At 34.5% G+C, this 144,179-nt stretch overlaps 2 protein-coding genes and 1 pseudogene across 2 annotated transcripts; 1 reads left to right on the top strand and 2 right to left on the bottom strand.

The window, feature by feature from the left end:
• Nucleotides 1–25,506: 25,506 nt before the first annotated feature.
• LOC120204330 (DExH-box ATP-dependent RNA helicase DExH9-like) lies at nucleotides 25,507–53,028 on the top strand. The gene is given in 14 exon segments (XM_039204431.1): nucleotides 25,507–25,883; nucleotides 25,960–26,160; nucleotides 26,247–26,465; nucleotides 27,416–27,754; nucleotides 28,164–28,268; nucleotides 29,035–29,145; nucleotides 29,473–29,723; nucleotides 43,278–43,401; nucleotides 44,842–45,121; nucleotides 45,245–45,399; nucleotides 50,203–50,346; nucleotides 50,349–50,614; nucleotides 52,038–52,302; nucleotides 52,735–53,028. Coding segments are annotated over 14 exon segments (3,012 nt in total). The 5' UTR covers nucleotides 25,507–25,610; the 3' UTR covers nucleotides 53,014–53,028.
• Nucleotides 53,029–53,371: 343 nt separating this feature from the next.
• LOC120199864 lies at nucleotides 53,372–54,698 on the bottom strand (annotated as a pseudogene).
• Nucleotides 54,699–75,196: 20,498 nt separating this feature from the next.
• LOC120199853 (SWR1 complex subunit 2-like) lies at nucleotides 75,197–127,020 on the bottom strand. The gene is made up of 18 exons (XM_039200847.1): nucleotides 126,846–127,020; nucleotides 109,066–109,114; nucleotides 108,873–108,942; nucleotides 108,557–108,628; nucleotides 108,398–108,441; nucleotides 108,066–108,316; nucleotides 104,884–104,888; nucleotides 99,969–100,044; nucleotides 99,764–99,882; nucleotides 99,570–99,639; nucleotides 86,291–86,333; nucleotides 85,730–85,795; nucleotides 85,138–85,314; nucleotides 77,224–77,280; nucleotides 76,631–76,734; nucleotides 75,804–75,997; nucleotides 75,592–75,692; nucleotides 75,197–75,218 (listed from the first exon to the last, which is right to left on the bottom strand). The coding sequence occupies exons 1-18, from the start codon at nucleotides 127,018–127,020 to the stop codon at nucleotides 75,197–75,199; spliced, it is 1,695 nt and encodes a 564-aa protein (XP_039056778.1).
• Nucleotides 127,021–144,179: the final 17,159 nt, after the last annotated feature.

Genomic DNA, 144,179 nt, shown 5'->3' with positions numbered 1-144,179 from the left:
TGCTCTGATTAATTTTAGTTATTGTGGTCAAGTTATGTAAATAAACTGGTTTTACTTTAATTAAAGTTTTAAATTTTCTTTGAATTTTGTCAAGAGTCAAAGTTTGAAAAGTAAATGTGACACCTCGGACTCGGATTCGGGTACGTGTTGGGGGTGTTACATTTAATGGTATCAGAGCTAAGGTTTAGCTGATTCTAGGCTTAAACCGAAGGTAAAAGAGTTTTAAAATGTGTACATGCCAACATAAGGTGAAAATTTCTGATCTGATAGTGTTAGGAGTGTGTTGTTTTGCTAATAGAATTAGATTGCTAAATTATAATAGAAGAATGATTATAGTAATTTTGAAGTAAAGTGAGAGGAGATATTCCTGATTAGGATAGCAATTCACCTGCCCTGGCCAGGCAGGATGAAGAGCGAACACCTTAGGAAGTGCCTCGTAAGATCAAAGATTAATTTCAGAAAGTTGAAATCATAGCAGAATAGTGATAAAAAAATATTCATTATTTGAATAAAAAAAGTGATATGGAGTAGTTTTGTTATTATGTGAATAAGATAAAATATGGTGAATAAGTGTCACCATAAGAACGTTAAAGAGTTTCCACTGTTTTGAAGTGAAGAAGTTAGATGAAGCAGTTTAGTTACTATGTGGAGAAGTTGAAGTATATTGAGAATATGTTAACATAAGAATGATAGAAGATTCAAGGATGTGGTTATTAGTTAGGAGAATTCAAGAATAAGTGCATCAGTGACAAGCGTATGTAATATATAAAGTCAGAGCTTATGAGGTTTAAACAAAGGGATAATATTGTGTGTAAGCAAGAGTGTGGCTATAATAAGGGTTTGCATTCTAGATGAAAAGAGTTAGTGTTGGCTAACCAGATTATGTGATGGAAAATGTATGGGAATTATAAGATTTTGAAATATTGTCAGGACAGAATAACCAAAGATGAGGTGGATCTGGATACAGTTGTATATTTGGATCATAATAATGTGGATTGGATAAGTTAAGTAAACTATGGGTTGAGATAATTCTGATTGGAAATAATGTATATGAATGGGTCAAGGAAGGTTTATGCTTTGGATTGGAAGAACTGGTGATGACTAACAGAATTAGGTGATGGTAAGTGTATTAAAGTTAAAGGAATAGAAGATGATATCAGGGTAAATTAGCTAAGTATGGTGTGAATTGAGACATGATTATGTATGTTGATCATGAAAATGTAATGTAGTAAAGGAGACAAGGGAATAATACTGCATATGAATTAGAGTGTGGGCATGATAAAATGAGTATAATATACTGATTGGATTTCAACTAGAAGGATGTATATGATTAGTTTGATAGGGCTTATGCCTAGATTGAAAAGTTGTTATTGATTAGTTGTAATGGTATGGATTATAGAGTTCTAAGATTTGAAGGAAAGATAAAGTTAAGTTAATCAAGTATGATATAGGCAAGTAGACGAGTATTTATATGTTTTGAAAGGAGTTTTGATGAAGGAAAATACAAGTACGAGAGATGGTAAAGAATGAAGTTTTGTATTATTAAAGTTAAATATCAAAGTTGTGAAGATGCGATAAAGAGTGTTTGATTTCGTAAAGTATATGTTTAATCATATTTGGTCAAATGATGATGGAAGAAGAGTTTGGTTATTGTTATAAAATAATTAAAGATGGATTTATGATGATTGAATGATGAAAAATGATGTACTGTCTACGTGATGAGTAACATTATAGGGATTTTAGAAAGATCAAAGAAAATACAGAATCACAGGAGAAAAGAAGGAATGGATGAGATTATTGGTTAATATTTATATGATAAGTGACAGTAAATGAATGAATAAAGGAAAAGTTAGTTGAAGAACCAAAGGAAGGATAGAGTAAGTAGATGAGACAACATAAGAACATTAGGAGATATGTTCTTATCAAAATGTGTGCAAAGAAAATTCGAGGACGAATTTTCTTAAAGGAGGGGAGATTTGTAACATCCTCAATACTGGGTTGGTGATTAAATTGTAAAATTTCAAAATTTGAGGATAAAAGTAGGATAGTTGAATAGTTCAATGATTTATGTGTAGATATTTCCTTAAAGTTGTTAGTAATTATTAAATGAATTAAAGGGTAAAATGGTCATTTGACAAGAAATATATTTTCCCCTTAATAAATATGAATCACGTGGGGGTGGGGAAAAGAGTTATCTGAAAACTCTTTCTTCTTTCTTCCTCCTTCTTCTTCCTCTCCTCCCGTGAAGACTCCAAGGCAAAGGTGAGTTTTCTGGTTAATCAATTAATTGTTGATTTTATGAGTTAGTTTTAATCATTAGATGATAACTAAGCTTAAGGAAAGCTTAAGTTATCTTAAAATCAAAAGATAAATGAGTTAGAGGAGATTGAAGAATTGGAGTTTTTAAGTGAAATTTTGAATAAGAATGTTTATATAAATTTAGAGGGTGAATTTGACTTGTCATCTATGAGAATAAGAAGCTAGAAGTGTTAGAATTAAGTTTGGGTAACATGGAAACTTTGGTATTATTATTGATTTTTATATAGAGAATAGAATTTTGAGGTTTAAGATGAAATTAATGGGTATAAATTAGTTTAAGTATGTATATTTGAGTTAAGAATATTAAAGGAAGTGAAATAGGAAGTGTGGAGCTAAAAATGAAGTGATTTTTGAGCTCAAAACATGATTTCTGGGCTAGGGGAATCGTTACCCATTCAATGGGAATCGGTACCCATTCAAGGGGGAATCGATACCCATTCAAAGGGGAATCGATACCCCCTCAACCGAACTAGAAATTCCAGAATGTCTTTGGGGAACCGATTCCCCCCACAGTAGGGAACCGATTCCCCCTAAAAGAAAAAGTGATTATTGGTTTAATGAGTTCGGTTAAGTTTCTAGTATCAAATTACAAGGTGTAGGTATCTAATAATTGCCTTAAAATGTATAATTATGTAGATTCAGAGCCTAAACGAGTTTCGGAATCATTGTCAAGTAAGATCGATCAAAGGAAAAGATAAGAGATTGGAATTGACTAGTGAGGTCAGATGAGTGCATATTCAATAGTATATGATGGGTGATGGGAAGAAGACTTGCGATGAGTCTATTTCCTGAAGAGTTACATATGAATTCATGATTAAAGGCATGAGTTGAATATGAGTGTATGTATGCTTGATTATATGAATTGTTATGTTTTGTATGTGATATGTGGTTTATGTACAAACACCATTAAGTGTTAATGAGAGAATATCAAATAAGTTATGAAATTATTTGAATATAGAAGATAAGTCAAGAGATGTAGGGTAATGGAAATAGAGGTTTATGAAGAATCATAGGAGAATAAATATAAGTAATAAGATAATGGAATATAAGACTATGTGAATACATGGTTATGAGAATTAGTAAAATAGAGTTATTTGATTTAATGAGAATTGAGGAAACTAAATAAGATTGAATTATAGAATAGAATGTGAATAATATATCAATTAGGGAACTTGAATATAAAGTGATGATATGTATATATATAGGATAAATTATATGCTAAAGATCTATGGAGTTATATGAAAAGGTTATAAGGAATATATGAATTGAATTAATTAAATGGATTAAAGTAGTATATAAATAAAATACTATTAAGTGTAATATATATGTTTAGAAATAAGACATAAGTTATATAATCTAAGGGAATACAAAGAAATAAAGCATAAAGTAGACGAAATGAGATAAGTTATTATATACCTATATGATATATGTTATCAGGTAATATGAAAGGATTCAGAAAACTTATATAAGCTATGTGAAAGTGATCTAGGTGTTTATTTATGAATTATGTGGTAATAAGTTATATGAAATAAGTGTAGTGATTACCAGATCATAAGATATAAGTCAGAGAATGTGAATGATATGACCAGAAACTATGAGCCTGTGTAATGAAATGAATATATGAAAACATGACTATGAGATATGTGATAAGAAGTTGTGATTAAATGATCAAGAAATATAAGCTAAGGGATATCTGTGAATTACATGAAAATGTGCTATGTGTAAGTGAATTACGTGATCATATGATTATGAAATCATATGAGAATTAACACGAACTACGTGATTACATGTATGTGTGAATGAAGGTACGAGCTTATATGAATATGTGATATGATTACATGAATATGTGCAAGGATATAAAAGATAGTGCCCATGTTATGTGTCTTGAGAGCTTTGGGGTATAGTTGGCATGCCAAGAGTCGAGGGTCTATGCGGTCCTTCGGGACATATAGGTATCCTATGGAACATCTATGAGGTCCTTTGAGACACGTATTTGGTCCTTAGCATATGTATATGATTCTTAAGGAATTTTCTACGTGGTCCTTTGGGACGTATATGTATTATTTGGAGCATGTATGAGGTTTTTTGAGACACTTACTTGATCCTTGGTATATGTATATGGTTCTTAAGGAATTTATATGTGGTCCTTATGGACAATATTATGTGGCACTACGGTGCAAATTCTACGCTGCACTTCGGTGCAATTATACGAGCTGTGGTGATAGCATTAGTGCACAACCTCTATAGACTCACATACCTATAATTCTCACATATGTCCATGGGCTAATCATGAGATAATACAAATATATGTTTGTGATATGATAAATGTTGTAGATATGATATGACGTTGTGTGTGTGTGTATTGTTTGCTTAAGGGGTTTAAGTATAAAAGTATGTGATTAAAAGATAAACTGTTAATGATGCTTTATGTGTATGTAGGTATATTTTGTTAAGTAATCTGATATGATTTTGTATGTTATGATGAAATAAGGTGATTTAGTATAGCATGATAGAATGAAAAATGCATGCATTGTTAAATGTTATTAAGTGCATTATACGTTTTTTTGCCTCACTAAGTCATCGACTTAGCGTGTGAGTGTTTCACACGTAGGTTCCGGAAAGCTAGAAGAAAAGCTAAGAGAGCAAGACAGGTCAGCATCTCCCTTACAAATTTCAGATCAGAAAATAGATGGTTTAAATGATTTTGGTTATTTTGAATATAATTGGCATGTACTAAAGGATTGAGTTAATATGCTCTAATTAATTTTAGTTATTGTGGTCAAGTTATGTAAATAAACTGCTTTTATTTTAATTAAAGTTTTAAATTTTCTTTGAATTTTGTCAAGAGTCAAAGTTTGAAAAGTCAATGTGACACCTCGGACTCGGATTCGGGTACGAGTTGGGGGTGTTACAACGTGGTTTCGATTCGTCGATCGGACGTCGGACGGTGAGTAGATCGGAGTTGAAATTGGGTTAACCGGAGGAGGAAAATGGAGCATTTTCTGCAGAAAACACTCGGGGGAAGAGAACTTATAATTCTCTCATAAAGGAAAATGGTTAAATTATGAGTTTAGTCACTTAAAACGGTCTGCCAACTTTAAAATTTTACAATTTAATTCACCGTTTCTTTCAAAATACCAATTAATCCAATACTTTATAATTTCTAAAATTTAGCCCATAAATTGGGGTGTTACACCAACCACCGATGGTGGTGATCGGATTGAAGGCATTGCCAATTTACGGCTAGGAGACGACGGTTTAGGCAGCGTTCGACCAAGCCTTTAAAAGAGGTGAGGCGCCGCACGTTGGGAATAAGAGAGGGGAGAGTTTTCTTTTCTTTTTGTTTTTAGTTTAGGTTAGTTTAAGTTTAGTTTTTTTAGATTAATAAATTAGGTTATATCAGAAAGTTTGTGGGATATTCACACGTATGTCCTCCATGTTTTGGCATGATCTTACATTTTAGTCACTAAGTTAGGGAAAATAGCTTCTTAGTCCCCCTAGGTTTGCTGTAATTTTGCAACTTGGTCACCTGATCTTCGTCTTTATTTATTTATTTTGAATTTAACATGCAAATTTCATTTCATTTTATTTTGGTCACTTTTTACATGTTATTTATTTTAGATTTGGCTTACTTTCTTCATTTTGATTCAATTTAATCACTTCTTACTCTTGAATATGTTTTGGTTAAATATTTTCTCCTAGTGGATAATTTATGATTATGCTATTTTGGTCCTTATTGCTATTACATGATAGAAAACACTTTATTTCTGCTTTAGGACCCTTTAACTTTTCTATGTATTTATTTTAGTCACTACTTTCACTTTTAAATGTGAGCTTTCATGGGTATATTATATATATCATACTTAATGTTTTGTTTCTCTTCTGATTTGACCCTCATATAGTTTGATCTCTATTACTTTTTATTTTTACTACATAAGTATGTTTATTATCATTATTATTCTTATTACTATTATTTGGTCTTTGTTGTATGGTTATGTTATATCATATTATTTATATATATGTGTATATATATATATATATATTTACTTAATATTCCTTGACCCTTGTATATTTATATATATTACTAATTTTTATTCTATTTCGTTTGATATTATTTATTTTATAAAATGTCCAATTATCAACATTTTTATATTTCTTGTACTTGATGTTAATTTTCTTTTTAAATATTTTATTCGAATGTTTTCAAGAACGCTCTATCGTAGAATGGGCGTGAAAAGTAATGCTTGATCGAAGTAGTGCTGTTCGATACGACATTCGAACGAAAAATGAACTTGAAATAAGTCGAGTTTATTTTTATAAAAATGATAATTAATTCGTTTTTATTTTAATTCAAATGATGCAATGCATGTTTATTTAAGTAGTAAGTTATTTTATTCAATTACTGATATTCAATTTATAATCGATTTGAGATTTTTTGACAATGTTGGGGAGGGGGATATTTCTCATATATATAGGAGAAATAGATGAGATAGTCTTTCCATTGGAGGATGTGCAAATTCCTTGATTTCTTCTCAAATATAAGGAATGTTTCCTAATAATTAATTCGAAATAAATTAACTAATGTTCAATAAAAAGATCACACCTTAAATATCGATTTGAATTTTTAATTTCCACCACGACAACATACAAGCGATTATGTATCAATTTTTGGGCATTGTGGGGTGCTAACCCTTTCGCACTTGTAATCGACTACCGAACCTAAAAGGAATATTTGACAAGCGCACATCAGTTTTTTGTCTTAAAAATGTTTTTTACTAAAATTGTTTAAAAAGACGTTTTTAGGTGTCCGACCTACCTATCCCAAAGGTCGATGACAACTCCAAACCAATTTAATCAAAATAAACACAAAAATTCATTTATTTTCTAATAAATCATAAATTCGAGATTTGCATCGAAAATTTATTCGTTCGTCAAAAAAGACGTTACGGCATTATCTATTTCAAAGAAAATTACAAATTGCACAGTTAACTTAAATGCGAACGAGAGACATTTGATTCACCTCTTAAACTCCTGAGAAAAGTTCTAGCGATCAAGTTTGCTTGCTCTAGAAAGTTGGAAAAACGTTAATCAAGATATATGTTGTAGCTAGTTTCTTGGTGGCTTGAAGGCTTTGTTTTATAACATCAATAAAAGGATCAAATTGCATCAATATTTTGGTACAAGCGAATTTTATGAGACTGTGAATTTGATTTTAGTGTTTAAGGTATTATTGTAAAGTTATTATATTTAAAAGTTTCTTTCCTTCCACTTCTAAATGGTACCAAGCAATAGAGAAAAATAAAATCTATTTTTTTTTATCTTTCTTATTAAACATGCCAATGGAGCGAAAATGTATATTTTTTATCCTTCAACTTTTCACTTCTAATTCTTTATATTTTCAATTTTTTCATCTCTACTGAGGAAAATCTTGTACACATCCACAAGTTGACCCTTCGTCGATACATGATGTGTCAAGCAAGTCACTGTCGAGGGCTACCACTATGGCTCGAATGATGGTGCAAGTAAGTGGATATTTTTGCTTCTTTTTCTTTGTATTAAGATGTGGCTTCCTTTATGTCCCGATGTATCAAGTTTTGGTTTGAAATCATTGAGATTGTCCTACGTAAAAGCATTTATCCAAGTGCTTCATAATACCATTGAAATTCGTTTAAATTAATTTATTTTTATTATGTAACATCATCTCTACAAAGGGTATTTTAACTTTTTTGCAATATTTTTAATAATAATATCAAACACTTTAAATAAATATATCTTACTTTTTCAGAATATTTTTTTATTACGTGTATGATTGGTGACTAAAAAATGTATGTTCAAGCCATTTTATGTCATTTTTTAAAAAGAAAAAAAAATATCGACCACTTATACTTTAATGCATGATGAAAATTTTACGAGCTTAGTGTACTAAAGGATTGATCCTGCAAATTATAAACCATGAAAAAATATTTTAAATTGTCCATTTAAGCCCATAATATTGATTTTGAACTTATTGTACCCATATAAGTAAATTTTTTATAATTAGTCCCAAGATTTTGAAAAATATAAGGCTTAATAAAAAAAATAAGTGACTAAACAATGTCTCGAAAAACGTTTTAGTGTCTAAAGAAAATTTCGCTAAAAATAAGTGCTTAACGTCTTCATCAGAGCACTTTTAAGTGTCTGAACTATAACGGCTGTTAAATTTGACCGTTAAGTGACACATGTCACGTTCTGATAATTTTGAGAATTTATATAAAAAAATAAAAAAAAATTTATTTAAAAAAACCAACCCCCAAACAGCCCTCGTCCCCCTCTCCCCCTTCTCCTTCCCCTTTTCCATGGTCGTCGATTGGTCATCCGTGATTGTCACCGTCACCTTTATCGGCACCGGTGTCAACCTCCGATCAAACTCCCGTTGGCCTTTCATCGTAAAGTGCTACCATTTGCCGTAGAGAAGCGTTCAAAGGTTTGTCAGATTTTAAGCCATCGTCATTAGTTTTTGTCCATTCCAACCAATCCCGATGTCCATAAGCCACACCGGCACCATCATTCGAATCATCGTGTAATTTTGATCAAAACCCAAGTGTTCGGCGACGATGGTGGCCAGAGATGACCTGTGACGATTGGTAATGGAGTTGAAATGAGTTATTTTAGTTTTTTTTTCTAGAGTTTTTTTTATAATTTCATTAAAAGTTTGGTGTTTTTTATAAATAAATTAAGTTTTTTAAAATAATATTTTTATTAACAAATTAAAAAAATATAACGGTAGGCACCTAAAAGTATAGCTGAAAACACGTTAGACACTTATTTTTAACAAAAAATTCTTTAGACACAAAACGTTTTTCGAGGTATTATTTAGACACTTATTTTTTAATTAAGAAAAAATATAAATGAACACATAATTTTATTCAAATGAACCTAAAATTTCACCAGTAGAATTTCAACAACCTTAATTTCATTTCTGAAATTTAAAGTTGTAAGTTCTAATTGTAGCTACTAAAACTATTACTGTTTTTACAATTTGATCCTTTAAATTAATATTTTTGCAATTCATGTTATTTTTTAACCTCGATTGAGTTGAGATTTTATGTGGTGCTACTATAAGTAACTTTTAATACTTTGGTACTATTATTTTTTATTTTTAGCATATTTTTTGAATGATTTATATGAAATATTATAAACGCCCTAGTGTATGAAATTGATTGCTTTGTTTAGTTTTTAGCATGTCGTAGGTTTGTTTCACACATATTGATTGTATTTACTTCCGTTGAATGTTTAAAGATGTTTAGCCAAGTCAATTTTTGTTTATTTATGTTTTTAATTACCCGTAAAATGTGAATGTGTACGTGAGTTACTTTAGTGAGTAACTTGACACCCGATATTTGGGTCAGACCATCTCGATCATATATTGGATGTTACATATAAAATGCTGATTAAATTTGTATTAATTATTAATAAATGAAAAGATAATGGATGAGATCTTAACCCATCAATATCAATCATAAACGAATTAATTATTAATCTAATTTAGCAACATAACTTTAAAAAATTAATAATAAACTATAAGATTCACATTAATCTCCTCGTTCGATTCATTATATTACATTCTCAATAATCTCTTTCAAAAGCTATGAAATTATCCTAAAAGCTTTCGATCTTCTTAAACTTTAATCTCCATCGTCCTCTGTCAAATGACCTCTCTCTTAGGATATGTTTTTCTTCTTAGTAACATCAACCTCTCTGTCGTTCAGATCATCGAATTAAACTCTCGATCTTTGAGAAACACAAGTGACTCTAACCACCGCCCCATATAATAAAATATTAATTAAAAATATTTTCTAATGATACCTTTTATTGTTTCATTGAGATTTAATGACACAATGATATGATTGTTGCAACTGATTAATTGAGTAACTTAATTGTAAATTTTAAAATATAATGACCTAATTGTAAACTCACTAACAATGGAGTGATATGAAATAAATTTACCCATTTTATAAAGGCTAAATTAGACCATAAGTAAATTATTAATAAGATTATAAATGAGTGATTGAATTTCAAAAAAGTCACAAATGTGTCACTCGATTAATCATTCACTATGTCGTTAATTATTAGTAAGATTATAAATGACTCACCCATTTTAAAATAATCATAAACAAGCCACTCAATTAATCAGAAAAGAAAATTCATTTTGTGTTTTGAGCTTCTTAAAGATCGAGGGCTCCACTGTGCAATATGAATGGTAGAGATGATACCATCGACAAGAGGAAGAACATATCTCGAGACAAAAGTCATTTAACGATGAATGATGTAGATTGAAGTCTAAGAAGTTTGAAAGTTTTAAGATGATTTCATGAATTTTGAGAGAGATTTTTGACAATCTAATATAATGAATCGAATAAGGAGATTGAGGTAAATATTATGATAAAACTTGGGGTTTATTGCAGTGAAACATGACCTGATTGTTACAATTAATTAATTGAGTGACTTGATTGTAACTCAATGAAATCTAATATTTTTAATGAATATGGTATTCCACATCAGAAATCATATGATATTTAACGACCAATGAACTACTTGTCACAATCGATTAATCAAGTGACTCATTTGTTACTCCTTAAAATTAGAATGATTTATTTTTAATCTTACTAATAATCGAGTCATATGTGGTGTAATTTACCCGAAGAAAATCATTAAGAAAGCATTTATAAGTGTAGCTTCTAACTTCCATATAATTTTTAATGGCCCAACTATTTGTTTTGTTCATAACAATTGATTAATTGAGTGATTCATTCGTAACTTTGAGAAATTAGGTAATTCAATTTGTAGATGCTCGTTTTTGTCCGGGGTTAGATCGCTAAACCCGACCCCTAAATCCGTTGAAGGCCCGATTCAAGTCCAATGATCCAGTAGAGCAGCCTCTGTTCCACGTGAGAATTCCCTAAAATAAAAACGGTTATGGGGAGTTAACAAGCATGAATGAGAAGTTACCAATAAGATTGAGGTTTATAATCGTATGAGGAAACTGAAAAGAGGTTCAGTTTTTATTTGGGGGTAACCATATCGAGAGGACCACGAAAAAGGAGAGGAATTTTTTACACCATAACAGGGAGGACAGAACCAAAAATAACCAGGGGAACCACGCTTTACTGTCTTGTAATAGGGGTATTCTGAAACGGAAATGAAGGAGAAGGTTTCCAACAATTGCAAAAGGAGGTATTCTAAAACCTACGAAACAGGGTGTAATAGGGGTCATTCCCTGTTTTTTTTTTCAAAAGCAATAGCAAGTATTGAAGGCAATTTTCCTGCTCATTTTCCTTTTAGTGTGATATGGGGTGTGTTCATGGTTTGAAACAAAAGATAAACAAAGGTATGGATTTCCTTCAACAATTGCATGCAACCATATTTCCTTTTCCATTTATTACTTTCGAATCATAAAAGAGTAAATAGATTTGGATTTTTCGAGTTACCTTGTCAGTGGGTGTCAATACCGGAGCAAGCTTTGGGGTCTGAGGTTGAGGAGTCTCGTCGGCCATAGAACTTAGGGGTCGTTGCTTGTAGGTTCCGGGGTCGATTCTTGGGTTGTAAGGGATGAGAGTGAGACGATAGGAATGGAGGAGATAGGGAGAGAAGAGAGCATAACGGCTGTTGGACGATAAATGAGGGCTAGGTTAGCTCCTTACCCAAAATACCAGATATATTTTATGGCCAAAACGGCGCCGTTTAGTGAGTGTTTAGGGATCCTGTTTTGCGCGTGGTTATGTGCCGTTTGAGCCATTCAACTTTTTGGTTTCATGCATTTTGGTCCATAAATCATGTTTTCCTGTTTTCAATTTTGCATCTTTATTTTATGCGTTTTAATTTTCAGTCCCAAATATTATGTTATTTAGTTTTTGTTAATTTAGACATTTAACTTCTGAATTGTTGCATGTTCGTTTTAGTCACTAAATCACATTTTTCAAGTTTATAATTTTATCTTCATGTTTGTAAGTGTTTCTTTTTTTAGTCATCTGTTTATATATTTTTTTTACTGTTTACGCATTTGGCTCGTAATTTTGGTTAATTGGCATTTTAGTCTTTAAATCTAATTTGTTGTGTTTTTAATTTGATCTTTGTATTTCATGCGCATTTAATTTAAGTCACAAATGTTGGTTATTTTTTTTTGTGATTTAGACATTAGGGCTCCAAGTTTTTACATGTTACGTTTTAGTTCATGTTTAAGTTTCTTACGTGTATGTATGTGTGATTAGTTAGGGTTCGTTTCGGGTGTATACTTATCCTAGGTTTGAGTGATGATGATATGTGTGCATATGTTATTACGTGGTTCATAAGTATGGATTTAGGTGTAACATATATTTTTATTTAATTAATCTTTGTATGATATCATTTTTGCATAATTTACATGATAGCCTCACGTGCATAACTTGACTCTTATTACATAATTTAACTAAGGGTAATATCCTTTTAATTTAAAATTGTTGAAGTGGGCAGTCATAACTGATTTGAGGTCTGCTTTTAATGATTTTAAAATAAAAGTGTATCCCGAAAGTGAAACAAAAAAATTGATTTGTCACCTAAAATTTGGGAACGAGAGAAAAAGAAATGTTCGTTTATTTAAATATATCGAGAAAAGGTTGTTATATCTTTAAGATATGGTCTCGATATTTGTAAATAATCGAACATTCTTTATCTTTCTAAAATGACTTGGTAATTATTATTATTTTAATTTATTTGAGTGCTTTTGAATGCTTTTTTTAAATTTACATCTTTGTTTTATGGGATCAGAAACCAAATTAAGTTCGAATTTGTAAAGTTCATTGCAAAGACGTTAATTAATCGACTAGGTACCGTTTTAGGGCGTTGTGGGGGTGCTAATCCTTCCCCACACGTAACCGACTCCCGAACTCGGATTTTGGTAACGCAGACCTCAATCTGTTGTTTTAATTAAAATTAATTTTTATTTAAAATGACAAAGTATTTTTGGGTGCCCAATCACACCCTAATCAAATATTGGTGGCGACTCTTCGAACCGTATTTTTTGATAGTAAAGGAAATTCAAAATTTTTCAAAACGAGAGGTCTTTTAAATCGTATTTGTTTTTAAATTAAAAGAGACAATTAAGAATTAATGTGGTTTTCAAAATCTCACCTTTTTTCACATTTAAGGAAAAAATCGTTTCGACAGCTTGGCGACTCTGCTGGGGACATTTTTTTAGAGAGTCAGGCCAATAATCGATTAATTATCTGTCTTTACAATTGAAAGTTATAAATTTGTTTTAATTTGGTTTTTGATCCCTTATTTGGTTTTAATATTATTGTTTATAATATGATTAACCAATAAATAGTTGTACTGATCTGTTTGTTAATGGTTTCAGATTAATTGTGTATTTTGGGAATTGATTTTGAGTGTTTTTATTGTTTGTTTTTTCGCTTTTCCTCACACATTGCACAGTTGCATTATCATAACATGAGCTAAAACCCCGCTCCGTCCTGTTTAAGTAGGAGTGAGAGATTATGCCCTCGTGTGGTTTTCACCTCCGCATGGGATAGTGGATCGCTCCTGGAGCTCACGCCTTATGGTCCTCGTGATGGTAATCACCTCCGCATGGACATAAGGAGGTTTGTTCCCTCGAAATTGAACTCGATCCCCTAAAGCCTGTGATGGGTCAGGATTGAGGGTTCGGCAGCCCAAGGGGCACCGGCAAGGACAATTCGAGAACCTATTACTTTAGAACCGAACCCAGCATATAGTGAACATAGAGCCTGAATTTAGGTCGAGCCTAACCTGAACCTTAAGAGTCCCGTGAGGAGGGTACACAAGGAAAAGCTTTTTGAGTCATTTATTTTCGCTTTACGAATAAATGCATGCGAACTAGAAATCATGTGGTTAGGTTTATTTTTCTAGAACAATCATGCGAATTAGATATCATGCGGTTAGGATTTTTATGAATAACAAAGCATGGGGTAGATATCATGTTGGGTAGGATCTACTAAAGCATGATTGGGTAGCCAGCATGTAAGGGTAGGTTTTATTTAATGATTATGATATTTATTATTTTGTTGCTGATATTATGTGTATTAACCCATTTTTGTTCTATGTCTATTTTATTTTGATTTTATTGCATTCGCATCTTCATGTCATCACAAGGTGTTAATTCACAAGTGATTGACTAATAAGAAGGCTGGTCATAATGAGACAAGAAATTTTTAACCATGTAGTCAAAACCAGGAGATTCAAATATGTTCAAATGATCCATGAAGAATGACATTCGATGAATGAAGAAATCTGAAGTTGATTGAAGACTTCCTTTAAAGGAGTGAAGGCCAATATATTCCCTCAGAAGATAGATACAATTATACCAAGGACGAGAATACCCTTCACAAAGACATGAAGATCACTTCGTATTGAAAGTAAAAATAGAGACCTCAAGATTCAATTTAAAGACATCTGGCGTCATCAAAGGTGATAAAGTACGCCGACAACTTTGAGTGCAATATTAGATTCCATGAAGAGTACGGCTCAAGGAAATAAAGAAATGAAGAATCACATTTATATTTTGACTACATGGTGTACTGAATTCTTGTTGTCTAAATGAAGGTTGTTCTATAGTGGTCACTTTTAGGATTAACACCTTGTGCATGTGCATTTGCATTTGCATTCTTATTAGCATTAATTTATTTATTTTGTTATTATTGCTTTTTGTCATTTTGTTATCTCATTTGTACTAACTTGTTTCTATATTTGTTTTTTTTCTCTTTGTCCGCATTGCATGATCATGACATATTCAAAAGGTGTTGATTTGTGAGTGGTCATCATAGTAAAAGGTTTTCATGACGGACAAAGGGTTTCGTGATCAAGCAGGCTATAACATAGTCAAGAAGTGGCATCCTGTGAAAGCTTCGAGAATAGTGGAGGGTTATGTGCATAAAGATCATATGGCGTACAAAGAGCACAATGAGATAAGAGAGATAAAAGAGAAAATGTCCAAGATGATGGATAGAATAGATGTTTTTTCCAAAGGAAGAGAGACTTCTACAAAAGAAAAGAAAGAACTCAATGAAAACAATCTTGAGGTGTCAGATACGCAAGGAACTACTTTAGAACCTGTTGATTCTAGTCAGTATGAGAAATCACGCACAATCATTGTTCGTATCAACAAGTTGTTTGGAAATGCCAAAGAAATAGTGGCAACTATAGAAGTTCAGAAGGATGAAAAGAAGCCATGCAGTCAGAACTCGTTGGTGTTTGATAGTTTACTTCCAACATCAAGGGAAATAAAAATGGAAACTGCAATTCAACCCAAGTTGAGAGGTGGCTCTCATTGTGATTCCATCCCAATATCATATAAGGAATTGTATGATGAACTGTTAGAAGCCCGAGAAGTGGCACCGCATTATGTAAAACCTTTGCAACCTCCATATCCAAGTTGGTATGACGTCAACGTTCGTTGTGAATATCATGCTGGAGTTCAAGGACATTCTATTGAGAATTGTTCTACCTTCAAACGTCGAGTCCAACTTCTTCTAGATCATGGAGTATTGGAGTTTGAATTGAAAGGACAACCCAGTTTGAAAACAGATTATCCTGTTGAGTTTGAACCAACAGTGACCAAAGGTAAGGGTATCAGTAAGGAAATCCAGGAAGAAAATTGTTTGCCAAAATACGAAGCTCTGATTCGTCATTTAAGAAGTGAAAATGATAAATTGAGCAGAGAGATGGAAGCCATGCGAGATGATTTTCAAAGGATCAATCAGGCTTTTAAATTTGCTGGTATGGGAAATGTACTAGATGAGTGGATAACAGGAGTCGCTAAACTGAGGAATGACGCTGAACAGTGGAGAATGAATTGTAAGGTACACGAGGGTCGAGCCGAGAAGTTTTCTCATGATTTACATATTACAGAAATAAGACGCAATATAGTTGTTGATAATTTGGGAAAATATCAAGCCGAAATTCAGACGTTGAACAGATCCATTGCCAATATGGAAATCTCATATCAGCGCCATAAGCGGGAGAATGACGCTGAGCTAGAAGCCGTTAGAGCCAAGAACAAGAAGTTGATGAAGATTGTGGATGATTATAGTGATCTTATGCAAGAGCTTTATAACCACAATGACTTTCTTACAAGGAAGATTCAACAGCAGTGTCTACAGCTCCGAGAATCAGCACTCAAGATAGAGAAAAGGGACAAAGTCATGAAAGAAGTTATGACCCAAGCAAGCAATGTGGCTCAGAAATGGGTTGATTTAGCTGGCTTTGCAAGAGAATTAAAGCAGATTGACAACTCAACCCCCGAGCATGAGTGGAAATTAAATTGGCTTTTGAAGGAGATAGAAAAGTTCGGAGTGAAAGTTGTCCGTTATATGTAAAGTTTGTTTGATGAACCGAAACCTTTGTGTTCAATGAAAGTTGTTTTAAGATGGTCACTCTGGAATGACACCTTTTGTATTTGCATCTGGCATTTGCATTACATGTATTTATTTAAGCATTTTACATGCATTAATTATAAAAACACAGAAATAATTTATGGAAGGTTATGTGACAGTAATAACAATATCATCCATTCATACTACTTCCTCATCGTCATGAATAAGCAAATGGAAATAATGGAGCAATCTTATAAGGGATCACAAGATCAGTTGCAAGAGCAGTTAGTCGGGTCACAACAAGATACGGGGAATCAAGCATCGGGTTCTTTGCAAGGCGTATCGAATCAAATGATCCAGGTACTGGTACCACAGGCTGCTAGTAAAGAGAAAATAGAGGATAAAGGAAATCAATCTCATCAGACTGGTACATCAAGAGTGATAATTTGCCCTGGAGCGTCTAACTCAGACCTAGGGACGAGCCTCATCAATTTTGAGCAATTTGAAGACAAATTCAGGTGGTTGAATGAAGCCATTGAAGATATGAAGATTGTTAATGCCCCTCACAAGGAGTTAGAAGCTAGAGAACTTAGTTTGGTCCCTGATTTGGTCATCCCACATGAATTTAGGGTGCCTAATTTTGAGAAATATGATGGCATTAGTTGTCCCATAATTCATCTAAAGATGTTTTGTAGAAAGATGGAAGGGTACCTAAATAATGACAATATGTTGATTCATTACTTCCATGATAGTCTTGCTGGGCCAGCTATAGTATGGTATAACCGTTTGAACAAAGAACAGATCAAGATATGGGTCAACCTAGCTGATGCTTTTCTGGGACAATATCAATATGTTAAAGACTTAGCCCCAAAACGTCATGACCTTCAAAGGATAAGAATGAAAGCTACTGAGAGCTTTAAAGAATATGCCCTAAGATGGAGAGGAGTGGCAGCACAAGTTCAACCTCCTTTGTTAGAAGAATAAATATCATATATGTTTCACGATTCTCTTCCAGCTCCTTTCTTTGAGTTAATGTTGGGAAAGTCAACGAATAACTTCAAGGATCTTATGACAGCTGGAGAGTTAATTGAGGATGCAATCAGCAAAGGAAACTTGAAAGACACTTCTAAAAACCCAACCGATCAAAAGGAACAAACTGATGAGGTGAATGAATGTTATGTCAAGAGCTCTCAAAGCCGTAAAAGAAAATGGGTAGCGGGTTACTCAAGATTTCCAAAGAAAGTCCCAAGATCAAAAAATGCTTTGAAAGTGTTCCAAACTCCTATCTCAGATCTATATCCCCATTTGATTGAAGGTCAATACCTCACACCAAGGCCAGTGAAAGTGCAACCAGACCCTTCTGCTCATAGCTATGATCAAGATAGTGTCTGTGATTTCCACTTGGGGGCATTGGGACATTCTACGGGAAACTGTAGGCCGCTGTTAAAGGAGATAGAGATGCTTGTGGCAAATGGGATGTTAACAGAGGAATTGGTGGAACAGTGGATGACGAGCTTGAGTGGGGCATCAAAGAACAATATGTAACATCCGTTTGAGTTAAGTACCACAACATTAGATGGGTAATGGGGCATCCTAATTAGGAAGAGATCATTTCATTCATTATGGAGCTTTATTTCATTTGCAACATCATGTTTGAACTTGTTTTTCATCATTTCTCAGTTTTTTTTTTGTATAATGATATTTAAATAAATTCATGTTACTTTAAGGATGGTAAGCATTAAATCGAATTTGCAACTTGAAATTCTTTGAATATCAACTGAATTAAAAACTCTTTAAATGATTAGAGTTATAAATCTTTGACAAGATGACAAGGTTGAAACCTGATAAAACAAGGACCTTGACCTTATCCCCAGAAGATACAATCGAACACCATACCTTTTTATTGCAGGGACCGATATAGCCTTCTTCTATCATAATGGAATGAGCCATAGGCTTGGTATTCAGGTATGTATAGGAGCGGACAACGTGGGGCATCTTTTGTGTATGATGTCACGAAACTGAATAGACCACACTTTTGTTGATGACGTTCAATGATGATTATGATCTTTACGGATGAAATAGTCGAGTAGGTGAATCTAGTTTAGGTCAGTTACTTGGAAATTGAACTCTAACGATGAGATTTTCTGACTTTCAACAACACCTAGACTATGACAGGTTCTTCTTGACAAGCTTAAGAAATTGGACCCGTATACCCAAATTATAATATTATATGTATACAATAAAGCTTGAGTTGTCCCTCTAGAGCAATTAGTTAAACGCCCCGGCTTTATGGACATAATTTAGCTAGCCTAATAAAGGTGATGATATTATATATATATAATAAAGCTGAGCTATTCCGCTAAAGCAATTGGTTATAGAGAAAACTCGAAAGCCCTGGCTTTATGAATAGATTATATTCAAACCATAACCTTGATCGGGTACCTGGCAATTTGGTGTATGCTCCACTGTGATTGTCAAGTCAAAGACTTTGTGATGAGACGAACCCTTCAGCTAGCCCGATAGAGGCAAATTACAATAAAGCTGATTTCAGCTAGCCAGACAATGGCAAATTAAATCAAGTTTTTCTAAATAAGGAGTTTCGGTAAAGATTGACTAAGGGAGTTAAGGAAAACCTGTTATAGTCAACTTCACACGAGCACTCAGGAATTTCATTTTTAGATCGATATTTCTGCAATGCCTTTGTTAGAGGAGTCTACGAGGCTTGAACAAATGGAAGATTTCAGAGAACTGAAATAGAAGTGTTCTATAAAGTCTAGTAATTGATTATGCAAGTTGCGTCATTTTGTCCGTATTCGATTAAAATACCAAGCCAGAAGAAGGGGCATGTTGTGATGTTCACGAAGACCGAGAAAGAAATATAAGTTTGTTTGCTGAAACCTTAAAAAATAGGAAGCCAACTGAAGCCAACCCATCAATTTTGACACTTGTCAAAGAGTTATAACTCTGAAAAATTAAATAGTTATTGATTCTTTTGATATTTTTTGAACTCATGTTTATGATTTGATTTGATTGTGAGCCTGAATTAAGGGGCAATATTTTATAAAATTCTTTCATTCTTTGATCCCTATAATAAGAGAAAAGGGAAAAACATTTTCAAACATGACAGTTTCAAGTGTGAAAGGTCCTTGAAGCTTGTGAGACTCATTATGCCTCTATTGGAGAAAAGGAATAAGCAATGCCAGAACATGAAGTATTCCACGATCTTGAAGTAGATGGTCCAAGAGAACAGAATGAATGAAGAATGAAACTTATAAAATTTCCTTGTGACGTTGTCAATTACCCATCAAGAAGAAGATGATCTCATTATTCAGAAGGGGCACATATTACAACTTGTATAAAATGCAAGACATTTTGTTAGAAAAATTAGGCACTTAAGTGTTTATGACAATGTGAAGAGACGCCTTCAAACTACTTGACAACACTACTATGTAGTGACACGAGAATGAGAACATTCAAGTTATGATATGTTGGGCACAAAGAGATCCAAGAGTACCCACTTTGGGGCATAACCAGAAACCCAGATCATGTTGGGATGACAAGATTCAGATCAAGAAGATATTGAGAATGAGCCTCACAACTTGAAGTGTTAGGGGCAGACCGTGAATTTGAGCAGAGCTTACCTTGTAAAGCAAATTAACTGAGCATTGATCAATGGCAGAGTCCTGGAAGAACAACTCTGAAAGTATAATTGAGCCAAGGACGGAAATGGGGCAACGCAGTCGTATTTCTTACTATAGCAAGATGTTGAGAGAGAAAACACTTTCTCCGAAATAAAGAAAGAAAACAAAGACGACAAGAAGAAGATCAGATGGCTTGTCAAAGATGCAAGTTGGAAACCGTGAGTTGCTACACGAGCATATGAAGTAGACCCTTGAAAGAATGATCAAATAGAAGAAGATCAAGCTCACCACTCTGGAGCCAAGTGAAAATTGATTCAACATTTATGCATTCATGAAAACATCATTTGCATAAAAGAAAATGCATTACACTGATACATTTAATTGCATTAGTGTTTCATGCATAAATACATGATTTTGACAGATCTTCCCGTGAAAAGAGAAGATTCATGATGTCAAAAGCCCGATAAGTTTGAAGGGAAAATTTCCAACCTCAAACGCAAGGAGTTACATTTAGAGAGGTATACCCTGAAGAATTGAGAAGTCTAATCCACAGAAGAAGCATTACTCTGAAGTGATGACCATCAGATATAGAAGAAAAACAAAGATATTTGTGTATAAAGAAGTGAATCGATCGATTGGAAAGACTTGCACACATGAGATTGGAGCAAGTCAATCTTAAGCCTTCACCGAAGAGCAGTGAAGCAAACCATCCATAAGACCTTCGGGTAAGATGTTTTCAAAAGAATTTGAAAATAAAAAATAATGTTTTAAGAAGATGGAATTTTTGAAAACGAAGAATGCGATTTTCAAAATTTCACAATTTATAAGTCCTTCGGGCCATCAGTAAGTCTTTCGAGCATGATGCTTAAATCCTTCGGGTCATCTGTAAGCCTTTAGAGCAAGATGATAAGTCCTTCGGGCCATCCGTAAAACCTTCGGGTAAGATGTTTTCAAAAGAATTTGAAAATGAAAAACGATGTTTTGAGAAGATGAAATTTTTGAAAACAAATAATGCGATTTTCAAAATTTCACAATTTTTAAGTCCTTCGGGCCATCAGTAAGTCTTTCGAGCATGATGCTTAAATCCTTAGGGTAATTTGTAAGCCTTCACGGAAGAGTAGTGAAGCGAACCCATAAGTAAGTGTCATCAGTAAGTCTTTCAAGCATGATGATGAAGTCCTTCGGGCCATCAGTAAGTCTTTCGAGCATGATGATTAAGTTCTTCGGGTAATTTGTAAGCCTTCGCCAAAGAGTAGTGAAGCAAATCCATCAGTAAGTCTTTCGAGCATGATGATTAAATCCTTCGGGTAATTTGTAAGCCTTCACCGAAGAGTAGTGAAGCAAATTCATCAGTAAGTCTTTTGAGCATGATGATGAAAATCCTTCGGGTCATTTGTAAGTCTTTCGAGCATGATGATGAAATCCTTCGGGTCATTTGTAAGTCTTTCGAGTGAGATGATAAGTCCTTCGAGCCATTTTAAGCCTTTTCGGAAGAGTGTTGGAGCAAGCCATCAGATCATCAGATGTGAGAGGAAATTGAAGGTTCTCGAGTACAAAGAAGTGGATCAGTTGATTAAAAGAAAATATGCACGAGGAGTCATTAACCAATTCAAGGTCTTAGAAAGAGAGATGTTCAGATGGCAGCCTAGTCCAAGAAGATTCTCATATCTAGCTGTTGCGAGACAAGATCCCGCAAGAGAAATGGATTCTCAAAGATTCCCTTAAATTTTAAATTTTTCGAGTATAATGTTTTTCAAATCTGTAAGCATACATTAATGAGTGGCAACGTTTGTTTTTCAGGTTTAACCTTCGAAGTTGAGCCTTCATGAAAGAATAGTGAAGAATAATCAAACCATAAGATTGTTCGAGTTCTACTCCCTGAAGCAAGAGGGAGCGAACCCGTAGGCAGGAGATTGTTCGAGTTCTACTCCCTGAAGCAAGAGGGAGCGAACTCGTAAGCAGAAGATTGTTCGAGTTCTACTTCCTGAAGAAATAGGGAGCGAACTCGTTTTTAGAAGATTGTTCAAGTTCCTTAATCCCTGAACAAGAGGGAGCGGACACATCATTCGAAGATTTTTCAAGTTTCATTTATCCCGAAGTAACAGTAGAGTGCTTTAATCTTTTGAAGTTCTCAAGACCGGACAAAGTCAATCATCTTTTGATCTTTGCTCTATTCTCGTTACACGACAACGAGCAAAGAGGGGCAGCTGTAGATGCTCGTTTTTGTCCGGGGTTAGATCGCTAAACCTGACCCCTAAATCCGTTGAAGGCCCGATTCAAGTCCAATGATCCAGTAGAGCAGCCTCTGTTCCACGTGAGAATTCCCTAAAATAAAAATGGTTATGGGGAGTTAACAAGCATGAATGAGAAGTTACCAATAAGATTGAGGTTTATAATCGTATGAGGAAACTGAAAAGAGGTTCAGTTTTTATTTGGGGGTAACCATATCGAGAGGACCACGAAAAAGGAGAGGAATTTTTTACACCATAACAGGGAGGACAGAACCAAAAATAACCAGGGGAACCACGCTTTACTGTCTTGTAATAGGGGTATTCTGAAACGGAAATGAAGGAGAAGGTTTCCAACAATTGCAAAAGGAGGTATTCTAAAACCTACGAAACAGGGTGTAATAGGGGTCATTCCCTGTTTTTTTTCAAAAGCAATAGCAAGTATTGAAGGCAATTTTCCTGCTCATTTTCCTTTTAGTGTGATATGGGGTGTGTTCATGGTTTGAAACAAAAGATAAACAAAGGTATGGATTTCCTTCAACAATTGCATGCAACCATATTTCCTTTTCCATTTATTACTTTCGAATCAAAGTAAAAGAGTAAATAGATTTGGATTTTTCGAGTTACCTTGTCAGTGGGTGTCAATACCGGAGCAAGCTTTGGGGTCTGAGGTTGAGGAGTCTCGTCGGCCGTAGAACTTAGGGGTCGTTGCTTGTAGGTTCCGGGGTCGATTCTTGGGTTGTAAGGGATGAGAGTGAGACGATAGGAATGGAGGAGATAGGGAGAGAAGAGAGCATAACGGCTGTTGGACGATAAATGAGGGCTAGGTTAGCTCCTTACCCAAAATACCAGATATATTTTATGGCCAAAACGGCGACGTTTAGTGAGTGTTTAGGGATCCTGTTTTGCGCGTGGTTATGTGCCGTTTGAGCCATTCAACTTTTTGGTTTCATGCATTTTGGTCCATAAATCATGTTTTCCTGTTTTCAATTTTGCATCTTTATTTTATGCGTTTTAATTTTCAGTCCCAAATATTATGTTATTTAGTTTTTGTTAATTTAGACATTTAACTTCTGAATTGTTGCATGTTCGTTTTAGTCACTAAATCACATTTTTCAAGTTTATAATTTTATCTTCATGTTTGTAAGCGTTTCTTTTTTTAGTCATCTGTTTATATATTTTTTTTACTGTTTACGCATTTGGCTCGTAATTTTGGTTAATTGGCATTTTAGTCTTTAAATCTAATTTGTTGTGTTTTAAATTTGATCTTTGTATTTCATGCGCATTTAATTTAAGTCACAAATGTTGGTTATTTTGTTTTTGTGATTTAGACATTAGGGCTCCAAGTTTTTACATGTTACGTTTTAGTTCATGTTTAAGTTTCTTACGTGTATGTATGTGTGATTAGTTAGGGTTCGTTTCGGGTGTATACTTATCCTAGGTTTGAGTGATGATGATATGTGTGCATATGTTATTACGTGGTTCATAAGTATGGATTTAGGTGTAACATATATTTTTATTTAATTAATCTTTGCATGATATCATTTTTGCATAATTTACATGATAGCCCCACGTGCATAACTTGACTCTTATTACATAATTTAACTAAGGGTAATATCCTTTTAATTTAAAATTGTTGAAGTGGGCAGTCATAACTGATTTGAGGTCTGCTTTTAATGATTTTAAAATAAAAGTGTATCCCGAAAGTGAAACAAAAAAAATTGATTTGTCACCTAAAATTTGGGAACGAGAGAAAAAGAAATGTTCGTTTATTTAAATATATCGAGAAAAGGTTGTTATATCTTTAAGATCTGGTCTCGATATTTGTAAATAATCGAACATTCTTTATCTTTCTAAAATGACTTGGTAATTATTATTATTTTAATTTATTTGAGTGCTTTTGAATGCTTTTTTTAAATTTACATCTTTGTTTTATGGGATCAGAAACCAAATTAAGTTCGAATTTGTAAAGTTCATTGCAAAGACGTTAATTAATCGACTAGGTACCGTTTTAGGGCGTTGTGGGGGTGCTAATCCTTCCCCACACGTAACCGACTCCCGAACTCGGATTTTGGTAACGCAGACCTCAATTTGTTGTTTTAATTAAAATTAATTTTTATTTAAAATGACAAAGTATTTTTGGGTGCCCAATCACACCCTAATCAAATATTGGTGGCGACTCTTCGAACCGTATTTTTTGATAGTAAAGGAAATTCAAAATTTTTCGAAACGAGAGGTCTTTTAAATCGTATTTGTTTTTAAATTAAAAGAGACAATTAAGAATTAATGTGGTTTTCAAAATCTCACCTTTTTTCACATTTAAGGAAAAAATCGTTTCGACACAATTGTAATCTTTATAACAATGGAATGATGTTTACCATTTTAACAAGCGTAAAATGCTCCGTCTATATGTACAAATATGGATAAAGTACACAAATAGTCCCTTAACTATAAGATACTACTTTATTGAGTCACTAGATAATTAAAAGTTACAAAAAAATCTTCCGACTATAGAGAGTTGCTTTGTTGAGTCCCTCGACTATTAAAAGTTACAAAATGGTCACCTAACTATTCATTATATTCCAAACTTGTCCTTTTCCATTAAGAATTGATGGCAGTCTGAGTTGAACATTAACCTGCTAACTGAGATATTATAAAATCTGATCTCATAATCTCAAACGACTATTATATTTCTGTCAGCATGTTAACATCCAACTCAGACAATCGTTAATTTTTTAATGGAAAAAGATGAGTTTGAAACATAATGAATAGTTGATTGACTATTTTATAACTTTTAATAGTCGAGAGATTCAACAAAATAACTTCCTATAATTGAGGGACTATTTTACAACTTTTAATAATCAAGATATTCAACAAAATAATATATTATAACCAGGGATCACTTATGTACTTTATCCTACAAATATATACTACATATTTTGCGTCTAACTAGTTGGGTGTTTCGAGTCTTGTTTGATTTTCCCTAGTTGCCGCCGCTGCCACAGGATAGAAATTTCTCTTCCCCTCTCTTCCTAAGAAATCTTGAACAACATCAATAAATGGGAACTTTGAAGAGGAAGTCAGGCGATGTGGCATTCTCTGAGTCTCCTCCGCCGCTGCAGAAGAAGATACATCACGGTGGAGACGCCTTGGCGTTGACGGAGGAAGCCGCCGGATGTGTTCATGATGTTTCATATCCCGAAGGTTATGTTCCTTCTGCTTCCACCGCAAACCTTCCACCTGACTCTAAACCCGCCAAGGAGTTTCCTTTCGCGCTTGACCCCTTTCAGTCTGAAGCTATCGCTTGCCTCAATAATGGCGAATCTGTCCTGGTAACTCTCTTTTCTCCTCCTTCCTCCTCCTGCTCCCACAGAAATTAGAGTAATTGAAATGCTAGTTTCAATACAGGTATCGGCACATACATCAGCAGGAAAAACTGTGGTAGCTTTATATGCAATTGCCATGTCTTTGAAGAATAACCAACGTGTTATATATACTTCACCTATTAAGGCTCTCAGCAACCAGAAGTATAGGGAGTTTAAAGAGGAGTTTTCTGATGTTGGTTTGATGACTGGAGATGTTACCATCGACCCTAATGCTTCGTGCTTGGTTGGTATTTTAACTGCTATCTTTCTCACAATTTTTTTCCTTTAGTTTTTGATTCTTTTTTATGTTCCCAACTGTTTGATTTTCAGGTGATGACCACGGAAATCTGGCGTAGTATGCAGTATAAAGGGTCCGAGATTGTTCGTGAGGTGGCATGGGTTGTTTTTGATGAAGTGCATTACATGCGTGATCGTGAGAGGGGTGTTGTCTGGGAAGAGAGTATTGTTATGGCGCCAAAGAATTCTCGGTTTGTATTTCTTTCAGCAACTGTGCCTAATGCGAAGGAATTTGCTGACTGGGTAGCAAAGGTGGTTAATGTTTGCTTGAAGTTCTTCACCAACTTTTATCTTGAAATTTGATTATAACTAATTAATGCTTTTCCAAGTTGTCAAGCAGATTCCTTTTGGCTTCAACTATTGAGAATGATTATGTTATTCAAACACTAAGATGTTCTGAATCTTATCCTGTTATTTGTTGCAAGACCCTTAATACTTTGGAGAGTATCGAAAATTACACTGATTTAGTGACCAACCTTTTGTATTCTTTTCATGTTGTTTACTAAAATATTAAGTAGATGCTTTCAAGTTTGAGGATTTTTTAAGACTAACTTGTTTTTCATCATAATATTTAATTAATGGAATCATAATGAGTTAGGTAGAAAAACTCCCCTGCAAGATAAAAATATAAAGAAAATTTAATTTGGAAGTTGCCTTTCTTCTAATCACGTATTGTATATATCTTGTGTACAGCTACTTTCTTATCCATTTACTGCTGTTCAACTATGTTTATGGAATTTCTTGTCTTTAACGGATTGGGCTCCCTCCATTGCTTTATGATATTTACATCACCGTTCATCTTTGTATGATCCACTAATGTGTTGTGAAAACCATTCTTGTGAATGGTAATGGAAGGTATATTACAAAATATGAACAGAAAGTATTTTAGTAAATGATTTTTAAGAAGAGATCAGGGGCATATTAACAATTTTGTTTTCATTTCCTTTGAAAATGTTCCTATTTGAAATACTAGTCCTGGTCCTAGTGCTCCTTGCTGTTGATTCTTGTGAATGGATTTTGTACCTAGAAAGTGATTAGGAATCTTGAGGACATTATGCACATTATTTTGAGTAGGATGTTTTTGGGATCAAGAAGCACATTAGATTACATAGCTATTACATAGCTAGATGCTTCTATACATTAACTTCATAGCTTGTTTAATTGTTGAAATATTTATGCATATTTTGGTTCTACTGTTGCAGGTTCACAAGCAACCATGTCACATTGTTTACACTGATTATCGGCCAACCCCACTTCAGCATTATATTTTCCCTGCTGGAGGTGATGGTCTATTTTTGGTGGTAGATGAGAAAGGGAAATTTCGTGAGGATAGTTTTCAGAAAGCTTTAAATGCGCTAGTTCCTACAAGTGAAAGTGACAAGAAAAGAAATAATGGCAAGTCACAGAAGGGTTTAGTGATGGGAAAAGTCAGTGAACAAAGTGACATCTTCAAGTTGGTGAAAATGATCATTCAGCGTCAATACGACCCTGTGATAATTTTCAGCTTTAGCAAAAGGGAATGCGAATTTCTAGCAATGCAGGTGACTTTTTAAAAAAAAAAAAATATTTTTGTGCGAGGAGAGGAAGGGCGATAGTTTGGAAGCTTTTATTTAAATGTGTAAATTGTTGGTAAGGGATAGTCAGACGTGGATGGTTCGCATGTCTTGTTTCCTTTTTCTCAGCATTATGTTATACATAAAGTTGACAAGTTAGTATTATATGTGTGTGTTATCGTAATCAAGTTTGGCCTATTGATTGTTGCTTATAAAATATACTGTTTTTGGAGGTGCATTTTTCCTCTTTTTCTTATCCAGATGTCCTGAATTTCCATTTTTTAATTTTTTTCCTGATATTCCCTTTTAGGCACATGCACCAGTTTTTCTGTTGCGAGGTTAATTTGTCTTTTCATTATCTTAGTTGTCTTGTTCTTTCTTTATGTTTTTAAATTAGATGGCAAAGATGGATTTAAATGATGATGATGAGAAAGGAAATGTAGAAACAATCTTCTGGAGTGCCATGGATATGCTTTCTGAAGATGATAAGAAGCTACCTCAGGAAAGTTGTTAGTCCTCTTCTAAACCCATGAGACATGTTTGAATGGGAAATTTATAAATGTTTGCAAATGTAAGATTGGAAATAAAGACACTGTAATTTTATGATTATTCCCTGGTTACCTCCCAAACTTAGAGTTTTGTCAAAATAATAATCTTTTATCCTTTATTAGTTACTACTGACCATCATCCTTTGAGTTACAAGCTTTATGCAAATGTTGTGTTTAGTTAGCAAGAGTTTCTGTTTTTTTATTATTTATTTATTTATTTCATTTTATTTGTTCTTTTGGTTTAATATCTAGTCAGATATAAAAATTTTGTAATCAGAAATTTGTTGCAAAAATCTGATATTCAAGGCTTATTTACTAGTAAAGTTCACATTTTGATGGATACCCATGTAAACTTGTTTAATATGTATTCAAGGCTTATTTACTAGTAAAGTTTGCATTTTATTCATATATGTAGGTATTTTTCAACCGCTCTTGAATACTGTCTGGGGCACATAGTCACATACATTCCAATGTGCTGTAAACAATTTGAAAATTTGGTTTTTGTTTGATTTATTTATTTTTTGTTGTTACACATGTTTTACGTATTTTTCTCGAAAAGAAAGAAGAAATTTAGAAAAGGACAGAAAATAAAATGGAACTTTCAGCTACTTGTATGCAGTGGATGTGTTCACATGGAAAATTATAACTCGGAATTAGATGCTATCTGTTATGACTAGTTCTTTTGTTTTGCTCAGATATTTGTTATGTATGGTTTTACAGGTGTCAAACATATTACCGCTTTTGAAACGTGGAATTGGTGTGCATCACTCTGGTTTGCTTCCCATTCTAAAGGAAGTGATTGAGATATTATTTCAGGAAGGACTGATTAAGGTTGGGAATATAAACTCAAGTTATATCTTTAAGTTAGATATGTTTTAAAGGTTTTATGATGGACCATAACATTATCGTGCTGATTGGTTAGTTACTGAATTGACCTACAGTTGGTTAAATGGATAACTAGCGTTCTGATGGCTAGTTTGCATGCAGTATTCTTTTGCTCATTTTTAGGTTGATTTGTTTTATTGAATCTGCATTATGTTGAGCTTCTCAGAAAATTGTATTACTTGTTTTACTGTATAAAAATTCTTTTTCTTTATTTGCACTATTCATATGACTTCCTATTAACAGAAGAACAAAAACTGAAAAAAATTTCTTCAGTGTTTGTTTGCCACAGAGACCTTCAGTATTGGGTTAAACATGCCTGCTAAAACCGTCGTGTTTACAAATGTTCGTAAATTTGATGGGGACAAGTTTAGATGGATATCCAGCGGAGAATACATACAGATGAGTGGCCGCGCTGGTCGTCGAGGTATTGATGCACGTGGGATATGCATTCTTATGGTGGATGAAAGGATGGAACCATCTACGGCTAAAATGATGCTCAAGGGAAATGCTGATAGTTTGAACAGGTATATTTAATCTACCAGATATGGCCTGTTTATGTTACACTAATCCTTATTTTCCATCTTTTGGTGGTACTTTGTATTCATGCATTTCAAATAACTTTTCATGCTGCTGAACATTTGTGCACATGAAACTCGTTATCTGTCTATGATATTTTTTTTATAAGAATTGAAGGCCTCATTAAAAACCCCCTTCATGATTAATGGAACTTGAAATGATTTCCTTAATCAGAGGAAGGAGGAAAAGAGTGCCTTATACTTTTTTTTTTGATAGAATCTTAGGCCTCGTTAAAAACCCTCGACTTGCCCTCCATATTGCAATAGTAACATGAAGGACAAAGGAAGAGGGAAAAGAGTGCATACTTTTATTAATCAGGAGAATAATACACTGTCATCCCTTACATCATACTTTAAAAGCCTTAACCCAATTACATAAGACTTAACCACCTCTTACTGCTGAAACCATAACACTGAATATATAAGACTGAAAACAAAATCCCTACAGAAATGCCAGGGAGACTAGCACCCTAACACACCAAAAACAAAGCCTAACGATCGTCCAATACCATCCTTAGCTAGTCTGTTCGCTTCCCAGTTAGCAGCTCTCAAGATTTGCCTTAACATAATATCCTTCCCTTGCATTATAGAAACGATCTCTTTCACCAAGGATAGAAACATAGGGGAGCTTAGTTCCGGATTCTTGATTCACTTCAAAGCATTACTTGGATCCAATTCTAAAATAATCCTCTTATTAAGGCCAACACCTGAATCAGACAACACGTACAACCCTCTTTATCGCCAATAATTCTGTCAAAATCGAAGGACCCCCCAACCTTATCAGAGAACCAGTTAATCAACACACCTCTGCTGTCCCTTATGAGTCCACCTATACCACCTTTATTCCAACCACTCACCATCGCCCCATCAACATTAATCTTTATGAACCCGTCTGGTGGAGGAACCCAACATGAAGGTTGGGATCCACTTTTTTTCTATCTCCCAACCGAATCAGCAAGAGTTAAGTCACCCACTAGAGAGTCGAAAGGAATCTGCACAACATCAAAACTAGCAGTAAACCAAGAGACTATTCGAAATCGAGCAATCAAGAACATCCTCACCACATCCAACTTTCCTTTCATGAAGATAACTTCATTCCTACATTTCCATATAGTCCACAACACCGCCCTTAGGATAAATTTCCAAATACTGGAATTCTATAATATCTCATCCCACATAATAATAAAGTCTAAGATGTTATTAGGAATCACCAAAGAAACATTCCACAAATTCGCAAATCTAGCCCACAAACCCCAAACTACCTCACAGTGCAGAAACAGATGAGAAACAAATTCCACAAACCTGCCACACAACGAACATAAAGAGTCTTCAATCCCAGCCACTCCTCGCTTCAACAATTCCTCTTTAACCGCCACTCTCTGATGAGCAACTTGCCATATGAAAGTTTCAACACGTGGAGGAGCTATCCCGACCCAAATATGTTTGAGCCATTTATCCTGAAACCCCTGATTACCAGCCGTATCAAAAAATTGTTGATACAAGACTTAGTTGAAAAACAACCCTCTCCATTCCCTAACCACATCCAGTAATCGTCCTCATCAAGAGATAGTGAGATGTTGTTCAACATATAAATCAGCAGCAACCATTGTTCAATCTCCCATTCCGCTAGATTTCTTCTCATTTGAATATCCCACACCCATCCTACCGCATTGTACACCCTAAACTCCACCACTTTACCCACTTTATTATTCGAAAGTGCATACAATCTAGGGAACAAGTCTTTAAGAGGGATTTCTCCCAACCAAACATCATGCCAAAACTCCACCGAATGACCGTTTCCAGCTTTCAAACGCATATTTCTCCTAAAGCAATCTCCAAACTCATCACTAGAAAAGAAGTTATTAATCACTCATCTCCAAATCCAAGAGGCTCGAGCTGTCAAAGTATTCCCCAACATTTTGGAATTCAGATCCAAATTGTTCACACAGCAAACCACCCTCTTCCACCAAGAATCCTTTTCAGAGGCAAACTTCCAAACCCACTTTCTCATCAGTGCTCTGTTCAGAATAGCTAAATTCGAGATCCCAAGACCCCCCAACCTTCTCGGCTTACTGACCAAATTCCAGTTCACCCAATGTATGTTTCTTCTATCTGTCGAACCCCCCCATAAAAAAACAGCCATGATCGAATTTAGTTTCTGCAGCACAATTTTTGGAATTCTAAAAATAGAAAGGAAATAAGTGGGAAGGGAGCACAACACTGCTTTAACCAACACCACCCTACCTGCTAATGCTAGAGAATTTACCTTCCAACCAGTCAACTTATTATGAAATCTCTGTATAATTGGCTCCCACATTGCAATAGAGTTTCTCTTAGACCCCAAAGGCAATCCTAGATACTCTGTTAGAAAACTACCCACTGAGCAGCCAATTTCATTAGACCAACCAGCTAACACCTCAACATTTATTCCAAAAATTCTGCTCTTAACTAAACTAATCTTCAACCCCACCAAATAACTCATAAATCAATAACACCCTTCTAATATTCTTCAAATCCCGGATTGATGCTTTGGAAAAAATAATAAGGTCATCCACAAACTGAAAATGCGATAGCTTGAAAGAACTTTCTTGAACTCCTAACTCAAAGCCCGAAAACAATTCGAAATTCACAGCTTTAGTTAACAACAAATGAAGCAATTCACCACCAAAATTGAATAACAAGGGGGATAGCGAGCAACCTTGTCTAAGTCCTCTTTTAGTGTGAATTCTGTCCGTAGGAGTTCCATTTAGTAAAACTGAAATAGAAGCAGTTGACATACACTGATACATCGAAGAGCACCATTTTTCACCAAACCCCATTTTACTCATAATTTTTAACAAAACCAACCAATCTACCGAATCATAGGCTCTCTTGAAATCCACCTTAAAGACTACCCCTCCAATCCTCTCTTCCTCCAATAATCAATTCCTTCATTTGCTATAAACGAACAGTCCAAAATATTCCTCCCTTTAATAAACGCAAACTGAGATGGACTGATTATCACATTAATGCACAAACTGAATCTTCTAGCTAGGACCTTTGACAAAATTTTATATAAACCTCCCACAAGGCTAATAGGCCTAAAGTCCTCCATCCCCTCCGGATTATCCTTCTTAGGTATAAGGGAAATAAATGAATGATTCACCTCTAAGTCCCATTCCTTCCCTGCATAAAAGTCCTTAAAAAACAACATAATATCCTCTTTCAAAGAAGACCAGAATTTCTTAAAAAAACCTAAATTCAGACCATCCGGCCCAAGAGCTTTGTTGTTGTCCGCGTTGGCAATTGCTTCCCAAATTTCCTCCTGAAAATGGCTTCTCAAGTGCTAAACCCTGTCCTACCGATAATTTTAGAAAATCCAGATCTAATTTACTCAGCCTCCAAAGAATTATTCTGACTAAACAGACCATTAAAAAACTCCACCACTGAAGCTCTAATTAATGTAGGATCTTCTACTACTTCATTACCCACTTTGAGGGACTTAATACAATTTTTTCTTCCTCTAACTGCAGCAATATGATGAAAAATCTGGTGTTCTTATCACCATCCATTCTCCATTTCAGTCTTGATTTTTGCAACCAAATCGATTCTTCTTTCTTTTGTAGTTCCCATAGTTCTTTCTTTGCTTCAATTATTGATTTCATTGACACCAAAGGAAGTCCTTGTTGCAATTCCAATTCCAGTTCTTGGATTTCTTTCTCCAATAATCTGATTTTTCCGGGTAACTCTAAATAACCCTTTCCAGACCATTTCTTTACCTCACCCTTCACCCGCTTTAGCACCTTAGACATGGGCTTCCCTTTTTCCTCTTTACAAAGTTTAACTAGCTCCTCCATCATCTCACTAAACCCATCCTCCTCCAGTACATAGTTAAACAGTCTGAACAGTTTCTGCCCCCAATTCCATTATTTGTTCTCCAACAGAATAATATTGTGATCTGAAACAGACCTTGGCTGCAATGACTGACTTATCTTTGGAAAACAAGCTAGTAATCTCTGATCCACCAAAAACCGATCCAACCTCTCAAACGTGGGAGCTTCCCTATTATTACACCATGTAAATCGACCGCCAGACAAAGGCAAATCAAACAAATTGGCCTTACTCACAGTCTCTAAACATATTCATTATTACCGAATTCACAACCCCTCCTTTCTCTTCCTGTGACAACACTGCATTAAAATCTCCACCTAAGCATAATGGACAGTCAACATTATCCAAAAATGCTAATAACTCCCTGAAAAACATCTCTTTATCTGCATCCACACTAGGGCCATACACATTAATAAAACAACTTCCTGGTACTCCTTCCAAAGTCCCTTTTATTACTACAAATCTACTATTAATGACTACATCCTTCACCATAAACTCCTTCTGATTCCACAAGGTTATAAGTCCACCAGCAGAGCCTACTGAAGGAGATATTGCCGAACCAGTAAGTATTTTACCCCCCATTTTCCTCACCAACATATGACTGACAACCTCCAATTTTGACTCTTGAAAAAATACAATTGCAGGTTTCTTCTCAACAACAAATCTCCAAATTGCTCGAGCTTTCACCCTTCTACCCAACCCTCTAACATTCCAAGACAACAACAACCACTCAACCATCATTAACATACAATAACCTTACTTCCCAGTAACAACTACCTTCCCTCTTTCGAGTTCCTTTCATTAACCATAGGAACCATTTTGTCCAATAAAACCTTTCTCTCCTCCCTTGAACTTCACACCCAGCAGCTTGGAAACATTCCAACATTCCAAAGCCTCTGCCACCCCCTCTGTCTCATTCACTGCAAAGGATTCAGATTCCTTACCATTGCAACTCTTAACTTCCCACCTCCTGGAATATACATTCTTATAAAAACCTCTATCGATTTTACTTACTGACACACATTTCCCAGAATGACGACGCATCACCTGAGAAACAGACCCGTTCTGCAACTTTAAACCAGCTTCTTTAGCATTAGTTACTTCTACAGAATTAATAGCAACACAATTTGATCTTAAATTCCCTTGAACAGGCCCATTTGTTAGACTCCTATCCATGCTGGTACTAAGCCCATTTTCATGGACAACCGTGTCCTGGCCCAATATGATATCTCCAATGCTCCTCTCCTTTTCTCTCCCTTCATTAAAATCTTCTGACACTCCCTGTTGACTCATAAGATTTAAAACAACAGAATAAAACCCTTACAAAGAACCCGAAGACCCAAAATATAATACCCCTAAAAACGACACTGTAATTAGCCTATACCAGCCTTAGCTAGCGTATCTGCCTCCTTATTGGCTGTCCTAGCAACCCATCTAATTACACCCTCCAATTCTTTTAGCCTATCAACTATATCCTTGACTATTAAGACATACAAATCAGAACAAATAACACCATTCTTAACCCAATCCACTGCCATTTTACAATCAGTTTCAAAAATCAACCGACCTTTAATACTTCCTTTCAATGAATTAAAAAAAGATAATCCCTTCTGAATAGCCTTTAGCTCCATCATAGTAGGTGGACCCGGACCTGAAGCCTCCTTGAAAAAACCTAAAAACAGTCCTGCATCATCTCTTAGAATACCAACAATTCCACTTCTCTTCCAATCCCCATTAGTAGATGCATCCACATTCAATTTGATAAAACCCTTAGGAGGAGGGGACCAAGGGATCGAAGTGAAAATAGAATTGTTATGGGGGAAACAAGAATCCCCTATGGAGGGGTCACAAATAAGGAAGTCCTTAGAAATAGAAGAATCTTTATACTTAGCTAAGAACCAGGAAGCAAGCCTAAATCTTGCTAATAAAATTAAGTCAATTTACTCTAACATCTTGCCTTAGAAAACAATAGCATTCCTGACTTTCCAAACAGTCCAAATAACAACACCAGGAATAAAATTCCAAATAACAGAATTAAAGTTCAAATCTTCCCTTGTTAGGAGAAATCTTTGCGCATTGACATGAAAAACTGAACTTAGACCCCAAAATTGCATGAATTTGTTCCAAATTGACCACACAATAGAACAAGAGAAAAATAAATGAGAAGAAGATTCATCCACCGATTTACAAAGAGGGCAAGAAACATCTTCAATACCCATAACCCCTCTTTTAACCAATTCTGTCTTCACTGCAGCTTTTGAAGTTCCACATGCCACATAAAAAGCTCTACTCTTGGAGGCACCAAACCTTTCCACAAAATGTTTTTCCAGAAATGAACTTCCTGGGAACCCAATGAACACACCTTCACAAATGAGCTAACAAAGTAGACACCGGCCCCATTTCCTTTCCAGATCAGTCCATCATAAGCCTCTTTAGACAGGCAGTAATTAGAAATAATTGACATCAAATTTGCCCAATGTTCAAATTCTCAATCTGCCAAATTCCTTCTCATCTGAAGATTCGAAATCCATCCCATTGAACTAAATTCACCAAACTCAATTAATTTGCCGCTCTTATTAGAAGAAATAGAAAACAATTTAGGGAAAGAATCCTTGAGCGAGTAGTCCATCGCCCAATTGTCTTGCCAAAATCGAATCATCTCTCCATTACCAACTTGAATTATGCACATACTACGAAACTTGGAGCCAAAAGAGTCTTCTTTAAAATGATTATTGACCATTGAACTCCAAATCCAAGAAGCTTGAGTTGGAACCTTGCTATTAAACATTAATGAGTAGTCAAGATTGTATTTAGAGCATATTAACATCCTCCAAACAGCATTCCTCTCATTAGCAAACCTCCAAGACCATTTCCCTAGAAGGGCTCTGTTCATATTGATAAGGTTTAGCACTCCCAAACCTCCCTCATTCTTAGGTTTGCACACAAAGGAGCATTTAACCCAATGAATCTTGTTTCTCTCCAATCCACCTCCCCATAAGAACTTAGACATAATGGAATTGAGTTTAGAATTAACCGAAGTGGGAATTTTAAAGAGCGACAAATAATAGGTTGGAAGCGAGCAAAGAACCAATTTGACCAAAACTAACCTCCCTGTCAAAGAAAGAGTGGCAGCTTTCCAACCAGCAAGTTATAAAAGTTTAGAAAAACTGGATCCCAAAGTGATGAAGAATTCCTTTTTGCACCAAGAGGAAGCCCTAGGTAATCAGAGGGGAAAAACCCAACAGCACAACCAATAGTTCCTTCCCACTCCTCAATCTCCTCTTGAGTCAAATTGACACCAAATAATTTGCTTTTCTTTAGGTTCAATTAGAGTCCAAACATGACTTCAAAAACTCTTAGAACCCTCTTGACATTAAAAATCTGCTTCTTCGAAGCACCACAGAAAATTATAAGGTCATATGCAAACTGCAAGTGAGAAAGATCAACAGAAGTCTCATTCCTACCAATTTGCAAACTAGAAAACAACCCCTCAGAGACCGCCTTTAAAAGCAGTAGGTTTAGAAGTTCCCCAACTTAATTGAAGAGTAATGGAGAAAGAGAACAACCTAACGGAGACCTTTTACCATTGGAAATTCCTCGGGACCCCATTGACCAAAACAAAAACCGAAGCTGTTGTAACACACTATCTAATCCAATTACTCCATTTGGTGCCGAAGCTCATTTTCTCCATAACTAGAAAAAGTATAGACCAATCCATTGTATCATAGGCCTTCCTGAAATCCACCTTAAACACTCATCCCTTGAGTCCTTTTTTCCTCCAAAAGTCTACCCCCTCATTAACTATAAGAGAACAATCCAATATTTGACGACCTGGGATGAAGGCAAACTGTGTAGGACTGATTATATCACTAATGCAGTTCCTTAATCTCCTCGAAAGACGCTTTGAAAGAATCTTGTACAACCCTCCTACTAGGCTAATAGGTCTATAATTGTCTAAACCACCAATGTTGGACACCTTTGGGGTTAAATTAATGAAAGTGGGATTTATCCCATGTTCCTAATCTTTCCCCAGATAAAAATTGTGGAAGAATTTCATAATATCTACCTTGAGGATAAACCAATTTTTTTTTAAAAAACCCATATTTAAACCATCTGGCCCGGGAGCTTTGTCGCTATCACACGATTTTATAGTCTCCCAAATTTCTTCCTCCGAAAAATCTTTTTCTAATAGAAGACTTTGTTCCTTTGAAATTCTGGAAAAATTGATTCAATTTGGAAGAGGTTGATTTGTTCCAAATATAATTAGGACACTAATCTGATTTCTTTCTCTAAAAAATTTCCTACAAATACTTCTTGGATTTGGAAATCGGTGGTTAATAATCATTTTAAAGAGGATGAGTTTGGTGCCAAGATTCGTAGCATGTTCAAAGTCAAAGTGGGTAATGGGGAGAGAATCAGGTTCTGGGTAGATATTTGGGCCCTTGATTATCCTTTGAAGACTGCTTTTCCGATAATATATGCTCTTTCATCAAATCAGTTTGGGAAAATTAAGGAATTTGGTGAGTTTAATTCATCGGGTTGGTCTTGGCTTGTCCAGTTGAGAAGGAATCTATGTGATTGGGAGTTAGAACAATTTTCTAATCTTCTTGCCATCATTCATAATTTCAGCCTATCCCACGAGTCAAGAGATGGTCTGCTTTGGAGAGGGAATGGCGAAGGCATTTTTACTGTTAACTCTTGTATGAAGACTTGTTTTGTTGAATCGGTAAAAGATAGTTTCTGGGAGAAATGTATTTGGAAGGGATTGATGCCTCCTAAAATTGAAACCTTTATGTGGCAAGTAGCCCATAACAAACTGGCGGTTAAGTTTGAGCTTCAAAAAAGAGGGGTTTCGGGGATTGTTGATGTTTCTTGTCCTTTGTGTAAAAGAGAGATTGAATCTATTCCTCATCTATTTTTCTCTTGCACGGCGGCATGGTCCCTATGGAATAAGTTTTTGAGGTTTTGGAATATTAGTTCGGTCTTTCATGGAAATGCACAAGGCTTTTTGCTTGCTTGGAATGACATGATGTTTTCTTCTTCTATTTGGTCCTTAATTCCGGGGGTGGTGCTTTGGACCATTTGGAAATTTAGGAATGCCGTGGTGTTTGAAGAAAGGTCCTTGGATCACATTGAGTTATTTTTCATGGCTAGGCTAAGGCTTGCTTATTGGTTCTTAGCTAAGTTCAATGAGGTTACTATTTCTAAAGATTCCTTGATAAGTGACCCTTCTATTGCAGATTTCTGGTCTTCTTCCAGAAATTCGGCTACTAATATTGTGTCCTGGATTCCTCCTCCATAGGGTTATCTAAAACTGAATGTTGATGCAGCAGTTTGCAATGATTGGCGAAAGAGTGGTGTGGGTGGTTTACTAAGAGATGAGGCTGGTAAGATTTTGGGTTCTTTTAAAGAATCTGCAGATCCTGGACCTCCAACTTTGCTGGAGCTTGTTGCCATCAAGAGGGGTGTACTCTTCTTTGAGCATGACCTTAAGAGGTTTAAGAATCGGTGGATTGTTGAATCTGATAGCAAGCTTGCTGTGGATTGGGTTAAGAATTTAGATAGTTGTCCTAGTGTTTTCTTTCATATTGTTAAAGAGATTGTTGCCATGATAAGAGTTTGGGAAGGAGCTATCAAATGGATTGACAGAACGACAAACATAGAAGCCGATAGTTTAGTTAAGGCTGATATTGGATAGTTATTGTTTGATGGGTTGGGATTTGTTTTATTGAGCGCAAGAGGTGTTCTTGTTGTGTTTCGGGTTTTTTGTAAGGGGCTTGTTAGTTTTAAACATTATGTATTTTTCTACTTATTAATGAATTATGAGGCACTCTTTTCCTCCTTCCGCTGATTAAGGAACACCAATCGGTGTTCCGTTAATCATGAAGGGGGTTTTTAACGAGGCCTTAACTTCCTATCAAAAAAAAAAATTCTGGAAAAATTCAGCTTCATACCTTCAACTTCCAAGGTAGACATAGTGTTATAAATTTCGAAAAATGGTCCCTGACAGTAGCTTTAATTATAGCCGGATCTTGAATAATCTCACCATTAACATTCAGAGCACTCATGAAATTCCTCTTCTTCTTAACTGAAGCGCATGTATGAAAAAAATCTTGTATTGCGATCCCCTTCTTCCACCCATTTCGATCTCGATTTTTGAAACCAAATCTGTTCCTCAATTTTATACAGCCTCCATAATTCTTTTCTCATAGAAGACAATTTTGCTCCTTGTTCTCTTCCACTTGAATCTTGCAACTATTGGAAATTTTCCTCTGCCTTGTGGATTTTTCTTTCTAATTCAACAATCTCTTCAGCTGGAACTTCAGTTGGAAATTGGTCTCTCTTCCCCGCCCATGTTTTTATTTCCAGTTTCGTTGTTTTCAGAATAGCCAGAATACCAATTATGTTATGTTTTCTCTTTCTGTCTTGAACAGTAGAATTAACAAGTTCCTCAAAGCCATCCTCATCCATCAAATAATTAAAGAGTTTGAAAGGTTTTCTTACCCTAACTAACTCTTCCATTATCAAGAAAGATAACATTATGATCTGACACAGACCTAGTAAGCGAAGTTTGAATAATATCAGGAAAAGCTCCCAAGAAATGATCATCCACTAAGAACTTGTCCAATCTAACAAAAGTGGGGATATCTTGATTGTTGCACCATGTGAACCTACCCCCATTCAAAGGTAAATCAATTAATCTTGTCTGCTGAATAAAATGATTGAACATCCCCATTGAATTTTTGTTTTGAGCTCTCCCAACCTTCTCTTCTTCTGATAAATACACATTAAAATCTCCTCCCACACAAAGACGAATACTCCGTCCATTAAGGAAATCAGCTAGCTCTTAAAAAAAACTGACTTTTTCATCCTCAACAGCTGGCCCATAGACATTAATGAAGCCACACCTAAGCTGGTTTGATCGAAATTTCCCGAAAATGGCGATAAATCTTCTGTTAATAACATGATCTTCCAATTCAAACGAACTCTCATCCCAACAGCTCAATAAACCTCCAGAGGAACCCAATGCTGGAGATTCTACAAACCCTTGGAGGGTATTCAAACCACTCCTTAAAAAATATTTTTGAAACTTCTCCAATTTAGTTTCTTGCAGCAGAAGAATTATAGGGCGATTCTTTAAAACCAAATTCTGAAAAACTCTCTGTTTTTCCTTTCTTCCTAATCCCCTAACGTTCCATGTAATAATGGCTAAATTATTTTTCATCATTTAATAATCAACAACCTGAACATCCCAAAAGAACAAGACCTCAGACCTGCCTCAAAACTTTCTCCAAGTTTATAATTTTTTCCAAAAAGGTTGACTTCCCTTCCTTAAAAGAAACCCCCAATAGCTTACTAATTTCCCAAGTAGCTAGTGCTTCCTCCAAGAGAACCGAAAAAGCTGTTGAAGAAACTGTTGTAGTGCTAACTTGATCTAATGCATCTCTCAGCAATAATCTTTTAGCTCTTTTGTTGTTAATCTTAGATTTGAAGTTATAATTGTCTCATTCTGAAAACCACCCTTCAAACATATTATCTATACTTCTGTTAGCTATATGTCTCTCCATAGTAGATTCCACACAACCTTCCACATTAAAATCTGCTACTACATTGACTGGATGAGCTGAACTAAGGTCCAAGTACTTCTCCTTGTGCCTATCTAGAGCTCTCTCTTTTTCCGGAATAACAATTTGATCATTCCCTAACCAATGTCTTTTCTCCCTGGATCTTTTATACACCCTTTTGAAACTGCAAATTCTTCTCCTCTCCATCGGTTCACTCTTTGTAGAAGATGAAGATTTATACCGGTAAGCCAATCTTCCCCTAGAAATCCATTCTTTAGAATCTGCATTAGATCCAACCAACATTAAATTTACTGTTTGATTCACATCTCCACTGCTATCAGTCGAACAGGTGTTAGAAATTCCTCCTTTGTCATCTTCCTCTTTGTTGTCAGGCTCAACTATAAATTGATTATGATTCATTTTCCCAAACCTATTTAGCTTAATTGCTGGCCCAGCAGGAATAGTCTTTAGAACTGTAGAACCAGGCTGCCCATTTTTTGCAGATTGGGCTTGAGATCCATCAGTCAAAAAATTTGAAATTTTACACCCCAACCCCGCATGCTCCCCCATTTTGTTTCTCCCAAGGTTCTGAAATTCTGACACCCCTCTATTAATGCCTTTCCCATCTATGTTAAGCATTGGAAAGTGATTTTCCCCACCAACTCCAACCAAACCCGTATAAGTACCCTGGTCAAACCACTTGTCAACTTTTTGTCTGCTATTTTCTGCTGAACGTTCAGAACTTTCCACACTGTCTGACAATCCCCTGTTATCTTCCTCTGTAGAAATCTCTCCATTTTGTCTACCATCGGAACCACCCATCGGCGAATTACTAGGAAAAAACGAGGAATTCTCTAGCATTGATCCCAACTTAATACTAACTTTGAAGGACCTTCCATAAGATCCAATCGTGATCACCTCTGGAACATCATAAGGGCTCACCACCCTGATCAGAACCTTCGCCGTCGAGAGGTCCTTCCTGTTCTTTGTAGCATCATGGATGTCTTCCACCGTTCCCCGTCTCCCTGCTAACCGTTCCAGAAATGTGTTATGCCAGCATAAAGTGGAATCTCGAAAAACTCTATCATACAAAAAGCCATTGGAATACCATCTTCATTCAACAGGGGTGCCAGCTTGTCAAACCAGAAAAAATAATTCATCCTTCTTCTTCAACCAAGCCTCCATCATCATTTCCGTTGACTGAAATGTTACCACACATGAATTCCAAACATAACCCCATCTGGCAATCTGGACATCATAACCTTCATTTACTAGAGCCTTCTGAACAAACTCTAACTCGAAAGAATGTTTTATGATCCCCGTTAATGACCTCTTAACCCAACTGGAACTCTCAGAGGGAATATGCATTTCCCAGATGTTTTTCATTTTTTTCCCCTGTGAATACCTCCATTTGACATCTCCCTACAATCCGAAACATTGCTCTTCAATCTGTTTGATATTAAAGCATCCTTATAGGATCTATCATCCCTTAAACTCCTATTAGTAACATCTTTCTCTGTTGACTTTGATGTCTCTTCTTTATTCAGCTTTGAAGTCATTAACAATGAACTGTTCTTCCCCACTAACCTTGAACGGGCTTCCTTGTATCTTGCAGCTCCCACTGTAATTCTCCTTCCATCAATCAAAGAACCATTTAAGTTGACTATTACCCTTTTCAGACTTGCCTCATTATCGAACTGCACAAAGGCGAATATGGAGAATTTGTATTTTGGATTTCTAGATTCTCTCGGAATGAACACTCTTTCTACCGGACCCTGGAAAGAAAAACAGTTCCCTTAACTCTTGTCATGACACTCTCCTGCTTAGGTTATCAACGAACGCTGTCCAAACTTCCTTGGAAGAAGACTTTCCTTTCAACTTTTCTCTCTCTACGTCTCTATCTCTCTCACTCATCTTTTTTTACTATCGACACTTTTTTGTCTCTCATCTGTCTATGATATCATTTTAGCAGATTATAATAAATTAGGATGCATAATCTAAGAATTATGATTTTTCTCCCCAATTAAAGAATTATGACTTTGTTAATTTCTTTTTCATTTCATTTCAGTGCCTTCCACTTAAGCTACAACATGCTATTGAATCAATTGCGTTGTGAAGATGCTGATCCTGAAAGTATGCTTCGTAATTCATTTTATCAGTTCCAAGCTGATCGAGCAATTCCTGACCTTGAGGTATGTTATTATTAGATTCCAGAGCTTCTATAATTTGATGTCAAACTCTTTGATCACGGTTCTCCGGTTTCTGAATATTCAAACCGTTCTTTAATAGCCGATCGTAAAATTATAATGTATCAGTTATTCTCGGAGAGAACATTAGTTATTAACTTTTAAGGCTTAAGCCCTTAAGTTGTGTTGAATTGCTAGGTAGTTCAATTTGCTATGGTTCTCTGGTGATAAAAGGCATTTAATTCTAAAGTTTTCTGTCATTGGAAATTTAGGGGTTAGAATTCTGAAGGGCAAAAAGTGAATGCAGTGAAATATTCTGCCTTTAAAGCTATAGGGAAGGAGCACCATCTTAGTGCTAGTGTAGTACTAAAAGTAATAATAATAAAAAGGTATTGACGGGACATAAGATGACAGGCTATACAATTCTATTAATTGAAGAATCATCATATTTAGTTGGGAAAAATAGAAGGAAAAGATAAACTATTTAGTTGAGAAAATATGCTTTAGTTACTATTTAGTTGAGAAAATATGCTTTAGTTTTTAACCAAGGTTTCTTAAATCTAGGCTCTGATTAATTGATGCTTCTTATATTTGCTTATTTATTCTATCAAAAAAATATTTGCTTATTTATTTATTTAATTTTCTTTTCTAAAATTTGCATATAAAGAAAATGGTGAAAGTAGAAGTATGAGTAGAGTACTCAAGGTAAACAACTGACTTTGATATCAGCAATACCTGTACCATACTAAAGTCTTTCCTTGTGTAGTAATTTGAGTATAAACTAAATTGTTCATTACTAAGTTTCTTCTTCTAAAACTCATTAAAAGTGCGCTATGAGTGATCATGTTAAAAGATTTAATTGTGTTAACCATGAAAATTTATCAATATATACAGTTTAGAGAATAAATAATTATGTTATAACACACAGCTAAAGAAGGAATTGGTTTATTAATAGGTTGTGTGTTTAGGTTGTTCTGTTTCTGAGTTGGTTGTATTAGTGTTGTTAGTTTGGTTTTTAAGTGTTATGTTGTAACACAAGTTTGTTAGGATCTGGCTTTGTATTATTCTTATATTAATAAATTCTTAGGCACTCTTTTCCTCCTTCCAATGTCCTTCACGTTATTGTTGTAACATGGAGGTTATGAAGGGGTTTTTTAATGAGGCCTACACTATTTTTATCAAAAAAAAAATTATGTTATAACAGTTCCTCTAATGCAAGCCTAACATGGATAGGATTTTGAGTTATTTATCTATTCTTAAGCTAATGTTGATGCAATAGGTTATAGTTGCAGAAGCATGTAAAGACTAGTGAAGAAGGTTTTGGTTCCATGATAATTTAAAATTCCTTCTCTACTTAAAACCAAACATGCCCGAGATCTATGAGATGCATAACATTTATTTTATAACTGTTGTCAATTAATCTGATGCAAGATGTTATATTTGCAGAAACAAGTGAAGGCTCTTGAAGAAGAGAGGGAGTCGATGATAATTGAAGAAGAAGATAGTTTGAAAAATTATTATAATCTGATTCAGCAATACAAAAGTTTGAAGAATGATATTCGTGATATTGTGTTTTCTCCAAAGTACTGTTTACCCTATATGAAATCTGGAAGGCCTATATGTATAAAGTGCATTGATGATGAAACATCTCCATCTTTCTCTATTGAGGATCATGTTACCTGGGGTGTTTTAATGGACTTTCATAGAGTAAAAAGTATTATTGAAGGTGAGAACTTGAAGTTGATCCTATTTTTTAAGGTCTATGTTGTAAATTTTACTTGTAATTGTCAAAAAATGCCTTAACATTTCAAGTTCAATTAGTCACAAAAGTGCGAAATTCTTGCTGCAGATGATGCCAATAAAAGACCAGAAGATGCAAGTTATGCCCTTGATATTCTTACAAGGTGCAATGTGAGCAAAGATGGGCTTGGGAAGAAAACAATTAAGATTGTCCCTTTGAAAGAGCCTGGGGAACCTCTTGTTGTTTCTGTGCCTCTCTCTCAGGTGAAATCCATGAACTTCTTGGTTTATATTTTTCAGCCATGTGGGCGAATATTGAACAAGTTAAAATTTGTGAAATTTATATTTTTGAATGAAGTATAAAAAAGTTGTAAAGATAAATTAAGCAACTTTGGCATATTATTGAAAGGAAATATCATGGTAGATGCAATGTGTGGGTCTCATGTTCAGTATATAAGCAAAAATTATTGCTTCTAGGCATATACCAATGTGATTCTTGTGTTTGCATAGCCATTTGCCATCCTCTCTTTCTCACTCCAAGTCCTCAACATATATTATTAATTATACACTCTGGTGTGGTTAAGGAAGACAAAAGTAAACAAAAAGCTCTAAAACTATGGAACATTTTTATAGATTAACATTATGAACCGCATTTTTTGACTTCTAGTGAGAGAAACTCTCGCTTCTCTCTAGATTCCAGGCGATTTCAAAATTTTCTTTCTTTGAAAACCTCATCCATGTTGGTGAGAGTTAAAATTCAAAAGTCTGTCTGATCACCGTCCGCCGACACCGTCCGTCACCACACTCCGACCCCTATTCGCCACTGTTTTTCTCAGTTAAGATCGTCAGCTCTTGGGGTTTCCAAATCTGGGCTTAGATTTGCTAAAGATCATTCAATCGGCGCAAATCTAAACACTGTTCACTACCGTCGCCGCGGCCTACGATTGTCCGTTTTCAATGACTTCTCCGAGATCAGCGTAGAATCGCGACCAAAACCAGCCTATCCTAGTGTCGAAATTCCTTGCTGTTTTCCATGAATCTGTCTTGAACAGCTTCGACGAAGCCTGATCCCGTCACTGTTCCACAGTGGTTTTTCGTCGATTAGAATGACCGGTGGCATCATCGTCCCAACTGGTTCATAGCGTCTAAAACCCAGCTGCTGGGTGGTTCCTACATGTCTGGTTTCTTAGACGTTGCCGTGGGTGTTCGAGATTCTCTGATTTTTTGCTCTCGGTCAGTCCCATTTCGTTCAAGGGGTGTTGTATAGTGTGTTGTTACTGCAGCACGTTGTTTGATTTTCTGCTTAATTTTGTGCAATTCTCACAACCTTGGTTGACTCACTCCAGCTCCAGTAATCCAGTTCTGAGCTTGGGTCCCTTCCCCATAAATCAGACGAGATCAGTTCGGATTAGAATGTTTCAATCTCCTACGGCAGCCGTTGGATCGTCTCGGATCCGAGGGTAGGTTGCTCCCGGGGTTATACAATGCCTTCTCACCTTTGGGATTAGCTAAAGGAGGGGCCAGACTTCGGTTAATGGCTCTGCCCGAGAGATTCAAATCAAAGAAGATGGCGACTAGGAGGCGACAACGGGTTTGCCAATCACAACCGGATAACAAAACCCGCGTCGATTTTAACCAAACGAATCATCATAGGCCTTCGGTCTCCTACGGTGTTGCGAAGGAAACTGTCAATGGTGTGTCTGATGGGAATCGGAAGAAGCCAGTGACCGGTGGTGGTAGCTGAGGACAGGTGAAGTCGAGATCGACTGAGGAAATGCTTTTGAGATCCCGATTAGAGGCTACGTCGGCGACTGAGGATACATTTTTTTGTAAGGAATATGACGGATGTTGACCAAGATGGAACCAAAGAGTTCACCAAAAAGGGATGTTCCGATGACAATTCTACTGAAGTAGCAAGAAGGAGAATCGGGTTTCATAATTGGTGGAAGGAAGGCCACCCAAAAATCCGTAATGGGTATAGAAGCGGTTGCTACACGTTATTTATCGAAAATTTACCAGATAAGATCCATTGGAAGAGGTTCGGATCTTTATTTTACACCCACAGTCGGGTTATTGATGCTGCCATTCCAAACAAAAGAAATTCGAAAGGGCTTCGCTTTGGTTTCATTCGTTTTGCAACAATCGAAGAAGCAAGGAAAGCGATCTAATAAATGAATGGATCTCATATCGACAGGAGCAAAATTAGTGTATCTTTGGCTAAATTCAAACCTCGACAGTCTTTTTGGAGAAAGACCTCTACATCTGTTCAACGTAAATCTGGGATGGAAGGTGTTTCGAGGAATAATCATTGTGAAGTTGAAGGTGTTATGGACGAAGATAAACTTCACGTGTTGAGTAAATGTCTAGTGGGGTGGTGCAAGGACTTTATCAAAATCGGTAAGCTCGCTAGTCAAATGCAAGCCAAGGGCCTCACTGGTTTTTCGTTAATGAGAGCTGTTGGAAATGCAGTATTAATGATTTTCGAAGATTTTGTTTCATTGAGAAGTGTGAAGAACGATAAATCAGAGACTCTCGCAAAGTGGTTCTCCAGAGTTGAAGCTTGGTCAGATAGTTTGGTAGTGGAGTGTCGTCGAGTGTGGTTAGTTTGCGAGGGTGTTCCTTTTCACACTTGGAATTGGGATACTTTCAAAAACATTGCAGATAAGTGGGGTTATTTATTAGCAATCGACGAAAGCTGTCAGTCACCATCATCTTTTGATCGAGCAAAAATTCAAGTCCTCACAAAGACTCATGTGAGAATTGAAGGTTGGTGACAACTCCTTCAAAATCATGGTGCTTGAGATTGAGCCTTCATTCAAACCAAACTCTTGGGTCCCTGACGAAGTCGATTCTCATTAGAGCTCGTCTCTTCAATGTGCTTTGATATAATTTAAATGGTTGCAGGTGTTGGTTTTCTTTTTTGTGTTATGTTCTTTTACGTGTTTTAATCCTATTGTTGGAGGTGTAACTTAGAAATAGGGTGATTGTCGATTGTGGTTTTTGGTTGAGGATGTGAGAGTTAAAGGTGTTTGTTGTAATGGTGTATATCACCATAGGAGGATATTCAGTGTTTTCTTATGTATTGGGTATTATTATTAATAAACTATGAGGTACTCTTTTCTTCCTTCCAATGTTCATTAACATACTTCTTAGTGTGGACGAATAAGAAGGGAGATTTAATAACCTCCAACTTCTATAAAAAAAAAAGCACTAAAACTAAAAAGCGAGTAAGATAGAATTGGAACCCTAGAAAAACATAGGGTTATCAAAGCCTCTAGTTTCTGTCTATTACTTGAGTGATGCTCCTGCTGCTGTAATGTTTTACAGCTTATTTGTGCCAGGCTTAATAAATTTTTTAACCCTAGCTCGAAAACCCTAAAGGTAACTAATAACCCTAGCTGCTTATCTTTATAACTAATAGTTATAAATAAGACAAATAATAAAATAATATTAAAAAAAAGCTCCTGCATCACAGAGTATGTAATGAGCGCCACAACCAATTGTCATGAGGTGAATAGTTGTATTTGTGTTATTTCATCTTAAATTACGTCTTTTGAGAAAACTTTCAATTAAATATAATTGAGAAAACTTTCAATTAAATATAATTGAGAAAACTTCAATGTTATAACTACCCTTGTTAAGAGATGTACTAATGACGAAGCTGATGGTTTAGCTAAATCGGGTATAGGATAGTGTGAGGAGAGGTGTCTTGGTTCGTTATTTGGGGGTTTTGTTTTGGGTGTTTGTATGGGGGCCTATGTACTGTATCTGTTCTGTTTTTGGGTGTAATCCTTATTTTTGGTAATAAAATTTAGGCACTCTTTTCCTCCTTCGTATGACTATTGAGTTTTTCGGAGCTTGATGGTTATGAAGGGGTTTTTTAATGAGGCCATATTCTTATCAAAAAGTAGATTCTGAAAGGATACTACAAACCTTTTCATTACATTTAAAGGTAATGTTAAAAATTAATTATTATTATTATTGAAACTAAGGGATAAGTTTGTTGACATGAAGCACCTTTGCATGTAAATAATGATTTTCTGTTGCATGCATAATCAAGTATCATTGTTATGAGTGTGTATACACGCACTTTCTGGTAACATTTAAATCAAATGAAAGTAATTTAAATTAGAACTATAATATAAAATACCTGCTTACTTCATTAACACTAGGAAAAGATCTATTTATTTAGGGAAGTATTTGTCTTTATATGAATCTTGTATTTTCCTTTTAATCTGTGTCGCATGTGACTATTTGTTGAATTTATTTTTGAATATATAGTGAAACATTTTACTAATAAATAAAGCTAAGAGAATGTATTATCGAACTTGGCATTAACATGTACATTTTTTCCATGTGTATATTATACTAAAGTAATATTTAATGTTAACAAAAATTCAGTGTAAATTAACTTCTTTTTTCTATTATAGATCCTTGAAGATAACAATTCATTATAAACTCTTAATTCTATCAAATAAATCTCTTTAATGGAGTAGTTTAATGAAATTCGACTTTTTACTCATGAAAATGTAATTAATAATCCATCTAATGAATCAATGAAAATGAAATTAAATTTCGTACACATTAATTGATAAAACCTTATGAATATTAGTAATGAAAATGTTTACAATGTCTCTTAAAAAATGCAGTGAACATTAGTAATTTTTGTTAGTTGTGAACATATTATAGTTAAGTATCCTACCTCTGGTAGAAGTATATTGTTTTCTGTTCCATTTCTTTTTTTGTTGTTGTGAGATCCCCTCCTCCCCTCTTTCTTTTGTGGAACAGCCTGCAAATTTGTTTTGTTTTATCATTGCAATATCTTATTACAATATTTGGAACCCTTTTTCTTTTTCTTCTTTTGAAAAATGAGACTATTCTTTTTGTAATGAAGCAAACTGAATCTTCTTTCGGGAAATGGTAGATTTTTTTCCCTGATTTCAGCTTTGTGCAAGCTTTTTAGCATCAAAAGTTAATAGAAATATACTTCAATGTTTCTTTGGTCTTGCTGAAACTAATGTCCATCCATGAGGGAATAATTTAATTTGTTATTTGTGCCTTGGACAGGTTACTATTTTAAGTAGTGCACGCTTGACCATACCGAAAGATCTTCTGCCTATAGAAGCACGAGAGAATGCCTTGAAGAAGCTTTCAGAATTTATATCTTTGTTTTTTTCTTTCTACTACTGTTACTTCTAGTATTATTCCTATTATTTCAGTTATTGAATGATTTTTCATTTTTTCAGATTCAAAGCAACTCGTATAAAAAGGCTGTCCGTAGGTTGGAGGCATTAGAGAGCCTGTTCGAAAAACATGAAATTGCAAAATCCCCGCTTATAGAGCAAAAGCTTAAACTGTTAAACAGGAAAGAAGAATTGACATCCAAGATCAGATCAATTAAGAAAACAATGCGTTCTTCCACAGTATTGGCTTTTAAAGATGAGCTTAAGGCCAGAAAACGGGTTCTAAGGAGGCTAGGGTAAGATGAACTTATCTATGATTGCTTTGCATTCATTGGCAAAATTTTCTCATGGTCTCTTAACTTTATGGTTCTGCTTTATATTTGATATGTTCTGCTCTGGAGCTTTTTTTTTATTCCATCAGTCTTAGAGACGAACATAAGATGACGGACAGTCTTTTCTACAATCAAAATAAAGATCCTCCTTCCTCATTTTCCATATGATTGGGATATTTCATTTACAACCTTATTTTTATAATACAATCACTCTTCTTCTTTTTTCCTCCCCCCTTCCAAAAGAATATCAATAAAATATCGCTTTGTTTTCTTGGCTGTAAATGCTTGATTATGCATGCTGTTTGTTATGTATTTTAATTCCGTCTTGCATTCAAATTTATTCATGGCTCAAGCAGTGTTGTTAAGGCATTGTGTCTTAGCACCAGAAAACAAATGCACCTCAGACCCTTGCCAGATTGAAGTACTCTTTACTCTTCCTTTTTAACTGTGCCTTCACTATTAAGAAAGGAGATATAATATCACACCTCTACTTCTCAATATTTAGTTTTCAGCAACAGACATGTGATCATAAGGGAATCATATAATATTGGCCAAAAAGAGAATATACTGTTGCATGTTTCTTAGGATATGTTAGAGCGCTCTTATGTTTTGTAGGATATACTGGAACACTCCTTAGAGTTTGTTAATATATCATATATCTTACATTCTACATTGATGCGCACACATGCAAAAAAGTACATATACATATTGTGCCTTTATTGGTCGTGTGTGTGTTACAGATGCCTTTGATGATGTTGATCTGCATTAATTATTTTTAGGGAAAGGATATTATCTTTTTATTATTTTATGAAGATATTAGAGCATTATTATTATGAGATTTTCTTTAGAAGTATCTTTATGGTATTAGGAGCCTTTATTTATTTAGAGTTATTGTTTTAATTGCCTTAGTTACTTCTTTTATTCAAACAAATAATATGTAAACTCTATTTAAATAGAGGCTGGTTGACTGCAATAAAATTAAATGAGATTAATTCTATTCTAAGAGGTTTAAGACTCTAACCAGTCTAAGGTAAAGGATTCTCTTTGGCGAGTTCCACACATTCACCATAGGGTGTTTGCAAGTAAGAAACAAAAACAAGGGGGGAAAACCCTGCTATGTTAGATGGTTTTCCTACAAATTGTCCGGTGACTTGGTGTGTATTGTGGGACCGTAACAGCGTTTGTGCCTTATGCCTTGGGCGATACACAGGTTCAGAGTTTGCCTTGTGCCCTTCACAATGTTGTAGCCTTTTAACTTAAAACTTCAACCATATCCTATTATTATTATTATAATTATTATTAATGGCTTATGCTTACCAAAACTTTAGCTTGTTGCATAGACACCTGTAATGGCTAAAATTTTCTCATATATCGTATTTTATTGCAGATATATTACAAGTGATGATGTTGTTGAATTGAAGGGCAAGGTTGCTTGTGAGATCAGTAGTGCTGATGAGTTGACTCTGACTGAGCTTATGTTCAGTGGGGTTCTGAAAGATATAAAGGCAGAAGAAATGGTCTCTCTTCTCTCTTGTTTTGTTTGGCAGGAGAAGCTCCAAGATGCTGCAAAGCCCAGGGAGGAACTAGAGCTGCTCTTTACACAACTACAGGATACAGCACGGAGGATGGCTAAAGTTCAGCTTGAATGCAAGGTATACTAGATACTTCATCCTACTGTTTCTTATGTTTGTTTCCATTTTGCAATCTTGGTTTTGGGTTTTGGATGCAAGTTTGATAAGATGTCTGAGACGGTTTGAAACCCATTTTTGGTTGAAAGGAAAATAGATGTCTGGTTCTGGGTTGTGTTTCAGATATTTGGTCATTATGTTGGTGGACCAGTAGGTTGGTTTGGATCCTCTTTGGACATGGGTTTCCTGAAAATAGGAACTGCATATGGTCAAAGGCATATCTGTCTCTCCGACCGGACATCGATCAAAAGAATTGCTGACACTTCGCATTTAGGAATGATCATATTTTGATGTTGCCATTTTGATAGGATTTGTACGTGATTATATTTATACCTAAGCATGTTGCTCTACTCTTGTCTTGCAAGAGAAGTAGTTAAGGGAAGTGTTTATTTACAGGTTCAAATTGATGTGGAAAGCTTTGTAAGTTCATTTCGGCCTGACATTATGGAAGCTGTATATGCTTGGGCCAAAGGATCCAAGTTCTATGAGATTATGGAAATTACACAGGTTTTCGAGGGCAGCTTAATAAGAGCCATCAGACGACTGGAAGAAGTTCTTCAGCAGCTTATTTTAGCAGCCAAGTCCATTGGAGAGAGAGATCTCGAATCAAAATTTGAAGAGGCTGTCTCTAAAATTAAACGAGACATAGTATTTGCAGCATCTCTGTACTTGTAGTTCAGTTGCATCTCTGTTCTATTGTTAGAGATGCAATGTTTAGTTTTTGATTTCAGCATTTTTTTTTCTGCCATTCGATTCTTAGTGGAACTTTAGCTGACTTGTAGTGAAAGGAGAGAATTTAGTTCACTAAAATTTTGCTGTAATGTCTATGTATATTCACTATGCTTGAAGATTCAATTATGAAAATAGGTATGGTAACCTTTTGAACAGCACTTGTGTTCACTGTTGATGATTATCAAAAGCCAATTTCTATTCAACGAATGTTATCTGATCCTATAAGTAACATCCATTCGAATCCTTGGGTAAAACCTGTTAATGATCTACTATTGACTAAAGAAAAAAAGTGAGGAATGTGTTAGGTGATTGGTTTCTTCAACAACGCTGATAAATACCACTCATTCTTCTGAACTCCACGATCACCCTTCTTTCCAATATTCCACCTTAGTCTCTTAAACCCAATTTGATCAAACATGGGAACATAGGTTTGATTGAGCTGCTTTCCATGGCAGAAGAAGCAGTCGAGCTAGAACAGTCCCCCTGGTCTCAACACTGTATATGTCATACAGGGTGAGCTCCAACATTGCATCAGGTATCCTGTTGCTCAAAACATGCGTAGAATGCACTATATCCAGTGTGTTCTCAAAGAATGGAAGCCTCTGAGAAATGCTTACATGCATTGGGATCAACCCCCTTGATGCAATGAAACTATTGAATGGTCCATCCACGTTCATTTGAACTCGTGATGATGGTGATGTTCTGCTCTCTCATCCTCGCAGCAAAAGTGCCGGTCTCACCCCCAATGTCGAGTCCGATTCGGATACTCCCGGATGGTTTCGTTCCAAGGATCTGATAGATTCCATGATCTAGTCCTCTATCGTAAAGCCATTTTCTTTTTTCTCGGCCATGCAAGTCGAACAGTCCTTGCAATCAAAGTTCCCTGCGAATTTGTTTCGGTCGAGGCACTGGTAGCTTTTGCATGCGTACGGATCCCAAATAATGCTGGAATCTGATGGAATTGACCAAAGGCTATTAGGAAAGGGTGTTGGCTCGACATAACCGACGAGAGATTTGGGATGGCACCGCCGACGAGGGAGTGGTTCATAGCCCTTGAGCATAAGTTTTTGAGCAAAAACATCATCCACGGGACATTTGCCGCCAATGTTATATGTCATGTACCGAGAGAGATCCTCTTGAAACCTCAAGCAGACTGCTCCAATAGGATGATAGATCTCATCAGATGCAATCATTGGGGAGTATCCCAATGGGAGTTTGTGCGGGAGAAGGGCAAGCTTGAGTTCATCCGAGAAGGAAGCCAGAGGAGGAATGTCGAATAAATCAACTTCTTCGTGTTGACGGGTGAGCTCAATAAGGAGGACTTGAACAAGCAAGTTGGTGGAGTTGATCTTATGGTGTAAGTCAGCAATAAGAGACTAACTGGCAAAGAGTTGGCACTTTGTAGAGTTGAGCTCCTTCAAGAGATGAGAAATGGAATGACAATGGTGGAAGGATGTTGTTGTTTGATGATAAGATGAAAGGATAAGTAGTAAAGATGAGGATGGTAACAAGGTTGGTGAATATGAGCACGAGGTTGCTGTGAAGAAGTTTCTTGTATCCGCCAGCTTCACTTCCCATGCTGCTTGCCTTGCCTGAAAAGAGTTGAGAATCAAGTGTGGAGGATACATGTATTTTACATTCTATTCAAATGATGAGATACGAACTAAGTGATATCGATGGTAAATGAATTATTGTTATTTCTTGAAGTTTCAAGTTTGAATATCATAAATGTTAAGCTTATGTGTAACACCCCCAACCCGTACCCGACCCGGATACGAGTCTGAAGTGTCACATTGACTTTTCAAACTTTGAAACTTAAAGAAAAAAACAGGGAAATTTTAAACATTCATTAAAACATAATACATTAATTTACATAAAAGAGATCACAAAATACAAAATTGATCAGAGCATTCGTAATTAACAACTTATTACATGCCAACACTCTATACACAACCAAAATACCTACTTTGTCAATTACTTTTGATATGATCTTTTAGTAGTGATGTTGTCCTTGCCACTTCTATTACTGCTCTTCTTGTTTCTTGGTACCTACGTGTAAATCACTTACACGCTAAGTCATAGACTTAGTGAGGCATAACATAAATATAACAATGCATTCATGAACATGCATTCTTACTATATGATCATGACATCTTTATTTGCATGCATCTATTTCAATATAACATATATGATGGTAACATTCACATATAAAACATATATTCTTATACTAATTCCACTTTAATTTATCTTTGGATTGCCCATGTACATTATTGAGAACAAAGGTATGTGAGTACATAGAGGTTGTGCGCTATACTATCACCACAGCTCGTATAATTCCCTCAAGGGGCACTGAATATTTGTCCCGAATGACCACTATGTCCCGAAGGACCACTGATAATCCCTCGACTCTTGGCATGCCAATTATACCTACAACTCTCATATTAAATAACATGGGCTTAATTATAAATACATTTCTCATTTCATATCTCTTTCATCACTGTCCATATAAACACATAAGTCACTTCATATGATCATTTCCATTATTTCACAAACCTGAAAGAATTATCTGATAATGACATTCATTCATATAATATCATGTTAATCATAAATGAAAAATGCATGAAATCACTATAACGTTAACACATATATATATGTATGCATGTGCATGAATATGGAATAATAAATTCAATGATAAGAGATAGACTTATCGCAAGTCTTATCTCAATTCCATTTCATCTAGCATATGCACTCACCTTAGCCTTGCTTTGACTTGATTATAATCCTTCGATTGTTCCGGAACGAGATTACGTTCTAAATCTACATAGTAATACATTAGTACATATCAGTATACTAATTGATATATTCTAAACTATCACTCCTTAGGCTAAAATAAAGCTATTTTCATCTTTTAATGAAGGTATCCCTCGATGCACTACACCATGTATCGATGCATCCCTTAATGGGTGCATCGATGCACTATCTATGCATCGATACATAAATCCCATTCGATGTTTGTATTTTAAGCGGGTGCATCGATGCACTACTTGTGCATCGATACACGGATGTCATTCGATGTTTTTTGTTTTAAAGAAGTGCATCGATACACTTCATGTGCATCGATACACCTTGAACAATTTATGGGATTTTACCCTTGATGCATTGGTACACATTGAATGTGCATCGATGCACATAGCCCAGAAATGTTATTTTAGCACGAAAATCTCTTCGTAATCTTCTCAACACTTTATATTTCCCCTCTTTTTATATCCTTAACTTGTATACACCTACTTAAACTAATTAATACCCATTCAATACCTCTTAAACTTAAAAATCCAATCATCCACATAGATTTCAAGAATCTCCCTCAATTTCCAACATGTTCTAACTCTAATTCTAACACTTCGTATGTCTTAATTAAGTCGATGACAGGTCAAACTCAACCTCCGATTTCAAATATGAACTCTATTTCAAAATTCCATTCAAGAACTCCTAATCTTTAATTCTTCCTACACCCTTCATCTTGTTGCTTTAAAGCAAATTAAGCTTTCCTTAAGCTTAATTAGCATCTAAGGAGCAAAATCAAACTTAAATTTCATCAAACAATTAGCTCATAAGAAATCTCACTTTTTTTTGACCTCTTCATATGTGGAGAAAGAAGAGAATAAGAGACTCTGGAACCTTGTGTTTTGCTTTCTTCTTTTCCACGTGTAGCTAATATATATATCCCTTCTTTAATTATTTCCTTGCAAATGACCATTCTATCCTTCAATTCCATCTTCATTGCAGTTTAACCCTATACCAAATTATAATATTATTCAATTATTATGCTTTAATTACCAAATTCTGAAGTTTTACAATTTAGTCACTAACCCGATATTGAGGCTGTTACAAATCTCCCCCCTTAAGAAAATTCGACCTCGAATTTTCATTATGCGAAGAGATGGGGGGTACTAAATTCTCATGTCCTCTTCACTTTCCTATGTTGCTTCCTATATCTTGTGATTTCTCCATAATACTTTAACTAATGGAATAGTCTTGTTTCTTAGTTGCTTAATCTCGTGAGCTAAGATTTTAACTGGTTCCTCTTCATAAGTCAAATCCGGTTAAACCTCAACCTCTTATGGAGTCACGATGTGGGAGGGATCAGATCGATACTTCCGAAGCATTGAGACATGGAAGACATCATGAATCTTTTCCATTTCAGGTGGCAACGCCAACTGATATGCCACTGGTACAACTCTCTTTACGATCTCATACGGTCCGATAAATCTAGGACTAAGTTTTCCCTTACGTCCAAACCTCAAAACTTTCTTCCATGGAGACACTTTGAGAAACACTTTATCTCCAACTTGATATTCTATCTCTTTTCTCTTTAAATCTGCGTATGATTTCTGTCTATCAGTTGTTGCTTTGAGATTACTTTGAATTACTTGAACCTTTTCTTCCACTTCCTGGATCAACTCAGGACAAAGAATTTCTTTATCTTTAAGCTCGAACCAATTTAGGGGCGTACGACATCTTCTTCCATAAAGAGCTTCATAAGGTGCCATTTTGATGCTTGATTGATAACTATTGTTGTACGCGAATTCAGCAAGAGGAAAGTACCTTTCCCATGATCCTTTGAACTCGATAACACAAGCTCTCAACATATCCTCCAAAATTTGGATTGTTCTCTCGGATTGCCCATCGGTTTGAGGATGAAACAATGTACTAAAGTTCAACCGAGTTCCTAACACCTTATGTAATGTTTTCCAAAACCGTGAAGTAAATCTACTCGATCCGAAACAATAGAAACATGTACTCCATATAGACGTATAATCTCCATGATATACAACTCGACATACTTGTCTATGGTAAAGTTAACTCGTACCGGAATAAAATGAGCTGACTTAGTCAATCTATCTACAATCACCCAGATGGAATCTCTTTTATTCAGAGTCAAAGGTAACCCCGTTACAAAATCCATTGTTATATTCTCCCATTTCTACTGAGGAATAGACATTGGTTGCAATAATCCTGACGGAACTTGATGCTCAGCTTTAACTTGCTGACCCGTTAAACATTTGGATACGAATTCCGTAATATCTCTCTTTATTCCAGACCACCAATATCGACTCTTGAGATCCATATACATTTTATTTCCTCCAAGATGCTTGGTCAATAGACCATAATAAGCTTCCGTTAACAAGTCTTTCTTTAACTCATCATCATCTGGAATCACTAGCCTCCCTTGATAATATAAGTTCCTATCAGCTTTCATTTCATAATTCGTAACCTCTTCATTCCTTATCTGTTGTAGCTTCTTTGAACACTTTTCATCTCTAGCTTGCAATTCTTTAATTTGATCTAGCCATGATGGCTTGAGAGTTAACTCTGCACATATTGCAACGTCTCCGCTTAACGATAGTCTGGCATCCATAGCTCGTAAGGCTGTAAACGTCTTCCAACTTAAGGCATCTGCTACCACATTTACTTTTCCTGGATGGAAATCAATCACTACATCGTAATCTTTTAAGAATTCCACCCATCTCCTTTGTCTTAAATTCAACTCTTTCTGAGTCATCAAGTACTTTAAACTCTTGTGATCTGTATACAAGTAGCACTTTTCACCATACAAATAGTGACGCCAGATCTTAAGTGCAAACACTACTGCAGCCATCTCTAGTTCATGCGTTGAATAATTATTTTCGTGCGGTTTTAATTGTCTCGATGCATACGCTACCACTTTTACCTCTTGCATTAACATGTATCCCAAACCGTTATGAGACGCATCACTATACACTATATAGTTCTTGCCAGATTCGAGTTGAATCAACACTCGAGCTTTTGTTAAAATCCTCTTTAGCTTTTCAAAACTCTCTTGGCACTCCGGAGTCCACACAAAGTTTACCTCTTTCCTCAATAATTTAGTTAGGGGTAATGCTATTATCGAAAAGTTTTTAACAAACCTTCGGTAATAACCAGCTAACCCCAGAAAACTCCGGACTTCTGACATATTCTTTGGAATTTCCCACTCTAAAATGGCTGTGATCTTTTGAGGATCCACTCGAATTCCTTCTGCAGAAATTACATGTCCAAGGAACATCACTTCCTTCAACCAAAATTCACATTTAGAGAGTTTAGCATAAAGCTTCTTTTCTCTCAAAGTCTGTAAAACAATTTTTAAATGCCAACTATGCTCTTCTTCCGACTTTGAATACACTAAAATGTCATCGATAAACACCACTAATAATTGATCCAAATAAGGTTGAAATATTCTGTTCATAAGATCCATAAAAAGCAGTTGGAGCATTTGTAACTCCAAACGACATTACGATAAACCCATAATGACTATATCTCGTTCTGAATGCTATCTTTGGAATATCTTTATCTTGAATCTTCAATTGATGATAACCAGAACGTAAATCAATTTTTGAAAGCACTGAAGCTCCCTTTAACTGATCAAATAAATTATCAATTCTGGGGAGGGGATATTTGTTCTTGATGGTCACTTTATTAAGTTTCCTATAATCCATTCAAAGACGCATGGATCCATCATTCTTTTTTGACGAACAAAACTGGAGCTCCCCATGGTGAGACACTCAGTCTGATAAATCCTTTGTCCAATAATTCTTGTAATTGGATCTTTAATTCTTGTAACTCTTTTGGGGCCATTCTGTATGGTGACATGGCAATAGGTGCAATTCCCGGCATTACTTCAATATGAAATTCTACCTCTCTGTCTGGAGGCAAACCCGATAACTCTGCAGGAAAAATGTCAGAAAACTCTCTGACTATAGGAATTTCTTCAATCCCCTTCTCTTTTGCTCTCACATCCAACACACTTGCAATAAACCCTTGACATCCCATGTAGCAATAACTTCTTTGCTGACATCACTGATATTATATTAGCCAATGGGTTCCATCCTTCACTAAATACAATAACTTCTATACCTTTTGAACTTCTCAACGCTACTCTTTTCAGTCTACAGTCAACATTAGCATAATAATGATATAACCAGTCTATTCCTAGTATCACCTCGAATTAATCAAAAGGTAATTCCATCATATTAGCAAGGAATTCAATTCCTTGAATCCGTATAAAACACCCTCGATATACCATATTGACCCGGGCACTATGCCTTAACGAATTAGTCACTATCACCTCGTTGCTAGTAGCTTCTAACTAAATATTCAATTCTCTCACTAACTTACTATAAATATAAGAATAAGTAGACCCTGAATCAATCAATACAAAAAAACATTCTTTTCATAGAGTTGAAAGGTACCTGCTATAATCTCCGGGTCATCTCTATCCTCGCTAGTCTTGAGATTATACACCCGAGCTGTGGAGCGTATCTCTTGTGGAGTCAAGGACTCTGATTGACTTCTTCCTCTACCTCTACCTCTTCCCCTCAGAATAACCAAGGTAGACCTCTCTGGATGTACCAATTCACTAGTTATCATAGGACAATCCCGAATAAAATGTCCGGTGTCCCCACATTTAAGACAGATTGCAGAAATCATTCTACATATCCCCGAATGTTTCCTTCCACAATGTGGACATTGTCTGACTTGGCTCGGGTTAGATCTCCTCGCTCTGGATCCCACTGACTGAGTTTGTCAACCCCTCATTGGATTTGATCCCCTTGCGGAGGATGCCACTGACTCTGATCTAGATTGAGGTCAAGGACCAGTATCTCTGCCCCTTTTTGATGGTGTCGAACTCGACGATGCACCTGTTCATTTTGATATCTGAGCCCGAGAATCTCTGAACCTTTTATTCTGAGCTCTTTCTAGAGCTTTAACACGATTCACCACTTCTTGAAACAAGGATATATTTAACACAATTAATATTTCCTTCAGTCTTGGACGTAAACTTTCCACGAACCAATCACAAACATCATTTTCTGTAGGAATAAGTTCAACAGCAAAGCGACTCAACTTATTGAATCCACACTCGTATTCATAAACTGTACAGTTCCATTGCTTCAGGTTTATGAACTCTTGCTTCATTTGTTGGATGAACTGATCTCCGATGTATATATGCTTGAACTCTTCTAAGAACAAAGACCAAGTTACTTGATCATCGGTCATTCTCAATGTAACGTTGGTCCACCAAATCCTTGATTGCACTCGGAGCAATGAGACTATTCCATCCAGTTTCTCTTGATCGGAACAATGAAGTCCCTCAAGCATGATTTTTATGTCATTAAGCCAAAGGTCCGCAGCAACTGGACCTTCTTCGGCTTCACCTCTAAATTTTGGTGCTCCTAAACCCTTCAACTCCTTTGCAACATTCATTCTTGGAGTTGAAGTAAAAGAGGTTGAAAACACGCCAATACCGCATCCAGTGTTATGAAGAACACATCTTGATCACTACAGACACTCCAGAGGGTGCCTGATCTTCACTCTGACTGGCCAGGGCAGGTGAACTACTGCTTTCAGCGGGTCTATCGTCTCCCGCTTCACTTCTAGAGCTACCATGTCCAGACATCTATATAAAAACATACCCATATCATTCTATCAGCAAAACAACATACTTACTATTATATCAGATTAGAAGTTTTCACTATTTTGTTGACATGTATACCTTATGGGACACTCTAGACTTCGATTTATGCCGAGAATCAACTAAACCATAGCTCTGATACAATTAAATGTAACACCCTCAACCCGTACCCGACCCGGATACGAGTCTAAAGTGTCACATTAACTTTTCAAACTTTGACACTTAAAGAAAAAACAGGGAAATTTTAAACTTTTATTAAAACATAATACATTAATTTACATAAAAGAGACCACAAAATACAAAATTGATCAGAGTAATCATAATTAACAACTTATTACATGCCAACAGTCTTTACACAACCAAAATACCTACTTTGTCAATTACTTCTGATATGATATTTTAGTAGTGATGTTATCCTTGCAACTTCTATTACTGCTCTTCTTGTTTCTTGGTACCTACGTGTAAATCACTTACACGCTAAGTCATAGACTTAGTGAGGCATAACATAAATATATAGATATAACAATGCATTCATGAACATGCATTCTTACCATTTGATCATGACATCTTTATTTACATGCATCTATTTCACTATAACATATATGATGGTAACATTCACATATAAAACATATATTCTTATACTAATTCCACTTTAATTTATCTTTGGATTGCCCATGTCATTATTGAGAACAAATGTATGTGAGTACATAGAGGTTGTGCACTATACTATCACCACAGCTCGTATAATTCCCTCAAGGGGCACTGAATATTTGTCCCGAAGGACCACTGATTATTCCGAAGAACCACTATGTCCCGAAGGACCACTGATTATTCCGAAGAACCACTATGTCCCGAAGGACCACTGATAATCCCTCGACTCTTTGCATGCCAATTATACCTACAGCTCTCACAATAAATAACATGGGCTTAATTATAAATAAATTTCTCATTTCATATCTCGTTCATCACTGTCCATATAAACACATAAGTCACTTCATATGATAATTTCCATTATTTCACATACCTAAAAGAATTCTCTGATAATGGCATTCATTCATATAATATCATGTTAATCATAAATGAAAAATGCATGGAATCACTATAACGTTAACACATATATATATGTATGCATGTGCATGAATATGGAATAATAAATTCAATGATAAGAGATAGACTTATCGCAAGTCTTATCTCAATTCTATTTCATCTAGGATATGCACTCACCTTAGCCTTGCTTTGACTCGATTCTAATCCTTCGATTATTCCAGAACGAGATTCCGTTCTAAATGTACATAGTAATACATTGGTACATATCAGTATACTAATTGATATATTCAAAAGTATCACTCCTTAGGATAAAAGAAAGCTATTTTCATCATTTAATGAAGGTATGCATCGATGCACTACACCATGTATCGATGCATCCCTTGACGGGTGCATCGATGCATCCCTTGACGGGTGCATCGATGCATCCCTTGACGGGTGCATCGATGCACTATTTATGCATCGGTACATAAATCTCATTCGAAGTTTGTATTTTAAGCGGGTGCATCGATGCACTACTTGTGCCTCGATACACTGATGGCATTCGATGTTTTTATTTTAAAAGAGTGCATTGATACACTTCATGTGCATCGATACACCTTGAACAATTTCTGTGATTTTACCCTTGATGCATCGGTACACATTGAATGTGCATCGATGCACATAGCCCATAAATGTTATTTTAGCACAAAAATCTCTTCATAATCTTCTCAACACTTTATATTTCCCCTCTTTTTATATCCTTAACTTGCATACACCTACTTAAACTAATTAATACCTATTCAATACCTCTTAAACTTAAAAATCCAATCCTCTACATAGATTTCAAGAATCTCCCTCAATTTCCAACATGTTCTAAATCTAATTCTAACACTTCATATGTCTTAATTAAGTCGATGACAAGTCAAATTCAACCTCCGATTTCAAATATGAACTCTATTTCAAAATTCCATTCAAGAACTCCTAATCTTTAATTCTTCCTACACCCTTCATCTCGTTGCTTTAAAGCAAATTAAGCTTTCCTTAAGCTTAATTTCAGCAAACAATTAGCTCATAAGAAATCTCACCTTTGTTCTGACCTCTTCACGTGTGGAGAAAGAAGAGAAGAAGAGAACTCTGGAACCTTGTGTTTTGCTTCATTCTTTTCCACGTGAATCTAATATATATATCCCTTCTTTAATTATTTCCTTGCAAATGACCATTCTATCCTTCAATTCCATCTTCCTTGCAATTTAATCCTATACCAAATTACAATACTATTCAATTATTCTGCTTTAATTACCAAATTCTGAAGTTTTACAATTTAGTCACTAACCCGATATTGAGGCTGTTACATTATGAACAATTAATATTAAGTGGTCCATAGTTTTCTTTAAATAAATAAATTTTGGGAGTTGAAAACTAAGGGTCTGTTTGTTTGGCTGTAATTGGTTTTCTGGAAATGGAATTATGAAAAATGAATTACATTTTTTGGAAAACGTTTTACGATGTTGTTTAAACATTTTTTTCACTAGTTGATGAGTTTTTTAAAAATTATTTATTACAAATATTAAATACAATAAATAAGATTATTTATCATAAAACTTAATATAATTATTTTAAAATATTAAAATAATTTATTTATTATTAAATATTATTTTTATAATTTTATTAATAAAAATATTAATATTGGTATATTTTAATGAAATAAAAATATTATAAATTATATTAATTATTTATTAAAGTAATAGTGTTATATTATACTTTAAAAATATTAATTAGTATATTTTAATTATCTTTATTAAAATATTATTATATTATTATATTAATATTAAATATATAAATAATATTATTCATTATTAATAATTTAATAATATTATTTCTATGAAATTAATAAATAATATAATTTTATTAATAATTATTATATATTATTAAAATAAAATATAATTTCTTATAGTATTATAATATAATTGATTAGTTTATATAATATTAAAAATATAATATTATATTATTAGAAATATTAATAAATGTATTTTAAATATTTTAATAATTAATATTTTGATTAAAATGATATTAAAATATTTTGTTAATATTAAATTCATAAAATAAAATTATTTTGAGTATTTATTTTTTGAAATGAAAAGTTTGGATAATGACTTACGAAAACTCAGATCGTAAGTCATTTTCCAGAAAACACAGGAAATTTTGTAGACCAGGAAAATGGTTTACGTTGACAAACCAGTTTTCCTCTAACCAAACACTGGAAAACATTTTCCGAAAAACATTTTTCGGAAAGCAAATTACGTGAAACAAAAACGAGATTTCGGAAAAAACCAATTCCGTAGTTGATTTTTCCCAAACAAACATACCCTAAATAATTCGGCAACATCTATGCATTTCACGTGTTAATGTAGCTTCGTTCATTGTAATGCGCCTCTTGAGATGCTAAAACATCCTTATATATTGATATTTTAATACATCTAAAATTATGGTTAAGTTTTCTTATTATTATTTATTACTGTTAACGTTTGATGGACATAGGAAGGGCGGGTGGGGACAATCGTCCCTCTTAAATTTTTTAAATTTTTATATAAATATTTTCTTTGTATTTTCTATTGAAAATATGTTTTCGTCCCTCTAAAATTTTAGAAGTTATCATCTACTTAAAATTTTATAAGTTCGCATCTCCTAAAATAAAATTCTACGTCCGTGCCTGCAAACGGCTACACCCATAATTTATCATTCTCTTTCATATTTTACATTTTTATTTTTATGTAATTTTTGTTTTTTTATATATATTTAACATTTTGCGTTTTATGCTTAATAAATTTTCTCATTTTCTTAATGAGAACGATGGATGTTTCTTTTTTGTCTTTTGGATGAGTATGTCTTTCAAATTGATTGGATCAGCTGATTATATGAATGAGAACTCATATGTGGGTTATAACTATTGTTTTAATACAAGGAATGAACATGAGTTGGGTAGGGTTGGGTTGAATCGAGTTTCTGTCAATTCGGTCTGATCTAAATTATATATCCTTCACTCAATTCAAATCTGACTCGAAAAATATACACCCTTCATTTGACACGAACTCGACAAGTTTTTTTTAGATAAAATTTGAACCCGAAATAATATATTTATAAAAAAAACATTACTTTTATTTAATAAAAATAAAGATTTAATTGAAAATATAATATACAAAAGTATATTATTATAATTATTCTTAAAAAATATAAGATAAAATTACATTTTTTTTTCAGGTCAAATAGTTTTTACTCTAAATTCGAACACGATCTGACCCGAACAAAACCTCTAAAAAAACTCGACCTAACCAAACCTGAATCCAATTTTTTTTAAAAATGAACTCGATAAAATCGGGTCAGATTCGAATCTTATGCTCATCCCTATCTTATACCGATAGTATTTTCCATTTGTCAATTTTATCAAAAATCACTATTTATCCATACACCCATAAATGCTTAATAAAAATCCTCAATTAAGTTTTCACCCTTAACCCAATTCGGCCCAGCCTTATTTTTGTGTCTATAACTAATTTTTAATTCTTCAAAAAAATATTTTTATTATCCATAAATACCATTTTTTTTATCATCCTAACTAGTTTTGATCCATCAAAAACTTCAAGAAATTTTAAGTCTAGAAGAAAGTCCGTGGCCACTAAGGGAAAAGAAGTGTCCTTTGAACCCCACTTCCTTCGTATCCAGGGATGGACAGAGGGGTACTGGGTTGCGGTTGTACTAACTAGAAAATTTAAATTACCTTATATATTAAGTATTTTTTTTATTTTTATATGAATTATTTGATTTCGCACCTCCTAAAATTTTATAATCTCGCACTGCCTAAAATTTTAATATAAAATTTTATATTCGTATCCCCTAATATAAATTTATGCATCCGTCCATGGTGATATATGTTGGACACTTGCTTTAAAGCGCTAATGTCATCGTACAATTTAGAACTCTATTTTCTTTGTGTTCATTAAAAGTAAACATGAAACAGATTATGTGTCCTTTGAACTCGGTTTATTCCCCTCTCGATTTTTAAAATTCTGTCTTAATTAATCCGAATCGATTCGGGTCGCACACCTAATTATGGTGGGTGAATCTCCTAGTGAGAACTTTCTGCATATACAAAAATTCAGACTCGATTTATTTTGTGTGTGTATTTATGATAAATAATATAATTTTGTTAATAATATTCTAAGTTCCAAAAACATGTTTTTCCTAATGGTTCTTGCAATTAGTGCATACCTAACTTTATATTATTTTGTAGTAAGTATGATTTAACCAATTACTCGTAGCAGGCAACAGCTCACCTTCTACCCCTCAAAACAATAATTACTGGTTGATATTCACCACAGTTAAATAACAAAAAATTGTACCAATAACCAGTTAGTCTAATGAGACGAGGTACTATATTATTTAAATAATGTCAGAAGTTTGAATCTTGACGTTTTGCAAATGTAACAAATTGGGTTGGGAGGGTCACTTCGCCTTTGCAGTACCCAATTTAAATTAATCGATGAATATATTGTAGACAAATGATTAATTAAAAAAATAACAAATTGTATTGAATTTGTGAAAACATCGAAGAATAAAATTGTGATTTATTAATAAAAACATCAAACAGATTGATAAAAACATAGTAGAGTTGCACAAACCAATTTACCTATGTGGTTAAGGAATCATTGTTGTTCCTAAAGGTCACGAGTTTGAGCACCAACGATTGTAAGGTTGATTGAGCGTTCATTGTCAAATGGATGAGAGTATTTAGAATAAATACTACTTTATAATCACCTTTAGCTTAATAATAATAATAAAAAAAACAAAGTAGAGTTTTCAAGTTAGAAACATGAAAAAGAAAATTGGAAAAGAGAATATGAAGTAAGGTTTTTTTTTCAATTATAATTTATAATTTTTTTAGATTAAATCAAAATTCTTGAACTTTATAAACATAAAAGTTCAAATTTATTAATTTATTTAAAGTTAAAATAAAATATATAATTATTAATAACTAAATATGTTATTATATTAATTTAAAGAAATAATTTGAGATGTAAAGTTCGAGGAAAATATATTGTCTAGATTTGCAGATAAAATACTTACAAATGGAGTTCTTCGTCAACAATAGTACAAAAAATCCGAATTTGAGTTTCAACAAATTTAGCAAATCGTAAATGATCATTTATTTTGATATATTTATCATCAACATTTAACTTGTCAATTTTTTTAATAAATTGTAAATGATCATTTTTCTTGGTTGCTCTCTCGGTCCTAAGGTTTCGCTTTGACCAGTCCGAATTGACTTGCATTGTACACTTGGTATTGGTGGGTGAGTCTCCCAGCATAGATTTTCTACATACACACAATGACTCGAACTCGAGACATTGCTTAAGCGATATCAAATCACTTACCACTTGAACTAACCCTTATTGATAATTATAAATGATCATTAAACTATACTTAAAAAATTATCATTAAATTTTTAAAAATTACAAAACATTATCAAATTATTACTAAATAATCAGTACAAACCATAAAATAGTAATATTTTTTAGAAGTTAAAAAAATATTTGAGTAAAGTACACAAATGATCCTCCAACTATAGAATATTGTTTTATTAAGTCTTTGACTATTAAAAATTATAAAATAATTTCTCAACTATAGGGAGTTCCTTTGTTCAGTCACTTTATTATTAAAAGTTATAAAATGATCACCAACTATTTTTTATATTCCAAACTCATATTTTTCTGTTAAAAAACTAACGTTCATCTGAGTATAGTGAAAATATAAATATCTTAACAACATTAAAAAACCATTCTTGAAAAAAATATAGCAACATCAAAGAGTTTTATAGAATTTCACTGTCGTGTAAACACATTTGCCTAGTCAAATTTCCTTTAGTTTAGTTACTCTTTATGGGAGTTTGTAAGATTACACTTTATCTTTAAAGATAAGCAAATCTAGTAGATTTAAAAAAATCCTTAGTGTATAGCTAAATTAATGGATGTAGACTTAATTTAAACGTCGAATCACTCTAAATTATTGTGCAAACTTTATCTCTATGTTTCAATTACTTCCACCAATTTTTAAAGAGTCAATTCACCCTCCTCTTTGTATATTTCGATTAACCAATCGAGTTAACATTAACACACTTGTATTTAAAATTAGAATTTATCCAAATGCCTTTTAAATCAATTTTCTAAAAGAACGGTTTTTTCGATTAATCGATCAAACTGATATTAGGTCAGTTTTGAAACTAAACTAAAGGTTATAAAACACTTTAAAGTTCATCTTTAAATTATTGTTAGTAAACGATTTCGAAACCCAATTGACGATCTCGATGTCATCTTTAAAAAACCATTCTTGAAAAAAATATAGCAACATCAAAGAGTTTTATAGAATTTCACTGTCGTGTAAACACATTTGCCTAGTCAAATTTCCTCTAGTTTAGTTACTCTTTATGGGAGTTTGTAAGATTACACTTTATCTTTAAAGATAAGCAAATCTAGTATATTTAAAAAAATCCTTAGTGTATAGCTAAATTAATGGATGTAGACTTAATTTAAACGTCGAATCACTCTAAATTATTGTGCAAACTTTATCTCTATGTTTCAATTACTTCCACCAATTTTTAAAGAGTCATTTCACCCTTCTCTTTGTATATTTCGATTAACCAATCGAGTTAACATTAACACACTTGTGTTTAAAATTAGAATTTATCCAAATGCCTTTTAAATCAATTTTCTAAAAGAACGGTTTTTTCGATTAATCGATCGAACTGATATTAGGTCAGTTTTGAAACTAAACTAAAGGTTATAAAACCCTTTAAAGTTCATCTTTAAATTATTGTTAGTAAACGATTTCGAAACCCAATTGACGATTTCGATATCATTGACTCTTCAACGGTCGGTTTTTCTTTTTCTTTTTGAATAGTTTCAAAAATCAATATGTGAGCAAACACATTTGATCGATTGGCCAAGCTGCTCATCTTTGTTCCCTCATATTTTAGTGCGGTTACAACTCCTTTAATGATTCCAAATAACTAGAAACCATTAAAAGGTACAAAAGAAACCTTCAAACAACTGAAAATAATCAAAAGAAAGTTAACACCAACGTCCATGTGTCAAAATTTCAATTTGTGTTTTGATTCTTTGAGTGAGACAATCTAGAAAATATAAGCAAATTAATAAATTTGAGAAAATTCTTCAAAAAACTAGCGAATGTAATAGATATCTATCTACTTTGTTATTTTTATGTCAATTGTTTTATTTCTTACTCACGCTTCCATTAAATGTTTAAAGTCAGTTTACCTCTCATGACAGTATAGATTAACATTCACCGAGCATCAATGTAGTTTTCGCTAATAAAAACAACATACTCGGCTATATAATATTGACAACTTCGAATGAAACATGAAAAAATGATGTAAACTAGACAACCAAGGATTAGAGATATAAGCAACTAAACCTATTGCTAAGTTGCCTTCACTGATTCATCCATTATCTAAGCCTAGTTCGAATACTCTAGTACTACCCTAAAAAAGCTCACAATTTTTTTTAAATATGCATATGTAATTAAAAAAAATACTTGATATCTATAGTACAATTTACATGACCTAATAAAGTCTAGCCCAATTTGAACTTGAGCATGGAACGTGAAGCTCGGTTGAACTTGAACAAGTCCCAAGCTGAATTCAAGGTCAACTCAATCTAAACTATATACATCACTGATAACCAACAGCATATTCCAAAGGATCAAGCAAGGTAAAGCAGTGAATAATGCTCTAATTTAATTAAGGAGCTGTTTAGTTGAAGCATTTCATTAAGTTGCACTTGTATCTAGCTACTTCAATAATGTTAAATTATCCTTAGATCATCTACCTATATTTGAATATTTTGAACATTAGGAAACCTACCACTCCATTTTTAATGTTCCTTGCCAATATACTTTATGTCCTTATTAAGAATTCCATCATGCGTGCTAAAGAAGTTAAATGCTATTATGACGGGTTTCTTATTAAGGTCAAGTGATAGGAAAAGTGTCCATTGGGTAAAGTGGGATTCGGTGTGTAGACCAAAGGAAATGGGTGGTTTGAGAATAGTAAATTTGGAGATTATGAATAGAGCTCTTTTGGGGAAGTGGTTGTGAAAATTCGTTTCTGAGAAAGAGTCATTGAGGAAAAGGGTTATTTGCAATGTCAATAATCTTGATCTGAAGTCCTTTGCTATCGATAAATTGGTTTCCTCTAGAGCTTCTTGGATATGGAAAGGGATAGTTAAGAGTTGTTATGCATGTGATAATTTTGGTGCTTGTTTTAAAGGAAATATTAGCATGAGGGTAGGCAATGGTGAATCGTTTTTGTTATGGCATGACGCGTAGTTAGATGGTGTACCTTCGAAAAATCGATTTCCAAGATTGTTTATCCTTTCAACTAACAAAGAAGGGAGAATTACTGTGTAACACCCTAACCCGTACCCGACTCGGATACGAATCCGAGGTGTCACATTGACTATTCAAAACGTGTACATTTATAAAATTACAGAAAATTTAAACTTTCATTAACATAAAGTTAATATTTTACATAAGTATGTTCCAAAACATTACAAAATCGATCAGAGCATACGTACTTCACGACTTGTTTACATGCCAACATATATATAAAAAAACATACTGTGCAAAGTACGTCTGATATGATCTTCGAGTGGATGTATGTTGTCTTGCGGATCCTAAGCCAGACCCTCTTGATTCTCAGTACCTTCGTGTAAAAATGCTTACACGCTAAGTCATAGACTTAGTGAGGCATAAAAAAATATAACAATGCATTTTCCTATGATTATGAACATGCAATCTGATTATCCAAATACAATCATACTTATTAGATCATAATTCAATCATATCATATATGATTCAGGGTAAACAATAATAACATGATAGCATATAATCATGTAAATACTTTTTATATCTTTTATAAACCCATGTACATTACTGAGAACTTAAGATATACGAGTACTTTGAGGTTGTGCACGTATGCTGTCACCACAGCTCGTATAAAAATCCACTGAGTGGCATGTGAAATTTATGTCCCGAAGGACCTATGCATATGTCCTGAAGAACCTATGTAACCCTCGACTCTTGGCATGCCAACTATACCTATAGCTCTTATATCACATAACATGGGCATTATTATTATGTTTCATATATTCATGTATTCATATCATTTCTCTTATACTCACATATGTCGTTTTCTTCTATCACATATCACATATATGTATAATCATCAATCTCACATCATATAATATAGGTTATTTGAGTATGTTCACATGAATCATATCACATGTATTAAATTATATAAACATGTCTATAACTTATGCCTTTGTTTATAATGAACATAATATGTATGCATGTTCATAACTATTGGACTATGAAAAATTACATAGGAAATAAACATATCACAAGTCTTATTTCCCTTGAATTGAACCTAGAGTATGCACTCACCTTAGCCTCACTTGATCTCAATCACTTCAATGACTTAATTTCTCTTTCTTGATTGTTCTTAACTTTTCAATCATTCCGGAACTTGCTTGAGCTCTATATCTACACAATCATACATTTCATATACATATCAGCATTCGAAATAGTATGATTCAATCCTTAATTCTTAGTCTAAAAGAATTGCTTAATTTAATTTTCTACTTGGAGTAGTATCCGTACCCTCTATAGGGTATCGGTACCCCCTATAGGGTATCGATACTTCCCAGCCGTGGTATCGATACCAAGCCTAGGTATCAATACCCAAATTCGATTATGGAATCCTTGTTTCAAGAATGGTACCGGTACTTGACTTATGGTATAGGTACCCTTGGTATCGATACTACCCTTTAGGTATCGACACCCCATAAATAACTTATCAAATTCGGGCTTATGGTATCGATACTGTTCAACTGATATCGATACCCCTACTCCAAATTGCCTTCTTTTACCCTTGAAGTATCGGTACATAATGAAGAAAAATCGATACTCATAGCCCAAAATTCACTTTTAAAGCTCGAAAATTTACCAATACCAATCTAAACCTTCCATTTAAAGCTCCTATCACGCTCTTAAACTCAAGTACACATACTTAAATAAATTCATATTCATATAACACATCCTTATCTTCCATATTTCATCATATGTCTTGAAATCAAGAATCCTATCAATTTTCCAACATGTTCTAATTTCAATTCTAGCACTTCATATTTCTTAATTTAGTTGATGACAAGTCAAATTTAGTTTCAAACTCAACTTACTAACTCTTATCCAAGATTTCACTTACAAACCCCTTATATTTAATCCTTCTTAACTCATTTGTCTTTTAATTTTAAGATAACTTAAGCTTTCTTTAAGATCAAGTATCATATAAGGAACAAAACCCAATCTTAAATTCTATACAAAATCAACTAACAAGAAACTCACCTTGCTTTTAGATGACTCACGGCTGAAAGAGGGAAGAAGGATGAAGAGAACTCTGGAAAATTTTCTTTTTCCTTCATCCTTTCATTCCACGTGTATATATATCCACCATATCACATATTTAATTCATTAGTTCATCAAATGACCCTTTTTCCCTTCCATTCATCCTTATTTACTATTTAGTCTTACACAAAGTTTTCATATAAGTCCCTGAACTTTTCAATTTATCTACTTTAAATCACTAAATTTTGAAGTTTAACAATTTGGTCACTAACCCGATATTGAGGATGTTACAAATCTCCCCCTAAGAAAATTCATCCTCGAATTTTCACTATACAAAGAGATGGGGGTACTGATTCCTCATGTCCTCTTAACGCTCCCACTTAGCTTCCTCTAACTTATGATTCCTCCACAATACTTTGACCATTGGAATAGTCTTGTTCCTTAGTTGTTTCACCTCGTGAGCTAATTATTTGGACCGGTTTTTCCTCGAAAGTCAGGTCAGGCTAAACCTCTATCTCCTCTGGTGTCACAATATGGGAGGGATCAGATCTATATCTCCGAAGCATTGAAACATAAAAAACGTTATGAATCTTCTCCATTTCAGATGGCAAAGCCAATTGATATGTCACTGGTCCCACTCTCTTAACGATCTCATAAGGTCCAATTAATCGAGAACTAAGCTTTCCCTTTCATCCAAACCTCAACACTTTCTTCCACGGAGACACTTTTAGGAATACTTGATCTTCAATCTGAAACTCAATTTCTTTTCTCTTCAGATCAACATATGATTTCTGTCTATCAGCTGTCGCTTTCAGATTATTCTTAATCACTTGAACTTTCTCCTTCATTTCCTGAATCAACTCAAGACCAAGAACTTCTTGATCTTTAAGTTTGTACCAGTTCAAGGGTGTACGCCATTTCATTCCATAGAGAGCCTCATAAAGAGCCATATTGATACTTGACTGGTAGCTATTGATGTAAGCAAATTCGACAAGTGGCAAGTATTTTTCGTACGATCCTTTGAACTCTATAAAACAGGCTCTCAACATATCCTCTAGAATTTGGATAGTCCGCTCGAATTGTCCATCGGTCTGAGGATGAAACGCTGTGCTAATGTTCAATCAAGTTCCTAACGCTCCATGTAAAGTCTTCCAAAACCTCGATGTGAATCTAGGATATCCATCAGAAACAATTGAAATCGGTACACCATGTAATCTGATAATCTCCCTGATGTACAATTCAACATACTAATCCATGGAGAAATCAGTTCTTACTGGAATGAAATAAGCCGATTTAGTCAATCTATCCACTATTACCCAAATTGAATCTCTTTTATTTGGAGTCAATGGTAACCCTGTCAGAAAATCCATCGTCACATTCTCCCACTTCCATTGAGGAATAGACATTGGTTGCAGTAGGCCAGATGAAACCTGATGCTCAGCTTTGACTTGCTGATAAGTCAAACACTTGGACACAAATTTCGTAATACTTTTTTTTTCATTCTTGGCCACCAATATCAACTCTTGAGATCCATATACATCTTATTTCCACCTAGGTGAATCATCAATGGACTATAGTGAGCTTCTGTTAATAGTTCCTTTTTCAATTCATCATCATCGGAATCACTAATCTCTCTCAGTAATATAGAGTCCCATCAGCTTTAATTTCATAATCAATAAGCTCTCCATTCTTTACTTGTTGTAACCTATTCAAACACTTTTCATCTTTGAAATTCCTTAATTCTATCTAGCCATGTTGGCTTAAGAGTCAATTCCACACATATTTCACCATCTCCTTCCAAGGACAACCTGACATCTATAGCTCGTAAGAGTGCAAACATCTTCTGACTTAAAGCATCCGCCACCACATTTGCTTTTCGAGGGTGGAAATCGATTACCACATCATAGTCTTTTAGAAATTCCACCTATCTCATTTGTCTTAAATTCAACTCTTTCTGGGTCATGATATACTTCAAGCTCTTATGATCGATACATAAATAGCAACGTTCACCATATAGGTAGTGACACCAAAATCTTCTTCAACGTTTCAAAACTTCATTGACATTCAGAAGTCCAAACAAATGCCACATCTTTCCTCATCAACTTAGTTAAAGGTAAAGCTATCATCGAAAAGTTCTTAACGAATCTTCAATAATAACCTGCAAGTCCAGAAAACTTTAAACTTCAGATACATTCTTTGTAACCTCCCATTCTAGAATGACTTTTATCTTCTGAGGATCAAACCAAATTCTTTCAGCATAAATTACATGTCCAAGGAATGTCACTTCATTCAACCAAAACTCATATTTCGATAGTTTGGCATATAACTTCTTATCTCTTAGAATCTGCAAAACTATCCTAAAGTGAGTACTATGTTCTTCATTCGTTTTCGAATACACTAATATGTCATAGATGAAAATAACTATGAATTGATCCAGATAAGGTTGAAATATTCTATTCATCAGGTCCATAAAGGCAGCCGATGCATTCGTAACTCTAAAAGGCATCTCAATGAACTCATAGTGACCATACTTTGTTCTAAATGATATATTTGGAATATCTTTCTCCTGAATCTTCAACTGGTGATATCCAGATCTCAAATTGATCTTAGAGAAAACTGAAGCCCCTTTCAACTGATCAAATAAATCATCAATTCTAGGAAGATGGTATTTATTCTTGATAGTCACCTTGTTGAGCTCCCTATAGTCAATGCAGAGACGTATTGACCCATCATTCTTTCTAACGAACAACACTGGAGCTCCCCAGGATGATACATTTGATTTAATGAATCCTTTATCCAACAATTCCTGTAACTGAATTTTTAGCTCATGCAACTCTTTTGGAGCCATTCTGTATGGTTCCATTGCAATCGGTGTAGTTCCAGGCATTATCTTAATCTGAAATTCCACCTCTCTATCGGGAGGTAACCCTGTCAACTCTTCAGGAAAGACATCGGGAAATTCTCTGACTATAGGAATTTATTTTAACTTTTTCTCCTTAATTCTAGTATTCAGTACATTGGCCATAAAACCCTGACATCCTTGTAGTAACAAATTCTTTACTGACATCACTGATATAACATTTGCCAATGAATTCCATCTTTCACTGAATACTATTACTTCTAATCCATATGAACTGATTAATGTTACTCTATTCAGTCTACAATCAACATTTGCATGATAGCGATATAACCAGTCCATTCCTAGTATCACCTCGAATTCATCAAAGGGTAATTCCATCAGATTAACAGGGAATTCAATTCCCTGAATCCGTATGGGACACCCTCGACACACTCTATTTACCCGAGCACTGTGCCCCAATGGATTTGTTACTATCATATCATTACTAGTTGTTTCTAATTGAATTCCCAATTCTCTCACCAATTTACTACTAATATATGAATATGTAGGCCCCAGATCAATCAATACCATAACATATTTATCATACAGTAGAAAAGTACCTACAATTATTTCTGGATCATCACAATCTTCATTAGTCTTGAGGTTATACACTCGAGCAGTGGAGCGTACTTTCTGTTGAGTAAAGGACTCGGACTAACTTCTTTCTCTACCTCTATCTCTACCTCGTCCTCTCTGAGACATCGAAGCAGATCGCTCCGACTGTGCATGCTTTCCAGTCCTCAATGGACAATCTCTCATGAAATGTCCTGTCTCTCTACATCGAAAACAAGCTCCTGATTTAACTCTACATATACCGCTATGGTATCCACAAGGTTGACATTGTCTCTGTTATGCTCTCCCATCACCATACCCTACTGATTGAGTCTGTCTAGCTCTCATCTGATTTGATCCTTTAACAGAGGATGCCACCGATTTAGACCTCGCCTACGATCGAAAACCAGAATCTCTACCTCTTTTGGGTGGTGCAGAACTTGATGAAGCCCCAATTCTTTTAGAAGATTGGGATCTTTGTTCCCAAAACCGTTCATTCTGAGCTCTCTTGTAACGTCTTCCATACCGGGTTAGTGATCAAATTGTGAAATTTTAAAATTTAGTGACCAAAGCAGATAAATTGAATGGGTGAAAGATTTAATAGGAATGTTTCATGTAGGATGGATAAGCAAAGAAGGGAAATTAAGAGGGCAAATGAGTCTTTTAGTAAGAGAAATAATTAAATATTCCTTAAGGTTATTTTATAAACCACGTAGAAAGCATTTGAGAGAAAACAAGGTTCCGGATATTTCTCTCTTCTTCTTCTCCAACCGTGAAGTTTGCAAGAAAAGGTGATTTGTCTTCTTTTGGATTAATTCTTATGAGTTAAGCATGGTTTTGGTTAATGAAGATTTAGGAAAGACGATGAAGAGAAACAAGGACTTAGAAACTCAAAGAATTCTAAGTTAAGGGAGATTAAAGGTTGGGAGCCATTAAATGAAATCTTGGATTAAAGGTCATAATAAGAATTAGAAGTTGGATTTGACTTGTCATCAAGCTAATTAAGAAGTATGAGGTGATAGAATTAAAATTAGAACAAGTTGGAATTTGAGTAAGATTCTTAAATTCTATATGGAGGATTGGTTTTTTTAAGTTTTAGAGGTATTGAATGAATAATTATTAGTTTAAGTAAGAGTATGAAAGTTAGGAATATTAAAGGGAGTAAAATAGGAAGGTTTGAGCTGAAAATGAGATGATTTTCGAGCTCAAAATAGGATTTTCGGGCTAGGGGAATCGATACCCATTCAAGGGGAATCGATACCCCCTCAAACGAATATGAAATTCCAGAATGCCAGAGGGGAATCGATACCCCACAGTAGGGAACCGATTCCCCCTAAAGAAAAAAATAAAAATCAATTCCTTAATTTTGTTTAGGCTATTAGAAGTTAATTTCAAGACTTAGGCATCTGATAATCATATTGAAAATTATGTTTATGTAGATATTGAGCCTAATCGAGTTCTGGAACAATCGACAAGTAAGATCGATCGAGGAAAAAGCAAGGAAATATAGGTGAGTGCATATGCATAGCATGAATATAGTATTATATTCAGTTCTAGACTTGTGATAAGTCTAGATTCAATATTTGATACATGATCACATTCCATATTATGATACTTGACATGAATTCATATTATATGTATTATGTGACATGAATATGCAGGAAAAGTTATATGAATTATGTGATAAAGGTATGGAAAATGAAACGTTTATGTGATAAAGGTATGGAAATGATATGTCTATGCGATATAAATTATGTGAATTGTAAAAGGCCATGTTCTGTAGATGAGAACTATAGGTATAGTTGGCATGCCAAGGGTAGAGGGTCTACGCGGTCATTCGGGATATATATATATTCTTTGGAACATTTGTGAGGTCTTTTGAGACACATAATTGATCCTTGGCATATGTATATGATTCATAAGGAATTTATATGTGGTCATTCGGGACAAATTCTACGCCATCCTTCGGGACAAATTTCTACGTGGCACTTCGGTGCAAAAACTCTACGCGGCACTTCGGTGCAATTTATACGAGCTGTGGTGACAGCATAGTTCACAACCTCGCAATACTCACGTACCTTTGGTTCTCAATATGGTATCATGGGCCAATAAACTTATTAATACAAATTCGTGAATGCTAATGTAATACTCTTACAGGTAAGGATCATGGTGTTATAAACTACATTGATTAAGTATACGATTTCATCTCATTTCATATCATTATGGCATTTTCATTACAGTTCCTTTCTATTATTATTACATTGCCTCACTAAGTCGATGACTTAGCGTGTGAGTGTTTCACGCGTAGGATCCGAGAAAGTAGAAGATACAGGTTAAGCAACTAACAACATTACTCTTGCAACTATCAGATCAGAAGCAACCTAATCAGTAGGTCATTTTGTTATGTAAATGGGTGTTGGCATGTAACTAAAGGGTTAAGTTGTGTATGCTCTGAGTATTTTGGTAAACTTGTATTAATATATGTAATATTATCGTATTTTCTTAATATAATTTTAAGTATTTTGTTATTATTTGTTAAGAGTAATGTTTTAAAAAGGTAATGTGACATCTCGGACTCGTATCTGAGTCGGGTACGGGTTAGGGGTGTTATATCTCTCTAGAGCTTTAGTACGATTTACTACCTCTTGAAACGAGGACAAGTTCAACATTATGAACAAATCCTTTAACCTTGGGCGCAAGCCCTCAATAAACCACTCGTATGCTTCTTTCTCTGTCGGAATCAACTCAGCCGCAAAATGACTTAACTTATTAAACTCGCACTCATATTTATACACAGTGCGGTTCCATTTCTTCAGATTAAAAAATTATTGCTTAATCTGCTTGATGAACTGATCTCATATATACTTGTGCTTAAACTCATCTAGGAACACAGACCATGTCACCTGATCACTAGTCATCCTCATAGTGACATTCGTCCACCAAATTCTCGCTTGCCCACGAAGCAAGGAAACCACTCAGTCTAACTTTTCCACATCAAAATAGTGGAGTCCATCTAACATGATATTCACATCATTGAGCCAAAGGTCCGCAACAACAGGACCTTCCTCAGCTTCACATTTGAATTCAGGAGCTCTTAATCCCTTTAACTCCTTTGCTACATTCATTCTCTGAGTAGAGAGAGTAGGAGGTTGGAAACGCGTTAGGATGACGGCCAACGTCCTGAAGAAAACGTCTTGGTCTTGTACAGGCACTCCATAAGGTGTCTGTCATTCACCTTGCCTGGCCAAGGTAGGTCTCAGCTGGCTTACCATCTCCCGCTTCACTTCGAGAACTATCTTGTCCAGACATCTAATAAGATATAACCATATAGTTCTATTAGCAAAACAACATACGTATTACTCTTATCAGATTAGAAGTTCTTACTCATATGTTGGCATGAGCATATTTAAAAACACTCTAGACTCTGATTTATACCTAGAATCAGCTAAACCATAGCTTTGATACCATTAAATGTAACACCCCAACTCGTACATGACCCGGATACGAATCTGAGGTGTCACATTGACTATTCAAAATGTGTACATTTATAAAATTACAGAAAATTTAAACTTTCATTAACATAAAGTTAATATTTTACATAAGTATGTTCCAAAACATTACAAAATCGATCAGAGCATACGTACTTCACGACTTGTTTACATGCTAACATATATATAAGAAAAACATACTGTACAAAGTACTTCTGATCTGATCTTCGAGTGGATGTATGTTGTCTTGCGAATCCTAAGCCTGATCCTCTTGCTTCTCAGTACCTTCGTATAAAAATGCTTACACGCTAAGTCATAGACTTAGTGATGCATAAAAAAATATAACAATGCCATTTTCCTATGAATATGAACATGCAATTTGATTATCCAAATACAATCATACTTATTATATCATAATTTAATCATATCATATATGATTCAGGGTAAACAATAATAACATGATAGCATATAATCATGTAAATATTTTTTATATCTTTTATAAACCCATGTACATTACTGAGAACTTAAGGTATGCAATTACTTTAAGGTTGTGCACGTATGCTGTCACCACAGCTCGTATAAGAATCCACTGAGTGGCATGTGAAATCTATGTCCCGAAAGACCTATTTAACCATCGACTATTGGCATGCCAACTATACCTATAGCTCTCATATCACATACCATAACATTATCATTATGCTTCATATATTCATGTATTCATATCATTTCTCTTATACTGGCATATGTCATTTTCTTCTATCAAATATAACATATACGTAAAATCATCAATCTCACATCATATAACATATGTTATTTGAGTATGTTCACATGAATCATATCACATGTATTAAATTATATAAACATATCTATAACTTATGTATGTGTTTATAATGAACATAATATGTATGCATGTTCATAGTTATTGGACTATGAAAAATTACATAGGAAATAAACTTATTACAAGTCTTATTTCCCTTGAATTGCACCTAGAGTATGCACTCACCTTAGCCTCACTTGATCTCAATCACTTCAATGACTTAATTTCTCTTTCTTGATCGTTCCTAACTTTTCGATCGTTTCGAAACTTGCTTGAGCTCAATATCTACACAATCATACATTTCGTTTACATATCAGCATTCGAAATATTATGATTCAATCCTTAATTTCTTAGTCGAAAAGAAAGGCTTAATTTAATTTTCTACTTGTAGTAGTAACGGTACCCCCTATAGGGTATCGATACTTCCCTAGCTGTGGTATTGATACCAAGCCTAAGTATGGATACCCAAATTTGATTATGGAATCCTTGTTTCAAGAATGGTACCGGTACTTAACTTATGGTATCGGTACCCTTGGTATCGATACTACCCTTTAGGTATCGATACCCCATAAATAACTTATCAAATTATGGCTTATGTTATCAATATTGTTCAACCAATATCGATACCCCTACTCCAAATTGCCTTATTTTACCCTTGAAGTATCGATTCTTAATAAAGAAGTACCGATACTCATAGCCCATAATTCACTTGTAAAGCTCGAAAATTTACCATTACCAATCTAAACCTTCTATTTAAAGCTCCTAACATGCTCTTAAATCAAGTACACATACTTAAATCAATTCTTATTCATATAACACATCTGTATATTCCATATTTCATCCTATGTCTTGAAATCAAGAATCCTATCAATTTTCCAACATGTTTTAATTTCAATTATAACACTTCATATTTCTTAATTTATTTGATGACAAGTCAAGTTTAGTTTCAAACTTAACTAACTCTTATCCAAGATTTCACTTACAAACCCCTTATCTTTAATCCTTCCTAACTCCTCTGTCTTTTGATTTTAAGATGACTTAAGCTTTCTTTAAGCTTAATTATCATCTAAGGAACAAAACCCAATCTTAAATTCTATACAAAATCAACCAAAAAGAAACTCACCTTGCTTTTATATGACTCACGGCTGAAAGAGGGAAGAAGGATGAAGAGAACTCTGGAAATTTTCTTTTTCCTTCATCCTTTTATTCCACGTGTATATATCTCCACTATATGACATATTTAATTCATTAGTTCATCAAATGACCCTTTTTCCCTTCCATTCATCCTTCTCTACTATTTAGTCCTACACAAAATTTTCATATAAGTCCCTGAACTTTTCAATTTATCTACTTTAAATAACTAAATTCTGAAGTTTAACAATTTGGTCACTAACCCGGTATTGAGGATGTTACATGCTGACTTTAGGATAAGGAGCTCTTCTAGGTGGAGTTGGGATATTCAGTTGAGGAGGAACTTGGCGGATTGGGAGATGAAGTTGTTGCTCCAATTGTATACGTTGTTAGGCAATTTTTAATCTCCAGAGTTCATTGATGTTAGTTATGTTTAGTTTGGACAGGGTGTTGATTGTTTCTCGGTGAAATCGTGGATGAAGCTATTGATGAATAGGTCTAAAGTAAATCCTTTGTGGTCAAATTTTATGTGACTTGGGGCTGCCCCTCCGCGAGTGGTGTCCTTCGTGTGGCAAGTGGTTTATAAAAAGGTGGCAGTCAAAGTCGAGTTAGTTAAGCATGATGTATTGGGGATTGAGGATCAGTCGCGTCTCTTGTGTGGAGATTACATAGAATATGTTTCTCATCTTTTTGTTTCTGCTTCGTCTCTTGGGGTCTTTGATCGAGTTTCATGAGCATGTGGAACATCTCTTTCGTTGTTCTAGAGAGCTCGCCTGATCCACTCTCGGCTTGGTTTGGGTTGGTCCCAAAGTCAGTCATTTGGACTTTTATCCCTGGAGCAATTTTGTGGTCAGTGTGGAAGCAAAGAAACGAAATTGTTTTTAACAATGTGAATCTTGATCGAGTTCAACTATTCTTCTTGGTCAGATAAAGAGTGGCAACATGGTTTTCTTCAAAATTTCAAAATCATTCGGTCATTTTCAATAATTTAGTGGGCAATCTTACGTTAGCATATTCTTACCATTGCTCAAACAAGGTTAATTTTGTCTAAGAAGGTTGGTGTCCTCATTCGTCAGGTTTTTTTAAGGTTAACGTGGATGGTGCTATGGATAGTTTTTGGCAAAAGGGTGACATAGGGGGTTTACTTCGGGACGAGAAGGGTGTCATATTGGATTCGTTTTCTGAGAAAGTTGGATCGGGTCCTCCAATTCTGGCAGAACTGTTGGCTATTAAGAGGGGACTGTAGCTTTTTTTGGATTCAGAGTGGGCTTAAAGGGGAAGACTGATTTTAGAATCATATTGTTTAGTTGCTTTAGATTGGATTAATAATCCAACTTCTTGTACTCCTTTGTTTAAAACAGTGGTGAATGACATTGCTAATATTATGTTAAGCAGGGGTGTGGTAATTAGGCATATAAAGAGAGTTGCAAATTGTAAGGCATATGAGTTTGCTAAATTGCGAATTGGTTAGGTTAGACGAGGGGGCTTAATGTAGGGATTGGTTAGGAGCAATATACTGGGTTGTTTTCTTGTTCGGTGATAGTTGTTGTGTGGTTGTAATTGGTCTTATGTACTTTTGTTGTATCTAGTTTTTAGTAATAAAATTATTGGCACTCTTTACCTCCATCCTATGTCCGCTGAGCTACCTGTAGCATGGCAGTTATGAAGGGGTTTTAACTAAGGGTGAGCAAAAGAACGGGGAACCCTTTTTCGAAACCAAAATCAATCCCAATGGTTTTGGGTAGCAAAATAAGGGTCCTGTTGACATCAGTTCCGGTTCCCAAAATTTTGGAATTGGAATTGGAATCGATTGGGTACCCGGCTAAAAGCAGTTCCAAGTTTGAGAATGGAGTCAGTAGAGCATCAAGGGCATCACCGCATCAAAGTTGAGAATGGAGCAAAAATTGCGTTGGAATTGCAAATATTGTGTAATATATTTTAGTTGTAAACGTACTTGGTTTGAACTTTTTGGACTTTATGCGTTTTGTGACCTATACTTTTGAATTTGAATTAAACTTGTTGTAATTGATTTCTAACTTTGCGTTTTCGTAATATGTACTTTGGGTTAATGTTTTTATTACTATTTAAGTATGAAATGGTGGATAAATTTTGTATAGAAAAGAGTTCTACTTGTGATAAGTAGTAGCATTTTAGTTTAATAAATTAACAGGTTATAAAAGGGCCAATTTTAACATGGAGGCAACATACCATCCCACTTAATGTGTAACAATTGACAGGTTGAATGAGAAAGCTATCAAAATAACAGGATACCCGGAACCGATACCGGTACCTACAGGTTCCGGTTCCGGATCCCAATTTTTAGGAACCAGTGCAACAGGTTCCGGTTCCTGTTCCCAAAAAAATAAGCGGGTACCCGGTGTTGCTCATCCCTAGTTTTAACGAGGCCATCTTTTCTATCCAAAAAAAAGTCCAATGAAAACCTAAAATTAGGTGCTTCATATCAGTTAAAAGACCATATACTATAGATGATAAATAATGTTCCACATTCTTGTATAATCTTTAGGTTCAGCTTAATTTTATACAATATCTCAAACTAACCTGTAAACAGTTTTTCTCTCATCTCTCCCCCTAAATGCAGCTACAAATCCCAAACAAAATGCATCCGCACACACAAAATATTGTTAACAATTAAACTGAATCACATTACAGCCAAAAGTACCGAGAAAATAAAAGAATTCAGCAATTGCAGTTTTGTTAAATGAAGCACAACAATCTTTTACCAAAGCTTTCTTTGACATGCTGCAGGCAGGCAAAGGGGCACTTGTAACATCATATGCAATTATATATCCATGATAATCATTCAAAAGATAAAAGAACTACAATTACATATATTTCTTTATCTTTCTGAAGCTAGCTTTATCAAGACATAGGTTGACACTATTTAACTTGAGCACATCATGATTAAAATAGGAGGTAATTGTTACCACCAAGATTGTTGCTCCCCGATAGTATCAGCAATTACAAACGTCAAGGAATTGCATCAATTCATTCTTTTCCCTTTGTATACTTTACAAAGATTTTAAAGTCCAAAAACAGGAAAGTGGTCTAGACTGTAAAATATCCAATCATACAGAGGCTTATCAATAGAATAGATAAGCTTCCAGAAACAAACGCATAATAGCATGCTGAAAAATATTTAGGAAATTACCACATCAACTAATCTGAACTTTCATCATCATCAGATGATGTTCTGCAGAAATTCCCAAAGTACTGGAAGCATGATATTTGACTTCTGTTTGAGATGTGAGATCTCTTCTGCCTGGGCATTAAGCCTTGACTAGACAGAGAATCAAACAAGACCCCCATATCCATTTTCTTCTTCGAACTTTTATATTCATCTCGAAAACTACAAAATCATACAAAGCAAAGTCAGCAAAGTAGTTATGATTAACCCCACCTCAACTCCTCTTTTTTCCCACCCTTTTTTAGGGGCAAATTCAGGGGAGTATATCAGAAATTGCAGAAGAATTAAACTGGTTGACAGGGAAGGAGCCCCTCTCCTAACTATAAATACATGCTATGTTGTTACGACCCCCACGTCCAACACATTTACAGACTTGGTTACCAGGATATAACCCTCCAATGATAATCCAAAAATAAGGATAATTGAATATCCTCATTTTAGAGTGATTTGGACATATAATCATGTCCAAAGCTCGCACCCAAATCCAAGTAACATATAATCCAGATAAACTATAGAAAATGAGTAACTCAAGGTGTTATATCAGAGAATAGACTGGTAAAATGGAAGGGACCCATACCGTTCTCGAATAATACTAAAGGCTTCCTTTGTTGCGTAGCATAGCCCTGTCTTTGGATCTTTGTACCTACAACATCAAATAACAATTTGAATAAACATGGTTGGATGGAAAAAGCCGAATTTGTCTCTCTTAAAATGTTAAGCATCACTGAATTAACATATATACTAAATATTTAACATGGCTTAGCAAAAACTTTGATGAAACTCCCAGCTGAAGAGAAGCATATCCCAAACTCATGGCTTTCACTTTTGAATTTCCTAACCCAATGACATTTCTAATATACATTTAGAAATTAAAAATGCTAATGGATCATTGATTGGGAGCATGGCATCTTTAACAGTAGATTCAAAAGTTCATGTTACACAAGAAAGAGCAAATTAAAATGCATTTTACTGATGCTCCAGAAAATGGAAAAAAAAAATGCAAAAGTTTTTATGTTCTTCCGGTTCAACTGTAAGAAATCATATTTCAGTTCCAAATAAAGCAAAGACAACAATTTATTCAGCAACAAGACTTTAGAATGAAAGACCAAACAATAACCATTATGATATAAGCTCTTACCTCACAGGCAATCCAGTTACAGCACATATGGCCTTTTTGGGGTCTGGGTGTAACGATAAATGAAATAAATTAATCAAAATAATATACATAGAGCAAATAAATAGTGGTTAATTAAAAAAAACAAGGCTAGAATCAAAACATAGAAGTTAAAATAGTAGAAAATCGTGCACACTAAGCTGCTAAATGCTTAACATTATGCGCATATTTAGAGAATCATGTAACAAGAAGTTCTCTCCTTGGTTATCCTGATGCAAGACAGCTTTAAGTTAAACTACAATCCGAATTTCTTGAGGGGGGTGGGGGAAGGAGGGGGAGGACTAAACTAGAAGATCCCTAAGCTTCACACCTATGGTTCTTTGACACAAGTATCAAACCTAGTGTTCAACAACAAAGCAATAAGCTGATATTGGTAGATGCCTAGATGGTTTACACGTGTAGTTTAATTGACATTTTCTTCGGTAAGTTTAACACCTGTAAAGATTATATTTATTTTTTAAACTTAACACATATAAAGAAAGATGGCGGACGGAGGACATATATATTTATTTATTTTTGATAAAAAAAGTTTCATTAAAAATACCTTTCATATCCTACATGTTATAAACATAAATTGAAGGACATAAGAAGGAGGAAAAGAGTGCCTTTAACTTTTATTAATGAGAACAATAATACACCTCCACACCTTCATGATTAACTACTAATAACATAACCTTTAATCCATAACTCTGAATACATAACACACCCTCATAACTCCCTTAAAAAGAACAACCAAGGTATAACACCTTTAACCACAACAGAAACCCAAAAATCAACCTATACCAGCTTTTGCTAATTCATCCGCTTCCCAATTTGCATCTCTCAAAATATGCCTTGTGATAATACCCTTCCTTTCCACACGAGTAGTTATATCCCTCACCAAGGATTTGAACAAAGAAGTACTAAGGTCAGGATTTTTAATCCACTTTAGAGCATTAGTAGAATCCGATTCCAAAATAATCCTCTGACTTGGACTATAACCAACTACCTCGATAAAATTCAACTATCTTTTAATAGCCAAAAGCTCTGCGAGTAAAGAAGGACCTCCCCCTACCTTCTCTAAAAATGACCCAAGCATCGAACCATTACCATCCCTAATCAATCCACCTATTCCACCCTTATCCCAACCTTTGACCATTGCACCATCTACATTTACTTTTAAGAACCACATATATATTTATTAAACTCAACACATGGTAATGTGTGTATATATAATCTATCATTTAATATATTTAATAAAATTGACTAGGACATATTTGTATAATTATAGATATAATGAAACAGAAATAAAATTGAATGAAATCCTAATTAAACCTAGTTCAATATTATTATTAATATGTTATTAAATTAATAATTTGTATCTTTATATGTATTATATTTTTATTACCAGTGTTTTTAAAATCATGCAAGGAGATGACATTAGAGAAGAGCAAGATCTAGCTGGCAATGATTCAAGAGAAGATGGAAGTGAAGGAAATTTAGAATTGAACAATAACTTGAATTTATAAAATGAACCATATTAAAATTACTCTTATTTGTTATATTTATTATTTTTAGTACTGATGCTTTGTTTTGATTCACAAACCTTGGGACCAACCATGAAAGAAGCTATTGAGTGCTTAGTGGCTATTTTAAAATCAACGGGAATCTGGATGAACAAACAGTTACACCCTCCCGATCCTTGTTCGTGCAAGAGATTTGAAGCTGTTCAAAGCAGACCTTAACCTAGAAATATTCCCAAGGCTAAGATAGCAATTACTAAAGTTGTGTTGGATGTTAAGAAGCTAGTTGTTAATGAACTCTTTGAGGTTGCATTGAATGAAAGCAGAAACAGTCCCTTGATGTAGTTTGTCGAAGACAGAGAGATGTCTATAGTTGGAAATACAGATAGGAGATTAGCTACAGCAAAGACAGATGGAAGATCTTATATCGAGGTTGAATCAAGAAGTTGCACTAATGCAGTTCTTCGCAACAAATGTTAAGGATTTGAAAGTGGAACTTGAAACCACTATAGAGAATTGTGACGAAAATATGCGACAAGCTGTTTTGTTTGAAAGACAAAGATTTACTTAAATACAACGGGATATGGAGTAACTTTGGAAGCAATGTTTGGAGATGGAATTGAAATCAAAGAATGAACAGGATGAGAAGGCACATGTTGTGTCAGCAAAGTTACTAATAATGGGGAATAGGTTTCAAAGAGCTAATCCAGAAATTTATGCCAAAGTGATGAATGTTCTTGTCAGAGTCGAGTTTTCCAAGCTGGGGAGAATGATGCAGGAGCTTTATCTATTTTATAATATTTTATTAGTTTAGTTTTATTTTATAATATTTATTAATTATAAGACATTTTGTGTCATTTGAAATAGTTATGTGATTAGCATTGGACTATTAGTAAGAGTTCTAATACAACTATTCTGGTAAATAGTAAATAGGACTGTCAGTGAGAATTTTATTATAAATACTATACTAGAGAGTTATTTTTTTATAAGAACAGGGCCTCATTAAAAACCCCCTTCATAACCGTCAAGCTGCGTAGGACTCAACGGCCATTGGAAGGAGGAAAATAGTGCCCAAAATTTTGTTACTAACACATAGAGTACATCCAAGATAAGATCATTTTAAGTACAAAAGTTCCCCACAAAAACACCCAGAGCACTCACCCACCTCACCCAACCAAAACACCCCACATTATCCTATTCCTGACTTAGCTAAACTATATGCTTCCCAATTAAAACATCTCTGAACATGCCTAATAGTCGCATTGTACTCCATTACTCGCTTGGCAATTTCCTTAACCAAATGAACATAAGCAACCAGACTTGCCTCCAGATTGTTAATCCACTTCAAAGCAATAGAAGAATTACTTTCTAAAATAAGACTCCCCTTATCACTCCACTCCTAATCCAAAATCAGACTTAAACCAGCTTGAATTGCTTTAAGCTCGGCAAGAATTGGAGGGCTTGGTCCGAACGCTCCCGAGAAATACCCCAATCGCTTATAATCAGAATCCCTAAGTAGACCACCAATACCACTGCACCTCCAGTCACAACTTACAGCCCTATCCACATTCACTTTAAAAAAACCCAGAGGAGGGGGGCACCACTGTGACTTAGGGAAACTTTCTTCATAGGAAAATGGTGCAAATCAGCCAAAGTTAAGTCTCCCACAAGGCAATATAGAAGAATAGGGAAATTTGAGTTCTTTGCTGAGAACCAGGAAGCCACTCTATACCTAGTCAAAAAGAAAAGATTATTCTGATCCAGCCTACCATTCTCGAACACCATATGATTTCGACATTTCCATACAGTCCACATTATAGCACACGAGACGAATTTCCAAATGTCCAAATCCGGAAGTAGATCAAACCAAGAGTACAGAAAACCCTTGGGATTATTAGACAAAACTGTATATATATTCCAAAACTGTAGAAACCGTACCCAAACCCCCCAAACTACTATGCATAAGAAGAAGTGGCACACCAATTCCAGCTCCAATCCACAGACTGGGCAGAGAGGATCCTCGATCCCTCAAACACCCCGACTCATTAAAACAGTCTTAACATCCAACTTCTGGTGGAACACATGCCACAGAAAAACCTCCACTTTTGGAGGTGCTATACCAACCCAAACAAGCTTCGACCAAGACAAATCTGGATCGGACATGCTTGATACTAAGTTAATGCACGATTTAACCTAATAAACACCCTCCCCGTTTCTTTTCCAAGCAAAACAATCATCCACCTCCAATCCAAGACGAACACTATCCAACAAAGACAATAGCTCAATCCATTGTTCAATTTCTCAATCCAGCAAATTTCGTCTTATTTGGATATCCCAGACCCACCTCTCATGCTTAGGCATCCAAAGTTCGCAATGACCCCATCCTTCTTATCCGACAAGGCGAACAACCTAGAAAATTTTATCTTCAATGGAATGTTGCATAACCAACTATCATGCCAAAATAAAATGGAATTTCCCTTCCCCAGTTGCAGAATAAGGTGATTGCGAAAACACAAGCCAAAAGCATCATTCGTCCAATAGTTATTGATTACTCCTTTCCAAATCCAAGACGCAAGGGGAGGCAGATTATTGTCCAACAAAATCGACCTTGTATCTAAATTGTACTTACAACATACCATCCTCTTTCACCAGGACTCATTTTCAATGCTAAACTTGCAAACCCATTTCTCATATAGAGCCCTATTTATCATATTTAAATCTGTGATACCCAAACCCCCATAATCTTTCTTTTTGCATACTTTCGACCAATTCACCCAGTGGATCCAACTTTTCTATGTCGAGCTCCCCCACAAAAAATTAGCTATTAGTGACTCCAACTTTTTTCGAAAACCAGAAGACAATTTGAGCAAAGAGTGTTAGAGAGAGAGTGAGAGAGAGTCGTAAAGGTCATCAGTCCTCCGATAAGGAATGGACGGCGTTCGTAGATAATATTAGTAAGAGAGTCTCTAGGAGAGCAGTAAGGGAACTTTTCCAATAACAGGGTAGTGTTCTGAGGGTTTACATACCGAGCGTTTCTAACAAACCAAACTGTAGAAATCATACTTTTGCATTTGTTTAGTTCGAAAAGGAGGAAGGCTTGAATAAGGCGATTATGAATGTTAATGGAACAATGATTGATGGGAAGAGATTGTCTGTAGGGGCTGCAAAATACCAGAGTTATCGATCTAGGACTGTTAGAGAGGAAGAAGAAAAGTACAACAAGGGAGAGGAATGAAAAAGAAGAGAGACAACAGAGTCTTTTTCTCGCCTGAGGGATGAAAGGATATATAAGGAAGCCCTAGTCTCTAATGGAAGGCTGGAGGATGAACCAGTGATAATTTAAAATAGAAGGAGGCGTATGAGAATGGACTCCCGAAAAAAAATGTGTTGGATATGTACATTCCTTCTTACGAATCAGATTGGGATAAAAGATCCTTAACAGGGATTATTAAACCTCTTTTTAACTTGGATCTAGTTCAAAAGGGTCTGCTTAGTGATGGGATCACGGTTAAGATAACAAGATGGATATACGCTTGGAACTCGTGCATTCTAACATTTGGCTCAGTTGAAGAATTAGAGGAGTTGTGGTTGAAGAAAAAGGAGATAAACTTTTGGTTTGAATGGTGTGAACCTCTTTTGAATGAGGAAGGTATTCATTTGGCCTTATGTTCGGTTGAATTGGTTGGAGTTCCATTGTTATGCTGGAATGTCTCCTTTATGAAAAAACTTGCTGCAAGGTGGGGGATTTTAGTGTGCATTCAAGAATTGACAATAAAGAGAGAGGACATGTCGGTAGCAAGGGTGTTGCTGAGGGTGGCGAGCCCCTTTGACATATCGGAAACAATAACGTTTAGGTTATACGGGAGATCTTTTAATGTTAGGAAAACCTTGGGGTCAGTTTTTAGAAAACAAGATGTTTTTACAGAATTGTCTTCAGAGGTGGCTACCAACAGTGTGTATAGTGATGTTGCTACATCAAAGGAGGAAGAAGAATAAGGTCAGGTTAAAAGGTTAGGTGGCAAATCTGGTATGTCAGATGATAACTTTAGGTGTAGGGTGGACACGTGGTTGGAAGGGTATGGAGCGGCTGGTCTGTCTGCTACATGTGTGGGATAACAATTATTTCGGCACAATAGAGAAAGTCAAAAAATTACTACCACCTGTTTGGGACAACAATTAATTCGACATGACAGAGAAAGTCAACTAGATACAACAGGGCTGGTAGATACATTAGATTATTAGGTAAAAAATTCAAAAAAGGATTGTGCGGGTCTTGGATTAAGGAGTGAGGAGGATTCAGATTTTTCATCCCAATCAGATGGCATTTGGGAATCTCCTTCCCCAATTTAAAAAATATCTACTGCTAGGCCTACTTTTAATTTTAAGTGGGCATGTTCTGAAAATCAATGTAAGCTTCGGTTAATCTCTCAAAAAATTGCTGGAATAGGTCCTAAAGCAGTGGAATCATGTGAAGGAAAAAACGAAGTCCAAACAAACTTTTTTGCGTTGGAAAAAGGAAGAACTTGGCTGAATGAGGGAAATTATGAGGGTAATTCGGTAGGTTTTAATAAAAAGAATTCGTCCAGTCGTCTATCAATTAAAAGTGCACCTGATGGAAGAAAGGAGATATTCTAGAGTTTACAGCAGGTCCAGAGAAAGAAGAGTATGGGTCAGATTGAGTTCTAAAGTAGTTCAGAATCAATCACAGTCTTCTCTGGTACAAGACAAGGAGTTAAGAGGTTTTCAAATGATTCAAAAATCCTTTACAGCAGATTCGGATGAAGGGCAACAAATGGTTAACAATGGGTTTGCCAATTCTCAAAATAATTCGGTGATTCCTTTTCAGCACAGTTTGAGGGCAAATTGTGATGCAATTTCAAGGTTTGGAAAAAGTAACAGAAGGAAAAACATTGATTAGTGAAGCACTTGATTTGGTTAGCAATTCTACAGTTTCTTCTCCTCATTTCTCGAAATTTTTGGAAGAGGCTTTAGCAACCTGGGAAGTAACTTAGATGCTGGGAATCTCTTTCAAGGAAGGGAAAAAGGCTTTTATTGACAAAATTGTTAACCTGGAGGAAGGACTGGGGGTAGTTACGGAAGGATGATTGCTGGAAAATATGGTTCTCTAGATTCTGGTTTGTTCGGAGTGTGGTGTTAAATTTTTTTTATGTCTAAATTAAGTATTATTTCGTGGAATATAAGAGGCTTAGGGAGAAGAGAGAAGTCCAGAGAAGTGGCAAGGCTTGTTAACAAGATCAAACCGACAATATTTTTCTTACAAGAAACTAAGTTAGACCAATGACTTTTGACGATTAGAAGAAATATAGGGGAAATTTACTGAAAGGAGTGATTTCTTCTCCATCACGTGGATCTGCGGGTGGGCTCTTCTTCTTGTGGAATGAGAACTTGTTTCAAGTAACAAGATATCAAATAAACAGTAGATTTATTGTATTATTTGGGAACTTTAAGGAGGTAGAAATGGAATGTGCTTTACTAAATGCTTATGGTCCTTCAACAGAAGCTGACAAAGAAGATTTTTTAAGGGAGCTACTGGATTTTGTAACTGGTGTGAATTTTCCAGTTTGCATTGGGGGTGATTTTAACGCATATCTAGACCCACATGAAAAATTAGGGAAAACTCAAAATTGGCACGCCATTGATCTCATTCGGTCCTTTGTACAACAAGCTTAGCTTATTGACCTATTGTTCTTGGGAGGAACTTACACATGGTGCAACAACAGAGTTTCTCCAACATGGGTTAGATTATATAGGTTTCTAATTTCGGGCAGTTTCCTGAAAAGTTTTCCTAATATCCTGCAGTGCCTTCTTCCGAAATCACTTTTAGATCATAATCCGATTGTGTTGGAGGATAGTAGGTTAAATTGGGGGCCTAAGCCATTTCAATTTTTTAATTATCTTTTAGAGGAAGAAGGTTTTGATGAGGTGGTGGAATCTCACTTGGCAGATTCGAAGAAGAAGAATTATCGAGGAGGAATTTTCACTACATTGCAGGGTACCAAAAAGATGATCAGAAACTGGTCTGGCGGATTTCATCTTGGGTTGGTATATTCAATTTCAGAGTTGGAAGGTAAAATTAATGCTTTGGAGATAAAGACACAAGGAGGAATTCTACCTGTGTAGGAGTGGAATAAGTTGATATAATACAAAAAGGATCTTTGGAGACTCATGAGGATTGAAAAGAACATTTGGTTTCAAAAGTCGAGAGCGAGATGGATCAAAGATGAAGACAAAAACATGAGATTTTTTCACCTTAATGCTCTGAACAGGAATAAAGTAAACACTATTTACTCCCTGAAATTCAAAGGGAAAGAAATCTCAAATCCTGAGGAGATTAAATCCAGTGTATACAAATATTTCAAGGATGCTTATAGTGCCAAATCAAAGCTGGAAGTAAAGCTGATGAATTTTTTTTTGCAAAGTTGTCAGCCTCTCAAAGTGCTGCTCTTGAAGAGATTTTTCAGAACAAGTGTGGGAAGCAATCTCATCATTCGATAGTGCAAAAGCCTCTGGCCCGGATGGTTTTACCATGGGTTTTTACAAGAAATACTGGTCGAGCCTAAAAGAGCAGATTATGGAGTTTTTTCTTGATTTCTATAAAGGAAGGAAGTAGAGTCATGGGGTTAATCATTCTTTTATTACTTTGATTCCAAAGAGAAGTAATCCAAAGAGTTTAGAAGACTACAGACCGATTAGTCTTTTCGGTAGTCTTTATAAAATTCTTTCAAAAGTTCTTTCTAAGAGATTACAATCTTGTGTGAAAGATGTTATTAGCCCTTCCCAATTCGCATTTATCCCGGGAAAGTAGTTGTTGGATTGTGCTTGCATGGCTAAGTAAGGCATTAATTATTGGAGGAAAAAAGGGCTAAAATGGGTGGTATTCAAGGTGGACTTTCGTAGAGCTTATGACTCTGTCGAATGGCCAATCCTCCTTAGATTAAAGGCAGAGATGGGTTTCGGTGAAAGATGGTGTTCATGGATTTCACACTGTTTATCTTAAGCTTCGATTTTCGTTTTAGTAAATGCCTCCTCGACAGAAGAGTTTCCTATGGCTAAAGGATTAAGACAGGGTTGTAGTATTTCTCCTCTTTTGTTCAATGTTGTTGGTGAATTGCTCCACTTGATGTTATCTAAAGCAGTTGAATTAGGTCTTTTTCAAGGGTTTTCTATGGGTAAGACTGAGAATCCTTTTAGACTATCTCATTTATAGTTTGCTGATGATCTTATTAACTTCTGCCAAGCCTCTCTTACTCAAATTAAAAATGACAGAAGAGTTTTGAGGATTTTTAGCCTAATGGTGGGGCTTCATATAAATTTAAACAAGAGTAAACTATATGGTATAAACGTAGACAATGCCATCCTTCAAGAATGGTCATCAACCATTGGTTGTTCAACTGGTTCATTCCCTTCGACTTATCTTGGCATTCCTCTTGTGGCAAAGAAAAATTCTAAGTCTCTATGGGAACCGATTATTGAGAAATTCAACAAAAGGTTGGCAGGGTGGAAAGCCACTTGTTTATCTATGGCGGGAGGAGTGGTGCTCCTAAAGTCGATTTTGTCTTCATTACCCATGTTCTTCTTATCTACTTTTAAGATGCCTTGTAAAATAAGTCAGATCAATTCTTTGATGGCTAATTTTCTTTGGGGATCGGGAGCTGAGAAGAAGCAAATTCACTAGGTGAGTTGGAATAATATTTGCAAACCATTGAGCAATAGAGGTTTGGGAGTTCTTGACTTGAATCTTATCAATCGTGCATTGTTGGGAAAATGGGTTTGGAAGTTTTCTAATGAAAAGGATTCAGTGTGGAAAAAATTGTTATGCTGCAAATATAATGTGAGTTGTAAAACCATGGCAATTAACTGAGTTTCCTCTACTCAGGATTCTTGGATATGGAGAGGAATTGTCAATAATTTCATGAAGGATGACTCAGAGGGAGCTTGTCTTATATCTCATGCGAAGTTTCAAGTTGGTAATGGTAAATCTACTTTTTTGGAATGATATTTGGGCAGGGGACTCTCCTTTGAAAATTCAATTTCCTAGGATTTATGCTCTTTTGACAAATCAATTGGGTTATGTGGCTGATTTTGGTAGTTCAGGTTCAAAAGAATGGGAGTGGAATATACAAACAAGGAGAAACTTATGTGATTAGGAAGTGACACAATGGGTGGATTTAATGATAAAGGGTAGCAACTTTAGATTATCTGATTCAATTGATGATTTTTAATGTGGAATGGGAGGGGTGATGAGTTGTTCTCGGTTAAAGATTGTAGGAAGTCTATCTCTTTGCTTCCGGAGGATAATTTTTTGTGGAAAAATTGGGTATGGTTAGGTTTAGTTCCTCCAAGAGTGGAGACATTCCTTTGGCAACTTTCTCATCAGAAATTAGCAGTTAGATTTGAGTTGAAGAAAAGGGGGGTTCCCTTAGGAGAAGATAGTCAGTGTCCATTTTGTAATCAGATGGAGGAAACAGTCCAACATCTTTTCATCTCTTGTTCTATTTCGTGGGAGCTTTCGGAACAAAAATAATCAGCTTTTGGAATATTTTATTAGTTGTGCCTTGTGATCCCCCATCCCTTCTTAGTTCGTGTACTGATTTGAGGGGTAATTCACGTATATGGAAGTTTATTCCAGGGGCTGTTTTTTGGTCAATATGGAAGGTAAGGAATGACATTGTTTTTTATAGAGGAAAACTGGACAGAATCTCGCTTTTTTTCATTGTCAGATTCATAATAGCGAAATAGTTTATAGCCAAATATCCTCTTGTAAATATTCAACCTGATTTATTGATAGTAGATCCTTCATTGGCAGACAAACATTATGTTTCTAAAGTATGGCCTATGCCTTCACTTTGCTGGAGTCCCCCTCCAGTTGATTTCTTTAAGATGAATGTTTATGGGGCTGTTAGTGGTAATGAAATAGTAGGAGGTATAGGGGGTATTCTAAGAGATTGGAATCGCTCTACTCTCTTGTCTTTTTCAGAGAATGTTGGTGCTTGCCCTCCCCCTCTAGCAGAATTGAAAGCTATCAAAAAAGGCTTAGAGGTATTTATATCTTCAAAATGGTGTTTAAAGGGTAGGCTGATTGTTGAATCAGATTGTAAGTCGGCAGTGGAATGGATTAAATCTTCTTCAGTTCCGATTTTCTTTAATAATATTGTAAAAGACATTGCGTCTATTGTTTTAGATAATGATTTTATTCTTAGATTGATACCTAGGGTTAGTAATTGTGAGGCTGACAAGCTAGCAAAGGAGGGGATTGGGTGATTGTGAGATTATATGTAATTTTAGAGAACAATTGAGATTATTCTCCAGTAATCGATGCCTCCATTTGCTATAAAGGAACAATCGCAAATCTGTATCCCTGGAACAAACGCAAACTGCAAAGGGCCAATCAGCGAATCTTTGCACACCCTTAATCTTCTTGATAACACTTTGGACAAAATCTTATACAATCCACCGACCAAGCTAATGGGCCTATACTCCTCTATACCAACCAAATTCGTCTTCTTCGGAATCAGCGTGATAAATGAATGATTCACACCTTTTCCTAGCTTCTTTTCGGAGTAGAAATCCTTGAAAAACTTCAAAATATCCTCCTTCAAGAGCGGCCAAAATCTTTTAAAGAAACCCATGTTCAACCCATCTGGTCCCGGCACCTTGTTATTATCCGACGAAGCGATTGCCTCCCAAATTTCATCCTCCGAGAAGCTCCTTTCCAGAACGAAACACTGCTCTTTAGAAAGCCTATAAAAATGCAGGTCCATATGCTCCACCTCCAATGTTGGCTTCAAGTTATAAGCTTTCTTGAAATATTCAAGAATACTAGATTTTATCTGTTCCGGGTCCGAAACCAAGTTACCATTCACTTCCAAATCTTTTAGGGCACTGACCCTTTCCCTATTTGAAGCGTACTGGTAAAAATATCTTGAATTCCGATCGCTATCCTGAATCCACTTTGGCCTAGATTTTTGAAACCAAATTTGTTCGTCTTTTTTATACAAAGACCATAACTCCCTCGCAATGGACTCCATCAAAGCCAGAGTATTCCCTTGTATTTCTGTCTCCCGTTCAGAAATGGACTTCTCCAGATTCTCAATCATTCTCGGTAGCTGCATTCGGTTGTTGTTAGACCAGCTTTTAATTACTTCCTTTAATTCTTTTAGTATGCTTTCAATTCCCCTCCTCTTTCCCCTATTCACCTTTTTGATTTTCACTTCTAGCATGTCTTGAAATCTCACCTCATCCATAGGGTAGTTAAAAAGTTTGAAAGGTTTCAGACCCCAATTAACCTGACTAATTTCCAACGCCACTGCATTGTGATCCGAAATTGACTTTGGCAATAAGACCTGGACAATGTCTGAGAACAACAACAAAAAATTATCATTCACTAAAAGCCGATCCACTCTAACAAAAGAATGAACTTCCCTATTGTTGCACCATGTGAAGCTCCCTCCTGCCAACGCTAAGTTCACCATGGAAAGCGAACTCCCTGAAAAGCCTTAAAGAATGTGAATTATGGGTTTTTCCAATTTTCTCATCCTGAGACAAATATAAATTGAAATCACCTCCTTCGCACAAGGGACAATCCATTGTACCAATGAAGCTAAGCAGTTCCTCAAAAAAAGCCTCCTTCTCCGACTCAATGGTAGGGCCATACACATTTAAAAAACAACACTCCTCTTTGCTTTTCTTGATCATTCCCTTAATTGCCACGAACCTAAAAGAAATTTGATACACCTGAGATATGAACCAGTTTTCATCCCATAAACTTAGGATTCCTCCAGATGCCCCTTCTGACGACGACACGGCAAACCCGCTAAGATTCTTTCCCCCTAACTTTCTCAACATAGACGGTCTCACCAACTCTACTCTAGTTTCTTGCAAAAATAATACTGAAGGTTTCCTGTTAATAACCACATTCCTCACAACCCTTGCATTTTCCTTCCTTCCCAACCCCTTTATATTCCAAGTTACACACGAGAACCCAACCATTAAACAATAAAATTTACACCTTATCTAGAGTTGTGGGATTAATTCCCACCCTCCTCACCCCTGTTTTTAATCATTTCCAAAAACTTCTTAGCAAAAACATTCTTTCCTCCCCTAAAGGTTACCCCCATCATTTTGCTAACCTGCTAAGTAGATGAGCTCCTCATTCGCTATAGAATCTTTCAACGCAGAAACACCCACCTCCGAATCCACTCTGGCAGTTTTATTACCATTAAGAGAGTTTTAATAAATCTGGTTGCCGGAAAATCCCAGACCCCTTTTTTATCCCTAAATCAACTAGATTTATCATATTCTTTCAATTTTCTTAGTAGTTCAAACCTCCCTCAACAACAGATTATCTCACACGGTGGAATGGAAAAATTAAGAGTAATGCTTAATTTAAACCCCTATGCAAAATCCCAATGATCCAAGCTCTAAGCTAAAAGCAAAATTTCCTGAACTTCTAGGAGTATTGGAGATCTAAACTAATGTCCCTACAAGAAAAAAATATGACAATAGTTCCACATAATGCATGGAGCGCAAATATTTTTCCCAACTTCAACAGGTTGAGTCTATTGAAAGCTTGTGCTAAAATGAAATCCAAGATAAATAAAATAAGATAAAACCAGAAGAGAAAAAGCGATTGACTGAAAAAAGTATATGTTTGATAAGAAAGAAATTTTAAAGAATCTACATCAGAAATTTTGTTAACTCATGACCACCCTACAACTTACAAGGAGGCAACGTGGTTGAGAGCTCTGAGTCAAATGTTAATCCTTTACTAAATTCTAGATATGAATAACCTGCAAAAGATTGCAAGGATTTGTATAGATAGTTTCAATTGATAAACTTCGAACAATTAAGAACCATGTATTTATTATTGTTGCATTTTAGAACTAAAATCAATAGCTATGAAGAGAAACTTTCCATCTTTTGACACATATTTACTTTGTGGACCACTATAAACAGCCTTGTGGATTATTGCTCTTTTCTTAACTTCCTCATCTCTTACCAAAACACGCTCTAAATTCCTTAAGTTCATGATTTCTGCAAAATTAAAATTCATAGATTCAAGTTAAAATCAAATAAGAACCTCAGAAATCAAAACATCAAAGTTAGCTTTCAGCCTGAACCAGTTTGTGCTGCTTCTAGAAGCATTTCTTCTTGAGTCATCCTCTTCTCTTCACCTTCTTTTTTCCTTTTTACTGGCTGGTGAAAAAAAATACGTCATAAACATAATCACATGGATAACTACATTTTCACTCTTTCCAGATTATAAAATCACACAATACACACACACAGATATGTAGATACAAGTCTTAATGTATACATTTGATAATATTCATACATAAATAGTTCATGAGGATATTCTCATCAATTTTGAATAGAATGTCTTCATGACTCTTTTTAATGAATTTGAGACGTGCATGCGTGTATAAACATATGTTTTGTTCTCAATCCTTACATGTAAGCAACTTGGACAGTTTGACATCCCTGCATAGATCATGAGTTTCAATCAGTGGATTACAGCGGTTTCAGTAAAAGATAGTGATGATGTTTTTATGGCTTCTAATATATTGCAGTCTGCTCAAAAGAAAGTACTTTTTGACATACTTCATAATATAACAAAGCTGCACCCTGGTGCTAGAAATAACATGATAGGGTTTAAGACAACAGAAAACTAGTGAATAGAGCTACAAAGTCACTATGGTGCTGATGTAGCACATAAACAAATATATATATTTTCTTAATCGGATGGTTATATTTCATACTCTATTCATGTAGATCATGCATGAAAATATAGAGGTAATTAAAAATGTCTACCATTGTTTGATTTAAATTAAGCCATTAACTATTTATCGAAGAAGACAATAGTCTCAACCAATGTGATATGCATATTTGATCTATTTGAATTTTGAAACTTTGAATGCATGAGTACAATTATGTTGTTAAATCCTTAGTCGATTTGTTAAATATTAATTAGACATATAGTCTTATCAAAATTAATACCGATGCTTTAGCAAAGGAACGGATTGACCTTAGAAACATAAGAAACTAATTACTAAGATCAAAGTTTGCAAAAAATTCACTCGTATTAAATCATAACCAACATCAAATTGGTTAAAGAAATCACTACCACCTTCAGTAAGGATAACTGACATGTCTTGCACCCCAACTATCCATAAGCTTGTAAGAACCTGCGTGTGAAACACTCACACGCTAAGTCTATGACTTAGTGAGACAATAAACATGTAATGTAAACATTATCTAATAATCATACATAAACAATTACTACTATCATTCAATACAATTCATATACTTTTACATGTAACAAATACATATACACACACATATATATATCATTATTATTCATATCTCTTATCACTATCATTGATTCCTTTTATCGTATGATCTTATAATTACCCTTGTAAAATCATATATCACACATAACATTTCATAAAGAAACAAGTATATCATCATATCAAGTTTTTAATATTATCTCTTTATTAGCCCATGGTATATATGCGAGAACTGTAGATACGTGAGTCTATTGAGGTTGTGCACCACTATTTTGTCACCACAGCTCGTATAATTGGACCGAAGTGCCACGTAGAATTGCACCGGAGTACCGCGTAGAATTGCACCATAGTGCCATATAATAATGTCCATAAGGACCACATATCATTCCTTAAGAATCATATACATATACTAGGGATCAAGTATGTGTCTCACAAGACTTCACACATGTTCTAAAGAATATATATATATCCCGAAGGACTGCGTAGACCCTCGAATCTTGGCATGCCAACTATACCCCTAGCTCTCGTATAACATAACATGGGCATTATTATTTATGTTATCACACTTTCACATATTCAGATGTACATGTCACTTTCATATAATTCATATTCATATGTCATTTAACTTGTAACACTTCTCATGTTCATATAACATGAATATCACTAGTATCTCTTGTTATCAGATGCTTCACATATATTATATATATCACATTCATCTTTCAATTTATTTACATAAGCCACATAACATTTACAAGAAAATATCCACACATATAATCAAACATACATGCATTTTCATGTCATTCATTTCACTCTCTATATTCTTATCACATAGCTTATTTGATCTCTCATGTTCTTATGTAAGCACATATATATATCACACAACACATAGAACATGTTAAACATATCACATACAATAACATTTTAAGAGTTACTTCTTACTATAGTAACTCCGTCAGTGGCTCATCGCAAGCCAATGTCCGTTCTATAAGTACAATTTAAATTGCATTCACCTTAGCCTTGTTTGCTTTGAATCAATCCTAATCCTTCGATTATTCCGGAACAGTATTACGCTCTAAATCTACATAGAAATACATTGATACATATCAGTATACTAATTACATTAGATATATCTTAAACTATCACTTCTTAGGCTAAAAGAAAAGCTAATTTCAACTCTTAATGAAGGTATGCATCGATGCACTATACAGTGTATCGATGCATCCTTAACGGTGCATCGATGCACTTACTTGTGCATCGGTGCACAAAATACATTCGATGTTTTTGTATCAAGGGAGTGCATCGATGCACGCCTTATGCATCGATGCACTAATTGCATTCGATGTTTCTTCCTTAAAGGGTGCATCAATGCACTTTGAATGTGCATCGATACACCTTACCCAAAAATTGTATTTCAATCCCAAAAATCATCAACTCTTCACTCAATTCTTCTATTTTAAGCCCCCTATCATGTCATTAAACTCAACTATCACTTCATAAACCACTTATATCCATATAAACTATCTTTATTTTCCATATCTCTTCATGATTCTTAAAATTAAGAATCATACCCAATTTTTCATGTTATCTAAATTTTGATTTAACACTTATAACTTCTTATTCACACCTTTGACAAGTCAAATTCCATCTCAACGTTCATTTATTAACTCTTTTTCAGAAATTCACTTTAAAACTCATTTTCTTTAATCTTTTATAACCTCTTCATCTTTGATTTTAATATAACTTAAGCTTTCCCTAAGCTTAAGTATCACCTAATGATTAAAACCCCACTTAAATTTTAGCTAATAATCAACAACTAAGAAATCTTACCTTTTCCATGGAGCTTATGGGGAGAAGAATGAGAAGAAAAAGAAGGAAATAAGCTTCTAGATACTCCCCACTCATATGCTTATCTCTTTAATAAGAGATAAATATTTTTTTTCATAAAAAGACCATTATATCCCTTCCATAATTCCTTAATTACCATTTAATCCAATACTGAAATATTCATACTTAAATCATTAAACATTTTAATAAATTATAATTTTGTCACCAAATTTTTAAAATTTACAATTTGGTCACTAACCCATAATTTGGGATATTACAAATCTCCCTTCCTTTTAAGAAAATTCATCTTCGAATTTTTCATTGCACACTTTAACAAGAACATATCTTTTAATATTCTTAAGTTGTTTTCACAACTTTATCCCTTCATAATTTATAATCAATGATTTGCCTTCCATTTTCCAAAGAATCCATTCCATTACCGTCTTTTCTTTCCTTCAATCTGCCTTTTCCTTTGATATTTCTAAAATTTCATATAATGTCACTTATCACGTAGACAGAAATGATCATCTCATCGCTCTATAACATAAATCCATCTATTTCTTCATAACGCTCTAATTACATTATAACTATACCAAACTTTTATTCCGTCATCATTTAACCAAAACACGATTTTAAATCTTCTTCAATTGTGATTAAACATATACTTTATGAAGTCAAACAATCTTTTCACATCACCTTGCACACTTTTCGTAATCTATATCAAACTTATCATTTACACTTCCATATAACATTTATCACATATGATCCTTTAAACTTCATCCTTTCATTTCTTTATTCCATTTTTTATAACTCTAATAACCAGCTTTACTTATACAGAACCTTATTCTTCACCACCTCTTACACTTGTATTTTCCTTCCTCAAAGCTCCCTTTAAACTTGTAAATACTCTTCTCTTTGCCTTCATCATCTCTTTGCCTTCATCATATTTATATAGGATCCAAATACATAATCATATTCAAATTCATATCATACTTAATTAACTCACTTCATATTTTCTTTCAATCTTATAACTCTATCACATTTACTATTACAATTAGCAAATATCAACGGTTAAATCTAGGGCACAAGCCCTAATTAATCAATCATATATCCAACCTTTATAAATCCATATACTGTTACTCATTATATATAGAGAAAAATCCAATCCTTACTTCTCGATATCATAACTCAATTAATTTCTTTTATTCTCTTCTAATTGCTTTGCAACATAAACCTAACCTTTCCTCAGTTCTTAATCATTGTCTGCACTACAATACACATGATCTTTTTATATTACTTTATACACTTTTCTTATTCCTTTATCAAACTTATACTCTATACCTATTGTATATCCCTTGTCATATATGATTCTGTAAACTTTATCATTTCCTTATTCCATTACTTTCCATAAATCAAAATATCCTTACAACATTGGTCATATCTTTTCTTTTATACTTCCTCACTCCTTTCATATTACTTTACCCTTCTCTATCAATCCTTAACTTCCCTTAAACACAAGAATCTTTATCTCCTTCTCTTCATCACATCCACACTCTTTCTTATACACAATACTATTTACACGTCTAATATTCCTTTTCACATATTACCTCTTCAATAAATCTTTCATGCTATCATAATCTTCACTTCATTACTTTAATTATTTGACTTATTCCTTTCAATCAAAACATAAAGCTTCATTAAACTATTCATATATATATATATATATATTCTTTACAGTCAAAATAATTCATTCGCTTTTTTCTTCATTTATCAAACCTTCATTCTCTCTCGTCCATAATACGATTCCTTTGGTTCGAATTCAAACATTCCATTTACCTTTGTCTTATAATTGATCACTGATATACATATCTTAAACCCTTCCTTGGTCTTTTAATATTCTCTAATTAACATCAATCTCTTCCACTTTATCTTGCCCATGCTGTAAAGAAATTATTCTACTTCAGAACGATAAAGTTCCTTTAATACTATAATTTCCAATCCATCTGAACTGATTGGATTTATTCTCTAGCGGAGAATACAACTAATTCATATCTGGTTTAAAGTTGAAAACCATATTCTATATCTTTCTTTGATGGTGCTTAACTTTATTAAGCACTAATTTTCTTAATCCTCTAAGATTTTTTTCCAATCCTCTTATTCTGAGCTCTCTCAAGAACTTTAACGTGATTAACCATTTCTTAAAAATGAAAACAAATTTAATACCATTAACACTCTTTTAATCTAAGGCACAACAAGCCCTAGACAACCAATCACAGGTATCCTTCTTAATAGAAATCAACCCAACAATAAATCTGCTTAACTTATTAAACTTATACTCATAGACATATACCTTAACATGTACTCACGTATACCATATAACATATATATATATATATCATGTCATGTAAAACATATATCCTATCGTAAATCAAACGCACAAGCAACTATATCATCATCTTCATTCTTGAACTCTTCTACAACAATAACCACGTTACTTAATCTTTTAACATTCTTATGGTGACATTTGTCCACCATACTTCTAGATTACCCATGTAGTAACAAAACTACTCAATTTAACTTCTCCACTTTGGAGAAATGAAAACCTTCTAACATTATCTTCATATAATTTAATCAAATCTCTATAACAATAGAACATTTCTCAAATTCACCCTTGAACTCGGGTATTCTCAACTCTCTTTGATACATTCATTCTTTGAATTATAGCAGTATAAAATTGAAATCATACTAAAATATCATTCCACATCATATAATATTCTCTAATCTTATACAGGCACTCCCTGAGGTTTTCGCTCTTCTCCCTGCCTGGCCAGGGCAGGTGAATGCTATTACCTTCAGTCTATTGCCTTGTCTTTCTCTTTGAAAACTTTCATATATTAATGTTCTCATATAATTTATTCTATCACATATCACGTTTACAAATTATCATCTAATTCATATCATATAACATGTCATTTGTATATGTTCACATATCATCTATCATATCATATAAACATATATATCTAATAAATCATTCTCAGGTATTCAATTATCTTATATAACATAAAAAAATTTAACTCTATTAACAAGACAACACACTCCTTACCCTATCAGATCAGAAAATTTTCCACTTTATGTTGGTATGTATACTTTTTTTAAAACACTTTTGACTTCGTTTTTAGCCTAGAATCGACTAAACCGTAGCTCTGATACCATTAAATGTAATACCTCTCAACCCGTACCTGAACCAGATACGAATCCGAGGTGTCACACTGACATATCAAATCATTTACTTGCATAAAATAGTGAGTAATTTAAAAAGTTTTATAACATATAATTGACCAATTTACATAAAATACATTTTCATTATTGCAAAACCGATCAGAGCGTTCATAATTCACTTATTCATTTACATATAACTTATTCAAAGCGTGTACAAAATTATTCCGAGATTATACCACATATTCTTTTGAATACATGCCAACATGAACTTATATATATACTAACATACATATTGTTTATTTATTTTTTTCTGATCTGACCTTCAGTAAGGAGAACTGACCTGTCTTGCACCCAAACTATCCATAAGCTTGTAAGAACCTGTGCGTGAAACACTCGCACGCTATGTCTATGACTTAGTGAGACAATAAACATATAATGTAAACATTATCTAATAATCATACATAAACAATTACTACTATCATTCCATACAATTCATATACTTTTACATGTAACAAATACATATATACACACATATATATATATCATTATTATTCATATCTCTTATCACTATCATTGATTCCTTTTATTGTATGATCTTATAATTACCCTTGTAAAATCATATATCATACATAACATTTCATAAGGAAACAAGTATATCATCATATCAAGTTTTTATTATTATCTCTTTATTAGCCCATGGTATATATGTGAGAACTGTAGATACGCGAGTCTATTGAGGTTTTGCACCACTATGCTATCACCACAGCTCGTATAAGTGCACCGAAGTACCACGTAGAATTGCACCGGAGTGCCGCGTAGAATTGCACCGTAGTGCCATATAATAATGTCCATAAGGACCACATATCATTCCTTAAAAATCATATACATATACTAGGGATCAAGTATGTGTCTCACAAGACTTCACACATGTTCCAAAGAATATGTATATATCCCGAAGGACCGCGTAGACCCTCGACTCTTGGCATGCCAACTATACCCCTAGCTCTCATATAACATAACATGGGCATTATTTTTTATGTTATCACACTTTCACGTATTCACATGTACATTTCACTTTCATATAATTCATATTCATATGTCATTTAACTTGTACCACTTCTCATGTTCATATAACATGAATATCACTAGTATCTCTTATTATCAGATGCTTCACATATATTATATATATCACATTCATCTTTCCATTTATTTACATAAGCCACATAACATTTACAAGAACATATCCACACATATAATCAAACATACATGCATGTTCATGTCATTCATTTCACTCTCTATATCCTTATCATATAGCTTATTTGATCTCTCATGTTCTTATGTAAGCACATATATATTTCACACAATACATAGAACATGTTAAACATATCACATACAATAACATTTTAAGAGTTACTTCTTACTATAGTAACTCCGTCAGTGGCTCATCGCAAGCCAATGTCTGTTCTATAAGTACAATTTAAATTGCACTCACCTTAGCCTTATTTGCTTTGAATCAATCATAATCCTTCGATTATTCTGGAACAGTATTACGCTCTAAATCTACATAGCAATACATTGATACATATCAGTATACTAATTACATTAGATATATCTTACCTTTGCCATGGAGCTTACGGGGAGAAGAAGGAGAAGAAGAAGAAGGAAAAGAAGAAGAAGGAAATAAGCTTCTAGATACTCCCCACTCATATGCTTATCTCTTTAATAAGAGATAAATATCTTTTTCATAAAAAGACCATTATATCCCTTCCATAATTCCTTAATTACCATTTAATCCAATACTGAAATATTCATATTTAAATCATTGAACTTTTTAATAAATTATAATTTTGTCACCAAATTTTTAAAATTTACAATATGGTCACTAACCCATAATTTGGGATGTTACACGTATCGCATCTCGCTCAGCTTGCCTAACAATGACTGAAGTTCTAGTAGATTTCCTTATAATTCTTTCACCTTCTGCATCTTCAGGGGCATCATGATGTTGAGGAGAGGTAGTCTTTTGGGTAGCATTTTCATCCTTGGAATCACCATCTAAATTTGAAAGGACTTTCTTTTTCTTCTTTTTCTTCGCAGAAGACTTTCCGGGAAATATCATACGCTTCTTTGTGTGAACCCTGCTAGAGCAACTCAAAATAAAAATAATGGCTATGAAATGGAGATGTAAATATAATATAAAAAGGTAAAAGAAGCTAAACCTTTCATCTGCTTCATTTTCTACCTCCTCATCTGACTCATATTCCTAGCAACTATGGAAGAGAGTCAATTTTTCTTATCACTAAGGAAGATATCTTAGCACGGAATAGTAATGATAGAATATTAATTAAATAAAAAGTAGAGAAGAGAGCAATACAAACATCTTCGTCGAAGTCACTATCAAACTCATCGGCGACCTCTGGTTCTTCTTCATAATTGACATCATTCTCCTCCTGGGGAGAAAAAACACAAATAGAAAAGTTGTAAATGTCTGTGAATCCTTCAATCAAAACCTAAAGCTAATAAACTATAGGTGGTGATCATAATCCCAATATGTCGTTCTAAAAGACTTGATTTCAGAGTTTATACCAATTCTAGGGAACATGAAATCACCTATATCCCAACACATCAACATCAATTCTATAATCTATTAATTTGAAAAGAGTAATCCTGGTAGAAAAAAGTGCGTTCTTGTACATCTTTAAATGCGTCTTGATTCCAAAACAACTCGTCCTCTTCAACTTCGTTGTCCAACAACTTCGTCATCCTGGAAATAGCAAATAATAAGGTTTCCATTACAATTATATCAAAAGAATTTTCGAGAAGAAAGAAAACAACAGAACAACATTAAGAGACACTAATACTATCTTATTTTAAGATGAAGACTTACCTTCTCCCTCTCGTTGATCGAGAAACACGGTCCAGGAAGACGGATGTACCTTATTTACCAGTTTCCATGGATAAAATAGTAAAAACTTCACCACTTGCCCCACCGGAGAAGAAGAGTAGATCGGATAGGTACCGAAGACTTTTGGTGGGATTGAGAACTTTAGAGAAAGAAAGACGACACGAAGCTGCGAGAGTGTAAAAACTAACCATACCAAAAGCTACAGGTAGGGCACTAAAATAAAATAGGGTAAATGACAAATTGGTTGCTGATTTATGAATAAGTTTCTATTTTTAGCATTGAAGTTTCAAAATTTACAAAAGGTTACTAATATAAATTTGAGGTGGCAAACAGGTCATTCGGATCGGATTTAGGTCGGTCATTTCAGGTCTATATTACAACTGGTTTAATTTTATCTGGTTTGAATTTAATTCGGATGTATGATAAATCGGGTCTGGTCATGCCAATTTTGGGTCGGGTCGGTGATTATCGGATCGGTCGATTTTTGGGTCGAGCTAATATTGGATCGGTTAGATTTTAGGTCTGATCAATATTGTATCGATTTACTTTCGGATCGAGTCAATATCGAATCGACTGATTTTTCGGTTTGGGTCAACTTTTGGATAGTGTCAATTCAATTTGAGTCGGATATGAATCTAATTGAGTATATGTAGAATTATTAATTTATTATTGTAAAAATATTTCTTTTTGTTTGTCAATCTTATCATTTAAGCTCAATTTCAATTCTCAATCGTTCAATATTTTGAATTAAACGATCATTTATAAATGATAATTTGACCCAAACCCAATAATATATCGTGTGTTAGAGTTTGTGACCTACATTTTCTATTGATCTGGTCTGAAAAGTTATTGAAACATACTTTGATATTTTGATATACCAAAAAATTAATATTTTTAACAAATTTTTAGTTTATATTTGATTCTGTCATTCGAATATATAAATTCTTTATAATGTCAAAAACTCCATTTTAGTCCTTACTTTATTGAAAAATTAAGTCATATACCGAAAATAATTTTGGAACAAATTTTTCTAAGGGTTTCGAACTTCAATCGAGTCAAAATTCATTTTAAGCAAAGTAGTATCGATACTACAAGAACAATGATCATGTGTAAGTATGTGTGTTATGACACGTAAATCTGTGCAATTATACACAATTGATGCAAGTGAGTTATCGTCTCCTCCGGGATTGATGGTAATTTTTTATGTTTACAACAGCTAGAACTAGGAGTCACTAACTAGTCCTATGATTCTTGTCTAAACAGTAATAAAGTGTACGAGCATATGGAAATGTATTGTCGAGGCAAGAAAAATTGTAAAGTGTAGTGATAAGAAAATCTTGGTCGAGGCGATAAAAATATTTAAAGGTAAACAAATAAAAGTTGTCAAAGCAATAAAAATTAACGAGTATCAAATGTTCAGAAAAAACCTCACATAATCAGACTTCTAACGGAGCACTTGGGTTGGAATTGCTACAATGATAAATTATTCTACATTTATGAAGATTCATAATGCTATGCTTGTGCTGCCCGACAGGATTTACTAGAGTGTTTTAGGACTTTTGTTATAGCAATACTACTCGGCGTGCACTACAACCCTTGGTTTGTCAAACTGTTGTTGCATCAATACCACTCATCGTAAACTATATCCTTTGGCCTAACTCACTCAAGTACTTAACTTTTTAGTCGAATGAAACCCTCTCCTTATCTGTAAGGTAGATTAGCATCCCAGATTAGTTCCCTTGTTCACGTAGATATACCCTAACTCTTTCGATATTAGGCATCTACTCCTAGAAAAATGACAATCTCTCGAAGGCTCTTACAAAGAATAGGATTATTTTTGTCATGGGACCAGACAATCTCTCAAAAGCTCTTATAGCACCAAGGCAAAATATTAAAACACTGAACAAAACAACACTTTGCAAAAACAAAAACTGCATCAATCATTAACAATTAAACAAAGTATCTTCAAGCGTCGTCCAACACCAAATAAAACAATTATGGTGTGGTAAATATCATCTAAGAATCAGTCATTAAGTACAACCCTTTAACTGATATTAAAATAAAAACTAAGGAAGAAAAAAATTAGAGCTCTACTTTGACATTCTGACCACCACCATGCTTGTTCTGGCGACCAGTCTCTCTCGAGGCCTAGCAGTCACTCCAGTGAAGTCCGACTATGGACGGTACCAGGAACAGCCGAGTGGGGAACGATGTGAAAGTGAGTACTGGAGCCGCCTACTTCAAGTCTCAGGTATATTATTCTCTCTTCTTATCAGTTCTGATTTCCCTTAATGAAGAATTATAATGGGGTATTTATAGTGGGAATTTCTAGGGTTTAGTTCCCTTGGAAATTATATAAATACCCTTAATATTAAACCCATTTTGTGAATGTTATAGTAGCTGGCAGTGATCTCAATTTAATAAGGGCATGAGTCACGTGAGGTTGAAGTTGGGCAAGTGACATCAGCATTGTCGTCAATTGTGTCAGACTTGCATGATATCTCTCGTATAGGAAAGAAAATATGTTCCTCACTATCATCGTCTTCTGCTCCATTAGCCCTAGCAAATTGATTTGTCCCGGCCAATGATTTCATCTTTCGTCATTTCCTGCATCAACATAACCAGAAAAACAACCTTCCTCTTCAGCAGCATCAGTTAAACCAGATAAAGTGTACCTCGGCAAGACCTATCCACCACATGCAAATATGTCCTACATGCAATTATATACAACTAAAATGCTATGAAAAATGGCTTTTAGACAAATAATAACCTACATAAAAAGACCCAGAACACTATCTTTTACGGAGTTATCACACCACCAAACTTAAGTTATTTCTTGTCCTCAAGCAATGGATAATAAGTGGTAGAAAAATTAAGTATCACAGCAAAGTAACAATTAAGACAATCATGTGGTTTAAAATTTCAGCCCTTCGTAAAACGTTTGGCATCAACATGCAATACTGTACGAGAAGTTAAGCACCTTTCCCTATGTCAAGACTCTTTGTCAGTGTCTGTGCGTGATTGTATATATTCTATGTTTTAACGTATTTAGAAAACTCCTAAGTAAGTTCTTCTGTTTTGACAAGGCATCAAATAATTCACTAAGAATAGTTTTGCTCCTATTTATTCAACATGTAACTTCATACTTTGTGTTGTTTTGTTTTCTCTCTCTTTTTTTTAGCACTGCTTCAAGGGGAGTCAGCTCATCACACCTACTATCCCACACTCTAGGTGAAAGGGAGCATACCTTCCACCCCCGAGCTAGTCAAGTAGAGTCATCCCGATACATATGCTAAGGCAACCATTTATTTAAGGAGTTTTCTAGGTCATGCCGACACATATAAGAGTGTCCCTCTACAGTTATGTCGAGGCATTTATTTGCAATTCAACAAAATTCAAAACATTAAGGAATTCAACTTAATCTTTTCGATCATTTAATGCCACGATGTACAACAAGTTCTTTCCTAAAAAAATTCTAAGCACCTTAAGCATAGAACATACAACCGTGTTAACACGATCACAAAGTATCAAGTCCTAGAGTCGACTCTATTCTTCAGCAATCATAAAATTTCTAGCCTAGACTATAACACCCATTCCCCGTATACGTTTTCGTACACAAGTCATAGGTGTCATATGACATTTGAAAACATTCACTCATTTGTAAAATCCGTAAAATTTTGTTTCAAAATTAAAACAAAACATTATGTGTATCATATTACTAAAATTATCACTTTAAATACATTCCAAAAAAAATTTCTTAAATTCGATTACATGCCAGCAAATTTTCAAAATAAACATGATTGTCCTACTATTACTGATAAGTCAACCTTAGATTGATGATAGCTGATGCTGCAGCACCCTTTACTTGGCTAATCTTTGATTTTACCTACTCGTGAAATCAACACACGTTAAGTATTTACTTAGTGAGGCATAATACTATAAATGAACTACAATTTATTCATAAACATGTCATGACTATCAAAATTTGAGATAATTCGTATACTTCATGAGAATCATTTAAAATATTTTTAGTTAAACCAATAAGTGGCACATTTTATGCCGAAATGCATCGTTTTTCTTTTAACTTGTATTAGTGACACCTTTTTGCCAAAAATGCATCGTGGGGCATTTAACTTTTCATCTATCTTGCATTAGTAGAACCTTACTGCCAAAAATGCACCGTTAGGCATTTAACTTTTCATCTAACTTGCATTAATGGCACCTTTCTATAAAAAATGCACCGTTAGGAATTTAGCTTTTCATATAACTTGCATTAGTAGCACATTGCTGCCAAAAATGCACTGTTAGGCATTTAACTTTTCATCTAACTTGCATTAGTAGCATCTTTCTGACAAGAATACACCGTTAGGCATTTAACTTTCCATCTAACTTGCATTAGTAGCACCTTGCTGCAAAAAATGCACCGTTAGGCATTTAACTTTTCATCTAACTTGCATTAGTGGCACATTTCTACCAAAAATGCATTGTTAGGCATTTAAATTTTCATCTAACTTGCATTAGTGGAACCTTTCTACCAAAAATACACCTTTAGGCATTTAACTTTTCATCTAACTTACATTAGTGGCACATTTTTTTTCCCAAAAATGCACCGTTAGGCATTTAACTTTTCATCTAACTTGCATTAGTGGCACCTTTCTGCAAAAAATGCATCGTTAGACATTTAACTTTCATTTTAGAGCAGTTCCTACTCTAAAAATTATTCATAATATCATTTCCATACACATTATAAACATATATCAAATACGATAAACATACATTAAATCAAAACATTAGAGGTTGACTCATTGTGAGTCTCTCTCATCCCATATAATTACAATAGATGTATTCACCTTATAGACCTCCCTATTATGCTGAAATGGCGTTCAACTACTCTACAATCTTATCCTTTTCCTTTTTCTTGCTTGACTCGGGAGGTTGGATATGATCTTTGGCTATGGAGGAGAGCACGGTCACGAGAAGAAGAAGAGTAGATAACTTAGTTTTTAACTTTCCCCCTTTTCCCTTTCTTAAATCCCTAATAAAATGAATTTTAAATTTATTTCACTCTAAAGGACCAAAATTCCCTTTCATTTCCATACTTACTAATTGGTCTTACATAAATAATTTTTTATACTTTACCATTTATTCAATTTAATCCTCCAAAATTTAAATCCTTTTAAAACAATCACTAACCTAATATTTGGGGTATTACATAGACAATAAGAATTTGCTTACATCATCGGGCATCTTCAATTTAATCCAACAACTATCCTAATATACTCGTTCCATGACAAAAAATTTTAACCAATATTTATCAAATGGAACTGTAACACCCCAACCTATACCCGATCTGGATACGAGTCAGAGATGTCACATTGACTTTTTAAAGCAATGTACTTATACAAAATAGTAGAAAATTTAAACTTATATTAAATAAACTGAATAATTTACAGAAATTCAATACAAAAAGTTTACAAAATGATCAGAGCATATACAACTTGAACCTTTAAATACATGCCAACTTTGATTAATATAACAAAAAGAACCTACTGTTAAGTTGTTTCTGATATGATATCTGAAGAAGTTATGTTGTCCCAGCTGCCTACTTGAGCCATTCTGACTTATTTGATCCTACGTGTGAAACACTCACACGCTAAGTCATCGACTTAGTGAGGCATATATATATAATAATAATAATAATGAACATGCAAAATACATACTTTTATTACTTTATAAAGATATTCATATTTCCTATCACAAGAACATATATGATCAAACATATAACAATAAAAATATAATTCATCATGAAATTTTAATTCATGTTAAATATTTTAATAGCCCATGTAAATTACAGAGAACTAAAGATATGTGAGTGCATTGAGGTTGTGCACAAATGATATCGCCACAGCTTGTATAAAATGCACCGAAGTGCCTCGTAGAATATGCACCGAAGTGCTGCATAAAATGTCCTAAAGGACCACATATATGTCCCGAAGGACCACATAGAATTATCTCGTAGGACTACATAATGTTCCAAAGGACCAAACATAAATCCCAAATGATCACATATAAGTTCCCAAAGATCACATATATGTCCCAAAGGACTGCGTAGAACCCTCGACTCTTGGCATGCCAATTATACCCTTAGCTCTCATCTCACATAGTATGGGCTTTACCATGTATATCATTTATGCTCTTATATTCATATAATCAAATGGTCACATGGATCATGGCTCATAGCATATATCTCATATACATGTAATCACATAGATCATATCATATAACTTATATTTATTCTATTATGTTTATATATATATATCATACAACATATATGATCTCATATCAGCACGTATAACTTATGCATGTACCCATTTATTCATACTGATCATATCAATCACATGAATGTATTTATGCAATCATGAAATCCATATAGGAAATAGACTTATCACAAATCTTATTTCCTTAAACACTATATATCTCATAGTATGCACTCACCTTGGCCTCACTAGTCAACACCAATCTTTTATCTACCTCTCAAGGTAACTCTTACTTTGTTGACTTATATGGACTTTGCTTTCGCTCGAGATCTACACGAATATAAAATACTCATAAATATCATAATTTGAATCATTACTAACCAATCATCAAGGTTGAATCTCAAAAAGACACTTGATTCTTTATTTTCATTGGACTAGTATCAGTACTAAAGGTACAATACCGATACTTCTCTTATAGTGGTATTGATACTCTACTTCGGTACCAATACCTATTCTAGATTCTGATTTTCATTCTAAAAATGGTACCGATACCTTTAAATTGGTATCGATACCCATGGTACCGATATTACCACTTCAGTATCGATACCTTATGAAGATTTTATCCTTGTTTGCTCGATGGTATCGATACTGTTCATCAAGTATCGATACCTATACGAAAATATCACCTCTAAATGCTGAGTAGTATCGGTACTGTTCATCCAGTACCAATACTACAAACCCATATTACACTTCTGCATCCCAAAAATATACCAATAAATTACTACGTTCTTTCTTTTGCTCTTCTTTTTCACCCAAAACCTCATCTATGCATTCATAACCCATCCTATTTTATAATAACTCATCAACATCATCAATATCTCACCCTAACTTTGGAAACCAATAATCTTACTGAATTTTCAACATGTTCAAATTCCATTTTTAACACTTTATACTCCTTATTCTAACTGATGATAAGTCAATTCCAACTTCCAAATCCATTTATTCCCTATTATTCACAATTTCACTTATAAACCTCTTATATTTAATCATCCATAACTTACTATCCTTTGAGTTTTAGACTACTTTAAACAATCCTTAAGTTTTCCTAACTCATCAAGAATCAAAATCATATCTAATTTACAAGAATTAGTCAACTAAAGGATTTCTTACCTTAACTAAGTAGCTCACGGGGAAGAAGAATAAATGAATGATGAAGAACAAGAGAAGTCTCTGGATATGCTTCCCTTGAAAATCCCTTTCCACGGGTTATAAAAACACCAAATTGAATTTTTAATTCATTTACCTTGATAAAAGACCTTTTTACCCTTCTATCTTTCCTTTCTTTTCTATTCCATCCTACACAAATAATTTTCCAGATAAGTCTATGAACTTGTCAATTTTTGTAATTTGGTCACTAAATCTTAAAATTTTACAATTAGGTCACTAACCCGGTGTTTGGGATGTTACAAATCTCCCCCTTACGAAAATTCATCCTCGAATTTTCATTATACAAAGAGATGGGGGTATTGATTACGCATACCCTCTTCACGTTCCCACGTTGCTTCTTCCACTTTGTGATTCCTCCATAAAACCTTGACTTATGGAACTAGTTTATTTCTCAACTTCTTGACTTCATGTGCCAATATTTGTACTGGTTCCTCCTCATAAGTCAAATCAGTCTGAACTTCTATCTCTTCCAGTGCAACAATATGGGAGGGATCAGATCTATACCTCCAAAGCATGGAAACATGGAAAACACTATGAATCTTTTCCATTTCGGTTGGCAAGGCTAGTTGATATGCCACTGGTCCTACTCTCTTTACAATCTCATATGGCCCAATAAAATTAAGACTCTGCTTTTCTTTCCGTCCAAATCTTAATACCTTCTTCCAGGGAGAGACCTTCAAAAAAACTTTATCTCCAACTTCGAATTCAATTTCTTTCCTCTTAAGATCAGAATATGATTTCTGTCGGTCGAATGCCACTATGAGATTATGTTGAATTTCCTAAACTTTTTCTTCCACATCTTGAATTAAATTTGGACCAAGAACACTTCGATCTTTAAGCTCATACCAGTTTAGTGGCGTACGATATTTTCTCCCATATAAAGCCTCATAGGGTGCCATCTTAATGCTTGACTGATAACTATTGTTGTAAGCAAATTTCGCAAGTGGTAAATACTTCTCCCATGATCCGTTGAACTCAATTATACATGCTCTCAACATATCTTCCAATATTTGAATAGTCCTCTCAGATTGTCCATCCGGTTGAGGGTGAAAAGTTGTACTAAAGTTCAATCGAGTTCCCAACGCTCTATGTAAAGATTTTTAAAATCTCGAGGTGAATCGAGGATCTTTTTCAGAAACTATTGAAACAGGCACCCCATGTAATCTAATAATTTCCCTAATGTACAACTCAACATACTTTTCCATAGAGAAATCAGTTCTGACAGGAAGGAACTGTGCTGACTTGGTCAAACAATCAACTATTATCCAAATAAAATCTCTGTTATTCAGAGTCTGAGGTAACCCCGTAGCAAAATCCATCGTCACATTCTCCCACTTCTATTGAGGAATGGAGAGTGGTTACAATAATCCTGAAGGAACTTGATGCTCGGCTTTGACTTGTTGACATGTCAAACATTTAGACACAAACTCAGTAATACTTATTTTTATTCCCGGCCACCAGTACCGACTCTTGAGATCCATATACATCTTGTTTCCACCCTGGGTGCATCGTCAATGGACTACAATGAGCTTCTGTCAACATATCATTCTTCAATTCTTCATGGAATCAATACTCTCCCTCAATAATATAGATTCCCATTAGATTTAATCTCAAAATCTTTAATTCCTTCATTCTTTACTTGTTCCAGTCTCTTCAAACACTTTTCATCTTTGTTTTGTAATTCCTTAATTCGATCCAACCATGTTGGCTTAAGCTTTATTTTTTCACATAGACCATTCTATCCATTTAATGACAACCTTGCATCTAAAGCTCGTAGGGCTACAAACGTTTTTCGACTTAAGGCATCAGCCACCACATTTGCTTTTCTAGGATAGAAATCAATTATTACATCATAATCCTTTAGGAAATCAACCCATCTTCTTTGCCTCAAGTTTAATTCTTTTTGAGTCTTCAAATACTTTAAGCTCTTATGATCCATATAGAGATAGCAACGCTCCCTATATAAGTAGGGACACCAAATATTGAGAGCGAACACTACTGCAACCAATTCCAACTTATGCGTTGAATAGTTCTTCTTATGTGGTTTCAATTATCTAGATGCATATTATACCACTTTTCCCTCTTGCATTAGAACACATTCCAAGCCGTTATAGGATGCGTCACTGTAAACCATGTAGTTCTTACCAGACTCGGGTTGGACCAACACTAGAGCTTCTATCAAAATTCTTTTTAACTCTTCAAAACTTTCTTGACATTCAAGGGTCCTAACAAATGGTACATTTTTCCTCATCAATTGCATTAAAGGCAATGCTATCATCAAAAACTTCTTAACGAACCTTCGATAATATCCCGCAAGCCCTAGAAAACTTTGCACTTCAGACACGTTCTTAGGAATTTCCTATTTTAAAATGGGTTTTATCTTTTGAAGATCAACCCGAATCCCTTCTACAGAAATCACATGCCCAAGAAAAGCCACTTCATTCAACCAAAACTCACATTTAGACAATTTGGCATATAGTTTCTTATCACGTAGTGTTTGCAAAACTACTCTTCTATATGTACTATGCTCCTCATTAGACTTTGAGTACACCAATATATCATCAATGAAAACAACTACAAACTGATCCAGATAAGGTTGAAATATTCTATTCATCAGATCCATAAAAGTAGCAGGTGCATTGGTTACCCCAAACGACATCACAATAAACTCATAATAGCAATATCTCGTTCTAAAAGCCGTTTTCAGAATATCTTTCTCTTGAATCCTCAATTGATGATAGCTAGAATGCAAATCAATATTTGAGAATACTGAAGCTCCCTTTAACTTATCAAGAAAGTCATCAATTCTAGGGAGGTGATACTTGTTCTTTATAGTTACCTTATTGAGATGTCGATAATCAATGCAAAGATGCATTGAACCATCTTTCTTCTTAACAAATAACACCAGAGCTCCCCAAGGTGACACACTTGGTCTGATAAATTCTTTGTCCGATAATTCTTGCAACTGAATATTTAATTCACTCAATTCTTTTGGTGTCATTCGGTAAGGTGCCATTGCAATAGGCGTTGTTCCCGGTATTACCTCAATTTGAAATTCAACCTCCCAGCCTGGAGGTAATCCTGGCAACTCAGGAGGAAAGACATCGGGGAACTCTATGACTATGAGAATCTCTTCTAACCCTTTCTCTGTGGCTCTGGTATCTATCACATTAGCGTTGAAACCCCGACATCCTTGTAACAATAACATTTTTGCTGTCACTGATATTATATTTTCTAACAGATTTAATCTTTCATTGATGACATTCATTTTTATTCATTCTGAATAAATTAGGGTTACCCTTTTCAGTCTATAATCAATATTTGAATGATAATGGTACAACCAATCCATCCCCAAAAATACTTCAAACTCATCAAAGGGTAATTATATCAGATTAACAGGGATTCAATTCCCTGAATCCTTATGGGACACCCTTTACATACTTTATTTACCCGTATACTATGCCCTAAAGGATTAGTTACTATCTCCTCATTACTTGTAGCTTCTAATGGAATTCTCAACACCTTTACTAACTTATTACTAATATATGAATAAGTAGAACCACGATCAATCAATACCAACACACATTTATCATATAACCGAAAAGTACCTGCTATAATCACGAGATCATCACGGTCTTCATTTGTCTTAATATTATACACTCGTGCAGTCAAACATACTTCTTGTTAAGTAGAGGAATCATGTTGATTTCTCCCTCTACCTCTTTCTTGTCCTCTTCGAGATACCGAAGCAGATCATTCAGATTGTGCACGTTCACCAACCATTATCAGACAATCACGAATGAAATGTTCTGTGTCCCAACATCGAAAACAGGCCCCGGAGACTATTCTACACAATCCAAAATGATTCTTCCCACAATGTTAACACTATCTGGATTGACCTTGATTTGATCTCCCAATACCAGATCCTATTGATTGTGTCTGTCTAGTTCTCATCTGACTTGATCCTCTAGTAGATGATGCAATTGACTCAGACCTCGCCTCAGATCGGAACGCCAGAATCTCTGCCCCTCTTAGGTGGTACTGAATTCGATAAGGCCCCAGTTCTTTTAGACGTCTCGGCTCTTTGCTCTATAATCTTTCATTTTGAGCTATCTCTAGAGCTTTAGCACGGTTAACCACCTCTTGGAATGAGGAAAAATTCAAAACAATTAACATCTTCTTTAGTATAGGGTGCAATCCCTCCACAAACCATTCACATGAATCTTTTTCCGTTGAAATAAGCTCAGCAACAAAACGACTTAACTTATTGAACTCACAATCGTATTCATGCATAGTGCGATTCAACTGCTTTAGGCTTATAAACTCTTGTTTCATATTCCTGATAAATTGATCTCCAATATACTTGTGCTTGAACTCTTCCAAAAATAAGGACCATGTCACTTGGTCACTTGTCATTTTCATGGTTATATTCGTATACCATATTATAGTTTGTCCCCTTAGTAAAGAAACTTCTCATTCTAATTTCTCCACTTTGGGGCAATAAATACTATCTAACATGATCTTCACATCATTAAGCCAGATGTCCTTCGTAATATGACCTTCATCTGCTTCACCTTTAAATTCGGGAGCTCCCAATCCTTTCAATTCTTTCGCTATATTTATTCTTTGAGTTTATATAGCAGAAGGTTGAGAACGCGTCAGAATAACGTCCAACGTCTTGAAGAACATATCTTGGTCTTGTACAGGCACTACCTGAGGTGCCTGCTCCTCACCTTGCCTGCCAGGTGAATTGCTACTACCTTAATGCTTATCATCTCTCTCTTCACTTCGAGAGCTTTTACGACTTGACATCTTATAAGAGCTAAGCATATAACTCTATTAGCAAGACAACATACTCAGCACTATATCAGATCAGAGGTATTCACTATTCTGTTGGCATGTAAACTTTGTAAACCACTTTTGACCTCAGTTTATGACTTGAATCGACTAAACCATAGCTCCGATACCATTAAATGTAACACCTCAACCCGTACTCGACCCGGAAACGAGTCCGAGATGTCACATTGACTTTTTAAAGCAATGTATTTATACAAAATAAAACAAAATTTAACTTATTAAATAAACTGAATAATTTACAGAAATTCAATACAAAAGGTTTACAAAATGATCAGAGCATATACAACTTGAACCTTTAAATACATGCCAACATTGGTTAATATAACAAAAAGAACCTACTGTTAAGTTGTTTCTGATCTGATATCTGATGAAGTTATGTTGTCCCAGCTGCCTACTCGAGCCCTTCTGACTTCATTGATCCTACGTGTTAAACACTCACACTCTAAGTCATCGACTTAGTGAGGCATATATATATAATAAAAATGAACATGCAAATTACATACTTTTATTACTTTACAAAGATATTTATATTTCCTATCATAAGAACATATATGATTAAACATATAACAATAAAAATTTAATTCATCATGAAATATTAATTCATGTTAAATATTTTAATAGCCCATGTACATTACAGAGAACTAAAGATATGTGAGTGCATTGAGATTGTACACAAAAGTTGTCACCACAACTCATATAAAATACACCGAAGTGCCACGTAGAATATGCACCAAAGTGCCACATAAAATGTCTTAAAGGACCACATATATGTCCTGAAGGACCACATAGAATTGCCTCATAGGACCACATATATGTTCCAAAGGACAAAACATAAATCCCAAAGGATCACATATATCTCATAGAATGCACTCACCTTTGCCTCACTAGTCAACACCAATCTTTTATCTACCACTGTAGGTAACTCTTACTTTGTTGACTTATCTGGACTTTGCTTTCGCTTGAAATCTACATGAATATAAAATACTTATAAATATCATAATTTGAATCATTACTAACCAATCATCAAGGCTGAATCTAAAAAAGACACTTGATTCTTTATTTCCATTGGACTAATATTGGTACTCAAGGTACATTACCGATACTTCTCTTATAGTGGTATCGATACTCTACTTCAGTACCAATACCTATTCTAGATTCTGGATTTTCATTCTAAAATTGATATCGATACCTTTAAATTGGTATCGATACCCATGGTACCGATACTACCACTTCAATATCGATACCTTATGAAGATTTTATCCTTGTTTGCTCGATGTTATTGATATTATTCATCCAATATCGACACCAATACAAAAATATCACCTCTAAATGCTGAGTAGTATATGTACTGTTCAGCCAGTACCGATACTACAAACCCATATTACACTTCTGCATCCCAAAAATATACCAATAACTTACTGAGTTCTTTATTTTTCTCTTCCTTTTCACCTAAAACCTCATCTATGCATCCATAACCCATCATATTTCATAATAACTCATCAACATCATCAATATCTCACCCTAACTTTGGAAACCAATAATCATATTGAATTTTCAACATGTTTAAATTTCATTTTTAACACTTTGTACTCCTTATTCTAACGATCACAAGTCAATTCTAACTTCCAAATCCATTTATTTTCTCTTATTCACAATTTCACTTATAAACCTCTTATATTCAATCATCCATAACTTACTATCCTTTGAGTTTTAGAATACTTTAAACCTTCATTAAGTTTTCCTAACTCATCAAGAATCAAAATCATATCTAATTTACAAGAATTAGTCAACTAAAGGATTTCTTACCTTAACTAAGTAGCTCACGGGGAAGAAGAAGAAATGAAGGATGAAGAACAAGGGAAGTCTCTGGATATGTTTCCCTTAAAAATCCTTTTCTATGTGTTATAAAAACACCAAATTGAATTTTTAATTCATTTACCTTGCTAAAAGACCTTTTTTCCCTTCCATATTTCCTTTCTTTGATATTTCATCCTACACAACTAATTTTCCAGATAAGTCACTGACTTTTCAATTTATCTAATTTGGTCACTAAATCTTAAAATTTTACAATTAGGTCACTAACCCGGTGTTTGGGATGTTACAAATCTCCCCCTTACGAAAATTCTTCCTTGAATTTTTATTCTATAAAGAGATGGGGGTATTGATTACGCATATCCTCTTCACGTTCCTACGTTGTTTCTTCCACTTTGTGATTCCTCTATAAAACCTTGACCAATGGAACTATTTTATTTCTCAACTGCTTGACTTCATATGCCAATATTTGTAATGGTTCCTCTATATAAGTCAAATCAGTCTAAACTTTTATCTCTTTCGGTGCAACAATATGGAATAGATCAGAACTATACATCCGAAGCATGGAAACATGGAAAACATTATGAATCTTTTCTATTTTGGTTGGCAAGGCTAGTTGATATGCCACTGGTCCTACTCTCTTCACAATCTCATATGTCCCAATAAACCTAGGACTCAACTTTCCTTTCCGTTCAAATCTTAATAGCTTCTTCCAGGGAGAGACCTTCAGAAAAACTTTATCTCTAACTTCAAATTCAATTTCTTTCATCTTAAGATCAGAATATGATTTCTATCGGTCGAATGCCACTTTGAGATTATGCTGAATTTCCTAAATTTGTCTTCCATATCTTGAATCAAATCTGGACCAAGAACAGTTCGATCTTTAAGCTCATACCAGTTTAGTGGCGTACGACATTTCCTCCCATATAAAGCCTCATAGGGTGCCATCTTAATGCTTGACTAATAACTATTGATGCAAGTAAATTCAACAAGTGGTATATACTTCTCCCATGACCCTTTGAACTCAATTATACATGCTATCAAAATATCTTCCAATATTTGAGTAGTCCTCTCGGATTGTCTGTCTATATGAGGGTGAAAAGTTGTACAAAAGTTCAGTCGAGTTCCCAACACTCCATGCAAAGATTTCTAAAATCTCAAGGTGAATCGAGGAACTCAGGCATAAACTATTGAAACATGCACTCCATGCAATCTAATAATTTCCCTAATGTACAACTCAACATACTTTTCCATAGAGAAATCAGTTCTGACACGAAGGAAATGTGCTGACTTGGTCAAACGATCAACTATTATCCAAATAAAATCTCTTTTATTCGGAGTATGAGGTAACCCCATAACAAAATTCATCGAGACATTCTCTCACTTCCATTGCTTTGACTTGTTGACATGTTAAACATTTAGACACAAATTCAGTGATACTTATTTTTTCCCGGCCACTAGTGTCGACTCTTGAGATACATATACATCGTGTTTCCACCCGGGTGTATCATCAATGGACTACAATGATCTTCTGTCAACATATCATTTTTCAATTCTTCATCATCTAGAATCACTACACTCCCTCAATTATACAGATTTCTATCAGACGTAATCTCAAAATCTTTAATTCCTTCATTTTTTACTTGTTTCAGTCTCTTTAAACACTTTTTATCTTTGTTTTGCAATTCCTTAATCTAATCCAACCATGTTGGCTTAAGCTTTAATTCTGCACACAGACCGTTCTCTCCATTTAATAACAACCTTACATCTAAAGCTCGTAGGGCTGCAAACGTTTTTCGACTTAAGGCATCCGCCACCACATTTGCTTTTCCAAGATAGAAATCAATTACTACATCATAATCCTTTAGGAACTCAACCCATCTTCTTTGCCTTAAGTTTAGTTCTTTTTGAGTCATCAGATACTTTAAGCTCTTATGATCCGTATAGAGATAGCAACGCTCCCCATATAAGTAGTGACACCAATCTTGAGAGCGAAAACTACTACAACCAATTCCAAATCTTGCGTTGGATAGTTCTTCTCATGTGGTTTCAATTGTATAGATCCATATGCTACCACTTTTTCCTGTTACATTAGAACACATCCGAAGCTGTTATAGGACGTGTCACTGTAAACAACATAGTTCTTACCAGACTCGAGTTGGACCAACACTAGAGCTTGTCTAAATTTTTTTACTCTTCAAAACTTTGTTGACATTCAAGGGTCCTAGCAAATGATACATTTTTCCTCATCAACTGCGTCAAAGACAAAGCTATCATCAAAAAATTCTTAATAAACCTTCGATAATAACCCGCAAGCCCCAGAAAACTTCGCACTTCAGACACGTTATTGTGAATTACCCATTCTAAAATGGCTTTTATCTTTTGAGGATCAACCCGAATCCCTTCTATAGAAATATCATGCCCAAGAAAAGTCACTTCATTCAACCAAAACTCACATTTAGACAATTTGGCATATAGTTTCTTATCACGTAGTGTTTGCAAAACTACTCTTAGATATGTACTATACTCCTCATTAGAATTCAAGTACACTAGTATATTATCAATGAAAACAACTACAAACTGTTCCAGATAAGGTTGAAATATTCTATTCATCAAATCCATAAAAGCAGCAGGTGCATTAGTTACCCCAAACGACATCATAATAAACTCATAATGACCATATCTCATTTTAAAAGCCGTTTTTAGAATATCTTTCTCTTGATTCTTCAATTGATGATAACCAGAACACAAATCGATCTTTAAGAATATTAAAGCTCCATTTAACTTGCCAAACAAGTCATCAATTCTAGGGAGAGGATACTTGTTCTTCATAGTTACCTTATTGAGCTATCGATAATCAATGCAAAGATGCATTGAACCATATTTTTTCTTAACAAACAACACCGGAGCTCCCCAAGGTGACACACTTGGTCTGATAAGTCCTTTGTCCAATAATTCTTGCAACTAAATCTTTAATTCACTCAATTCTTTTGGTCCCATTCGGTAAGGTGCCATTACAGTAGGCGTTGTTCCAGACATTACCTTAATTTGAAATTCAACCTCCCTATTTAGAGGTAATCATGGCAACTCAATAGGAAAGACATCAGGGAACTCTGACTACGGGAATCTCTTCTAACTCTTTCTCTTTGGGTCTGGTATCTATCACATTAGTGATGAAACCCTGAAATCCTTGTAACAATAACTTCTTTGCTAACATCACTGATATTACATTTGCTAACCAATTCAATCTTTCATTGATCACACTCACTTTTATTCCTTCTAAACTAATCAGGGTTACCCTTTTCAGTCTACAATCAATATTTGTATGATAATGGTACTACCAATCCATCCCTAAAATTACTTGAAACTCATCAAAGGGTAATTCTACCAGATTAACAGGGAATTCAATTCCCCGAATCCTTATGAGACACCCTTTACATACTTTATTTACCCGTACACTATGCCCTAAATGATTAGTTACTATGACCTCATTACTTGTAGCTTCTAATGGAATTCTCAACTCATTTACTAACTTATTACTAATATATGAAAAAGTAGAACCTGGATCAATCAATACCAACACACATTTATCATATAACTGAAAAGTACCTGCTATAATCTCAGGATCATCTCGGTCTTCATTTGTCTTAATATTATACACTCGTGTAGTTGAACACACTTCCTGTTGAGTAGATGACTCAGGTTGATTTCTCCCTCCACCTTTTCCTCTTTCTATTTGAGATGCCGAAGAAGATCGTTTAGATTGTACATGTTCACCAACCATCATCGGATAATCAAAAAAGAAATGTCTAGTGTCCCTGCATCGAAAACGGGCCCTAGAGACTATTCGACACAATCCGGAATGATTTTTCCCACAATGTTGACATTGTCTGGATTAACCCTGATTTGATCTCCCAACACCAGATCCTACTGATTACATCTGTTAGGTTCTAATCTGACTTAATCTTCTAGTAGATGATACAACTGACTCAGACCTTGTTAGAGGTGGGAACCCATAATCTCTTCCCCTCTTAGGTGACGCTGAACTCGATGAAGCCCCAGTTCTTTTAGACGTCTTGGCTCTTTGTCTACAAATCTTTCATTTTGAGCTCTCTCTAGAGCTTTAACATGGTTAACCACATCTTGGAATGAAGACAGATTCAAAACAATTAATATCTCCTTTAGTCTAGGGCGCAAGCCCTCCACAAACCATTCACATGCATCTTTTTTCCTTTGGAATAAGCTCAACAGCAAAGAGACTTAACTTATTAAACTCGCACTCGTATTCATAGACAGTGCGATTAAACTTCTTCTGGCTCATAAACTCTTGCTTCATATGCCTTATAAATTGATCTCCAATATACTTGTACTTGAACTCTTCCAAAAATAAGGACCATGTCACTTGGTCACTTGTCATTTTCATGGTGATATTCGTATACCATATTATAGCTTGTCCTCTTAGTAAAGAAACTTCTCCATCTAACTTCTCCACTTCCGGGCAATGAAGACTGTTTACCATGATCTTCACATCATTAAGCCAGAGGTCCACCGCAACATGACCTTCATCGACTTCACCTTTAAATTCGGGAGCTCCCATTCTTTTCAACTCTTTCGCTATATTTATTCTATGAGTTAATGGAGCAGGAGGTTAGAAACGTGTCAGAATAACGTCCAACGTCCTGAAGAACATATTTTGGTCTTGTACAGGCACTCTTTGAGGTGCTTTCTCTTCACCTTACTTGGCCAGGGCAGGTGAATTGCTACTACCCTCATGCCTATCATCTCCCTCTTCACTTCGGGAACTTTCGCGATCAGACATCTAATAAAAGCTAATCATATAACTCTATTAGCAAGACAACATACTCAGTACTATATCAGATCAGAGGTATTCACTATTTTGTTAGCATGAAAACTTTTTAAACCCCTTTTGACCCCTGTTTATGTTAGAATCAGTTAAACCATAGCTCTGATACCATTAAATGTAACACCCCAACCTGTACTCGACCCGGATACGAGTCCGAGATGTCACATTAACTTTTCAAAGCAATGTACTTATCCAAAATAGTAGAATATTTAAACTTATATTAAATAAACTGACTAATTTACGGAAATTCAATACAAAATGTTTACAAAATGATCAGAGCATATACAACTTGAACCTTTAAATACATGCCAACATTGGTTAATATAACAAAAAGAACATACTGTTAAGTTGTTTCTAATATGATATCTGAAGAAGTTATGATGTCCCAGCTCCCTACTCGAGCCCTTCTAACTTCTTTGATCCTACGTGTTAAACACTCGCATGCTAAATCATTGACTTAGTGCGTATATATATAATAAAAATGAACATGCAAAATACATACTTTTATTACTTTACAAAGATATTCATATTTCCAATCACAAGAACATATATGATCAAGCATATAACAATAAAAATATAATTCATCATGAAATATTAATTCATGTTAAATATTTTAATAACCCATTTACATTACAGAGAACTAAAGATATGTGAGTGCAATGAGGTTGTATACAAATACTATCACAACAACTCGTATAAAATGCTCTGAAGTGCCACATAGAATGTCTTAAAAGACCACATATATGTCCGAAGGACCACATAGAATTGTCCCATAGGACCACATATATGTTCTGAAAGACCAAACATATATCCCGAAGGATCACATATATGTTCCTCCTCATAAGTCAAATCAGTTTGAACTTCTATCTCTTCCGGTGCAACAATATGGGAAGGATCAGATCTATACCTCCAAAGCATGGAAACATGGAAACATTATGAATCTTTTCCATTTCGGTTGCCAAGGCTAGTTGATATGCCACTGGTCATACTCTCTTCACAATCTCATATGGCCCAATAAAATTAGGACTCAGCTTTCATTTCCGTCCAAATCTTAATACCTTCTTCCTGGGAGAGACCTTCAGAAAAACTTTATCTCCAACTTCGAATTCAATTTCTTTCCTCTTAAGATGAAAATATGATTTCTGTCGGTCGAATGCCACTTTGAGATTATGCTGAATTTCCCAAAAATTTTCTTCCACATCTTGAATCAAATATGGACCAAGAACACTTCGATCTTTAAGCTCATACCAGTTTAGTGGCTTACGATATTTTCTCCCATATAAAGCCTCATAGGGTTTTATCTTAATGCTTGACTGATAACTATTGTTGTAAGCAAATTTCGCAAGTGGTAAATACTTCTCCCAAGACCCTTTGAACTCAATTATACATGCACTCAATAAATCTTTCAATATTTGAATAGTCCTCTCGGATTGTCCATCCGTCTGAGGGTGTAAAGTTGTACTAAAGTTCAATCGAGTTCCCAATGCTCCATGTAAAGATTTTCAAAATCTCGAGGTGAATTGAGGATCTCGGTCAGAAACTATTGAAAAAGGCAATCCATGCAATCTAATAATTTCCCTAATGTACAACTCAACATACTTTTCCATAGAGAAATCAGTTCTGACAGGAAGAAAATGTGCTTACTTGGTCAAATGATCAACTATTATCCAAATAGAATCTCTTTTATTCGGAGTCTGAGGTAACCTCGTAGCAAAATCCATCGTCAAATTCTCCTACTTCCATTGAGGAATGGAGAGTGGATACAATAATCATGAAGGAACTTGATGCTCGACTTTGACTTGTTGACATGTCAAATATTTAGACACAAATTCAGTGATACTTATTTTTATTCCTGGCCAACAGTACCGACTCTTGAGATCCATATACATCTTGTTTCCACCCTGGGTGCATCGTCCATGGACTACAATAAGCTTCTATCAACATATCATTCTTCAATTCTTTGTCATCTAGAATCACTGCTCTCCATCAATAATACAGGTTCCCATCAGTCTTAATCTCAAAATCTGTAATTCCTTATTTCTTTACTTGTTCCAGTCTCTTCAAACACTTTTCATCTTTGTTTTGTAATTCCTTAATTCGATCAAACCATGTAACATCCCAAATTACGGGTTAGTGATTAAATTGTAAATTTTTTGAATTTGGGGATAAAAGTAGAATAGTTAAATTGTTCAATGATTTATGTGGAGATATTTTCTGAAAGTTATTAGTAATTATCAAAGGAATTAAAGGGTAAAATGGTCAATTAACAAGGAAATATATTTTCTCCCCTTTAATAGGAGATAAAAACGTGGGGGAGAGTAAGATGAAAACATTTCATCTTCTTCTTATTCCTTTCTTCTTCCTCCTCCCCGTAGAAGCTAGGCAAAGGTGAGTTTCCTATTTTGTTGATTATTTGTTGAATTAAAGGTTGGGTTTTGACCATTATATGATAACTAAGCTTAAGTTATCTTAAAATCAAAAGATAAAGGAATTATGACACATTAAAGAAAATGGGTTTTTAAGTGAAATTTTGAATAAGAAGGTTTAAATGAATTAGGAGGTTGAATTTGACTTGTCATCTATGAGAATAAGAAGATATAAGTGTTAGAATTGAGTTTGGATTACATGGAAAATTTGGTATGATTCTTAATTTTAAGAATCATGATGAGATATAGAAGATAAAGATGGTTTATATGGATATAAGTTGATGATGGTAAAGGTATTTGAGTTTAATGGCAAGATAGAAACTTAAAATAGAAGAATTGAGTAAAGAGTTGATAATTTTCGTATTTGAACAGTGATTTCTGGGCAAAATTTACAGATTTTGCAGAGGGTCCAGATACCCTATGGGGGGGTATCGATTCCCCCTAAAGAAAAAATGGAATTTTGGTTCATTAAACTAGGTTAAATTATTAACATCAAGTTTAAGGTTTAGGCTTTTGATCATTGTTTTGAAAATTATGTTTATATAGATATTGAGCCTAAACAAGTTCTGAAACAATCAAAGAATTGACGTGATGAGCCAGTGATGGAGTTACTATGGTAAGAAGTGACTCCTAAAATGTTAATTGATTTGTGATTCTTATGTGATAAGAACTACATGATTACATGTTATACGCATCATTATATATGAGTTACGTTTGACGTGAGATAAGTGATATGAGATTAAGTGAATGGACATAGATGATATATATATGATGATATAAGAATAAGACATGAATCAAATGATATGAGTTATATGGGAAATATATGTGAACAAGATATGATATATATGTTTATGTGAAACTATGCAAAGTGATACGAGCTATATGACATACGAATATGAAATCATATGAAAAGTGACATGAATTACATGAAAGTAAACTACGTGAATACATGTACTTGTGATACAGGTGATATGATATGAGATATATGGTTACAAATACATGTGGTATGTGACAGAAGAGAAAGAACAAGTGATATGAAATGTATAAATGATAATGCCCATGTTATATGATATGAGAGCTAGTGGTATAGTTGGCATGCCAAGAGTCGAGGGTTACCTATGTTCTATGAAACATATGGACAGTTTACCTATGTTCTTCAGAACATATGGACAGTTACATAGGTCGTTCGGGACAAATTTCATATACCACTCAGTGGGACTTATACGAGCTGTGGTGACAGTAATAGTGCACAACCTCAATGTACTCGAATACCTTGAGTTCTCAATAATGTACTGGGCCTATAAAAGATATCAAAAGTAATTATAAGATTTATATGTGATATTGTGTGTATTCCTAAGTGAAATGTATTTGTTGTATGAGATTGGAAATCATTTATGCATGAGTGTGATTTATAGTTTATATTATATGCCGATATGGTATAAAAAGAAATTAATGATGATAAAATGAGAAATGATAAACATGTTAATGATGTTATGTTACATGATATGTGCATGTATGTATATGTTACAGAGAAGAATATATGTTTTGGTATGATAAGGTAGTATCAAATGTTCATGCATTGTAGAAGTTACAGTTAGCATATAATTATGCTTTATACGCCTCACTAAGTCAACGGCTTAGCGTGTGATTGTTTCACACGTAGGTTCCGAGAAGAGGAAGATTGATAAAAAATATGCAAGACAGGTCAGTTTCTCCTTTCCAAAGATCAGATCAGAAAAGAAGTTAATAGTATGTACTTTGTAATACTTATAATAGTTGGCATGTAAACAAATATTTGAATCCGATATGTTTAATCGGTTTTGTAAAATCATATGATTGAATTTTGTAATGTTTTAAATGTGTATATGTAAATGGAAATTTTATACGGATGAAACCTTAGATTTTCATGTATTTATATGTATTTTACGGAAGTACTATAGCAGTACTGTAGCAGGGTATCAGTTCCCTGTAGCAGGGGAATCAGTTCCCTGGCAGCAATCTGAGAAATTTTAGCATTTGGTACTGTAGCAGGGTATTGTTCATACCATATTTACTATTCATAAATATGTTTTTGCCTCAAAATTTTATAACAAACATAATTCAACAATATATGATCGTATTTTCTTATATAAGTTCAAATGTTCTGTTATTTTGCAAGAATAAAGGTTTTGAAATGTCAATGTGACATCTCGGTCTCGTATCCAGGTCGGATATGGGTTGGGGTTGGATTAAGCTTTAATTCTGCACTTACACCATTCTCACCATTTAATAACAACCTTGCATCTAAAGCTCGTAGGGCTGGAAACATTTTTCGACTTAAGGTATCCGTCACCACATTTGCTTTTCCAAGATAGAAATAAATTATTACATCAAATTCCTTTAAGAAATCAACCCATTTTCTTTGCCTCAAGTTTAATTCTTTTTGAGTCTTCAAATACTTTAAGCTCTTATGATCCATATAGAGATAGCAACGCTCCCCATATAAGTAGGGACACCAAATATTGAGAGCGAACACTACTGCAGTCAATTCCAAATTATACATTAGATAGTTCTTCTCATGAGGTTTCAATTGTCTAGATGCATATGCTACCACTTTTCCCTCTTGAATTAGAACACATCCCAAGCCGCTATAGGACACGTCACTATAAACCACATAGTTCTTGCCAGACTCGGGTTGAACCAACACTAGAGCTTCTATCAAAATTCTTTTTAACTCTTTAAAACTTTCTTGACATTCAAGGGCCCTAACAAATGGTACATTTTTGCTCATCAATTGCATCAAAGGCAAAGCTATCATCGAAAAATTCTTAACGAACCTTCGAAAATAACCTGCAAGCCCCAGAAAACTTCGCACTTCAGACACGTTCTACCAAAACTCACATGCCCAAGAAAAGCCACTCCATTCAACCAAAACTCACATTTAGACAATTTTGCATATAGTTTATTATCACTTAGTGTTTGCAAAACTACTCTTAGATATGTACTATGCTCCTCATTATACTTCAAGTACACCAATATATCATCAATGAAAAAACTACAAACTGATCAAGATAAGGTTGGAATATTCTATTCATCAGATCCATAAAATTAGCAGGTGCATTGGTTACCCCAAACGACATCACAATAAAATCATAATAGCAATATCTCATTCTAAAAGCCATTTTCAGAATATCTTTCTCCTGAATCTTCAATTGATGATAACCAAAATGTAAATCGATCTTTGTGAATACTGAAGCTCCCTTTAACTTATCAAACAAGTCATCAATTCTAGGGAGGGGATACTTGTTCTTTATAATTACCTTATTGAGATGTCGATAATCAATGCAAAGACGCATTGAACTATCTTTCTTCTTAACAAACAACACCGGAGCTCCCCAAGGTGACACACTTGGTCTGATAAATCCTTTGTCTAATAATTCTTGCAACTGAATCTTTAATTCACTCAATTCTTTTGGTGCAATTCAGTAAGGTGTCATTCGGTAAGGTGCAATTGCAATAGGCGATGTTCCCGGTATTACCTCAATTTGAAATTCAACATCCCGGTCTGGAGGTAATCCTGGCAACTTAGCAGGAAAGACATCGGGGAACTCTTTGACTATAGGAATCTCTTCTAACCCTTTCTCTTTGGCTCTGGTATCTATCACATTAGCGATGAAACCCAGACATCCTTGTAACAATAACTTTTTTGCTGACATCACTGATATTATATTTGCTAACATATTCAATCTTTCATTGATCACATTCACTTTTATTCATTTTGAACAAATCAGGGTTACCCTTTTCAGTCTACAATCAATATTTGCATGATAATGATACAACCAAACCATCCCCAAAATTACTTCAAACTCATCAAAGGGTAATTACATCAGATTAACAGGGAATTCAATTCCCTGAATCCTTATGGGACACCCTTTACATACTTTATTTACCCGTACACTATGCCCTAAAGGATTAGTTACTATCACCTCATTACTTGTAGCTTCTAATGTAATTCTCAACTCCTTTACTAACTTATTACTAATATATGAATAAGTAGAACCTAAATCAATCAATACCAACACACATTTATCATATAACCCAAAAGTATCTGCTATAATCACATGATCATCATGGTATTCATTTGTCATAATATTATACACTCGTGCAATCAAACATACTTCTTTTTTAGAAGAGGAATCATGTTGATTTCTCCCTCTACCTCTTTCTTGTTCCCTTTGAGATGCCGAAGTAGATCATTCAGGTTGTGTAAGTTCGCCAACCATCATTAGACAATCATGAATGAAATATCATGTGTCCCCATATCAAAAATAGACCCCAGAGATTATTCTACACAATCCGAAATGGTTCTTCCCTCAATATTGACACTGTATGGATTGACCTTGATTTAATCTCCAAGCACCATATCTTACTGATTGCGTCTGTCTGGTTCTTATCTGACTTGATCCTCTAGCATATGATGCAACTGACTCAGACCTCGCCTGAGATCGGAACCTTGAATCTCTGCCCCTCTTAGGTGGTGCTGAACTCGATGAAGCCCTAGTTCTTTTAGACGTCTGGGCTCTTTGCTATACAAATCTTTCATTTTGAGCTATCTCTAGAGCTTTAGCACGGTTAACCACATCTTGGAATGAGGACGGATTCAAAACAATTAACATCTCCTTTAGTGTAGGGCGCAAGCCCTCCACAAACCATTCACATGCATATTTTTCCGTTGGAATAAGCTCAGCAGCAAAATGACTTAACTCTCGCACTCGTATTTATACACAGTACGATTCAACTGTTTCAGGCTCATAAACTCTTGCTTCATCTGCCTTATAAATTGATCTCCAATATACTTGTGCTTGAACTCTTCTAAATACAAGGTCCATGTCACTTGGTCACTTGTCATTTTTATGGTGACATTCGTCTACCATATTCTAGCTTGTCCCCTTAGTAAAGAAATTGCTCCATCTAACTTCTCCACTTCTGGGCAATGAAGACTGTCTAACATGATTTTCACATCATCAAGCTAGATGTCTGCCACAACAGGACCTTCATCGGCTTCACCTTTAAATCCGGGAGCTCCCAATCCTTTTAACTATTTCCCTATATTTATTCTATGAGTTGATATAGCAGAAGGTTGAAAACGCGTCAGAATAGTGTCCAACATCCTGAAGAACATATCTTGGTCTTGTACAGGCACTCCCTGAGGTGTATTCTCTTCACCTTGACTTTCTAGGGCAGGTGAATTGCTACTACCCTCATGCCTATCATCTCTCTTTTCACCTCGGGAGCTTTCACGATCAGACATCTAATAAGAGCTAATCATATAACTCTATTAGCAAGATAGCATACTTAGTACTATATCAGATCTGAGGTATTCACTATTCTGTTGGCATGTAAACCTTTTAAACCACCTTTGACCTCAGTTTATGCCTAGAATCGACTAAACAATAGCTCTGATACCATTAAATGTAACACCCTAACCCGTACCCGACCCGGATACGATTCTGAGATGTCACATTGACTTTTCAAAGCAATGTACTTATATAAAATAGTACAAAATTTAACTTATTAAATAAACTGAATAATTTACAGAAATTCAATACAAAAGGTTTACAAAATGATCAGAGCATATATAACTTGAACCTTTAAATACATGCCAACATTGGTTAATATAACAAAAAGAACCTACTGTTAAGTTATTTCTGATATGATATCTGAAGAAGTTATGATGTCCCAGCTGCCTACATTAGCCCTTCTAACTTCATTGATCCTACGTGTTAAACACTCACACGCTAAGTCATCGACTTAGTGAGGTATATATATATATATATATATAATAAAATGAACATGCAAATTACATACTTTTATTACTTTACAAAGATATTCATATTTCCAATCACAAGAACAAATATGATCAAACATATAATAATAAAAATATAATTCATCATGAAATATTAATTCATGTTAAATATTTTAATAACCCATGTACATTACAAAGAACTAAAGATATTTGAGTACATTGAGGTTGTACACAAATGTTGTCACCACAACTCGTATAAAATACACCGAAGTGCCACGTAGAATATGCACCGAAGTGCCACATAGAATGTCCTAAAGGACCATATATATGTCCCGAAGGACCACATACAATTGCCGCGTCGGACCACATATATATTCCAAAGAACCAAACATATATCCCGAAGGATCACATATATGTCCCAAATTACCGCATAGAACCCTCGACTCTTGGAATGCCAATTATACCCTTTTCTCTCATTTCACGTGCTATGGGCTTTACCATGTATATCATTTATGCTCTTATATTCATATAATCAAATGGTCACATAGATCATGGCTCATAGAATATATCCCATATACATGTAATCACATAGATCATATCATATAACTTATATTTGTTCTCTTATGTTATATATATATATATATATATATATATATATATCATACAACATATATGATCTCATATCAGCACATATAACTTATGCATATATCCATTTATTCATATTAATCATATCAATCATATGAATGTATTTTTGCAATCATGAAATCCACTTAGGAAATAAACTTATCACAAGTCTTATTTTCATAAACATTATATATCTCATAGTATGCACTCACCTTGGCCTCACTAGTCAACACCAAACTTTTATCTACCTCTCTAGTTAACTCTTACTTTGTTGACTTATCTGGACTTTGCTTTCTCTTGAGATCTACATGTATATAAAATACTTATAAATATCATAATTTGAATCATTACTAACCAATCATCAAGGTTGAATCTAAAAAAGACACTTGATTCTTTATTTCCATTGGACTAGTATTGGTACTCAATGTACAGTACCGATACTTCTCTTATAGTTGTATCGATACTGTAACACCCTCAACCCGTATTTGACCCGAATACGAGTCCGAGGTGTCACATTGACTTTTCAAAACATTTACTTGTATAAAATAGTGAGTAATTTAAAATTTTTATAACATATATTTTATTCAAAATGTTTACAAAACTATTAATAGCTTATACAATATATTCTTTTGAATACATGCCAACTAGAACTTTATATATTAAAATACATATTATTCACCTCTCTTCTGATCTGACCTTCAATAGAGAGAACTGACCTGTCTTGTTCCACATTGCTCTTTACTCTTCTTGAAACATACGTGTAAATCACTTACACGCTAAGTCTATGACTTAGTGAGGCAATAAACATATAATGTAAACTATAACTTGTAATCATGCATGAACAGTTACTGCTATCACATCATACCCAAACATATATTCATTCATATATCAAATCCACACATGCATAAAATTATCTTCTTTCTTATCATTATCATATTATTACCATTCATATTTCTATTCTCTTATTTATATGATCTATAATGTTCATATCATATATCTTATAACATATACAATAATCACTAACACACATATATCATATCATATAATTCATATCACATATATATATATATATATATATATATATATATATATCATATACATTGTATTCAATGTTATCTTTTATTAGCCCATGTACACCTACGAGAATTGTAGATATGTGAGTCTATTGAGGTTGTGCACTATACTGTCACCACAGCTCGTAAGGGGTCCCACTAGGGGCTATGAAATGTTGTCCCGAATGACCACTATGAAATATCCCGAAGGATCACTGTATATCCCAAAGGACCATGTAGACCCTCGACTCTTGGCATGCCAACTATACCTATAGCTCTCGTATCATATAACATGGGCATTTTCATTTATATCATTTCACATATACACTTTCATATCACATGTCATATAAGCTCATAGCTTCTTTCACATACACATGTAGTCACATAGATTATTTTCATATTCTCATAGGATCACATAGCTCATATCTTATACTTTGTTTTCTCATGTTCACATATATCGTGTCTTAATATATGTTTGTATTCTTTTCCACCTAATCACATCTACCTCTTCTCATATATCTCATACATAATCTCTATCATATATACATTCCTTCACTTATCTTATAGTTATTTATCATATTACATAATTTAACTTATATCATATTATCATGTGTACATATATCATGGACACTTAACATGTATCATATAAACATGTATTCACACATATCATTAACACATGTAACATATCAAACATATGCTCATATTAATAAATTCATGCATTTTACTATAGAAAATAGACTTGTCACAAGTCTTATTTCCATTAAATATAATACACTATCTAATATGCACTCACCTTGGCCTCACTAAGTTCAGATCCCATTTTATGATTCCTTTCTTTCGATCGAATTTTAACTTGATAGTCATCCCAAAACTTGTTCATGCTCGATATCTACATAATCATACATTGATACATATTAGTATCCAATTGATGTATTCTAATCTATCATTTCTTAGACTAAAAGAAAGGTCTAATTCTATTTCCCTTTAAAGTGCATCGGTACATTCTACAGTGCATCGATGCATTCCTTAACATGTGCATCGATACATTCCTTAACATGTGCATCGATTCACTATCCATGCATCGGTACAAAATTCACCTTCGATGTTCAAATCTTAATGGGGTGCATCGATGCACTCCTTATGGATCGATACACTAGTGGCATTCTATGTTCATTTATTTGAGAGTACATCGATACACATTGAAGATGCATCGATGCACACAACCCAGAAATTACATTTTAAGCTCGAAAATTCTTACTTTGTCCTCAAATTCTACTTATTAATCCCTCCTTATACCTTACAACTTATCTATACATATGTAAACCTTCTTATAACATTATAACACTTCACTATCCCTTATAATTCACCATAATTCTTGAATCAAAGAATTTCATCAAATTTTCCATGTGTTCTTAATTCAATTCTATCACCTGACAAGTCAAATTTAACCTCAAATTCTACTAACTCCTTTTATTTCAAGAATTCACTTAAAAACTCCTTTTACTTAATCTCTCCTAATTTTGTCATCTTTTGATTTTAAGATAACTTAAGCTTTTCTTAAGCTTAGTTATCATCTAATGATAACAAACTAACCTTGAATTCATCAAGAAATTAACTAACCATGAACTCACATTTGCTCTTGGCTTCCACGTGAAGGAGAAGAAGAAAGGAAAAGAAGAGAATTCTGGAGAAATCTTTCATTTTCCACGTGGTTCCCTTATCTTATAAAGGAAAAATAAAAATTTTACTTGTCAAATGACCATTTTACCCATTATTCCATCAGTTATTTACTGAACAATAAAATAAATATTTCAAATCTTTCAAAATCAGACTTCAAATTTTCAAAACTTTCATTTTAGTCACTTACCCTTATTTTGGGAAGTTACAGATACTCTACTTCAATACCAATACCTATTCTAGATTTTGGATTTTCATTCTAAAAATGGTATAGATATCTTTAAATTGGTACCGATACTACCACTTCAGTATCGATACCTTATGAAGATTTTATCCTTGTTTGCTCGATGGTATCGATATTGTTCGCTCGATGGTATCGATATTTTTCATCCAATATCGATACCTATACGAAAATATCACCTCTAAATGATGAGAAGTATATGTACTGTTCATCCACTACCAATACTACAAACCCAGATTACACTTCTACATCCCAAAAATATACCAATAACTTACTAAGTTCTTTCTTTTACTCTTTTTTACCCAAAACCTCATCTATTCATCCATAACTCATCATATTTCATAATAACTCATCAACATCATCAATATGTCACCCTAACTTTGGAAACCAAGAATCTTACTGAATTTTCAACATATTCAAAATTTATTTTTAACACTTTATACTCCTTGTTCTAACTGATCACAAGTCAATTCCAACTTCCAAATCCATTTATTTCCTCTTATTCACAATTTCAAATATAAACCTCTTATATTCAATCATCCATAACTTAATATCCTTTGAGTTTTAGACTACTTTAAACCTTCCTTAAGTTTTCCTAACTCATCAAGAATCAAAATCATATCTAATTTACAAGAATTAATCAACTAAAGGATTTCTTACCTTAACTAAATAGCTCACGGGGAAGAAGAAGAAATGAAGGATGAAAAACAAGAGAAGTCTCTGGATATGCTTCCCTTGAAAATCCTTTTCCACGTGTTATAAAAACACCAAATTGAATTTTTAATTCATTTACCTTGCTAAAAGACCTTATTACGCTTCCATCTTTCTTTTCTTTACTATTTCATCCTACATAAATAATTTTCCAGATAAGTCCCTCACTTTTTAATTTATCTAATTTGGTCACTAACTCTTAAAATTTTACAATTAAGATCACTAACCCAGTGTTTGGGATGTTACAAATCTGCCTTTTATGAAAATTCATCCTCGAATTTTCATTGTATAAAGAGATGGGGGTATTGATTACGCATATCATCTTCACATTTCTACGTTTCTTCTTCCACTTTGTGATTCCTCCATAAAACCTTGACCAATGGAACTGTTTTATTTCTCAACTGCTTGACTTCATATGCCAATATTTGTAATGGTTCCTCCTCTTAAGTCAAAGAAGTCTGAACTTCTATCTCTTCCGGTGCAACAATATGGAAGGAATCAGATCTATACCTCCGAAGCATAGAAACATGTAAAACATTATGAATATTTTCTATTTAGGTTGGCAAGGCTAGTTTATATGCCACTGGTCCTATTTTCTTCACAATCTCATATTGCCCAATAAACCTAGGACTCAGCTTTCCTTTCCGTCCAAATCTTAATACATTCTTCCAGGGAGATACCTTCTGTAACATCCTCCATACCGGATTAATGATCAAATTGTGAGATTTAAAAATTCAGTGACTAAATTGGATAAATTGAAAGTTTAAAGAATTGATTGAAATGTTTTGTGTAGGAGCAATTAGCAAAGAAGGAGGAACTAAAGGGGTAAATAAGTCTTTTAATAAGGGAAACAATTAAATATTACTTTTGAAGGGATATTTTAATACCCACGTGGAAGACAATTGGGGAAAACCAAAGTTCCAAATTTCTCTTCTTCTTCATTCTTCTTCACGATGAGACCAAGCTAAAGGCGAGTTTTCTTAGATTATCTTAAAACCATAAGATGAGGAGTACATGAAGAATTAAAGAAAGGAAGTAAAAAAGTGAAATCTTGATTAGAGTTCATAATAAGAATTAGAAGTGGGATTTGACTTGTCATCAAGCTAATTAAGGAATAGGAAGTGTTAGAATTAGATTAAGAACATGTTGGAAGTTGAGTGAGATTCTTAAATTATATATAGAGAATTGAATTTCTAAGTTTTAGAGGTATGGAATGGATAATAATTAGTTTAAGTAAGAGTATGCAAGTTAGGGATATAAAAAGAGGGGAAATATAAAGCGTTGAGAAGATTATTAAGAGATTTTCGTGCTAAAATAACATTTTTGGGCTATGTGCATCGATGCACATTCAATGTGTACCAATGCATCAAGGATAAATCCCAGAAATTGTTCAAGGTGTATCGATGACTTGAAGTGCATCGATGCACTCCTTTAAAATAAAAACATCGAATGCCATCAGTGTATCGATGCACAAGTAGTGCATCGATGCACCCCTTAAATACAAACATTGAATAGGATTTATGTATCGATGCATAGATAGTGCATCGATGCACCCGTCAAGGGATGCATCGATACATGGTGTAGTGCATCGATGCATACCTTCATTAAATGATGAAAATGGCTTTTCTTTTAGCCCAAGAATTGATAGTTTAGAATATATTAATTAGTCTACTGATTAGTATCAATGAATTACTATATAGATAGAGAGCCTAAACAAGTTCCAGAACAATTGCTTAGTAAGATCGATCGAGGAAAAAGTAAGGAAATATAGGTGAGTGCATATGCATAACATGATTATAGCGATATATTTAGTTATAGACTTGTGATAAGTCTAGATTCAATACATTGATGTATGATTCATTTCATATTGTGAAGCATGATATGAATTCATACTATGTGCATTATGTAACATGTTTTAAATGAATATGTATGCAAAGTTATATGAGCCATGTGATGAAGGTAAGGAAATGATATGTCTATGTGATATACTATGTAATTTGGGAAAAGCCCATGTTATGTAGATGATAACTATAGGTATAGTTGGCATGCCAAGAGTAGAGGGTGTATGCGGTCATTCGGGACATATATGTATTCTTTGGAACATATGTGAGGCCTTTTGAGACACATACTTGATCTTTGGCATATGTATATGATTCTTAAGGAATTTTCTACGTGGTCCTTAAGGGCAATCTTATATGGCACTACGGTGCAATTTTACGTGGCACTTCAGTGTAATTCTACGTGGCACTTCGGTGCAATTCTACGTGGCACTTCGATGCATTTATACGAGCTGTGGTGACAGCATAGTGCACAACCTCACAGTACTCACATACCTTAGGTTCTCAGTATGGTATCATGGGCCAATAAACTTATTAATACGAATTCATGAATGTTAATGTACTATGCTTATAGGTAAGGAACATGGTGATATAAACTGCATGGTTAAGTATTTGATTTCATTTCATTCCATCTTATTATGGAATTTTCATTACATTTCTTTGTTGTTATTATTATTATATTGCCTCACTAAGTCGATGACTTAGCGTGTGAGTGTTTCACACGTAGGATCCGAGAAAGTAGACGAGACAGGTTAAGCAGCTGGACAACACTACTCCTGCCACTATCAGATTAGAGGCAACTTAATCAGTAGGTCATTTTGTTATGTAAATGAATGTTGGCATGTAATCAAAGGGTCAAGTTGTGTATCTGAGTATTTTGATAAACTTGTATTAACATATGTATATTATTGTATTTTAATAATATAAGTTCAAATGTTTTATATTTTTTAAGAGTATTGTTTTGTATAGTCAATGTGACATCCTAGACTCGTATCCGGGTCGAGTATGGGCTGAGGGTGTTACATTTAATGGTATCAGAGCTATGGTTTAGCCGATTCTAGGCATAAACCAGAGTCTATAGAGTCTTTAAATGGAATAAATGCCAACAAATAGTGAGAACTTCTGATCTGGTATAGTATGAGTATGTTGTTTTGCTAATAGAATAGTGTGTTTATTTTATTAGATGTCCGGACATAATAGCTCCCGAAGTGAAGCGGGAGAAGATAGGCCTGCTGAAAGAAGTAATTCACCTGCCCTGGCCAGGCAAGGTGAAGGACAGGCATCTCAGGGAGTTCCTGTACAAGACCAATACACTTTCTTCAGGAAGTTGGACGCTATTCTGTCACGTCTTCAACCTCATGCCCCGCCAATTCAAAGAATGAATGTAGCAAAAAAGTTGAAAAGTTTGGGAGCTGCCGAATTTAAGGGAGAATCTGAGGAAGGTCCGGTTGCGGCGGATCTTTGGTTAAATGATTTGAAAATCATGTTGAATGGTCTACACTGTTCTAAAGTGGAGAAGTTAGATGGAGCTGTCTCGTTACTAAGGATTCAGGCGAGAATATGGTGGACAAACGTCACCATGAGGATGTCAAGTGATCAGTTGACTTGGTCTTTATTCTTAGATGAATTTAAAAACAAGTACATTGGAGATCAATTTATTCGGCAGATGAAGCAGGAATTTAAGAACTTGAAACAGATGAACCACTCTGTATATGAGTATGAATA

This window comes from Hibiscus syriacus, unplaced genomic scaffold (assembly GCF_006381635.1).
Source record: "Hibiscus syriacus cultivar Baekdansim isolate YM2019G1 unplaced genomic scaffold, ASM638163v2 tig00000340_pilon, whole genome shotgun sequence".
NCBI classification, from domain to species: domain Eukaryota; kingdom Viridiplantae; phylum Streptophyta; class Magnoliopsida; order Malvales; family Malvaceae; genus Hibiscus; species Hibiscus syriacus.
The sequence above is the reverse complement of the archived record's forward strand: the minus strand, read 5'-3'. Positions and strand labels throughout refer to the sequence as shown.

What these genes read in the sequence shown, in the direction of transcription:
- LOC120199853 (XM_039200847.1), bottom strand. Translation starts at nt 127,020, where the DNA reads ATGGTTGGTGAACATGTACAATCTAAACGATCTTCTTCGGCATCTCAA. An exon ending in TCTAGAAGCAGCACAAACTG is followed by an intron (nt 99,883 to 99,968) that starts GTTCAGGCTGAA and finishes TTAATTTTGCAG; the next exon opens with AAATCATGAACTTAAGGAAT. An exon ending in GTAACTGGATTGCCTGTGAG is followed by an intron (nt 85,796 to 86,290) that starts GTAAGAGCTTAT and finishes TTGATGTTGTAG; the next exon opens with GTACAAAGATCCAAAGACAG.